At 41.0% G+C, this 143295-nt stretch overlaps 8 protein-coding genes, 1 long non-coding RNA gene and 1 other non-coding gene across 21 annotated transcripts; 4 read left to right on the top strand and 6 right to left on the bottom strand.

The window, feature by feature from the left end:
* Nucleotides 1-27165: 27165 nt before the first annotated feature.
* On the bottom strand, nucleotides 27166-42852 carry LOC129090354 (centrosome and spindle pole-associated protein 1-like). Of its 8 annotated transcripts, none has more exons than XM_054597983.1 (28): nucleotides 42724-42852; nucleotides 41578-41679; nucleotides 41214-41286; nucleotides 40898-41001; nucleotides 40588-40653; nucleotides 39320-39669; nucleotides 39138-39223; nucleotides 38927-39023; nucleotides 38533-38629; nucleotides 38018-38301; nucleotides 37007-37125; nucleotides 36737-36866; nucleotides 36243-36354; nucleotides 34507-34654; nucleotides 34242-34418; nucleotides 33810-33922; nucleotides 32698-32847; nucleotides 32437-32580; nucleotides 31508-31621; nucleotides 31306-31372; nucleotides 30913-31063; nucleotides 30427-30566; nucleotides 30214-30336; nucleotides 29105-29145; nucleotides 28915-28975; nucleotides 28129-28238; nucleotides 27855-28005; nucleotides 27166-27517 (listed from the first exon to the last, which is right to left on the bottom strand). In XM_054597983.1, exons 1-28 carry the CDS (start codon nucleotides 42742-42744, stop codon nucleotides 27345-27347), a joined length of 3504 nt encoding a protein of 1167 aa, XP_054453958.1. In that variant the 5' UTR covers nucleotides 42745-42852; the 3' UTR covers nucleotides 27166-27344. The 8 variants fall into 8 exon arrangements, with proteins under 8 accessions (XP_054453958.1, XP_054453959.1, XP_054453963.1 ...); XM_054597984.1 differs by having other exon boundaries at nucleotides 30937-31063; XM_054597988.1 differs by having other exon boundaries at nucleotides 34290-34418.
* Nucleotides 42853-43909: 1057 nt separating this feature from the next.
* Nucleotides 43910-60847, bottom strand: snx25 (sorting nexin 25). 2 transcript variants are annotated; one of them, XR_008531168.1, is made up of 22 exons: nucleotides 59846-60847; nucleotides 58969-59053; nucleotides 55380-55596; nucleotides 54491-54663; nucleotides 53084-53270; nucleotides 52513-52583; nucleotides 50219-50409; nucleotides 49794-49925; nucleotides 49463-49612; nucleotides 49206-49334; nucleotides 48924-49088; nucleotides 48440-48571; nucleotides 47610-47750; nucleotides 47324-47437; nucleotides 46722-46799; nucleotides 46201-46284; nucleotides 45998-46115; nucleotides 45726-45792; nucleotides 45105-45286; nucleotides 44904-45004; nucleotides 44547-44789; nucleotides 43910-44456 (listed from the first exon to the last, which is right to left on the bottom strand). XR_008531168.1 is itself a non-coding variant. In XM_054597190.1 (21 exons), exons 1-21 carry the CDS (start codon nucleotides 60197-60199, stop codon nucleotides 44724-44726), a joined length of 2937 nt encoding a protein of 978 aa, XP_054453165.1. In that variant the 5' UTR covers nucleotides 60200-60847; the 3' UTR covers nucleotides 43910-44723. The 2 variants fall into 2 exon arrangements, 1 of the variants encoding a protein (XP_054453165.1); XM_054597190.1 differs by having other exon boundaries at nucleotides 43910-44789.
* Nucleotides 60848-63304: 2457 nt separating this feature from the next.
* fgl1 (fibrinogen-like 1) lies at nucleotides 63305-66188 on the bottom strand. The gene is made up of 7 exons (XM_054597999.1): nucleotides 66123-66188; nucleotides 65376-65544; nucleotides 65090-65249; nucleotides 64917-65005; nucleotides 64432-64520; nucleotides 63825-64012; nucleotides 63305-63736 (listed from the first exon to the last, which is right to left on the bottom strand). The coding sequence occupies exons 1-7, from the start codon at nucleotides 66186-66188 to the stop codon at nucleotides 63538-63540; spliced, it is 960 nt and encodes a 319-aa protein (XP_054453974.1). The 3' UTR covers nucleotides 63305-63537.
* A 2235-nt stretch (nucleotides 66189-68423) lies between these two features.
* On the bottom strand, nucleotides 68424-70655 carry LOC129090519 (calnexin-like). Its single transcript, XM_054598165.1, has 5 exons — nucleotides 70579-70655; nucleotides 70178-70251; nucleotides 69005-69124; nucleotides 68795-68902; nucleotides 68424-68489 (listed from the first exon to the last, which is right to left on the bottom strand). The coding sequence occupies exons 2-5, from the start codon at nucleotides 70247-70249 to the stop codon at nucleotides 68424-68426; spliced, it is 366 nt and encodes a 121-aa protein (XP_054454140.1). The 5' UTR covers nucleotides 70250-70251; nucleotides 70579-70655.
* Nucleotides 70656-72076: 1421 nt separating this feature from the next.
* On the bottom strand, nucleotides 72077-77709 carry LOC129090337 (cyclic nucleotide-gated cation channel-like). Its single transcript, XM_054597964.1, has 10 exons — nucleotides 77621-77709; nucleotides 76579-76689; nucleotides 76271-76456; nucleotides 76069-76173; nucleotides 74967-75073; nucleotides 73811-74298; nucleotides 73397-73675; nucleotides 73071-73169; nucleotides 72357-72734; nucleotides 72077-72262 (listed from the first exon to the last, which is right to left on the bottom strand). Exons 1-10 carry the CDS (start codon nucleotides 77707-77709, stop codon nucleotides 72077-72079), a joined length of 2028 nt encoding a protein of 675 aa, XP_054453939.1.
* An 8320-nt stretch (nucleotides 77710-86029) lies between these two features.
* On the top strand, nucleotides 86030-91246 carry c4h4orf47 (chromosome 4 C4orf47 homolog). The gene is made up of 8 exons (XM_054598105.1): nucleotides 86030-86118; nucleotides 86689-86797; nucleotides 87029-87248; nucleotides 87378-87515; nucleotides 88234-88309; nucleotides 89942-90169; nucleotides 90291-90454; nucleotides 91168-91246. Exons 2-8 carry the CDS (start codon nucleotides 86698-86700, stop codon nucleotides 91220-91222), a joined length of 981 nt encoding a protein of 326 aa, XP_054454080.1. The 5' UTR covers nucleotides 86030-86118; nucleotides 86689-86697; the 3' UTR covers nucleotides 91223-91246.
* A 1492-nt stretch (nucleotides 91247-92738) lies between these two features.
* On the top strand, nucleotides 92739-94771 carry LOC129090394 (uncharacterized). The gene is made up of 5 exons (XR_008531191.1): nucleotides 92739-92780; nucleotides 93304-93382; nucleotides 94028-94088; nucleotides 94270-94320; nucleotides 94606-94771. It is a non-coding gene; the product is annotated as an uncharacterized LOC129090394 (long non-coding RNA).
* On the top strand, nucleotides 93484-93684 carry LOC129090613 (small nucleolar RNA SNORA74). The gene has a single exon (XR_008531203.1). It is a non-coding gene; the product is annotated as a small nucleolar RNA SNORA74 (small nucleolar RNA).
* Nucleotides 94772-98731: 3960 nt separating the features above from the next.
* On the top strand, nucleotides 98732-103296 carry hvcn1 (hydrogen voltage-gated channel 1). 3 transcript variants are annotated; one of them, XM_054597547.1, is made up of 6 exons: nucleotides 98732-98834; nucleotides 99647-99873; nucleotides 100615-100719; nucleotides 100822-101053; nucleotides 101931-102043; nucleotides 102859-103296. In XM_054597547.1, the coding sequence occupies exons 2-6, from the start codon at nucleotides 99700-99702 to the stop codon at nucleotides 102913-102915; spliced, it is 681 nt and encodes a 226-aa protein (XP_054453522.1). In that variant the 5' UTR covers nucleotides 98732-98834; nucleotides 99647-99699; the 3' UTR covers nucleotides 102916-103296. The 3 variants fall into 3 exon arrangements, with proteins under 3 accessions (XP_054453522.1, XP_054453523.1, XP_054453520.1); XM_054597548.1 differs by having other exon boundaries at nucleotides 98732-98872; XM_054597545.1 differs by lacking the exon at nucleotides 98732-98834 and adding an exon at nucleotides 99314-99547.
* An 84-nt stretch (nucleotides 103297-103380) lies between these two features.
* LOC129090246 (tectonic-1-like) lies at nucleotides 103381-115577 on the bottom strand. 2 transcript variants are annotated; one of them, XM_054597818.1, is made up of 14 exons: nucleotides 115300-115577; nucleotides 115108-115228; nucleotides 112653-112786; nucleotides 111735-111886; nucleotides 111532-111634; nucleotides 108507-108619; nucleotides 107250-107270; nucleotides 105865-105999; nucleotides 105614-105739; nucleotides 105121-105209; nucleotides 104790-104927; nucleotides 104556-104709; nucleotides 103877-104008; nucleotides 103381-103777 (listed from the first exon to the last, which is right to left on the bottom strand). In XM_054597818.1, exons 1-14 carry the CDS (start codon nucleotides 115547-115549, stop codon nucleotides 103631-103633), a joined length of 1815 nt encoding a protein of 604 aa, XP_054453793.1. In that variant the 5' UTR covers nucleotides 115550-115577; the 3' UTR covers nucleotides 103381-103630. The 2 variants fall into 2 exon arrangements, with proteins under 2 accessions (XP_054453793.1, XP_054453794.1); XM_054597819.1 differs by lacking the exon at nucleotides 115300-115577 and having other exon boundaries at nucleotides 103387-103777; nucleotides 115091-115146.
* Between the last annotated feature and the right edge of the window lie 27718 nt (nucleotides 115578-143295).

The following is a 143295-nucleotide window of genomic DNA, read 5'->3' as shown; positions in this document are numbered from 1 at the left end:
TTGGTAAAAAAAATTAAATAAAACTGTCTTATTGTGGCTGAAGCAAGCAGCAGGATCAGGGCTGACCGCTCTGGAAATGATAGCCAGCCCATGAATGGATTAGGACAATTGGTTACGGTGTTGGGAGCTGCCAGTAGCATCACATGACATCCAGTTCAGGCTGTGGCCAATGCAGCAAATTCACCACGCTAACAGCTTGGCACTCTTCCTTGGGGGCTCGAGTCAACCAGCCTCAGTGCCTCATCGGCCTACTCCACCAACATCTGCTGAAACTGCACCCACACAGGCAAGATGTCACCATAAAAGAAGATTTCTTATTATTTCATTTTTTCTTGAGAAATGTCTTATTGTTGTGGATAAACTTGTCTAATGGCCTGTAGATCATCAGTTCATACCAACAATATGGTTTGTATTATGCTTAAACTTTTAAAAACTTATCTTAACAATCAATCTTAAAACATCTTTAAAAAAAATATCATAAAAGATATCAAAGACACAATCAGGCAGAGTCTGACGGAATCCTTAGACGTTGATATTCTGACTTATAACCCTTTATTTGATGCTCCAAGTGGTAGACTTATTTTTAGGTAACATCCCATTTCTCACCATGTTTGGCATTTTACACTTTTATGTTAACATCATCTGTTTGGATCTTTGCCAGCTCCCTCTTTCATGGCACCATTCCAATCCACAGCTCATCTAATTATGATGGTGTCCTTTTTTGGGTAGTATTCCCCAAAAATAAATATAGCATGCCCAGGGTCACATCTGGGGCATGGACACTGCTCTTCATCTTCAGGCCCTCAATTGGCTTTGCTTCTACCCTGAAGGCCTTTTGCTTTCTCACCTCGCAGGTTTCCATGAATCGTTGTGGTACCTGGACCGTGGTCGTGCCAATATTTGAAGCTACGGTCACACCAGTTTACAGAAATTGTCAAGAAGATCTGCAAATTTGACATGCAAATACACTTAAAAAGTATATAGGATGATTTAGGGGATTGTAGAAGTTATGTTAAGGGGGAAACCTATTCTGGACAGTGAGACCAATGCTAAGGAGTGCCTACAAACTGCATTATCTCTAATGGCCATCAGAGGGCAACTCCTTTGGTTGCAAAAAGCAGTCCAATTGAATGGAAGTGTATGAGAAAATGACTCTACTTCTCACTTGATTAATTCCCTCAGTAAACATTGTAAACATGAGTTTATGGTCTCAATCTCTAGTTTTAAGTCTTCTTCAATACAGCATGATGTTCATTTAGTAAATTATGGTCCATTTAAAGTCAAATAGTCCATAAAGCAGGATATGCTTCAGGGCGGGGCTAACTTGTGATTGACAGGTCGCTATCAGATCCGTATACGGCATCTCTACAGCGGCGTCAATCCGTCCGCAGACCAAATATGGTCACTTCCGTTCACTGGTTGCAAAAAACCACAATGGGGACGGCCAAAATGCCGAACTCTTAAAAAGTGCAGTCCACAAACCAATGGGTGACATCACGACAGCTGCCTCCACTTCTTGGTTATGTGCTGTACGGTGCTCAAAACTGTCACATATGTTTTTTTTTACCAAATCACATTGATGATATGTATAAAAGGAAACCAAATGAATTAAAAAGAACTACCCGGCGTGAGAGATCGTAAGCCAGATAATCATAACACAGATATACGTATGTACTGGAAGAGCATTATCTCACCATCTCATTTTCCTTCCATCCTCTTCCCCTCTCTCTGTGTAGATGCATGTTTACTCTGTTTGTCCTGACCTGCTTCTCTCCTCAGCTTCAGCTGTTATGATCAGCAGAGTAACGTCAGCACGACGAGTCCAGCTGCATCTTTGGGCGAGTGTTCATGTCTGTGTGTCCTGACCTGTTTTGTTCCTCTGAATTAGGCATGTGATGACCAGCAAGATGACAACTTCAGCTACAGATCTGTGTGTGTGTGTGTGTGTGTGTGTGTGTGTGTGTGTGTGTGTGTGTGTGTGTGTGTGTGTGTGTGTGTGTGTGGGCTTGCACATGTGGCTTTTGTGTGTTTTTCCTGCTACTGCAAATGCAGCAACAATAGCCATGCAGGAAGCAACAGGAAACATTTCGACTGAATTTGGAATGATATATCTGTGTTTATCATCAAAAAACCAAGCTGACTCAGTGTGTGTGTGTGGGGTATTTAGTGTCAGTTAGAATCAGTGTGTCTGTAGCTCAGAGGTTAGGTAAACATTTCTGCATAGCAACGATTGTTCTCTTTAGAATTTGTACATTAACAAGCCAATAATTCAATGAAAATATCTAGATTCATTGCATTTTAGCGGATTTCCTGTGTTTCCATTTTAGAGGTTCATCTAACCAAGCTAACAGTGTGTACTCACAGACTAATTTTAACGCATTTTAACATATCCATTAGTCTAATTTCTGATGTTGTTTCCTAGCCTTGTTTCAGATGTTCAATTACTAACCACATCAGATTTTCTCAGCAATTATGAATTCTGTTTCCTGAATAGTTTTATGGAGAGAATTTAGTCTCAATTTCTGACAAATGCGTATTTTGTAAATGTTTTGTAAATGTGTCTGACAATTCTTAAGTAATTCGTAATGCTTGAATATGCATTGTCCTGTCCACAAACATATTCCTACTAAATGTAAGCTAATTACCGCAGCTTGAAAAACAGCTTCAATTTTTACAACATAGCTACAGATGCTGCCACCGGGCAGGCCTTTACAAAATCTTACATTTTTGTACAATCACAACAAAATTGGTTACTTTACCAATTTATTTCGGCTTTGTTCTATCTGAAAAGAATTGCGCTAAAATGCTGCTACTCTTGATACTGAGCATGGATGCATGGCAACAATCCGAATGTTGTATTATGTAGCGTTTGGCTGGCTAGCAAAGAGCTAAGCTAACATGATAACAGTGAAAATGTGTTTTTTCTGTACGATTTGTAACTTTTGTTTTACGGAGAGACAATGTGGCCTACTGCGACGTTGGTTAGCAGACACAGCCTGGCTATGCTAATTTACATTTGTGGTCTGTCGGTGAATGGAACTATTGGGGCTTGGGGGTAATGGGCCTTCCGAACAATGGCATGGCACCCTTTATATATGTGCAAAAGTATGTTCAATTTCAGACCCTGAGATGGCCTTATGATATTTTAAAATATTGCTGCTGTTATGAACAAGCATGCTACTTTTAGAAAATAATGTGATTAAAGCACTGAAAGATCGACTTTCAGATACCATTCATGAAAATATTGCCTTGGCAACTGCAAGAAAATCCAAAAGTCACTCGGATTGGATATGTTTTAGGTTTGGGCACATGATGAACAGATGTATCTCCAAATATGTAAAACTTAATCAGATGTTTATTTTAAGGAAATGTCTGACAGTTTAGATTACCCTTCAAAATTTTGGAAGATTGTTAAGTCAGTGTCTTCAGGCACTGGTAACATTTTACTACCACAGTAAATTAAGCTGAACAATTAAATCATTACAAACAAAACACGTATGCTAAATAAAGAAAAATATCAGCATTTGATATTTCTCTCAGCTCACAGCCCAGCCCCCGCTCTCTTACCACACTCTCCCTCACTCACCTAATCAGCCTCATGCAGTGCACCTGTCTGCCACACCCACCTCATCAGCACAATCACTCTCACCTGCTCACTCTGCTGCACCTACACCCTGCAGTATTTAAACCCCAGTCTCACACACACTCACTGCCAGATCGTTCTCCGCATTATGCCAGACCTTCCAGCGTTATTCCCTGGACTGATTTCCCGTTGCCGACACCGCTTGTTTGGACTTCTCCGCCTTGCCTCTGCCCCGGTAACTGACTCAGCCTTCCGTCCCAGACCAAGGTATTCCTACCTTGCCTCTGCCCCGGTTAACCGACTCAGCCTTCTGTCCCCGACCACGAGATTAGCCTTTGCTCCTCTTGGTTTTTGTCTGCCTGCTCCACTGACGGATCAGCGCTCTCTAGAGTGGAATATCCCCCGTGAGTTATCTCCTGCCTGTCTACCTGCTGTTTGTTCCGCTTTGAATAAAGCTCCTGAACATTACCCTGTCTCCTGGTCGTACTGCACTTGGGTCCACACACCACCCGTTACAGTACGATCTGGCCAGAACATGGATCCAGCACACGACACCTCGCCACAGGCTCGGTTCGCGTCTATGGAGGAGGCGATCCAGAGACACGGGACTCAGCTCGCCGCCACCACCGCCGAGGTTCACCAAACCTTAGTGAACCAGGGACAGGCTGTGACCGCCTTGACGCACCAGGTTCAACAACTTATGGCGGCCCTCACCCAGGTTCTCGCGGCCGCCCTCTGCTCCGACTCACCCGGAGCTGCTAAGCTCATGGAATATGGCCGCTCAATGCGATGCGTACATGCTTGGCTTGGCAGACTACATCAAGGATGAACTCATCTCCTTCGAGCTGCCCACCTCGAGGTGACCACTAGACTGGACCGTCGCATCCAGGCCAGGCGGCTAGTGAAGCGCCAGGGACGTTTCAGCCATGGCTCATTTTCCTACTCCACGCACGCTACCTCTCCGAACCAACCATCGACCATTCCACCTCATCGGGAGACCGAGCCCATGCAGGTGGGTCGCACCAGACTCTCAACTGAGGAACGTGACCGCCGCCGCAGGGACAACCTATGTATGTACTGTGGTCAGGCCGGCCCTCGACGGTCATCTCCTGGGGACCTCCGTCCGGGTACTTTTCCTCCCAAGGGTCGTCTATTCTCCCTGTCCGCGCCTGAAAGGGAGGCGATGGATAAATATATTAACGACTGCCTCGCTGCTGGACTCATATGCCCCTCGTCATCTCCTGCAGGAGCAGGGTTTTTCTTCGTGGGAAAGAAGGACAAGACCCTCCGACCCTGCATAGACCACCGGGGCTTGAATGAGATCACCGTCAAGAATCGCTACCCACTACCGCTATCACTACTGCCTTCGAGCTACTCCAGGGAGCCACCATCTTTTCTAAACTTGACCTCCGCAACACCTATCACCTGGTCCGAATCCGAGAGGGAGATGAGTGGAAGACAGCCTTCAACACACCGAAGGGGCATTACGAATATCTGGTGATGCCCTTCGGCTTGACTAATGCTCCCGCAGTCTTCCAGACCCTGGTTAATGACGTTCTCCGGGACATGTTGGACCGACGTGTGTTTGTTTATCTAGACGACATCCTCATCTTCTCTAAAACCAAGGAGGAGCATATTCACCACGTCCAGACAGTCCTGCAACGCCTCCTGGAGAACTCCCTATACGTTAAGGCTGAAAAGTGTGAGTTCCACGTGACCACCGTCCCTTTCCTAGGTTACATTGTGTCCGGCGGTAACATCGAGATGGATCCCGCAAAGGTGGCCGCTGTCACGTCCTGGTCTGCTCCTGAAACCCGCAAACAGCTTCAACGCTTCCTGGGGTTTGCAAATTTCTACAGGAGATTTGTCCGGAACTACAGCACGGTCGCCTCTCCTCTCACCACCCTCACATCCTCCAAGATCCCTTTTCTCTGGACTTCTGCGGCCGAAGAAGCTTTCCAGACCCTCAAGACCAGGTTCACCTCGGCACCCATCCTCCAAGTCCCTGACCCTGACCGACAGTTCGTGGTGGAGGTGGATGCCTCCAGCGTAGGAGTTGGGGGCGTTCTGTTCGGCCACTGACCAGAAGCTGCATCCCTGTGCTTTTTTTTTTTTTTTCCCGTCGGCTTTCCCCCGCCGCGAGAAACTACGACATTGGGAACCAAGAATTACTAGCGGTGAAGTTAGCCCTGGAGGAGTGGCGCCACTGGCTAGAGGGGACCAAACTTCCATTCTTGGTGTGGACGGACCATAAGAACCTGGAATACATCCGCACCGCCAAAAGACTGAACTCCCGACAGGCCCGGTGGTCCCTCTTTTTCACGAGGTTCCACTTCACCCTGTCATATCGCCCCGGTTCTCACAACATCAAGCCCGATGCCCTCTCCCGCCAGTTTCAGGAGGTGGAGGAGCCGATTCTGGGTCCTATCTCCATTCTTCCAGACTCCTGCCAAGTTGCGGTCCTCAACTGGGAGGTCGAGGAGTCAGTGAGGGCTGCGATGGAGGGTCAACCCGGTCCTAGCGCCTGCCCTTCCAACCACCTGTTCGTCCCTCAAGCTCTTCGGTCCGACGTTCTCCAGTGGGCTCACTCCTGCAAACTTACCTTCCATCCGGGCATCCAGCGAACCCAGGACGTCCTGCGACAGCGCTTCTGGTGGTCCTCACTTCCCGAGGACACCAGGGAGTTTGTCAACGCCTGCCCGACCTGCAACCAACACAAGCCCTCTCACCAGGCTCCCACGGGTCTCCTGCTTCCTCTTCCAATACCCCATCGTCCATGGTCACACATCTCCCTGGATTTATCACCGGGTTGCCCACGTCCGAAGGCAACACCGCCATCCTGACGGTGGTCGACCGGTTCAGCAAGATGGCCCACTTCATCCCTCTGCCTAAACTCCCGTCTGCCAAAGAGACAGCCGAACTCATCTCCATCCACGTCTTCCGCCTACATGGGATTCCGGTCGACGTCGTCTCTGACCGGGGTCCCCAGTTCACCTCCATCTTCTGGAGGGAGTTCTGTACACTGTTCGGGGCCACCGTAAGCCTGTCCTCCGGCCTGTCTCCTTTTCAGTGCGCCTATGGCTTCCAACCTCCTCTGTTCCCCGCACTGGAGAAGGAGGTTTCCTGCCCCTCAGTCCAGACCTTCATCCGCCGCTGCCGTCAGACCTGGACGAAAGCCTGAACAGCCCTGCTTCGGTCCGCCGACCGCTACTCGAAGGCTGCCAACCGACACCGCACTCCAGCCCCCGTCTACCAAGTGGGGGATAAGGTGTGGCTGTCGACCCGGGACCTACCCCTGCGGGTAGATTCCAAGAAGCTGGGGCCCAAGTTCATCGGTCCCTTCGAGGTCGAGAAGGTGATCAACCCAGCGGCAGTGAGGCTCAAGCTCCCGAGGTCCATGCGCATCCATCCCACGTTCCACGTCTCCAGGGTGAAACCAGTCCGAGAGAGTCCTCCTCCTCCGCCTCCTCGCCTCATCGAAGGAGGACCTGTCTACACCATCCATTGCCTGCTTCGCTCTCGCCGCTGGGGTCAGGGTATCCAATACCTGGTGGACTGGGAGGGATACGGTCCTGAGGAGAGGTCGTGGGTTCCAGCTCGTCACATCTGTGATCCTCGACTTATTGTTGCTTTTCATCGACAGCATCCGGACCAGCCCTCCAGGAGAAGGACCCCTGCCAGAAACACTCAAGAGGCTCCCGAGTCAGACAGTGAGGCCTCGTCGTCCGGCTCCGAGGAACCCTTCCTCCAGACCCCCTCCACCCATCCGACTGAAGATCCGGACTCTGCGGCCTCGGAGGAGTACTAACTATTGGCTTATTTGTACTTTTGTGAAAAAAGACTTATATTTTTGTTTGGATTTCAATCTTTAATGCTGCCATCTTGGATAGGACTCCCTTTTGAAAAGAGCTTTTAAATATCAATGGGACAAAAAAGGTAAGATATACAAATAAAAAACTAAACAAAAACATATATCAGCCAAATTACAATTCTTATCTTAACCCAGCTGCTGGGCAATCTCAAACCATATGTTAACTTTTATTTGGTTGTTGAGGTAGTGGTCCTGGTGTTTATCATACAATATTGGGTGTCAAGAAACCAAATTGATAAGACATGCTCCCATTTTGACAGCAAGCCATCCGTAGCTACACCTGGTCCGGCACCCTGCGACCCTTAACTGGATAAGCAGGTTACGGAAAATGAATGAATGAATGGAAATCCGCTGAAATCAAGGTCCATCCGAATATTTTTTTCCCCATATGAATGTGTGGTGTGCAAGGATTCATACTGTAGTAAACCACAAAATCTGTTTTTACTTGAGATCACAACAAATCTGTTACTTGTGAGCAAACAGTAGAATATGAGAAAAATGGCAAAAACACATTGGTGTTGCATGTTTGATGTATTTTCCATGTTTGAAACATACAGACTGCAGTTAATGGATGGGTCCATTCTATATTTCTACGAGCTTCACTATATAAACGAGCAATAAATAAAAGACTCAATCGCAAAATGTGTCATCAAAGGACAAGATGAAATTTTCATATTCCCGTAGGGAATGGTGTCATTATATAAAGGTCATCAAAAGGTCAACAGGGCAATGGCTTATTAATAACACATCACCATAGCAAAACGTTTCTCTCCCATCCTTCCCTACCCAAAGGAAGACGCAGGGGTGAGAGAGAAAAGAAAGTTTAATAGTGGTAGTGATTAAGATAAAACAAATTATTCTTATGGGAAAAGTGGGTCGTTATAACAGCAGGGAACACGTTGTAGTTAAGTGTTTGAAATCACTCCAGGAGATGCTCGTAATGCAATGATTTATGAAAGGAAGTAAATCTATTTTGATCACAAGTAGATGTATGTCTTCACGGACAGAAAAACTGTTTGAAATGTGAGATCGTTTAAGCTTTGGTGACTCCAAATGGCAACAACACCGTCTTTGACATTTGACCTGTAAAATGATGGCACTAAACTAGAGGTGTCATTAGTGTGGTGTAGAGGTGAGGTGGTGAGGGAGTTCAACCATCACTGTTGAGTCCAGGTTTACCTTCATGGAGCCATCATCCAGGGGACTTGGTGCTATTTTTCATCTTTTTAATGCTCCTCTTGTGTTTTGGAGTAAATCTTGGAGCCCTCTAGAGCTATTTTTATCTTTGAGAGAAATCATCACATCATAAACAAAAAGCATCAAGCTTCATGGAGAAACATGGGGCACTTGGGGGACATTGGCTTCCTAGCAAACAAACAGAAGTTATGTTCACAGTGTGAATACTCTGAGCTGGTTTCCCCTATTGGCAAACCGACATTCTCAAAGCCCCTTAAAAGTTCTCAAGTTTCTCCTACCCAATCACGTAGTTTGAAAATGTTGGATGTTCCCTGACACACTGATGTGGCAACTGAAGGGATGCAGCAAGCATTAAATCGAGCTTAACAGACACCTGAATGCAAAAAACGCCAATGTGATCAGCATTAAAGCTGCACCTTAAAATTAGCATCACAAATCACTTCATTTTTGCATATCCAGATTAATCACAAATAAATAGCTGAACCCCAGATTTTCACTGTAAACAGCGTGTTAAAATACATTATAAGCTATATTTTTAAATGCCACTTGCATTCCTCTAATTTTCTTTTTTGTAAATAAATTTAGATTTATTTACACAATCAGTGTTTCCAACGAAAGAGCAAGACTGAGAAAATGAGGTGACACTGTTCACTTTGACAGAAAGAAAGATGGTTGTAGAGGAAATGAGCAGTGAATATTTAAGGAGAGATGTGAAAAAAATGTTTTCTTATGCTGTTACACATTGTATTAAGGTCTCAATGCAAACCTCAAAGTTCCTATGGGAATTTCACCAATATTATATATCAACTATACAGAAATGAAAGTAGGAAATGACAGTGAGAACCACACAGCAGATCCCCATGGGATATAAGGCATTTTCAATAAATACTACAAATCCCTGTAGAGATATTATGGGGCCATGGTAGGACATCTGAGGTTAAATGTATATTTGCTGGGGAAAAAAACATTATGTTGAAACTAAATTGGCCACAGAGTTCTCATTTAAACTCTTTAAGAGTTTATTATTCTGATGACTTTGGTCACTGACCTTTCTTAAACCACACAAGCACAAGATCATCCATCCCCGGTACATCGCCTCGACAACAGGTGTAGGCCAATCAACAATCAGTGCAGCTGCAGGACAATGGGCAATCAGAAGAACAGACAGAAGAAAAATCTTATAAAGAGGTTCCTTTTGGTTTAAAAAGTGTGAGACACCGTCCTGCAGCAAAATCACAAGTGTGGTTTAGAACTGTAACGATGGCTCTGCTCAACATTTTGACTCAGACATGCTTAATGTTACAGGTTACACTTTGAGTTTGACAAGTCAAAAGGGCTCGTTATGCGGTTAACAATGGGTGCATTGCAAGTCTCTTAAAATGCATCCACTTTTCCCAACTTGAGTCTTGTCAAAACAAGCCAAGACCATTTCGATTAATATTCCCTGGATTGCTCACAAAAACTGCTTTTGCAAATGAACCCGTTTGGATATTTTATTTTATATATTTATAGGCTAATTAGGTGTTTACGACTAACTACCAGCTTTAACTCATACAGTTAATTAAAGAGGAAGGTAACAGGCCTATATGAGTGTCAGACAGACAAAATACTTCCCTACAAGAGGTCTCTAAACTCAGTGGTTTGTGCAAAAGCCATATATAACATGCTCAAGAGCAGGAGCATTCAACTTGCAGGAGAGCAAAAATGTTTGCTAGAGTAAAGCATCACTCATGTCTAATGCTTTATGACTGGTTTCACCGATTAGATGAATATGTCAGGTGACTTTGTAACTTTTGGCATTTCGCTCCCATCTTTCAAGTTAGAGCAACATTCCCTCAAAATGTCTGTGCACATCCCTGCGTAAGGCAATGCAAATAAATTTGGCTTCAACATCGATCAGGTAAACGAGGAAAAGACACCAATGTCCGACAGCTGCTTCAGGATCAGCAGGAGGGAGGAGATACGGAGAGCTAGAACTCAGTAACTCTAGTAATGAAAACAAAACATACATCCTGTGTGGTGCAGTTCAATTTCTCCACATGGCAATTTTTCTGTTGATGATCCAGGAGCATACTTTTTCAAACCATCCTGCTTTCAAAGCCCAGCCGCTCAAACAGGCCAAAGTTAACCTTGAAATGATCAGTTAAACATGAAATCACTCAACTCAGCTTAGTAAGATATTTTGGACTCATAATGCAGTATCACTGTACCTTGGTGCAAAACTCCTTGGTCTGTTCTTTCAGGTGCACCACATTTTTCAAAATAAATTCATAATTAAACTGGTCACTTAATCTGGTGTTTTGCCCTTTAGTCGGTAGTCCTCCGCCTTTTTGGTGAAATAATCAACCATGACACATACTACTGCTGGTTGCCACCATATCTTAGTGAGTTTACCCCCCCCCCCCCCCCCCAGGTCCATCGCAACAAGTTTGAGAGGCTCCATTACTTGTGGATGGCAGGGATAAGGGAACAACTTTGATGTTCTTTTTTTCATTATCCCCGTCGACGAGGTACCACTTCGCCAGGAGGGGAGCGTGCATTTGCAAAAATACACATATTACTCCCTTTGTGCTCAACTTATTGAATGTTTGATCCACCTCATTATTTTGAAGAACAAACACACCAGCGAATGTCATCCACCAGGCAGGCAGATAGTAGTGGTTTATCATTTATCATTGTAGTGTAGAGGTTTTCTCTACACTACAGTGTACAGTACAGTACACAGTACATGGCACATGAGCAAGTCCATACAGTATGCATCCTTAGCCTCTATCTGTCCCTTGATAAAGTTCCTATGTAGCAAACCTTCAAATGAAATGATGTCACAGGCTATAATTAATACAACTTTTAACGTTACCTTTTTATGGATGTATGCCTCCAGTCCAGGCCAGAATGAATGAATGGCTGGCCACCACACTGTGTGTTGTCTCAACATCACACGGCGAGTCCCAAAATTGCTGCAGTGAAAATGTGTCGCCCTGTTCTCCTTTAGAAAGGTGTTCTTGTTTGTTGTGAATTATTCTACAAATGTATCAAGGAACGCCATCTGGTCAGAAGAAAACACTTGATCATATAATTGGGATGACCAGAATAATTCACATGGTGATCTAAATCTTGACTAGTTTATAGTTAAATACTTAAAAGGAACTTTTCACTCAACAGGTGTTTTCAGTTGTTCCTGTTGATGAAACCTCTGCTGGGGATAAATGTAAGAGTTACACCTGCTGATAGGAATGATAAAGGTGTATGTTGTACTACTTTTGTAAGAGAGCCATATTTAAGAATGATACATGTATGCTCCAACAGCCTTTACAGTAACTAGGGCAGCCCCTTCTTAGTCGATTAATTGGCTGTTTTAGTCCTAGTCGACTAAGATCTCCTAAGACGATTAGTTGTTCTGGAAGCTTTTTTCTTGCTGTATGATTTATTTTCAAGAAACTAATGAGCACAAGATCTAAGGTGGTGCTTTTGCATGATTCAATGTGGAGAAACTCCGTTTTACAGACATGTTGATTTAAATTAACTTTTCGATTAATCCACAAAATTGCATGTGTTAGTGGACAAAATTTCTTTAGTCGTAAATACAGCTCTAAATGCAACATCTGCAGCTGTGAATACTTAAATGTCTAGTCCAAATAAAAAGCTCATCAAAAAACTGATTTGACTTTCGTAACTCTCAGACACCACGGGACTCCAAAAACTAGTATACACAATATTGAGATTCTACGTGAACGCACAGGGCGGCCCTTCATGACCGTCCAGTGTCAGAGGAGACAGGCAGAGCCATAATGAAGTTGAAATGCCAAGCAAATGTCATAAAGCCAAAATATCAAAGTTGAATTTGAGTTAATTACGAAAAAACAAACAGCCTTGTGATCAAAGACGGAGTGTGATCTGTTAGAGCGAGGGAGGTATTGGACCCTAGGGGATGGGGCGAGGGACCTGCACTTTATTAATATGGATGAGGCTCGTTCTCTCTCTCCCTTACTCTAATTCGGTCTCATTTGCACACTTAAACACACACAAACGGGCTCTCTCATGTCTTTGTCAGTGCGGTTCCTTTCAAAGATTATTTCCCTCCCGCTTCCCCTCCATGTGTTTTTCCCACGAGGGGCCTCCGAACAGCTGTACAACAGTTAATTATATCAACGATGAAGACATTAATTTGCTCAAAGAGACGGAATGAGAGGGAGAGAAAGAGGAGGGGCTACACATAGTGAGTTTTTTGTTAATGATTATCTCTTCATCACCTCATCCTCTCTTTAGACGGTTTCTGTTCTCCTTTTAGTTACTCCTTCTTTTTTTTTTTCCTCATAACAGAAATTTATTTTCATCTCAGTCTTCCTCTGGAGCTTGCTCGGTTGTCATGGCGATAGCTCAGTTGCCACCACATGGCCTACTATAAGTGCATGACTTATAACGACTATATACACATGATAATATAATAAATAAAGGTAGCTAATTAATGCACCAAAGATATTTAAAGTAGCATTAAGAGGCATTTTTTGCAGCAGGCATTTTGACCTTCCATAATAACACAGATGTTACAGATAACATTAATGGTGTACATTACACCATCACAGCCATAGGTTTCTGAAGCCAGCTTGAGGAACCGTAGTTTTTGTCACTTCCACTTGGCTTCATGTCTCAGCAGAGCATCTCAGAGGATACTCTTAGATCTGGCATGTAGGATACCAGGACCCTGAAACTGAAGCAGCTAAATGGAATTCAGCCAACCTTCATTTACTCAATGTATTTTTTCTGGCTGTGATATATAAACTGATTCATTTAAGTCATATATTTTTTATTCTCCCGTTCGATCTTCAGAGAGAGGTTAAAGTATGAAAATGCTGATAAGGTTTTTAACTCATTAAAGGGAGTTTGCCCAGTCGCACATTACGCACACACACACACACACACACACACACACACACACACACACACACACACACACACACACACACACACACACACACACACTCACACTCACTCACTCACACAGAGCAGAGTTGAAGGAGACAAATCACGTCTCTGGCCCTTCACAGCGGGAGACAGCTCCTTGACAGAAGAACGGAAATTGTCACACAACAGCGCTCTGACACACACACACACACACACACACACACACACACACACACACACACACACACACACACACACACACACACACACACACACACACAGATATACATACTGAGGCTCCTCACGAGACTCCCGGGTATGGAGACCAGCGACAAGCTGTCAGTGTGTGTGTGTGTGTGTGTGTGTGTGTGTGTGTGTGTGTGTCAGTGTTAGAGAAGCTCTTCTTAATTAGCGAGCTATCCTGATGACAACAGACTAGGGTCAAACTGTGCTGTGTGTGTGTGTGTGTGTTAAGGAGCGTCGTTTGACTTCTCTCCGTCGTGACATGTCTGAGAGCTGAAAACACTCCCTAATCACTTCTGAGACTCTCACACGCGCAGCGCAGTCACCGGGAAACACACGCACACACACGGTTCATGATGCGTGTTGATGGATTGCACCCTGGCCAGGCAGAGCTATAGCTGCTCGTCCCTTTTGTTCCTTGTTTGTTGAACAGATGCTTCATAATGACACACACACACACACACACACACACACACACACACACACACACACACACCGAAAAAACCTGGAGCTGCTCCACCTAAAGATTGTCAGGAAACGGCCTTTGCGGAATCACTGTATTTTTCCTTAAATCACTTGTTGAAACTATTAAATTGCATAAAAAATCTGCGTTTCTTGAGATTGAATTATGGAAAAGTGTTACACTACAAATAACCCTCTACCCTTGGAATATTTAGCTCTGTCCTGTCCGCTGTCTGGCTCTTCTTCTATCCCAATCAGCTAGGGACACTATATTTGACAATAAAAAGCTACAGATTGGCCCAACAAGGTAGATCTTTTAATTCATAACGATGAGGTTGTGGGTTGCACAGGAAGCCATTTTTCAGCTGGGTATCGTGTTTTAAGTGGTTAAATGCACACAGTTGAATTGTTTTCTGAAGAGGAGGTCTCTTCAGTGTGTGGATCGTCTTGATGAGGGATGGTAGCTGGGCTTTAAGCCAAATACTTGGATTAGATGGGTTTGATGAAACCGCTCATTACCATGAGATTTTCTTTCAAAAGGAACACCAGGCTGAAAAGTCATGTTTCAATTCTTGGGTGTGGTCAGAAGTGTGCTTTGTTGCGCCTGTAACAACACCCAACGGTGATGTCACTGTATCCTGGAGCACACCTGTACGTCACTGCAGCAAGATTAAGGTCAATCACAGGAGATCAGCAAAAACAAGATTTTCATGGGGGGGGGGGGGGGGTTAAGTTACTTTGATGTTCAAGTACTTCATTTGTCACATGCTTCATTTATTACAGTGAAGCAGTCTTTTTTCAGACTCCCAGCAGCAATGCTTCAAAAGGAAAAATGAGAATCTAAGACATACAATAGTGCAAAATAAAAAAATTGGGATAATAAATAACATATCTTAAATAAAATCTTCTATAATATATGGTTCTATAATATATGGAGCCCAGCGGTTCAGCTCCAGTCCCTCTAGGACATGAGCGGAGGCCGACGGGGTAGACTGGCCCTGACTCAATACTCAGTCGGAGGGTCACCCTTGGCCCACTGCCAGCCGTCGGGGGTGAAGCATCTACCCGTAGGCAGGTGGTTCGCTCCCTCCTTCAGGCTCTTTGAATGGGGAGATGTGGTTAAGAGGGGGGTTCATAAGCTCCATGGCCGAGGCCAAGAGGCCAGGCAGTCTGTTGGGTGATGATGTGTGGGGGAAAATAAGATCAAGTCCTTCCTCATTGTGTACCCGCCGGTTATCCAGAACCCAGGAAACTGCTGATGCCTCCTTCTCCCACACGGGGCTGGTGTGAAAGGATTTTAAATCAAATACAACTTTATGGAAACTCTTCCAACAAATTCACACTTCCTATATAACAGATTCTATACAAAGGCAACTGTTTGATGGAGACTCATTACCATTAGAGGTGTGTATTAAAAATGATTGTTTTTCCCCATCTTTTGACAACATAAAACAACTTGACCAAACTAATCCATTTTGGAAAGACTTCATTTCCTGTCAGACGTACTGTATTTCAGGCAGCTTATTTATCTATCTTATATCAAGCAAATGGATAAAAACTAATTCATACATTTCAACAGGTTGAGGTCGGACAGATTGACAGTGGGTGGAAAACTCAGCTCTAGTGGTGTTGGCTGTCTCTGCTGCCAAAAGCTGCTGGCCTGTGTCTTTGAGTGTGCAGCAGCCCCTGCTCGGACTGATGCCCTTTCTGCTATCATTATTTAGCTACTTAACGCCATAAAGAGAAACAGAATAAAAGAAGAGAGGCTGCAGTAATGGGCTTGTAATGGACTATAAAACAGCAGTAAAAATCAACACACTTACTCTCACAGGCCACATAACACCACACACACACACACACACACACACACACACACACACACACACACACACACACACACACACACACACACACACACACACCATATCTCCGTCTGCCACACACCAGCTCCAACTGGCATAGATCAAACGATAATGATGAATGAACTGTTGGACAAATGGAGTGAACCATTCAGGTTTGTTTTGTTAACATCTACCATTGTGTGTAAAAGTGTTTCCAATGTGATTTTCTGTCTGCGGGGATAAATGTCAATAACCATAATGCAGAAAATCAGAATGGGAGAATACAAACAGGAATAGATAGTGAAGCGGACAGCAATCGCACACAGACACCAACAGCTCTCCAGCCCTGATAAAAGAGTCTTTGAGGCTGAAGCCCGGGGATTAGGTTGGAGGATCGCCGCAAGCGATTTCTACCCCACCCCCGTCCCCTGTGTTTCCTTCTCTGCCACATTTATACCATGCAGTACACTGTGAGCATGCCCATGCTTCATGTATCATGTGGGGGTTTGGGCAACCAAACCACTTGGTTAAGGTTGGAAAAAAAGATCATGGTTTGTGTTTAAATAAAAACGTAACAGCGTAACAACCGTATAACTTGACTAGCATCAATAAATAACCACCCGTAGCATCCTTTCTTACGGAACGTTAAATAGCAAACGTTAAGTAAATGTTTACTTTTGGTTTCACATCAGACACAATCAGGGGTCTCCTGGGTGAAAGTCCTGTGTCTTGTCAGTTAGCTTGCTATGCTACATCACTTGCTCTGCGCCTCATTCTGTGGAGCCCTGACCGAACGTTGAAACATTGACATTCAATGTATCCGTGGTTTGCGGCAATGTACGATGCAAATATGTTTTTCCTGTCGTCTCGGCTGATTTAACTGGTCTTTTTGATCGACATTAGTTGTTTTCCTAATTGAATTCAGAACAAATGCAAAATCGGTATTCAAAAGCCATTACTAGTATTTCAGGGTTTTAAGATTATATGATTTCAAGGAAATTCATGCAAAAAAGATTACTGGTATTGAATAGATGAAATAGTTTGAAATGGATTTCAGACTTAATGTTGGAGAAAAATGCAGTTTGCATTAGTTTAAAGCAGACACAAGCATTTCTATCTTTTGTAATTAAAAAATAGAGTTGATTCTTTATCGTTCTTTTCCAAGGAAATTTGTTTCCACAGTCCATATAGAGACTCACATAAATACACAGGTACAGTAATACACTATACACCACAACATATAACTAAATGATAGACATCAGATATGTAAACATATTCACATGTGACAGTTATCGGTGTGTTCTGTTGAGATTGTGGATGTCAGTTGTGTGTAGTTCAAAGGTCACCTTATTATCCAGGGTGTGTCCAAGATATTTGAACATTTGGAGAGCAGTGGTACAAAGATCCTGTTCATTTATTTAAGATTTCCCCACATCTCCCACTATCAGTTTACAAAAAAACATTGGGGTTCTTGGTCAGTTCTCTTACCAGGGCCCTTCTCAGTTTGGCTGGACGTCTAGCTCTAGGAAAGAGTCCTGGTTGTTTTTAAACGAACTATCTTGTAGTAGGTCTTATGCAAATGTTTTACATTATGACACATAATGTTACGGAATTAAAGGCAAGAATTAAATCGAGCCGTTTCAGGCAGCTCAGGAGCAGTGATTCTGAGGAGGAGGGTTACTCCTTTTAGGCGTGGACTTTAGGTTTTACACTCTACGGACCTTTTACATGTACAAAAATATATATAACACACTAAAGAAGAGGGGAAAAGTGGAAAAGCATAATTATTTAGTAATCAGTTTGTTCACACAGGAAAAGTGACAAAATAAAGTCAGTATGCACACTAAATACTTTTTGAATGTGCTTTTGATGGACAGTATTGTCCCACAATGCATTACACAAAGGAAATGGATTGCTTATCATGCAGAAAACTAAAATTAAAGTTTTATTAATAAAAAATGTATGCAGATGAATAATTTTACATGTCAGAATAACACGCTCAGAATCACAATGTTAACATGCTGATGTTTAGCAAGCCAAGATGTGTTCATCATGTTCATTTCCTAATAGTATTTGCAAGCTAGCCTTGGCTAATTGCCGCTCAACACATACTGCTGACATTGAAAAGCATTAGGATACATCATCTGAGAACCATGAATGTCTGAACCAACTCTTTTTTTTGGCCAGTTCACCTAGTAGGTGTTTAAATATTTCATTGAAAATAAATTGACCCGCTGATGGGTGTTGGATGAATAATCCGGGGATGAACTCAAAATCAAGAAATCATCCTCTGGGCACCATGAATATAAGTACCAAATCAACCCTTTCGATAGTTTCACTCCGAAACAGAACACAGAGCCTCTGTTATCAGGACAGAATTTGATATCAAACCTAAATTACTTTCTTTTTATGTCAGAAAGGACCAGCTCTTGATTCCCCTCTCAAAGTTGGCATAAAGTTCACTTTGTGCAGAAGAGATCATTGGACGTTCCTCTCCGACCAGCTTTCTCTTTACCCACAGGACAAAGGACCAAATCACCCTGATGGTTGAATGTAAGGGAGCTGCGACCGCCAATCAGCAGAGATAATGGGGCGTGATGTAACAAACACTCAGGCCTCTAGTTCCATCTCACGACTCTTGAACAAGACCCATAAACACGCCATTCCACATCCAGAGACAATGTTTTGAAAACGTGACACACTCTGAATTCCCGTCACCTCATCCGTTGTCTCTGGGGCCACAGGCTCCTGCAGACTAAAACCTGCCGCATATCATCCTGTCTCATAACTGTCACATAAATCGTTTTTTTTTTCGTCCCCCACCTAAATAAATCTCAAAGCAACCCTCGCAGCGAAGTAGATAGAGGTGGCAATTCGAGCCGCGGGCCAAACATCAAGAACGAAACACTCAATTTAGGTTTCACAGTGATCTCTGTGTGTCTACCTGTAATCTGTACAGTGAGACGAGGGCTTGGAGCTTAATCTCTCCCTTGTTTTCTGGAGGGAAAAATTCAATTTGTATGCCTTTGAAACAAGCATGTTGTTTGAGTGTGTGTGTGTGTGTGTGTGTGTGTGTGTGTGTGTGTGTGTGTGTGTGTGTGTGTGTGTGTGTGTGTGTGTGTGTGTGTGTGTGTGTGTGTGTGTTTTGGAGCTAATAAAGCTGACGGCACTTAGAGTAACTTTCTTTAATCAAACCAGTCGCTTAGCCTCCATGTGCGTCTTCGCTCGCTCATTTCTCATTTCCTCTTTCCCTCCGTTTACGAAACGCTCGGGGGGAAAAAAAAAAGAACAGATCAGAGAGGAGAGAGAGAGGAGCGGGAGGAGAGGTGGAGAGAGGGAGGTGGGTGGTTATTAACCTTTTGCAGAGATGCCACTCTGTTGATTTTTCCTCTGTTTAATCTTACACTTCAACTAATTAAAGCCATCAAACACTAATACACACACACACACACACACACACACACACACACACACACACACACACACACACACACACACACACACACTCACAGAGCTACGGGCATTTCTCAGTTTGCTAATTAAAGCATCTGTTTCTACCTGATCTCGGCTGCTTTGACCTCGACTGCTCTCCTCTTTCACTCCATCGCCACAGCCTTCATTTAGACGGGAGCAGGTCCGGTACTTGACCATTTACGGGTCCGCCCCTCTTCTGCTGGTTACGCCATTTTTCTACGGCGATGCAGATTGATTCAGGTTTGTGGATGCATTTATTCACTTCTTCACCTCTCCCTCTCAATTTGTCTTCCATCCCCAGCCCCTCCTCATCTCCTTTCCCTGCCGTCACCTCACCCAACCTCTCATCCCATCTACTGTGTCTCTCCCTCCTCCCCCGTTAGTGAAGAGGCTCCGCCGTCATTAATGACCCTCAGCACTACCTCACCACGGTTCAGGAGGCACTTTTGGGAGTTCAGACTCCTCGCTTCCAGAGACTGGAACATTTTTGGAGTTGAATCTCAGGTCATCAGAGAAAGTAAAATGTCTCTTCTTTAAGAGCCGTCTCTTATGTCACAGTCATTTTTTGTAATGAGACACTAAGGTAAGAGGCAAGCATGTCAGGCAGAGCTGCTTAACGCGCTAAAAGGTAATTCCTTTTTAAATGATCAACTCTAAAAGAAGTGATTTCAAAGCATTAATTTAGAGCAACCTGGTTACTTGACAGCGAGCTACTCCCAAACATCCACCAAGGGGTTTAGTATTTTTTTTTGTTCTTATGACTAATCAAAGGAGAAACATGATGAAAGAGGTTGTCAAATTTTAATGCTGACGTCCATAAAAAAAACACCAGAAATGACTTTATTCCTCTGGGTTCCACATGGACAGAAACAAGAGTGTGATATCCATTTGAAAGGGATCACATTTTATTTTTTATTTATTTTTCTCTAAAGCTACAGCTTATGTATAAAGCTGCTCCTAATGTGAGTCGAGGAAGCAGGTTTTCAAGTCTGTAAACTGAAGCTGGGTTTATACTCATAGCAGTGTTGGAGTACTCAAGGTCACAAGACTACTTTTTGGAAGTTCTCGTCTCCGAATCGACTGCATTTCGACCGGTCTTGTCTCGGTCTCAGACAAAGAGGAAGAGGGAACAGCAGGGACATCACTAAATAAACTGTGCATTGTCTGATTATTTGTTAACGTCACTACTGTGATTGCTCATAGAAAACAAAGGAAATTTCCCAGACATAGAAGTCCCCTCTGAAGTGCCTTTTGATTATGTTATCAAGACATTTCTCAGGGGACACCTATACAAAGACACATAGAGAGTATATGACAATAAAAGAGGTAAGTGAAGAGGAATCTTTATTTGTTTTCACATTCATTTGAGAAATGCCTCTGGTCTTGGTCTGGACTCGGTCCCTCCTTGTCTTGGTCTCAACCCCTGAAAGTCTTATAACACTCATGGTCTCGGTCATAACCTGGTCTCGGTTGGGTGGTCTTGACTAAAACACTGGTTCCTGCACAGATGCACCTAAACGTCTCTGCAGACCTTGTAGGGGAAGGCATTATGTGAGTAACTGTAGATCACAGACACTTGCAGAGGAGCCGATGTGCACACCTCCAACATTTCAACATAGCGGTGTTTGGACCTGAATATCAAGCACGCCCTTTGGTGGATCCAACCTCTGTAAGGAGGTGGGTTTGAAACAGAGAAGAAAAACAAAGATGAACATTGTACTTTCATTGTTGTTGTTCCAGCCTTAAAACCTAGATCTTTGGTGCAGACTCCAAGACATCCAAAGTTTCAAAGACAAGGTAACTTCTTCACAAGGAGGCCGACCACCTGCAGATCTAGGCCTGAGGGTCAGGCCTGATGCGTATCCGTTCAGCAGGTGAAGGTTTCCGGCCGTTGGCGCGCTGACCCCAGTTTGCAAAACATTGTCTCTGGATGTGGAATGGCGTGTTTATGGGTCTTGTTCAAGAGTCGTGAGATGGAACTAGAGGCCTACCGTCGTATTGGTCGGCAAATACTCAGAAGTAGTGGATTGTGAATTGAGCCTGTAAAGGAAGCTCGCCTGTTGATTTACATAGCAACGTAAATGAGCTTCAATAAATGCATTTCCTTTGCTAGGTGGATGGTCTCATCTTTAAAGATAGGGATATAAGACATCCAGATGGAGGTTTGGAGAAGAAATGGCGGCAGCATTAGTGGAAAATGTTTGGATGGAGGGATGTTTAAAATATGTCATAGCTTTCTTCCACTGACGTTCTCACCTTTTGCAGATTTGACCTCTCTTATTCTTAGCTGATCCTGTACCCCACCGGGGAAAAAATCCATTCATGGCCAAATAACAAGATTCATTTATTTTTTTTACCAGCACAAGTGTTTGCTTTGTACTTGGATTGAAAGAAAATTTACTGTTTTTCATAGTCTGCTGAGCAACATGGTCGAAGCAAACTATCTTTTCTGTCAAAAATCCATAACTCTGCAGGATGTTCACTTCAACCAATCAGAACGCAACAATCTTGCCAATGCTCCCCTCCGTCTCTCCGTGTCCCTCAACGATTTTTATTTTTCTCCAGCAACACACACACACACACACACACACACACACACACACACACACACACACACACCACACACCCCGAGCAAGAGACTCAGGGTTGGCAGACGAGTAGCGCTGTCATTTGTCAGCTACATCCCAGAGGTAACATAAGGGATAGGCTGCACAAGTGTGCATCAGTGTGTGTGTGTGTGTGTGTGTGTGTGTGGGGGGGGGTGTATGTGTGTCAGCTAAATTGGGCGTAGCAGTGATGTTGTATGGAATGATCAAACAATTGATCCAAAGTGTAGTTTGATGCTTTCTGCCTTGGGGAGGAGCGGAGGCAAAGAAGAAGGGAGTTTTGGGGGAGTTTTGAAGGAGGACACACTGTGAGCTCGAGTTCACAGGCTCAATCTGAATACATTTAAATACGTTCCTTTTCTTATTTTTTTTTTAAGTCATGCTCACGGTGGCTACTGAAAGGAGCCCAGTAGCCCCGTGTGTGAATATCTTATCTCACAGTTTGAAGTTGATTGTTTGAAAAGACAGACACGTACAAATGATTGTCCTTTAGTTCGTCCCGTGTAATTCACCACTGCCATCCAGTGGTTGGACGATGGAATTACTCACTTCCTGTGGCCTCCTCTTTCACAGTAACTTCACATCTAACATCTAAATTAAACAGAACACATTTAAAAGAGTGAAATATTTTTTCTTTGTTTAGTTTCCACGCGCTGTGGACATTTTTTCATGTTTCATTAGCAGCGGCATTCCCTCAAAGGCAATACACTAATGCATTCACACACACACACACACACACACACACACTGGCACACACAAGCCGTAGTAGGCAGTGCAGCCTCCTAATATCATCCATTACACTGATCTCCACTAATAGGCTACTCCAGTGGCAGGCTAATTCAAGAGACTGATTAGCATAAGTGAGCTATGGCGTTCATTAGCCTTATCAAGGATTCATAAAGCTGACCGAAATAAATGGGATCCTCTACACGGCTGTCCAAGACGACCACCAGAGACATTTACACCGGCTGTGTTTTCTCTCCACACACACACACACACACACACACACACACACACACACACACACACACACACACACACACACACACACACATAAACACTCAAGATTCACTACAGCTGTGAGATGTGTCATCTCTTTAAGGCGATGGAAAGGACGTTTGAACACAATGCCTGTAATGTTGATGACATACTCTTCTATGAGGAGCTAAAGTATGAAACAAAGCAACATGGCTGCTGACGTCTGTCTCTCTCTGCTGACATGGTGGGTTTTTAGGAATGAAATGTAGAGTGAGGTATAACAGGCTAAAAGAGACTGAATAAGCACTGAAGTTAGAGTGTCTGTAAAAGCTGGGCTAATGCTCAAGATGTTGCAAAATATATCTTTTTGTTTACAAAATGTCCATCCTAAATGTTGGCCTGAAAACTTCATTTGATCCCTATTTTTAAAAGATATAAATATTCATATATTGACAATGCATCCAGTGACTGTGTAATGTGAAAGAACCCACAGAGATTTATGAATCCGTACTCTGCAGTTTCCCTTTCAACTGGAAAAACGAACCGTTTTGGTTTTACCCTAGATACAGACATTTCACTTTAGGAAAAGGTGGATACACAAAAACGGAGCTAAAAGGAGACTCTAAATTACTGCTAATGTTGCTGCTGAATGTTCAGTAAAGCAAGAGTTTTCTTATACATTTTAATACATTTCTAAGTTAATTACATGGTAAGGTAAAGGTTTTAACACTGCTCTGAAGTGGCCCAAAAAAATAGGATTCAATTAGGAAACCTTGTACTTTGTATTTTGGTATTGTTCTTCCAACAGGGGTTAAACGATCAAAACTGTTGCAGCATATGTAATGCCCCCCCCAAAGATTAGTTAAATGATCTTAGTAAAAATGGTGCAGTTTCCCTTTAAGAATTGCTCAAATCTGACATTTTTACCTTTTTCACATCATAAGAGCTGCAAGCAGGAAAAGCTGGCACTTGCCGTGGCTCGCTGAAAGCTGGACGACAGCAGGGAAGGTGCAGCAGAAGAGTTCCTGGTATCCTCTTGTGTTTTGGGAATCGGGCTGCTGGAAAGTTATAGACCATAACATTAGTTTGGAGCAATAAATTATTTGGACCAGCTGAGGAGGTTTTTTTTTCGCCTGGACAATCAATTCTTGGATGAAGATGCTAGCCATGCTATGCTGCTGTGGCCTTCCTAATGCTGTAATGCTGAGTGGGATGAAGTGTGTGTGTGTGTGTGTGTGTGTGTGTGTGTGTGTGTGTGTGTGTGTGTGTGTGTGTGTGTGTGTGTGTGTGTGTGTGTGTGTGTGTGTGTGTGTGTGTGTGGGTATATTGACACTGGGGTGTCTGGTTGAGTAATGGGGGCGTAGCAGAGTTTAGATGGCTTCTATCCTCCTTCCTACCCAATGCTTGAGAAGGTCATCACTCATACAGACAGAGGGGAAAAGAGAGAGAGAGAGAGAGACAGAGAGAGAGAGAGAGAGAGAGAGAGAGTGCTCACCCAGGCAGGAAAGAGTGTGTGTGTGTGTGTGTGTGAGTGTGTGAAATGAGTGTGTGTGAGTGTGTGTGCACAAGCCAGAGAGCATGAATGAGCCAGAGAACAGAGGCCTGGCACTGAGAGGGACAAAGACTAGATGGAGGATGAGAGACGGTATGAAGGTGGAGAACATTGTTGTACCCTAAAAGACAAAATACTCATCTTATACCTCGTGTTACGGTTTTATTTTTTTACTTTTATTTTATTCACATTTTAATATGCTGACTTGTGTCCCAGCAATATGAAACGTGTTTATCTGTCAGGACTAAAAGCCCCTCAGTCCTCATCAGCACAACAAACACCCTGGTCGAACTCGTTAGTTACTTCGTTACTCTGCTTACTACTGTGATTATATGAATCATTTATGTCATATGCATTGAATGTGTTGTATCTCTGTTATGCTGTTCATTCTGTACACATGACATCTATTGCATTCTGTCCATCCTGGGAGAAGGATCCCTCCTCTGTCGTTCTCCCAGAGGTTTCTTCCTTTTTTCTCCCTGTTAAAGGGGTTTTTAGGGGAGTTTTTCCTGTGCCGATGTGAGGGAAGGACAGAGGATGTCACATGTGCACAGATTGTAAAGCCCTCTGAGGCAAATTTGTAATTTGTGTCTCGGGCTATACAAAATAAACTGAATTGAATTGAATTAAATAAACCAATTCTTGGATTGGATTCTGTGGACTGATCATCAGAAGTCCTCTCTTTGGGGCGGTGCTCCACATCTTGGGAGTCGTGCCATTCCCATAGCTCTACTTGTTCTGCTGCATTTAAGGTCTAATGGGAGAATCCAACATTAGAAATGTGACGGTGAATGATGTAATGACTGCTTGGAGAGTGACTGTTAAAGATAGGATATGAGAACATTTGCTGTTTATCAGATTAAAGCCCCAAAACACTGTAAAACTTGTCAAATGAAATATCTCTAGCAAGACTGAGAGTCTGCTGCCACATTTGGCTCTTTTGAGTCGGTAATATAGACACAGCATGCTTTGAGCTAAATGCCAACATCTCCAAATGAATAAAATACTGAGGTTCAGTTGAATAAAACAAGTGCAATCTGCCTGTAAGCACATGTTCAGTATTTTCTTTTGGAAACAAAATCATCACAAATTGCATCCTTTTTCTGTTTTTTTACTTTGAGTACGTAATGCAGCTGACCTTACAAAGTACGTCATGTTGCATGCACTATGCTTTCAATTGGGACATAGTACTTTATCAGAAAAGTCAGTCAGAAAAGCACACTGGCTAAAATGCAACAGGATGCAATTGGACATACTGGTATTTCTGGCATAGTGCATTGGATATAGAATATAGTATGTATCCGGATGACTGCTCTTTATAGTATAGTGGCGTGGGTGTCATGACTGAAATTAGTGACATGGAGGCAGATGAGTGCAGTGGCCTCATCTTTAACCACATTTTTCAACCCAAAGTGAATAAGGGTCACGTTTTATATCTGGATTTAAAATAATTTGAAATAGTCTAGTGCAGGTGTTGGCAACCAGAGGAGGTTTAGCTAATGGCACACAAGCAATTACTTTGCAAGACAGTTGTTTTGAAGTGTTGAAGTTCCCTCTCCTCCACATGCCAAATTACCTCTTTCATATCCGCTGTCAATTTTGCAGCCTGTCATTTCGGGTTGTTTGTTTTCCCCTCTGTATTCCCCAAAGGTCCGCCCTACTCTGCCTCTGATTGGCTAGCACTTGCTGCATTCTGAGCAGAATTTGTTGAGTTTGTCGCTTATGAACAAGACTTGTGGAAGGTTGCTAGGTTAATGATTTCAACTCAACAGATGTGTATGTTTTCATAATGGTGGCAACCTTCTTGTATAGGGCTCCTAAATATTGTAATGTTCTGAATATTGAATATTTGTTTAGTTTTTTAAAATGTTGCTTTGCACGTTGCCGATATGGATAGAATAAAATAAAGATTTAACTTATGATGTTGTGTCATATGTAAAAAGAATGTTTAATCAATCGTAATTTGTTGATATGGCACACTGATAAAGAACATTTTAAAGTGGCACTTCATATTATAAAGCTTTCCCTGGTCTAGGGTAAAATACTGCAGCTTCCAGCCTTTATGCTAAACTAACCTTTTGGCTATATCTTCATATGGAATGGACAGACTAGATAGTGCTATTGATCTTCTCATCTTCCTCTTGGCAAGAAAGTGAATGTGTATTCCCGAATATGTCAAACTAGAATATATTCATATAAAATAACTGCCATGTTATCTGCACACGTTTGAAAGAGGAAACTTTATGGACACGTAGGGTTTGTAATCCCCTAAGCATTTATATTTAGTATAAGTAATGCAGACTTCTTTTTTTCAAGATTTTAAATATAATAAAAGTAATGTCTTTGATCTGATTATAGTTCTGTTAGTTTCAATCAAAACACACTTGATATAATCAAAATATAATTTATTTCAGACATAATTTAGTAATAAAATACACTTTGTCACTCATATTGAGGATCTAGCATAGGAAAAATAGTACATATTCATAAGTATCACTTTTCAGACATTCATATAGACGTGTGTCAGAGTTAAAACCAGCCATGATCTCTGTTCATAACACTCTGTTCATAACACTCTGTTCAGATGAGCAGTCGACAGCAGAGGGCACCTCCCAGTCTCGGAGGGGAAGCTGTGCTACGTTGCCAACCGCTCCCTCCTCGATGGTCGGTCCAAACATTTCAGTTTGTCCAACGTTCCCGGCCGCATCCAGATATCTGTAGAGGGCGTTTCCACAGAGCCTCGGCGGTTATGACTGTGAAGAGAAAAGCGGGGAGGGGAGGAGCCTGCGTCGGACAGATCCGCTGGTCCTGGAGGAGGGAGACAGATGGTTAATAACAAACATTGGTACCCACCTCTGCAGAGCTCATTGTGTTTAATATCTAAACAATTATTTGCAATGGCGATGCTTTTCTTCATCCAACTAGAATCAGCAGTTCCCTTTGATTATTGAATACTGGCTGAATATAATGACCCCTGGGCTTTTGGAAACCCATTAAAGCCCCTATGTACAGTTTGAATTCAGACAGCTATGAAAAATACTCCGCTGCATTCCTGGAAAAAGTAAACGGCTTTGCTGATATTTGCATACAAAACTGGAATAATTACATAAAAAAAAACACAAAAACCAGCAGAACTGAGTCGTACCCGCTGCGTTGCTACGGCGACTGATGGACATCAGACGACCTGACCTGTCCCGGCTCCCCCTCTCGCCACGGGGCTCCGCTTCCTGTCTGTCACCTGTGAGGGCGGAGTAGTCGTCCTGTTGGCCAAAGGGCCGACTGGAGGAGGCTCGATCCTGAAAACAAGCAGAGGACACGAACAGAAGACAATGAACCAAACTGTTACAGTTGTAGCTTCATCCTTAACTGGAGCGCTGGAGCTCGTGGTCCGCATGTTTAGTTTTTTTAAGCTGGACCACCTGAGGGTGCTGTGGCCGTTTGGACAGCCTCCTCCTCTCCCTGGCTGACAGCATGGGGGCTTTCTCCTGCTCTGGGGTGCGGCGCTCTGGAAAGGCCTCACCTAGAGGGTCTAAACACAACGCACAAAGCTAGGATTAGTCCCTGGAATCCTAAGTACTCAACCTTGAGAGGATTTATGCGAAAGTCCAATCAGCGTTGATGGTAAATATAATCAAATGAAGCAATAAGTACCTCACTGTGTTGGGAAGCTGAGCGCTACTGCTCGGGGAGACGTGCACTTCTTCTGCCGTGTACTCGGAATAAATACGGCTAAATATCAGTCAGCCAAAACACTGTCAAATGTGTCCCCGTGCACAATGTCCTCTGCACTCGTTTTGGGATGGCATTTTTAAGAGGCCGAGACTACAAAGCCAAGCTGAAACAGCCTGTAATTCTATCTACAACACGGTCACGTCAAATGTTGGCGCTGGGTGCTGGGGGAACAGATTTTTGCAGCTTTAAACATTATAGCATGCACTGAGGGATTTATTGCTCCAATCGACAATTACCATCAACAACAAAACAATGCCCTTGTTTTAGATCATACAGATGATGTCACTGTGTTAAAAGGATCAATGTATTAACTTTCTGTCTTTAGACAACAAGCAAAAAGAAATATTCAGTTTGACTCGGTCGCATCCATCTGTCAATCACTCACACCTGAAACAAGACTGTGACACAAAAAGTTGCATGTCTTGATTCAAATAATGGCAGTAAATGTTTTTATTACAAGCTCTGCATCTTACCAATGAAAGCGCTCTCTGACGCCAGCAGAGAACCTCTGGCAGACCTCCCCATCACACTCCTCTGTAACGCAGACAACCGTTTCACTATTCCACTCCAATGGTTACAAGTTAGTTACTGTTCATTTTTTTACAGAGAATTAGAGAATGTTTGTAGCTCAAGTACAGCTGCTATTCTTTCTTTTCAACTCACCAGATAATCATTTTGCTGTGGGGGGGACAGGTCACAATAATCTGCAACACAAGGATTTCAATTTAATCTATTTTTATTTCTTTTTTTAAACCACAGAAATATCAAATGGTATTAACATGTAATCTGCCTTTTGGATGTCCGATCTGAAAAAGGAGCACAATGTTTTGTGAAAAAAAAAAACACAACTCCCATAAAGTCAATGCATCATAGTTGCCATAGTGACTGAGCTTGAACCAATGCTGGGAAACCAAGCTGGTCCGGGTCAAACCAACTGTCACGCTAAGCCTGAGTTGTTGCTTAGCCTGAGTTCTAAATGATAAGACAGACCTACATTTGTGTTTAATTATAGTGCATGTGATATCACATTTAGGCTCATGCTACATAAATGAAGTCTTAATCTAAATTACACCAATCACAGTCATCCACATCATCTTAAGTGATCAGGCTGCTTAACAAGACCGCTCACACTCAATCGTGTTGACTCCTTTAATCTGTCTTGTTTGATCTGATTGTGTGAACTTGATCTGACCTTAATTGAAAGGCTTTAGTCCACTCTGGCTTGTTAGCGTCAGGTTTTGAACTTTAAAGCCCCAGATCTCAGTCACGTTTGAGTGCAAACCGTACAGCGTGACCTGACCCCACTCTCAAAAATAACCCTACTCCGCCTCTTCTTGCTGAAAGTAGTAGCAGTAGCTAGAAAATCTTTCCTTGCACGATGTGAATTAAAGATGAACGACGGCGTTGCTTCTCTTAACTTGTCGGCCGCCACCCCTAACTCCTTCTGCACTTTGCATATTGAGATCCGATCACAATGCAGGCCGAATTGAGAAGACAAGACTGCTTATTAATACCAGGTTTGAATAAAAAAAAATGAGATTAGATTGTATTATCCAGTAACAGATCACAGGTTAATATCAAGTGAAAATGGGGCCATATAGAAGCTTTTTTCATCCTCAACAATCTACATTAGAAACTTTTTGTTAATATTTGTCATCAAAATCCGACCAACTATCAACCTATAGCACAATAAAGTGAAAACATAAACAGGTCTGACACAGATGAATCTCTAATGAAACCACTGTAAAGGGAAAGTAGGACTTAGCTCTGACCGTCCTGGACTGTAGACCTCTGGCTGCTGAAAGGCAGATCGCTGTAGCCCCGCCTCCTCCTGCCGGCCACACCCACTTCCTCCTGCTTCGGAACCTCTCTGAAGCCAAGCCTGGACTCTGCGTCTGAGTCACAGACACACACATACAAACCAGTCAGCTAATGTTGCTGGTCTGCAGCAGAGCCCGCTGTAGACCGTAGGACTTCTTTATTACCGGTGCATTTGAGCTGAAGGGAGTCGTGGATTCTCTGCAGGTTCCGGGGCTCCGTGTTTCTGGAGTTCGGCCGTCGGACGGGAGCCTGGAGCCGCAGCCTGGCCATGTCGAACACGTCCACCTGGGGGCGCTCCCGATGTCTGCACAAAGAAAGACAGAAAACACTTAAATGCTTACTTACTAGATTTGAATCAGTCACTTAAAGTGTAAGTTAAAGTCGTAGTCAGAGTTACTCAAGCACCCCTTCATCGACAGACATCATCGTTTATTTCTACCATTTATAAATCACTTTTCTCTATTTCAGGCACCGTACCAGGTTTGTGTGTTTTCTGCAAAGTGTGCTACCTAATGATCACTGTACTACGCATTGTCATCATTGATAGCGCCTATAAATTGACATAAACATTTGAACTAGACCTAAGGTGTTACACATGTATTAATATAACCATCAAATACTGCACTTTGAGATAAATATAATAATCTTACAGTAAAAGGGACGCCGGGTCTGACCTGTCACTCAGAGGAGAGTCTAACTCCTCCCAGTCGACCTGCTGCAGACGACCCTCCAGACGCTTCTCTTCACTGCGAAGGTGCCGACGCAGCGCCGACAGCTCGCTGAACAAGTCACGCTGGTCACCTGGAAACACACACACACACACCACACACACACGCACGCACACCACACACACACAGTGCACATCTGAAACAGTGTCTTTCCTTTCAACTAGCAGATAATATCACAAATATGACAGGTTCAATAAATGATTGCTCTGCCCGTTGAACTCGCTGGACTCACTCCCAAATGTGCAGTGTCTTAGTGTTCGGTTCAGACTGCTCTGTGCTCAGATGACATTTATAACCGGATGGCTGATACAGTACCTGCAGCTCGGAGCTGGTTCCTCCGAGCAGGGACGGGAGGGGACTGGAGACCAGACAGAGAGCGCTCCTGAAAGAGACATGAAAGATTTGAAAACAGAGACACTCAAAAGTTGGAGAGAACACATCCGGAGTTGGAAGTTGCTGAGAACAGTTATTTTTATTTTTATAAAGACACAAAGTTTTGTACGTGTGTGAGACTCACAGACAGGGGGGCCGTTGAATGCTGGCTGTTAGCAGAGGGGGGTCTGGGGGTGTACTGGTGTAGTCCATGTCTCTTCTGCAGGGTGGGGATCGGAGGTGAGGGCTCCCTGTACACCTAAGAACACACAGCCAGACAATCGCTGCATTAAAGCTTCTGAAACGGGTTCAATCAAAGGAAATTGATGATTGTCGCCAACTGGTTTGGTGTGGAAAACCCCTGTTACAGCGTAGATGGTCAGAGGTTGGCGCTATAGGCTACATGGCTGTAATCTGACAGTAAAGAAGAAGTAGAGTTTGCGAATCGGAAACAAAAAAAGTTTGCTTGGATGTATAAACTTCTACGAAGGAAAAAGTCTTGTTTTGATACAGCATTCCTAATGAGATACTTCAAAATGTGCATAAGAATATGTGAATGGAACTCGGCTATAGTTTAATTATACAACACTTAGGTAACACTTATTTAAGTCAAGTGTTGCCAGTTACTGCAAAAAGGGATTTTACCTTAGTACATCCTCAATTATTTAAAAAAAGAATCCAATGTAAAATGAGGTGGTGTAGAATGTGAATAAGGACTAATGGGATAAGGACGCCAAATTATGCAAAGAAAAAAAAAAAATCAACTTAGGATACAGGACCGGCCTGCAGCATGTATGCAGCTCCAGATACTTGACACTGATCAGTGTTCAGACTTCCTCTCCCGTCCTCTCGTATCGTCTCTCTCATCATCTTGTAATATTATTGATAAATGTACAAATTTTGGTGAGTTTTTCCCCAATCAACCTCTCAAAAGTCGTCGGAACAATCGTGAGGCTGGACGACAGCACCAAGCGTTTCTACTAATATTTACTAAAGCTTCCCATTTTACACTTGTCACTTTGAATGCCTCTGTATTACAGCAGTGTGTGGTTGTGGAGCCGTCAGTGAACCAACCTCCTCCACCCGAGCCTGCCTCTCCATCTCATACCGCCTCCTCAGTGCTGCCCTCTCATTCTCCTCCGCCTCATTCTTCTTTCTCTCCATCTCCTTCTTCCTCTGTTCGGCCAGTTGAATCAGCTCTTCATTCTTGGCCTTTTGCTGAGCATCAAAGAAGAGAGGGGGAAGAATGAGGAAAAAGGGGAAAGAATTGGAATCATAACTATTAACCACAAGTGTAAAGCCTGCCTAGAACTTGTTTTGTGTTTAGCTCCTCACCTCCATTTCCTTCCGTTTCTTCCTCTCTTGCTCTTCATCAAACTCCCTCTGGATGCGGGCCCTCTGCTCCGCCAGCCTCTTCTCCTCTTTCTCCTCCTCCAGTCTTATCTGTTCCCTCTCCTCCGCTTTTTTCAGCATTTTCTCATCAATCTGTAAACAAACGCAGATTAGTGACAACATAAAATCCATTTACACATCCCCCCGCACCTGCATCAAAAGGTTTACTCATTTCAGTGAAAGGCCAACTCCCTGAGCAGCGAGTCCCTGGTTCAATTACAGGCTGGCTGGACTTTTTTCTGAATGTCATTCCCCTCCTGCTCTTTTTCAACACATTTCCTGTCTCTCTCCACTATCACTATGAAATAAAAAGGCATACAATAGCCCAAAAAAACTTTATACAAACTACTGTGGATGTCCTGATGCATGTAGGTAATCATGCTCATAATTACAAAGAGCTTTGCTCAACAAAATACAGCTAACGTTGGCTACATTCAACCTTAGCCAAATTGTTTGCTAGCTTTGATTTAGACACAGACATAAATTCGTGTAAAACCACGTCCCGCCATGTATTTCACAAATCAAATAAACATTGCATACCAGTCTAGGAGGATGAAGGCCAATCAGGATCGATTTTGAATTTTATCAAATCCCCTATGTATGTTGACCAAGGTTGACTCCCATTTTTGCCCGTGCTCTTTTTTAGTTTTGTCTGTCAATTCTTTCCTATTTCTCTTTGCTGTTGTTGCCCCTCTATCAGCCGTGACCACAACATATAACATCTGCCTTTCTTTAACGGAGGCTCTTACGGTCTGTGATCCATAAATGGTTTAATCAGATTTTACCTGGGAATCTGACTAAGTGACAAGCAATAAGAATAACTACTGTTTGTAGAAAGAGCCGGTCTTCTAGTTGATGGTCTCGTTTGCTAATGTAGGTCATTAAGAGGCATCAGAATGAATTGAGACCGTTTTATAACCACTTAACAGTCCTTATATTAACTTCAATTGGGAAAAAGGTCCAAACGGATGGTCTGCTGCCTGCGGCAGTGATGCTGGACAAGCCTCCCATGAGACACAGTCAGTAGCAGCACCACCAGTAGATTAAAGCAGTACCTGCTGTTTGAGGTAAGCTTTGTACTTGTCCTGCTCGTTGAGCTGTTGTTGGGTGGGCTGGTTGGGAAACACATTGCCTCTGGCAAACTGGGGGGTTTGGACATGGGTGAAACCTACAAAAGATGAAACATTTTTCTTTGAGTAGGACCAAAGAACCTTCCTTTCAACAGGGCAATAGCTGAGGACATCAGAATAATAATATAAGATGGATGTCAAATCTCCCCTGTCATGCTGTACTGCTATTTAAGCTTCTCAGTTGCAAATATGACATTTTTGTACAAAAACCTGAATGAGCTCCAGGCATTCCTAAAGTTTTTTTATCTTTGTATTTTACAGTGCTTTGTGACTGTGTGGAAAGTGCAGGCTGCGACTGCTCACAACACTCTAACGTACATGGATACAACACAAAGAGAAGAAAGATGGTTACGCTACCAGAGAGCCTCTCACTAGTGTCATGGCTACTGCACTCTGCTACAGTACCGGAGACCCTCTCGTTGGGGTCGGGGAGCTCTGCCCGGCGGGCCGTCACGGAGGCCGTGGCTCTCCTCTGCCACTGCTCCGGGTTGATGTAGGCCTCCTCATTCAGTTTGTGCATCTGGTTGAGGTCAGCTGGGCCGCAAGAATAAGAGTTGAGAACTTATCATTCGTGGACAAAAGCAGTGAGTTTAATCATCATTCAGGGGCCTCTGGGACGTACCGATCAGGTTTCCAGCGCTGTCTCTGAGCGGGGCTCCTCCTCCGCCTCGACCCCACGGCTGGTGGTTCTTCATGTCGGCCTCCAGCTGGGCCTCGTAGCGCTCCTTCTCCTCCCTATCCAAACGCCTCTGTTCCTGTTGCTGCTGGATCTGTAGTACGGCATTTTTTAGGTCACATCAAAATCTTCAAAAGACACCATCATTCTGTAAACACTAAGAAATATTATTTCAGCAGTTAATGTTTATCACAACAACATCTTCTCCTGCTTTGTACAATTATCTCCAACTGACGCAGTGATGCCAGTGTGATCAAAATAATACATCACTTTACTCTCAAACAAGTTCATCAAGACGAAATCTAAAAACTATATAAAATATCTTTCAAACAAAGAAATTATACATTTCTATGACAGTATATTCTTGATACCCAAACGGCAAGTTCATTTTAACATTTTAGTTCAACTTATAACATGCAAGTGCAACTCATGAGCTAACAGTACTGGAGCATATGCATGTATCCCACAATGCACAGAGCATACCACAGCACCACAGGAATTGGTACCTAAAACTCTATAATAGAGGGGCAAAACTTAGAAGCACATGGTTGGTATCAGCAGGATAATGCACTCTGGGATGTTCTAATATTGGAAAAAATGCAAGCTTTGGGAATTCGTAGAGCGGAGTGGGATGAAGGACTGGAATGGGATGGAGGTGGCTCTGGGATATGAAGTAACAGCTGGATAGGGGGATATCTCACAACACGTCTACTGCCTGCAAATTAATGAGGATCTAAAGGCTCAACTTTCACTATGTCTTTTACTCTAAACTAGGTCCATTTTACCTTGTTGTAAAGCTCGCTGTTCCCTCTGCTGGAGGGTTCCTGCCAACATTTCACAGACTAGGATGCAGTGAAAGTTAAACGTTACCTGCAGCCACAGTATTTAGTACTCCCCAACAATGTTGTTTCCAGCCAAAGAGGACCCCGAGCCATGGTGAAGCTGTTCATACACAGCCACTTATTGTGGGTTAACCCCTTTAAAAAGGTTCAATGGGGTCCAGTTACATGAGAGTAAGCATCATTAACCATCGTTAACGAATGACATTCAAAATTTAAGTCTAAATGAACTATTAACAATATCCTTCGAAAATGTTAAGACATAACAGAATGGTTTGTATGTGGAATTTTAAAAAGGCGCTCCTTTGCTTTAATGCAGTAATCAATTTAGATGAAATCCACATCCATTCAATTTGCTGTGCTTCTTCCCCCACAACGTTAATGCTCAACACGTTTGTTGCGTTATTCTTCAAACACCAGAGGGTGAATTAATAAATGTACAGTGAAGAAGCAAGAAGTCAACGAGCTTAACTGGAGAAACACCAGAGAGTCAAGAAGTAAATGAATAATAAAACAAAGGTTCAATGTCCTGTAAACAATTCAACCTGGCTGGCTAAACATGTCATCAAATGTAGACTTTTAAGACCTCCTGTTTCTAAAGCATTTAAAAACTATTTGCCATCTTTGTTAAATCTTCAGGCACATTAATGGTGCTTTTATCACTGAGCTATTAGTGAAGTTCATGTATTGAAGTACATGACGAGTTGCACCTTCATCCATATACTTGTTGGATAATGTAATTATAATGCAGTCATTAGATCTACACATCCGGACTGACTTCCTCGTGTTTCAGAGTAAAGTTGTATCTCCAGTGGATGATGGCAGTAGGAAGGTTTAACCTACCTGTTGTTTCAAAGCCTCCCTGTAGCTCACAATCCTCTCCCTGGATGATCTGGATCTGTCTGAGGGGAAAACCCTGATGTGGGAGTCCACAGTGGCAGCCTCACTGCTAGGCCTGTCAGGAGAGTTGCGCAATTTGTTATTTTGTCTTATTGCAGCTCAATAAAATGTTTTACTATGACACAAGCAATTCTATTGTGGTTACTACTCAATTATATAATGGGACAAAAAAAAGCTCATTTAGTTTATTATTTATTATCAAGTCCATTCTGTTCAGTTAGAAATTATATAAAGGCAGATTACAAGAGGCTGCACAATGGTCCTGTTTTTTTGGCTCATATGCTTGAAAACAATTGCTTTCATTGAAATGAGTTAACGGGACCGTTAAATAAGGATTAATTAGATGTGTGTGAGTTAGTGAAGCTGAAATGTTAACTGTTAGCTGCTTTCCCCTCGGTCCACGCCAAAGTGCTAAAAAGTAAAGGGGAGATATTTACATGATCGGAGGCTCAGGGAAGCTGCTGCCACTGTGCTGGCTGTGAGGGCTGTGGTTACCAAACTGGCTGGGCAGAGACCCCCCCGCTGGTACATTCCAGTAAGACACGGGAGGAACAGACAAGTGACCATCTGGACAAAGAAATGAAAACACACATTAAATTGATGATGATAATGCTGAATGTAGCGTACGTTTAACCTTCTACCAATATGTTCACTAAGAGTGATAGTTGTTTATCTCCTCATATTTAACAGAAGTGAGCAGTGCTTACAGTAGGCCATGTTGGGGTCCAGCAGGTTTCTGGTGCCGTAGTAGTGATGGGGTTCTCCATACGGACTCCTGTAGGCTTCACTGAGAGCTGAAGGAGGATGAGGAGGAAACAAGGGGATTCTGGAGAACACAGCAGGATATGAAATAAATGCTAATACTTCCTGCAGGTCCTACTTTTCTGGCTGTATCTGCTGTTATATATTGTGTTTTATGATATGAGCTACACAGTATGAGGTTAACTAACAAGGTCAAAGTAGTTTGGTTGATTTTTCAAAATCTAAAATAAATATAAATTAAATGTCAAATGGACTTGCCAGCAACTTGGCACAAAAATAATAATAAAATACAGGAGCAGCGTTTTAAGTTATCATCTTTAGATGTTTAGGAAAAAAGGTTTTTAGGATAAGCCATTCAAGTTCTGGATCAAATTGGCTTTACACGCGCAGGAGACCAACAGGAAATGACACATGCATGCAATCCAGGACTACCATGTTCAATTATATCGAATTGAGTTCGCCCTCATTGTTTATAATTCACTCTACGTCAGCCAAGTGCTAAATTCGAGGAAACACCAGGTGGCTTTTATTGTTAAAAAGTCACAGGAAACGCCATGGGTTGCGTCTGAGGTTACCGCTAAGTACACGAAAGAAAACAGTAGTTCTTTTGCATTTTTTGACAGTGATTCAATTGTACACGTGGCATCACATAATGAACAAGAAGGAGCTGCCACGGTGAGCCATTAGATGAAGAGCTGCAGGCCTCCTACTCCTCAGCACCCTAATCAACTCTCTGCTGCTGTGTGGAAAACTACTCGCACTGTGTGCTGCAAATAAATCAGTTCGCAGTTGCTTTATTATTCGATTTCTTCATCAAAACAATATGAATCTGTTGTATTTCTGACCGAGTAGATGCTAAATACAATTGATGTAGTGTTCAGTTGCCACAGTTACCATGTGCATCGCCCAAATCAACCAAATCTTGAGAATTAAAGCTTATGTGACGTTTAAGATACCTGGGAGTGTCCGTGGCTCTGGGGAAGGAGGGGGCAGCAGGCTGGCTGTGGGGCGACAGACCTCCTCCCCCCAGGCTCAGGGCGGAGCTGTACTCCAGCAGAGGGGACTGGAAGGCCACATGGGGCTGCTCGGGAGGAGGAAGAGGAGTCTCTCTGTCTCGAACACCCATCTTCACATTATGAGGGAGACCTCTGGATGAGGTCTCACTCTCTCCTGTTGCTGAAGGCTCCAAGAACTGATGAGTTTCTCTTCTGCACAGTCCAAACTGTCTGATTCGGTCCGGCTGATTTGTGGAATTGGAAAAAAAGAGATTTATTTTTATATATATATATATATATATATATATATATAGCATTATATTAAAATCCCCTTTTAAGTCTTAGTTTCTGTGTGAGCTTTTTTTTGGCCACAGATTTGATTCCTACAGATGTAGCTGGAGGGTCAAACAATCAAAAGGGACACTGATTTGTATCCACCCACTGTGACCTCAAAAGTAATCAACAATCCTCTTTACCCAAACTAAATGAGAGTTGGTTGTCGGATGCCTGCTGACCTGTTTCTCAGGATCATTTGCCCCAGTTGCAGCAACTTTCAGCTCCATGTCTTTCTCCCTGCAACAAGGACACGCATATGAGCAAGCAGAGGTTCAGAGGTCTCCTCAGTTACACTTTAAGAAGACACAAGGTCCCTGACAGACACATAAGTGATGCCAGAATGGTAGCTCCACATATCTTATAATGGACATTTATCTATCATTCATGATGGTCAAACACAAGATACTTGCTTGTAGTGCTAGAAAGTAAGTAAGAAAGTAGGATCTATCTACATTTGTGTCATCTACCTGCCTAAAAGGTTATTCTTCAGTCATTGCATTGTACATAAAAAGACCAGGATCACTGACAACACACCTCTTCTTGTTCCTGTGCTGTTCAGCTATCTGCTCCTGCAGCTCCTGTCTGTAGCGCTCCTTCCTCCTCTGTAAGGCATCTTCTGTATCGGCTGCTCCTGGGGATACGGAATACAAATTTTAAAAAATGTAATTAAATAGCAGTTTAGCACAGCCATTTATAAAAAAAGTAAAAACACTGTCCAGATGCAAAACACAGAAAGAGCATGAACCTATTTTAAGGCCAGTGGCAAACTCCACATCCTCATTGTTGGTCAGTGCTCTTGATCCCCTGCCTACAAGAATCTCCCTCTGCTCCCTGGGAAAAGACAAACAAAAACAGAAAATGGAAAATAAGGACAAACAAGTGTCGGCTATTTCATATCATTCTCTTCACACACATGAATAAACGGACCTGCCATCAGTCTTATAGAATCGTCTCTTCTCATAACTGGCCTCGACCCCTATATGTCTGCGCCTTCTTCCTTCCATCAGTTCCAGCTCCTTGAAGTATTCCTCCTCCTCCTCCTCCTCCCCCTCCTCCTCCTCCTCGGAGTCCTGGTCCAGAGGCTTCCCCTGCCTGTCACAGTGCCTGGGAAGTTCTGTCGACCGCTCCTGGTCCGTGTCAGGGCAGAGGGTCTTAACCTCAGCGAGGCGCAAAGCCCTGTGTGGTCCCCTGCTGTCCTCTGTCAGAGTGGCTGCATCCCTCCGGGAGGGCGGTCGCTGTTTGGGAAGAACACCTGCCTGGTTTTCAAGCAGGTGTTGCTAAAGGAAACGGGATTGGAAGAGGGCATGTTTGTTAAAATAATACAACATGTGACTATGTCAATTCAACAACCATTTAAAGCATAAATGCCAAGTTGAGTCATCAAGATGAAATGTATTTTGTCTGTTTAGCATTCCATTTTAAACAATTGATCCTTTACCTACAGCTATTATTTCAACCATTTATGCATTATTTTAAGCTATTTATTTAACCATTTATTTATCACTTTTAACTGATATTTAGACAATTTATGCAATACTTTTAGATATTATTTTGACAATTTATGCATTATGTTTGGTGATTATTTCAGCCATTTATGCATTATTATTATTATTATTATTATTATTAGGTAACTATTTCAACTTCTCTGCTTGTTGTGCAACTCGTTTTCACTTAAGTGTTTTGGTTGTTACAGCTGACGGATGTATTTTTGTAATCAAATTGTAATTTCTATTTTTTAAATGTGTTGAGCTGCTTCACTATCTTTGCATGTATTCATTGGAAACAAGCTGCTGAAGTACTCTCTGGGTTACAAGTACCCCTGGTTGAGAATCAACAATGTTTACAATTTATCTTAACTGAGTTTGTACATTTTTGAGAACAAACACAGGCCCTTTGGATCTTTTATCAAATCTTCATCCATAAAGAATGAAGGGGGAGTTTTCACAAGGTTTCTGTACCACCCATTCCTTTTAAATGGCTCTGCTCTCTGATAGATTTTGGCAGGCATCCAGTAATAATGAGGAATTAGTTTCATTCAATCAAAAAGGTGGCCAGTAAAAACAATAAAGGTTCTTAATTAAATTGTGATGTGCCAGCAACTCATTTAGAGTTTTGTAAAATCATGATCACCCTGTCCAATCAAAGATATGATCTGGAAATCAGCCGACATCATTAAGTCGTTAAGAGACATTTACCTTGATTGATCTCCTGTTATTGAGGCGAATTAATGGTCCAGGCTCTGCATGGCCAAAGTGTTTTTTCTGTAACATAAAATGTTACCATCATGATTCCAACATGGTGACTTCTACACTTCCCTGGATCACAGCTCATGTCTGTTAAAGCTCTCATATCACTCCTGTTTTCAGGTGACATCTACCTTATAGTATAATTTAGCTCAGTGTAAAACTAGAACTAAATATTGACAGATCTAGAACAAAACCTGACCTTCAAGTTCGCCTGCTACGACCAAACACATGAGTAAACCGTTAAGTCTGTGACAGTCACCTGAGCCATGTAGCGCCTGTAGTCCATACGGAGTTCATGCTGCAGCCTCTGTTTCTTCCTCTCGTACTCTACACCGAGTGGTAGACCCACGGTGCAGCTCTCCTCTAACAAGACACGTGCATCAATTTTTAATACACAAGAGTTGAAAGGGTTTTGTGACTAAACAACAACTGGCACTTTAAAGAAAGAACAAATCTACCCTTAAAAACCTTGCTCACATGAGAAGAAACATCATGGGGTACTGTTAATGATAGACCGCAGGCATTTGCTCATCTTTATTAAAATAATCCTCAAGAGTTTAAAGGTGGAACTGTACCTTTCTCCTGTGCAATAGACCTGGGAGGGATGTTCTCCTTAGCAGTGGACTCATAGGCTCTGTGGGGTTTTGCCTATCAGTTAAAAAAAGAACATCATACATTAAAAGAAATTCACTATAGGTTCACTGTAAAGGGGTTATCCACGTGCTCTGTTCATATATCAGTTACAATTTAAAACGTTTGTATAGAATCTGTTTTGGCTTGTGTCCCTTATAAAATGAAGTGATTGAAAACCATATTAATCTTTTGTTTGCTTTTATCATGTATTTTTCATCACTGGATCAACCTAAGTATGAATGGATGTATAATAATATGTATAATAAGTTAATAACCTAAAACCTAATGGCCCTCATTCCAACACACCTTTATTTCCATGTACGGAGGGTCTTGTTCCAAACTGGCTTTATCCTCGGCCATTCTCGCCTTGTGCTCCCTGATGAAGTTCTCCAGCTCGTCATCCATCTCCTTGAGGGCAAAGTCATAAAACCAAACTGAGAACATATTAAAAGAGCAAAACATTTTTTTTAAAAAGGGTGTAAAGTGTTAAAAGACAAATGTTCAACTTTGAATTGGCTAGTTAAGAACATCATATTTAAAAAGCCATTGGGGGGAAAAAGGGGTTTCGACTGTGTGCCAATGAGGGACATGTGTGTACAGGTTTAATCCCAACCAAGGACTACAGCAGCTGATTGGACTAATGTCAGTGCTGATCAATTCAATCACCTGAAAGCTGGAATGAAAAGGATTAATTTGGTACTGCGAAGGCACTTTGCAGTTCACTTTTGTGGGTGCATTACATGATGAATCTGAGAAAAGTCTGTCAGCATATACAAATACACTGTGCAATACTATAACTATAATTATTCTGTCTGTATTTATAAGATTTTTTTGATTTTTTTTTAGTTATTGTGGATTTTTTTTTCTTACTTACTTATTTAAAATACTTGTTTGTTTTTTTCTACTATATACCTTGTTTGCACTACATCTATGCTGCTGTAATCCTGTCCATTTCCCCACTGCAGGACTAATAAAGGATTATCTTATTTTATGTTATTTTCTATGTCTTAGGTGCAATTACATTTTATTTACTTTTTTAAAAAAAAAATTATGAAGTAGGTTAATGTGCAAAATAGTGGTCATATGAGCCATGAGGTCTGAGGTGGTCTGGGCTGTGTGACGTACTGTCTCTTTAAATGTCCGTTGTCAGGCAACCACACCGAACACGACGCGTCACTCCGCACAGAGATAGCTTAGCGGCTATCAAAACAAGTCTGGTTATTATTAAAGAAAGCGACACGTTTACCACGTTATATGTGAGAACACACGAGTCACCTCAGAAGAGCTCACCTGTAGCTCACCTCACTTAGCCTGTTAGCTTTGACTTAAGGCAGGGTAAAGCCAAACGACACACACATCAGAGAGCTAACCGTGCTAACGACCGGCTCCTCTCCTGCTACGAGCCTCCCAGTGTAATACCAGTACGACTCGTTTACTGGGAGCAGAACCTACCATTGAGCGATGTCCCGACATGACGCTGCCGCATAAGGCAACGCTTGCGGGCCCGTTAATGTTGGCGGTGCCTCGGCTCTCCACTCACAGCTCAGCATCACCGGATGCTTCTCCACATCCGGTTGTGTGTGTCAGAATAAAAGCCCCTGTGAGAGAAGCAGCTGAACACCATTGTTACATTATCTGTGAGTGTTGAAAAGGCCCGAGACGTTATGCATGGGTCATCGTTTTCATCTCTGTTCATCCATGTCTGGATTGCAGGGACATTGTTTCAGACACTTCAACATGCAAATCCCTTAATATTTATATTTTACAACTGATACACTTGGATCATTCAATTGCAATAACAAACCTGTTGGATAAAAACAAGAAAGAGGTGTGAGCGAGCAGCTCAGTTGCATTTATGAAATGACACTATTATTTGAAAGTTAGAAATAATCAGGCGCACATCTAATGATGTGTTGTTTTTTATAAATGTCTTGTCCATCTCAATCTTTCTCCTATCCACGACACAGTGCATGCTCTTACTTTGAAGGTGAAGCTGCTGTACCTGTTTGTTAACTCTAACTTGACGTTTCTCAGCTCATTACTGAGAGAAGAGGTCACGCCCATTCCCCGTTTAGACTCCATATAAAGTCTATGCTCCATCCACTCTTTGGGGAACACATGTTGCATTCATGTCCTTGAAAAAAACGGTGAAAGCCTAAAACATTTTGCAATCACACTAGTCTGTTGTTTTTTTAAATATATATAAAAAAAAAAGAGCTTTAACCACTTTCAGATGCAGTTTTAAAAAGTAGGATCTCATCTACAAGCAGTTAAAGACTTTTAACCACGACTACTTGTTATAAATCATTTAAACACTAAATGCATGCCATGTAATGTAACAGATGTATTTATACATCATTTCATTCATCACTTGTGAGAAAAAGTGAAATAATATAATACACATTATATTACATTTTTCTTAGTCAAGGAATGGTTCAATTAAAATATGAATAATGCTGGGGATAATTTTCATAAATCTGGATTAGATTTTACGCTATTCTGTGTTTTCTGCTTAGACACTGGCTCATTGGACAATGTTTGTCGATACAAGTATGTTTTATACTCATAATATTTATGTATAATATTCAATTCAGTATCAAAGACCATCAAAGAAAACCAAAAAGCCACATCCACTTTTTGTTTGCAATTTATTGCTTATATAAACGCTCTCTAAACAATTTTTGGTAAAAATAAAATCTATCAATAACAATCATAAATAAAATCATCACAATGACTTTTACATGACATTATATTGCACAATTATAAGCCTTAACAAGAATCACAGAACACAAGTGTTGCTCAGGTTGTGTGTAGGAGGAATGTTCAGAGGCCCGTGGGCAATGACGCACTGGTTGCCTTCAGAGTGCAACAAAAAAACGTCTTTGCTGCATTTAATCAAGATCAAACAGCTGATGACCAGACCATCATGGCGTTTACTATCACAAACTCTTCTTTGTAGTCTAGTGACCGCCTTGATTTACACAGGAACGACAGATTTGTTGTGGTACAGATCTGATGTTTCAGTGCTATTAAAATAAGAAAAGAAAAGGAAAAAAAATGCAGACACGGCTCACTTTAATGTCAAAAATACAATTTGTTCTGGTGTGAATGTGGACTTTCAGGTGCCAACAGGAAGAAGTCAGACTCCATGTGGTTTCTCCCCGTTCAGACAGAGAACTTCAGATCTGTGCCACAACAAAGTCAAAACATCAGCTCCTCTCAGTGACTGGTGTCAGCCCAGCCTTTTCATCATTTCACAGCAACGTTCTACTTACACAAATCAGCATGTGTCTCAGCTCTGACCAACACCGCTGCTTTCTGTCTGAGGTCCAACCAATAGGGCCATCTCCCTGTCTGGCTTGGCAGTTTATGATTGGTCAGCTACAGAAAGGCCTTAGATCCAAAGACTCTGTTTGTGTTACGTGTGTGTGTGTGTGTGTGTTTATGTGTGTTCAGATGTTGTCCACCTCCGCGCTGAGTTCAGGGCACACTTCCTTCAGTAACATTTCCATCAACACCTAATGGAGACAGCGAGACAAAATGAGTAGTTTTGCAGCTGTAGTTACATATAAGATAGATCAGTGGTAGCAAAACTGTTTTATGACATATTGTTTGACATGTATTATTCTTACATAGAGAAGATGTTTGTTGGCACTAGCCTCCTGCAGGGCATTGAAGATTTTGATGATTCCATAGCGGGCATTCTGCTGGCCGACTAGATTTGCTAGTGCCTCTGATAGAAGAGATCATATTGAAACAAAGTAAAGAGATCAGACGAGTTGATAAGTTTTACATCTGCAGGTCATGTTTAAAATTGTGTGTTCAGTATCTACCTGGGATGTTGTCTAGTAGTTTCTGTTGAGCCCGTTCTTTAGTTTCGCTGCGTTCGGTGTCAGTTCGGACCTTGACGTGAGGTGCCAACCTCCCGTTGGGCCAGAAGGTGTCCTTGAACACATTGATGTAACACACCGACATCTGTTCACAGAAGATCCAGTTCACCGTGTCCCGGATCTGTCTAGAATAAAGAGTAGAAGATGTTAGCCTCGAGGCTGATCCAAGAAAACACAGAAAACACACAGTTAAGTTCGAGTGATCACAGTTTAATCTCTAGCACCAATGAGCGGGTTAATAAAACACACCAACAGGCACACTTGATCCAGTCTCAAATCTGTCAATCAAACCAGGAGGGCTCTTATGTGATGTGACTAGTAGGCTGTTTGTTGCCTCTTTAACACTTCCCTGCAGTAAACTTATCACAATACTAAATGGGAAGTTGCCTGCTAGTTTGTTACTCAAATAAGGTAGCAGCGGCACTGTGAATAAATGGAACAAAGTCAATTTTGCAATGTATTTTTTTAATATATTTTTATATATATATATATATACACACATTTTTTTTTTTAAATGACAGCCTAGACATAGTTTGCCAAAAAAGCCAACTTGCTAGAACTTACTTGTTGATGGTTCGTCCAAATGTCACCTGGACTAGTGCAATTAGGGTCTTCCTCACCCACTTAAACACTGGGAGGGAGACAGACAGACAATGAGAGGAGAAAACAGATCGGATAAATCCACAGTCACAATTCATTAGTTGGTCCCAACAGGACAGGAACTAGCTAACTGCACCTCAAACAAAAACCATAAAGGTGTAACTATTTTTATCTGTATATTGCCATTTAAATGGACAAAACCTCAGTGATCAAAAGGACAACGTTGCACTACTCACTTCCTCTGAGTTCAAAGATCTCTCCTATGAGCATGAAGCAGGGTTCAGCCAGGGCGTCTCTCCTCCCGTCTGCCTCGTCGCCGTAGTCGGACAAGTCGCTGTCGTCGTCAGCCTCCTCCTAGAGATTTAAACGGGGGAACACAATCTCAATGAGGACAGTCCACGAGTTACTGATGATCCAACTGTCGCGAATGATCGAGTACCTCGGTGTGGGAGAAGAAGTCTCCAGGTAGCCTCTCCAGGAAGGAGGCCAGAGAGAAAGACGATTTCTTCTGGATTGACATCACCTTTGAGCATTGAACAGGGTATCATCACTATGCAATATACTGCATGGAATCAAAACTAACCCTCTAATAGGACAAAAATGGATGACAAATATACTGTAAAAGGATTCGTCCAGATGAGGACAAAGGAACCGGACACGTAATAATCAAGAGAGTTTGCAAGGGAAAAAAACATCACTTTTTATTGTGTCATCATGTAGTGAGTTAAAAGCAGCTCAAAAATAATGAATAGGACTGTGTCAATAATGGCTGCTGCTCTACATGCAGACATTTTTCATTTAATCTAAAACATACTGGAGGGAACTTTCAAGACTCAACTACTAAAACTAACCGACCTACCATTTTGGTTGTTTCTTTGCGATGAATGTAATATATCCTACATGTTTGTCTGACATATTACAGTAATGTATTAGAAGCCCCGACTTTGAAAAATTGGTTACCTTGAGGTGCTCTGGAGACGGGCTGAGGAACGCATAGAGGGCCTCTGACTGGCACAATCGCTCATCTGTCAACAGACGCTACACACACACACACACACACACACACACACACACACACACACCATCAACAACAATCTTTAGCTGGTGTCTAGAAACTAGAAAGAGGCACTGTGAGGCGGGTGTTGTTCTCTAGTCCAGTGGTTACAAACCTTTATGTCAAATAAATGTTTCTACTTCTAACTTAGTTTTCACACGCTCTTGAACACAACATGTGGTGTTCAGCTGCCCCGATATATGTATTATTGAAAGAAATTGTAATTTCTATTTCACAGTCTTTCCATGTACCCCTTTGCAACTGCAGAAGTACCCCCCAGGGTACAAGTAGCCTTGAATATCTGCTCTAGTGTACTAACATTTGTGGGCTTTATGTTAAAGTTAACAAGCTTTAATTAGTAAGTATAAAGAGAAGCACTTTTATTGTCCAACTATTACGGCAGACAGTGTGAAAGACTATAAGCACTCAAGTTATTCTCTCGTCAAGTCAGTCATAATATAACTCAAGAGTATCATAGCTTTACAGTGTGTGCTGTTTGCTTGTTTACCTGGAGAAAGGCATTGAGCTGAGTTTTGCTCTTGTCTAAGAACTTCTGGTCGATGGATTTGAAGGGAAGTTTACTGAGTGATGGTAACTGGAGTTTCTTCAATGATGGAAAACACTGCGGAGGAAGGAGACATCAAGCATTAAAGGGTCAATATGCCACCGTTTAAGTGGATTACTAATCAGTGTTGATGGTAAACCTAGTCGATTGAAGCGGTACTCCTCAGTGCGTGCTACATTGACCCAGAAAGCGGTCAACATAAAACTATATATAAATGGTGCTGTGTTACCTCAGTGAGTTTGCGGTGCAACATCTGGAATTCAGTGAGTTTCCTTTGGACGCTCCAGCGACTGTTGGCCGACTCCTCTCCTTCTACCAGGCTTACACACACACTGTAACAAGCTACCGTCTCACCACCCTCCTCTGTAGCCTGGACACAGAAATGTCTAAATGAAATGTCTAAATATGATCCATATACAAGTATATATTTCTGCTCATTCAAAAAGCATGTTGATGTAAAGCGGAAAGGAAAGTCATCAGAGCACTCCAGTGGAAATCAGGCTACGTTCAAACTGCAAGCCCTAATGCTCAACTTACATTTTCGTTTTTCCTTTTTTATTTGGATGTTCATATTATTCTTTTAATGTGGCCAATACCGGATCCCAGTGTTAACTGGTCAAGGTCCTGAACTGACCCACATGCCAAAAAGAAACATGGAGACCATTGAAGTCCACGTTTATAGTTTTATTTACGGATTGATACGTAATGGAAACCAGTGAGTTAGTTCCATGTGTGTTTTTACTGAGTGAATCCCACCAGCACAAATTTTGATCTAGATTGTGCAACAAAAATCTGACCAGCTACTGATTTAGGACTACATGTGAAAGTGGCTAAAATCATAATAGAAAAGTATTCCATTCAATTATTCAACTGTTATGAAAAAACCTGGTCTGAGTCACATATGCAACTAAAAAAAAAAAAATCTGATTTGGGCCACTTTAGCCTGTAGTGTGAACGTAGCAGCTAGCTTGTTTCTTCAGCAGTAGTAGAGTCAGCCATTTATTGTTTGAGATAAAAGACAAAACAGCACAAAAAAAAATTAAAAAGAAGAAGAAGTACCTCAGCAGTAGTGATCGTGGCCCTCCAGTGGCCCAGGTTTTCACACCACCAGTCAGTCCTGGTGATATGCTGCTGGAGTTCACCGTGTTCTCTCTCCATGGCTCCGATCTCCTCTTTTAGTTTGCTCACAATCTACAGACACATGGAAGATACAGATTTGAACTAGCATGCAAATCATAGTTAAATGAAGGTGACATTAAGGTGTTTTTAACCGCCGTCATAAATGTCAGCGTTAATCACACAAGAGCAGGAAAATGGGCTTTAAAGCAAATCAGATGTGTTATATTTGGCTCTTTATTAGAAGATTTTTTTCAGCTCAACCAATTTATATCTTCTTGTCACTAAAGACAAGTTCAGGATATCATGCTTGAGGGGTCTGGTTGTGCACATTCACCAACTTTAATCCTGTGTTTGATCTTGCTGGGAACATTATGGAGTAAATTCAGATTTTTTTGATTTTTTTTTTTAAATCAAATTTGGTTACCTTTTTGTCTGGCTTGGGTGCGTTCTGGATAGAGCCCAGGGCCTGCCGCTTGTACTCCAGTTTGTCGAAGAGTAGGCGCAGTTTGGTAGCAGCGTAGCTGGCCTGCTCATTGATTCTTTTACTGCCTTCATCACCCACCTCCTCACCTGTATCAAGACCCTGGCACTACAGAATAAATACACGTTTATTAGAATATGTAAAAGCAGAGGCATACACACCTACAGATGATACATTTGAGTATCTTAACAGATTGACCGTTTGACAACAGCATGTATGTCTAACCCCTTCGTCCTCCTTTTCCTCCGTGCTGCACTGGGATTGGCTATGCTGCTCGTCTTGTCTGATGAGCCCATCGTAGTGGTCGGAAACCAGGAAGGAGGGGTAGTAACGCTCTCTCATCGTCTCAGCCACCTGGAGAATGTAAGACACCAACAGACACGCTTCATTGTCATTGTAGAACATTTTGACGATGTGGACCTTTCAATAAGGAAAAATAAAGCAGTTAGTTACAGTTAGTTAGTAAAAAAAGCAGCAGTTACCTGTTCTTGAAGCCTGACAAAGACTTGTGTTCCTCTGTTCCCCACCAGACTCTGGTGAATCTCCTTAAGGAGAAACTTCTCCACAGGAATCTCCCGGCTCTCCACAAAGAACTTCTGGTAGATTTCCCCGACGATTTGGGGCACTTCGTTCTGTCGCACACATATGAACAAACACACAAGGAGTTACTCATCAAATGAATGTGCTTTACCATACCAGTGATGTCAACATGACAGCAACGCAGTAGAAATCATTGTCACTCATTACTACATCACTAGCCCCTTTAATAGCATGCAGTATTAGCAGCATTAGGCTAAACCCTACAGGAATCACCTTGTTGGCAGTTTTCAGTGTTTCCACCAGTTCCCAGAAGCTAATCAGAGCTCTCTTGTCAACTCTCTCCATGTAAACTCTGAAATGCTCCCTGTAACCTGGATTACACAAGATGTCGTCGAACTGGAGAATCTGGATGAGGGGAGGGGAGAGAAAATGACAAAAAGTCAGACAACAAAGTCATGTTGTTAAACGGACAGTTCACCCCAAAATCAAACGTCTTACAGTACCAGAAGTGCAACTTTTCACTCTAGGTTGTTTTGGTGTTAGTTCCCATGCTCCTTTGGAGAACTATATCTATATACTTTCTTAATATCTGATATTATGTCTTAAAACTACAATATTTACAATTTCAATTATTCAGCAACTTCTTTTCAACCACGACCACACCAGCTGTATCCCAGTCGGCTTTGTACGAGTCTTACCTTCTGACTTTGAGGCTCATCACTGTCGTCAGCCCCTCCTTCCTCGTTGTTCTCATAGTTTGGTCCACCGAGGAGGCGGATCCTCTTCTCACATTGTTTCTTAGCAACAGTCAGCTGATTGATGTATCGTTTCATATCTCTGGCCCTCAGCAGGTCTGCCTTCATTGCTGCTGACTCTTTACCTTTTCGGTCTGAGAGAGGGACAGCACAGCAGTGGTTTAAAGAAAAAAAAAAATGCAAGCCTCACAGTAACATACAGTTCAAATACAATGTGAAGCTGCTGAACCATCAAGATAAAGTCGCATTCTTTTGGGTTAAAAATGGGTTCTTTAAGGCAAGCATGGTGCCATACTTGTTGTTGTTCATCATATATTTAATAATACGAAAATGTACTGAATTTACTGGATTCTGATACAAACTGGGAATAATCAGCTTTATTTTATTCAAATTGTTATTCTATTCTAAATTAAATATTTGTATACATGTTCTATGTGGGTGAAACATGAAGGGGTTACAGACTATATGTGAAATACAATATTGTAAAAATACAATAAACATTAAGGGATATCTTTCTAGACAAATGTAATGAGTTCTATTGTAACTTGTTTAAGTGAGTTTGATTAGTAATGAGTCTATTTTTTGTCTATGGTATCAAATTCAGCTAACCACATGAAGGAAAAAACAAAACATGACAGAATAATGACATTACTAGGTCATTTTGTAACATTGATACGCATAGAAATGTATGTTAAACCGAATAAGTAATTCTGTAAGTGAAAAACATAATTTTTTGAACATGCAACTAGATCCTGGCTTCATTAAAATATATATGTAGGCCAACAGATTTTCAGTTTTGGTCCAGATTTAAATATCTCAAGAACTGTTGGATGGATTGCCATGAAATTCTGTACAGACATTCATGGTCCCAAGAAGACTTTCCTCTAGCGCCCACATGAGGTTTACATTTTTATGTTGGATAGATTTGATTGGATGGATTGCCATGAAATTTGGTACCGACATAAATTGTGGCAGAGGATGAATCATAATGACTTTAGTGATCCCTTGATTCCCCTTTACCAGCAGGTTGACATTTGAGAAAAATGGCATTCATGTCTTTCTCAGGATGAATTGTATATACTTTGGTGAACCCCTGACTTTTTATCTTGCGCAATTTAGATTTTTTTTTTTAAATCATCCAGTACCTTGGTTTATGACTAAATACCTTCGAAACTAATTACATTTCCCATCAACCTCAGGGGAACAGGTATAAGATTAAATAAATATATATAGTAAATAATATCAGCAATTAAAGCAATTGTAATTGCATCAGCATTACCATTCAGCTAAAGAGCACCGCTGTGCCTGAGTTCAGCCTCTCAGAGCTACTGGCTCGGCTATAGACACTGTTGTTACATGTCACATGTCACTTAAACCTCAACTCTGAGGTTCAGTTTTCATTGTCAGTTCTTGGTCTTTAAACTTCTTTGGCATGACGAGGAACTCTTTGCCTACAGGCCATTTCACTAGTGATTGACAGCTCAAATGTCACGTCTAACCGGACCATCCAGCTCTCTACATGGGACCTTCAGAGTTGTAGCAGCAACAAGATAAGTGGAGAATTGTACTGTGGTAGTCAGTAAAGTGAATACATCCTTACATTGTCTATTTTATTATTAATAAGATAAGATAAGATAATCCTTTATTAGTCCCGCAGCGGGGAAATTTGCAGCAATAATAACCTTTTAGCATATTGTAATTCAAGTGGTCTGAGAGAAAACTGGGCTTCTACACCTCCTCTTGGCTCGGTTTTCAGGCTTTAGAAAATCTAGCCTGTGACAGGAGACTTTGGCCAATCACAGGTCATTTAAGAGAGAGGGGCGTTTCTATTGGCAGTTCTACAAATGCAAATGCACGTCCCTTCAGATAGATTCAATTGAGAAGAAACCTCGCTATTCCAGCATTGCCATCTCAAAGTACTTTACAGGCCCACAAGTTTGCGAATTAAACAGGATGGTAACTCTCACAGAATTAACGCTATATAACTACATATAAATCACGATCACAGTCAGGATGAAGATTGAAATCATTGACTAGTACCCATGAAGGTTAAAATATGAAGCATGTGCGTATGTCCGTGCTCTTCTGACAGAGAGCTGCAGGATGACGGCTGTATTTGCAAATATGCAAAAAAAAATTGCCCTTACATGAAAACTGCATACCCCAGCTTTAAGTTACAACATTTTTCAGCCTTTTTTTTTTTTTCTGTCATATGTTGAAGTGTAGTGTTTCTGTACCTTTCTGCTTCTTTAGCTGAGGGAGGCTGCTGATGGTGGTGGCGTGAATAATCTCAACCACTATCTGATACCTACAAAGAGAGACAGAGATGCAAGATTTCAATCAGTTGCTGGAACCAATCCATTAAATCAAAATGGGACATCTGAACTGAAAACAACTGGAGTAAACAAGATTTATAAATAGAGTATGATGGGAAACGACGACAATTCTAAAACACTCACAACGGTACGAAATCAAGGAGGTAACTGAGTCTATGTTTACAGATTTGAAATATACATAAATATATCAGCAACAGTTCAATATTGAGCCATTACTTCTCAAACTAAAAGGACAGTAGAGCAGTATCACGACCAAACCACATTTAGATCTAGTATATCACCAAAGAGACACTGTCTGTTCCCATGGTAACTCCACGGCAGCAAATGGACTGCTGGTTAAAATGACTGTGTTTACTTGTGCGTGTATATACAGAGTATGGTTCCGTAAAGGAAGTCCATGTCCGTGTGGGACTCTTACAGTTTAATAAGGCAGTGCAGCTGCATAAGTCTGTGTGTGCTGTTCGTATCACACCTGAGTTGTTTGAGGAAATTGACATCGGCAGAAGTTGATATCAGTTTGATGAAGTCTTCATAGGAGGCAGCGTAGGTGTAAGCTTTCTTCTGCTGCTCAGCCTGCTGCTCCCTCTGCTCCAGCTGAGACAGAAGCATCCTGTTTATGGAGTCTGGATCGCTCAGCACATCTACCAAAGGCTTCAACACTGCAGCACACAAAGATATAAAAAGGTATATGAAAGGAACGATCGATGATGCTGTAAATTCTGCACTCGTTTTTTGATTCTGTCTGTTTGAAAACACTTTACAGCTCTGGTTGTATTCATTAAATCACACATACAGCAGTGGTCGAGATCTGCACTCCACTTAATGTACCAGTTGCATATGTAACACAACACTCGAGTCGTGCTTCATTCATACAACCCAATGCATCTTTTTATCTGCCCAAAGTCTCACTAATAAAGTGACTGCACATGTAATTAAAAAACCTGGGTTTAGTAACTCTTCAATCTCACAGAGGGCCAGATCTTTGGGAAACGCAGTTCTAGAATTGGAATAGCAGCTATAAAAATGATGCCTTACCACTTCTATATAATGTAATATATAAATACTTTCCCTTTATTTCATCTATTACTCTTCATAGCAGGCAAAGAGCAGCTGTAATTAATGACATTAATAGTGGTGACTGCATTCAATGTAGGCTTTCCAGTCCCAGAGCCCTGGTATTGTTCATGCCGGCTCCCTGTCATGGTTTATTGGGACATGTCAATGAAACAGAGCCATCACCAAATCAAGAAGGTCTCTTAGTGACACAGTGACATAATACCACTATGCAGGAGGAAAGCTCAGACACACAGTGGCAGCTCTAGAAGAAAAAGCCTAACCCTAACAGACGCACTGACAACATTAGTGTTTTTCTGACAAGTCTAATAGTAGTATGACATGCACTTTGACTAGCAAAACAGATAACTTGCCTTTATAAAAAAGAATAACATAAGCAATAGCCTCAGTAGTTACGATAGACATTAACCTTCATCATCAAAGACCTGATGAGACTGAGAGCATTACGACGTTGTCTTTGTCCACTTTATCATCCGTCACAGCAGACATTTTCACTTGCGACTAATAACATTGAACACAGGCTCTGTTCCATTTGAGTTTCTACGAAAGCGACGCCTGAAGGCAAAGCATTGCACAACAACAGGACCTTGTTATTGGAAACACCTAAATGGAACGCACCATTCATTCATGTTTATAAATTACTTTCCTTATGTCATGTGAAATGTCTGCCGCGACAAGAAGTTAACTTACTTGTAATTCGGGATAGTTTTTATTCCCCCACCATGGGCTTATATGCCCTTCAGTTATGTTGAGATAGTGGGGAAGACCCAAATGACCCAAATACAGGTACAGGCACTCACAGTACCTTTAGTAGTGATGACTTCTGTGAGGCAGCAGCGTAGTGTATGTGACTTGGCATCCTTTTGTGGCAGCAGACATAGCAGCAGTATTCTGGCTACACAGCGGAGGAAGGACAGCTCGGAGTCCGGACTGACCAAACAGGGATGGAGAGGAAACGGTCGAGTACACTCCTCTGGCCTGGAAACACACACACACACACACACACACACACACACGCATGACATTTAAATATAAACACAAAGAGAGCTTGATGACCGATGACACGCATGAGATTCTACTTGATCAACAGACTGAACGCTGCCATTGTTATCCATACTTGTTTCATCTCGGTGTCTTTGCTGCTAGAGCCGGACTGAACAAGACACATCGCTGCTACATTTTTCCTAAAGCAGTGAAGACGAAGGAGGCCAGACATCTCTGTAGGGCGTTAAAAACTTAAGTCTCGCCCGACTTGCCAGGATAATGAAACCAGATGATGAGTGAATCACCCCTCTGTCTGTAAGTGTACCTGGCGGATGCTGCATGAAGAGGGAGAAAGCTAGTGCAGATGATGTTAATGGTATTTACGCGGTACTGAATGGCCATAATTTCACCCGTCTGCGTACACTAAATTATAGTGCTGGGCATGAACACTGGCAGGGAGGGAAATCTTTCCATTAACGAGTCAAAGCTGACATATTTTCTGTTAAACAACAGTGAGTCAGCACTGAGAAGTGAAGAATGCATTACTTCCCTGTGATGAACACAGGGGAGACTGAGGCATACAATTTAGCTTGTGTGACGTAAACAGTTTACAATCTTGCGTGTGTGTGTGTGTGTGTGTGTGTGTGTGTGTGTGTGTGTGTGTGTGTGTGTGTGTGTGTGTGTGTGTGTGTGTGTGTGTGTGTGTGTACCTTGCAGATGCAGCCTTGAGGTCGGTGAAGTGTGTGTGTAGGATTCGGATGGTGTCATAACACACCACGTTGACCAGGTCAATGTCGGCGAGCCTGGATCGCAGCTGCCCAATCATCTGCCACCAGTCCTCCGACAGCATGGAGTACAACTGGCCCTCGTCATGACTCAAAGGGATGTACCAGGACAGGATGTAGTCCCTGTAGGCATAGTCAAACACTGGGGACAGACAGGGAGAGAAACAGAGAGAGAAATTTTTTTACCAAAGAGGCAGACAATCAAAAGATGCATTCAGTAATATTCTACTATTTCGTGCACTAACCAGATGGCTGCTGAGATTTCAATCTTTCTAAACAAGAGGAGTTGTCCCGGCTCTGTTTTTCATTGCCATTGCTCTAAGATCCTGGGACCCCTGAACTACCCATTGCATTACGTTTTATTTCCCCCACAAATCACAGGTGAATGCTGGTGCAGCATTTGAAGGGTGGAGGAAGTATCCTCCGTCCATCTACTTTGCATACATGCTGCTTATCGTGTGCAAGGTCATGGGGACTGGAGCCTATACCAGCACACTTTGTGTAGGAGGTGAAGAAACAGCATGAACAGATCACCAGTCTATCACAGGGCTGACACAAGACACAGACAACAGTTAGGGGACTACACATAATCACTGGGCTGCTAATAAGTTGGCAAGATTGTGTAGACCAAACCGACTAATATATAAAGAATCTGAGATACTGAAAATCAAAAGAAACTAAAATATTAACATAGAAATCCTTTGAAGCACACCACAAAAAAGCAAAACGAGGAAGAAAAAGACATTAATGCACACTTTTGATGTAAGGTATATCTTGTATTATTAAAGCCAAGTTGCATAAAGAGAAAAAAATACTTTTAAAAGAAAAAAACAACCTCTCACACATTTAAAGTTGGCAAGATTGTGTAGACAAACTAAACATTGTTTTAATAAACAGCTTCAGGTTTTATCTCTTGAGCAAAGTGGTTTCCTCTGCAACATGTAGATGTTACTGTTAAGCCATAACTGACAGCAGCTTTAACATACATGTTGCACAAAAAGCACAGGGAAAAAGAGGTTACTAGAGTACTTAAGTATTCCACACAGCACTATGCATTCTAGAGCAATTTCAACAGAGAAATCTCATTCAACATTAATCTGTAATTACTGCATACTGAAGTAATGAATTCTGCTTTGAAGAAGTGTGTTCCTTCCCCCTATAACACTCCATAACATATGTGAATCAATCAATCTCTCCTTTTTTTCATCTATTAAGTAAAGGAAACTTTATCTGTTAGGAGCCATAACATCTTCACATGGATAGCTGTAGAGCGGACATGGTGGACGTGTTATCGCACATTACATTACATTACGGTCATTTAGCAGACGCTTTTATCCAAAGCGACTTACAGTCAGTAGTATATTACATATCATTCACCCATTCACACACTGATGACAGGCTACCATGCAAGGTGCCACCATCAGATAACTAACATTCATCATCCAGTCCACACCGATGGCAAGCCTTCAGGAGCAACTTGGGGTTAAGTGTCTTGCCCAAGGACACATCGACTGCCGAAGCCGGGTATCGAACCACCGACCCTCTGATTGGAGAACTACCTTGCTCTCCACTACGCCACAACCGCACATAAGGCTAGATTTATAGCTAATCCAGGGAGTTTTAATGATGTGATAAATTAATCTGATCCCAGCCAAGATCGTCACCTGTTTATATACACAATGACACCATATACAGTCGGTAGCTTATATACTTTGTTTCAGACGCATCTTCTTTTCTCAGACAAAACGTTTGCTTTCACAGGAATATTGGGGCCCATTTAACATCTACAATACAAACAGGTTCTGCACTTCCTCGACTTTTGTCTGTGTAGATTTTTGTCACTCCTCCCAGAGTCCAGAGACATGCAGGTTAGGTGAACGGCTGAGTCTATTGCCTGTAGGTGAGAATGCATTTATCTGTCTGCATGAGTTAGACTTGTGCTCTGTCCTCCAGATACCCTGACCCTGAGAAGGATCAGTGGTTTGGAAATAAGATGGATGAGTGGACGGATAGAAAGGCTGGTGCTTTGATAGTAGTTAAAGTGAACATTAGATCTCCATTTTGATCCAAATAATATTACATTTGTCTGGAATACCATCTACCAAATTATAACACTATCAAGCACCATCTTTTGCTCTGGAAGCCATTGTTTAAGCAGGAGAATGGGTCATAAAAACAAAGATTTTAATAACTTTTAATGTGTGCTGTTCCTACAAATCATAAAATAAACTAATAATCATAGCTCCTCTGGAAGGCTTATGCCCTGAATTGGAGTGCTTGATTTAAATCCAAGAATTGTGCAACAAAAAAAACGATACAGAAATGACCATTTATCAAAATAATTGACACAGCAGGTCTCGACTGTGAACCAAATAATGTCATCATAAACTCGTCCCACACAAAGCCCCTAAAAGAGGTTTCCAAAATACACACCGGAGCATATGCAAATACACACCCTTGGTGTAAATCCTGGAGCCATCTGTTACTTGGCAGCCAGACGTACTTTGCCTCTGTGTGTGTGTGTGTGTGTGTGTGTGTGTGTGTGTGTGTGTGTGTGTGTGTGTGTGTGTGTGTGTGTGTGTGTGTGTGTGCGTGTGAACAGGATGTTATGACCAGGACGTTTTACTGTTGTAATCCAGTATGGGTTGGAGGGATCACTGAGGGAACGTGGTGCCTGACAGAAACAGAGCTCCATCAGTCAGCAGTTTTTTTAAAAGCAGAAGTGTTTACAAAAGTCTCAGAAACATTTAAGTGACACTCATTGAAATGGAGGCTGATTGATTTTTGAGTATTTTTGAGAACTTAAAGGCAAGCACTGTGGGTTTTTTAGCAAAAAGTAGTTGAATGTTGTAATGGATCGTACTCTGGTATCGTTTTTTAATGTGAAATAAATTGGACATAACATGCTACTGTATATTTTGGATTATTAGAAGATTATAGATAGCCGGAACAAGCATAGATGAAAGCAAACTAGGTAGCATATTTGATATTGCACGGCACTAAAAAATTATTGTTATATCATGACATTAATTTAAGGCAAAATTAATTGAGAAAATTCCTTAGTTTAAGGGAATTAAATAATATATACATTTCAGATTTGTATAAACCAGACACTCAAATAAAAAGGCAGAAAGGAACTACAGTGTCCTAGATGGCATATAAGAGGTGGGTTCAGAGAGACCTGTAGGGATACAGTCAAACCTAAGACCTTTCTTTTCTTTTTGTCCCAGACATTCTTCTGTTATAGTGTGAGCAACAAACGTAAAAGGTTTAAACATAATTATCATATTTGATGTCTGAGGGATCTCAAGCATATCAACAATCCTGACTTGTTGGTGTACTTTGTTCTTTGCGCTTTCAATCCCACAGCGAACTTTTACACGATGATCCTAAAACCTGTTGTGCTGACCAAAACGTCTCACAGGTAGACCGTTTTTTTCAAATGCATTAACGTGCACAGAAGATGGTCATAAAACACCTTTAGAAAATCTCTTAAGCAGCGGCGATCCATTACCTTCCTTCAGAGCTTTGTCCACGTTGTGGGACACCACCACCCTCCTGCTCTGGCTTGACTCCTGAACTGGCACCAAAAAACGGGCCTGAAAAACAAGAGCACCAGAACGTGGTGACATAAATATACAATCATGAAACAATGGGCGACAACAGGACAAGAGGGAGAAGACTGAGAGCTGTGCGTTCAATAAGCCTCAAATTCTAAGGCAGCGATAATTTGTCATAGCTTTAACAACATGTCGACCAGACAAATGCTTGTGACAATACTCCTCCGCTGTCAACATCAATAAGTCATCAGTCAACAGCAGTACACACACACACACACACACACAAACACACAAACACACAAACACACCGCTGAAAGGCAGCTGCTGGTTTGTGGCTGCCTATTAGAGGCAAACCCACCAGCCGGCTGCAGGAACACAATTTACTTTCCTTGCAGAATAAATCACCCTGTATCTGTGCACCTGTGTGTGTGTGTGTGTGTGTGTGTGTGTGTGTGTGTGTGTGTGTGTGTGTGTGTCTCTCTCTAAATCCAGCACTGTGACTCCACCTCATCTATTATAGAGCAACACAGCGAGGAATCCAGGAAGAAGATGAGAGAGGAGAAAGAGCTGGGAAAGGGGGAGGGAAATAATTGAGGAAGGGGGGTGAAGCAGTCTTGAGGAGCAAAAGGAGACTTTGGGGGGAAAATATCAAACTCACATGTGTCTCTTCAACATTTGTGTAAGTGTTAAAGATGTGAGAGAAGTGCCCTTAGATAACAGAGGAATGAGGCAGTTTCCCTCTCCATCACTGGATCCCAGCAGCTGGTTATGTTTGGTGTAATGCTGATTGGATACCAGATAGAGAGTGATCAATGAGCACTCTGATCTCACCATCAGCTTGTTGAAGAGCTCCTGCCGCACAGCAGACCGCCTCCTGTTTGTGCCAAAGCAGCTGACTTTGAGGGGACTCTTCCTGACCAGCAGAACGAAGCTCCCCGCCAGGAAGCACAGCAGGGCGAACGACACATAGATGAACAGCTTCAGGAAGAAGGAGGTCAGGGTCAGGCCTCCCCACGCCAGCTGGAACACTACTGCCGCCACCACGCCCAGGCAGAAAGCCGGGACGAACCGGAAAGAGGAGCCGATGGCCGAGGCGGAGGTGGCCGACATGGAGCCCTCTTCTCCGCCGGCACTGCTACTCCTCCTCCCAGCCTGAGGCGATGTGGTGGTCGAGGGGGTGGGCATGCTGCGACCCCACCATCCATATATGTGTCACTGCTAGTGGGGCTGCTGGTCTGTGCGCCTAGTCTGTGACTGGTGGGTATGAGGACCATCGACTACAGCAGTGTCTCCAGGACGAGGCATCCCCACGCCGCTACGTTAGCATCGGCCCGCCCGGCGGCCACAGGCGGCAGGGAGCCCCGGCAGCTCGGTCATCCACGCCGCGGTGCTCAGGACGGCAGGCCGGGGCCGGCAGTGGGCTCAGACTGCGGGGACCTGGTCGCGATGGCTCGGACGCAGCGCCGCGGCACCATCCGCCGTCACCTTGGAGACACACCGGCGGAGGGGTAGCTTAGCGACTGTTGCTAACCCACCGGGCTCGCAGGAAGCTCGATAAGAAGCTACTGGTACCTGCTGTGGAGGTACAGAAACGCATAAACTACTCAGTTGGAGTCGGTGAAATAGCCCCGGGCTGCTGTGGAGTTTGACCACTACGGTGACAGCTAGCTTAGCTGACTAGCCTGCCTGCTAAGCAACCACATCAACATCCGCTAGCGTTAGCTTAGCCGTCCTTATGAAGGCTGTGGAGCAAACGGCTCTACGGAGCTCTCCGAGCGTGGAAGGGTGTCAGCCAATCAGCGGTCGTGTTCACCGCGGGCGGGTGCGCCTGTTTTGAGTAGCGGGATGGCCCGTCTGGACGGGGCGGGGTTGTTTGAGCGGTGTTGTTGTTGGTGCGCTGGTGAAAAGACGGACCAGCTTTGGAAGCTAAGGCTTTGAATCAAGCGTACACCGAGATAAAAGGATCATGCCCTCTGACGATTGTTTTTCTCTCTCATTTATGGTTTATATTGCTGTCTGATCTTTTTGTTATTTGATAAAGTTACAAAGATGATTATAAATATAATATAATATAATATAATATAATATAATATAATATAATATAACATAATATAATATAATATAATAATATAATATAACATAATATAATATAACATAACATAATATAATATAATATAACATAATATAATATAATATAATATAACATAACAAATATATAATAACATAAATATAATATAATTAATATATATAATATAATATAAATAATATAATATAATATAATATAATAATATAATATAATATAATATAATATAATATAATATAATATATACTATAATATAATATAATAAATAAATATAATATAATATAATAACATAATAATATAATATAATATAATATAATATAACATAATATAATATAATATAATATAATATAATATAATATAATATATATAATATAATAATAAATATAAACTAATGTTTTTTTATTTGCATAATGTCAAATTACTTTTCAGCCACATTCAACCCAGATATGGTACAATTAAGTGGCTATCATTAAATCCTTTTCGAGTAAATTAAATTCATTTTTTAATTGATATTCAACTTTAAAAAAAGTTGGCTACAGTAAAAAGCCATTTTAATATATGGATTTAGAATCAAATAAATGATTGGCAGCAGATCCCTTTTCATCAGTGTATAAAACAATATGACTTATGTACATTTTAGGATACTGCTAGGCATGGGTTTGCTTTGGGCACAACAATTTAAAGTCCAGTTGTGATTAGAACTAAGGCGCTTGTGTAAGTATTTCCACTTGGCAGGTGGTGCTTATGTTAAATCCAACCTTTAATTCCAACCAAACATTGTCTTTGTGGCATAAATCACGCCTTCACAATATATGGGAAATGAGACTCTTATTTTTACAGACACTCCGTTCTATCAATAAACAAACTGTGTATGATACAGTGAGAATCCATAAGGATTCTCATTTGTTAATGTTAAAGTGACAGTTCACCCCAAAATCTAAATATTTTCCCTCTGCTGTTGAGGTTTTCAAATGTAAGCCGAGTGCCATATAGTCCCGTTATATTTGAAAGAAGGCAGACATATTTATATCTGCTATCTCCACAACTAGGCAACTCACACCAAAACAATAGATTGATAAATAGCACTATACAGGTAAGAGGAAATATATGTATTTTTGATTTTGGGTTGAGCTGCCCCTTTAAGGCATTCTTGACTTTGTAATATTGACAGTTAGTCAGGTCTTAAAGATGCTCAAGCAAGAATATTAAATTATTTCATGGACAAGAGGAAGTGATTCGTTGTTTTATTCTTTGAATTCTGGTTATGAAGTACTAATATGACAACCCCTCCAATCCACCAAGGGTCTGTGTTCCTTTTCCTGGCTGTCCTTTGTCTTGTTGATCGTCAGCTGATGAGCCTGGTGTGGCTATAAAAGCTCACCACCTTCACGGAGCTGCCGTTCTGGTTTTGTTTGTTTCATATATTTTCACCCACCCGCACAGATTACTGGATACATTGCAGCATACATTACTTGATTACTTTGTAAATGCATGTGCTTATTTATTCCTCTTAACTTGTCTGGTCTTGTCTGGACACTTGTAACATCTTACCTAAGAAATAACTCTATGCTGTGCACAGTTCTTTATTATTGCATTAATGTAACAGCATTCTTTTCTATCAACTGTTTGTGTTACAATTTATGTTAATCTTGATTAAATCTGGGTAAACTCCAAGTACTGCGCTCAGCTGCTCATGTACTATTGTATAAAAAGAACACTTTCCAGTTCTTGTTACAGCCATTTTCAATGATATGATAACGTCTCCCTCAGTCCAATCTTTCCGCCTGTGTCTGGTACACAAATGCTGACATCAGATTTCCCTTTTCTCCACCAAAACAAACAGCTGTGTGTGCAAGTTACTTCCCCTTGCAAAGTTCATGTATCTAATGCAGGCAAAAGGTTTCACAAGTCCTCTTGCAAGTACGTTGTTATATAAGCTGCTTAAGTCTTTAAAAATGTCACCATATTGTGAAAGTGTAGTTTCATTCAACATCAGGAATTTAGGCTATTGAATCTTCTGGCTTGTCTTGGCTATATTTACTCTACTTAGTTACTGCTGCTTTGCTCCATCCAGATTCAATTTGATAGCACAGGAAGCATTTCCAAGAAGCGACATGTATGTTTCAGTGTGTTTTAATTTGAAATATGATTTCACAACAATTATTAAAGCAGCAGCCAGCAACGACCAGGCCCTCGCAACTTTGCATACATGAGAAATTCACACAACACTCAAAATGGCTGTCTTCCGTTTGGGTTTATAGCATGGCTCCAAGATTACTTTTTTCTTCAGGTCTATAACTGATACATGTGCCTACAAAATTTGATACATCTAGGTCAAACGTACTGCGAGGGATGCTTTGTCGAAATTTGCCCAGTTTGCCATGCTGTTTCAGAGCAAAAAAGTAGAGCCAGGAAGACAAGATATCCTCTCATGTCTGATCTACGAAGCTGGCTGGCCATGAACAGCGTTGGGGTCATCAATGGGATCAATTTTGAAGTCGGTCGGTCGCAGCTTCATGACACTTGTCTTCAGGGAGTACCACCATCCTCTCCAAGTGAACCAAACTACACCATCATCTGTCAGCGCATTGTAGAACCCATTGGGGTAGTACATGCCATTAAGATGGGCTGAGTGACACCTGGGGAATAATGTAATTATTATTATTTTTTTACTGCAATGAATAAATGTGAGCATCTCGCTGCATTCAAACATCACGGAACTCGTACTTGTTGAACCACCAGCCTCCTTTGTCTTCCTGTGCGCAGTTTCCTTTGTAGTTGTCGTTGTCCTGGTCGTAGGTGCTGAATCGGACTCCCTGGTGACCGGCCCACTCTGACACACCAACCTGATATTTTCCAGACAGAGCGTCCCCAACTGTACCTACATAGGTTCCAAAGGTAAGTCGGTAGTGATCCTGTATAGAGGGAGATATGAGGAGAGCTGCTCAACTTGCTGAAAACAAAAGGAATAGATTGATATTTTGGGAAATATGTGAAATTCTCAACGTTGGGCAGAGTCAGGCTAACTGTTTCCCCAGACTGTCTCCAGTCTCCATGCGCTAAGCTAACCAGCTGCTAGGTTTTATAGCTTCATATTCAGAGTAGATCTATAAACATTAAAGTACATATTTGATCTCATTCTCAGCAAGATATCAACAATAATTTCCCAGAATGTTGACGATTCCTTTAATGTACATAAGGCAGAAAGAGGGAAAACTATACCTTATATAAACACATTAAGACAAGATGATTAGATGCACCAAGTATTAACTATATCTGAGATGTATTGTTCTTTTCCTGTCTCAACAATTTAGTGGTTAGTCAGTACCAGCACCTCTTCGTTGGCCACTTTGAAGTTCTTGTACTCAGCATAGCCCTGGTAACCACCAAAGTCTTCCAGGTTAATCCTCAGAGAATAATTCCCTGTAACAGACAAACATAATACTAATATTCCATCAAAATAAGATGAATTATACAGTTTTTAAGGAAGGTTTGGCCACTGGGGGGCAGCAGAACAACATTGAACATGTTAGCAAACGGTTTACTATTTGCACACCCAATAGATATAGAGCGACATTAGCCTTCATTTGGAATCATTTGTCTGTATGTGAAAAAAGTCAAATATTCACATTTTTCCAAGCTCTGTTTTTGCTCTCCACCAACTCCTTGGAGAAATATCATTTTTTTAGCTGCTAAATGTTCCACTATGTTCATCAGCTATGAGTGCCACATGTCCCATTACACAAAGTCATTTACAGTAATATTAGAGCAGCTTTAAATTAAACAATTTATAAAAAAGTTTCTCAGAGAGGTATTAACCTTGTGTTGTGATGTAATGCAGGTTGTCATTTCCGAGCCAAAACTCAGCACCCATGTCTCCAAAACCATCTTTATACTCCGCCCAGGACCTGATGGGTAGATAGACGGATAGATGAGATGCTTTTCATATGATTGCTTTATCTTACAATAGCTATTTCATTTCACAGACTCACCTGTTGAACCTCTCTCTCCCATCGACCCGTCTCTGAATGACCATCCAACCACCTCCATCACTCATATCACAGTAGACTCTGACTGGGTGAGGGCTGCCGTGGGGTTTGATTGTGTAGAAGCCGCTGGATTTAAAGCCAGAACTGAAGAGCTGGGAGCAGTCTGAAACACAAACACACTGTCTGTAGTGGGTACATCATCTGCTTCCTGTTTCTACAACATGAGACCTGAAACAAGACATTTTAGCTCTCAAACGTTGTTTTGCATTCCAGAGGCCGTGGCCCTGACCTGTGGACTCGTTGTGCTGGCTCTGGTCGGGTCCGGCTTTGTCCTCGTTGCCCGGTTGGCTCATCAGATACAGTCTGTGAAGGAGGCGCTCTTGTTTCTGAAGCCGGCCCTTCAGGAGCATCTCCTGTTGCCGCAGACGAGCCACCTCCTCACTGCAACTGCCTGACGCCTACACGCACATTAGGATTGCTGTATTTGTGAGGATCTTCACTGATAATCATTCCACAACTCTGAGATAAAATATGCACAGAGTAAATATCTATTGTTTAATCTGTACAACAATAACAGTATGTAAATATTGGAGGTTGTGGTTTTATGTCAATTATGCGCCAGACTCTTTCATTTGCAGTGGCTATCGCACAGTGAGGATACAAACAAACAAGATATGAGAGATCTTTCCTCTTTCGGACACACTGGTTATAGCTTCATGTTAAGTGAACAGATATGTGTGTCAAACACATTTGGTAAACTGTTAGGCTATTCATTTAAAGAGACAACAACCAGACAATTTAAATGATATAACCACCTGCTAATGAGACCTTCCTTTACACAACGCTTTACGTAGTCAAAAACAGTGACGGCAACACATTAAGATCATGAAAAATAATGCATATCCAGATATGAAAATATATGATATGAGCACATTTGCATAAGCACAAACAGAAAAAAAATGATGAAAAGGAGCAGATCTCTGGCTTAGAATTGAAATATTTCTGCAGCCTGACTGCTTCTTTGAAAAGCACTTACACAGAGCGATTGAGAGCAAACTGTGATGACCATCATTCCAGTGAGCAGCAGCCGAAAGCCTCCCATTCCTCTTCTGGTTTCGATGGTAAAACTATAAGACAAGATGTCAAGAAAGAAGGAGACTTCTGATTCTCAGAGTTCAGTATTTTTTAAATTGATCCCCACAGACCTGGAGCCAAACACAGCTGTGTGCGAGGAGAAGGAGAAACTGACCAAATGCCTGATTCTCTACAGTCATAAACTATAACAAATATGCAGGGAGTGTCTAGAGAACAGATGATCACTTGTCAAAACGCATTTTGGGGAAAATCTCTTATGTAATGGAATAAAACGAGCAGAGAATAGATGTGTGGCATTGCTGTTTTAATAGAAGGTATTGTGAATATATAACCATATTCCTCTACAAGCATATGCATTTGATCAGAGGAAACAAGGCCAAACATTTATCATCACCTGTTGCTCAACATCCCCCAAATCCCTCTCCATTTGTCTGTGATCCGCTATCTGTCCTCTCCTTCTCTCATTACTCTCCTCTGCTCGCCTCCTACCAGCTCTCTGGTTTTACTGCTCCTCTATGGCCACTTATCCAGCTCTGTGAGTGTCATTAAACGACTCGAGTAGTCGTTTTGTTGATGAGCAGCATAGTGACATTTCAAATAAAACGTCGCGACCGACTAAATGCCACTGAAGGTCAGCTGTGAACAAGGCGGGAACGAGGATCACAAAGGAATCCAGCAAATCCTGCTGAAGTAGTGCACAGCTACAGCTGTCATGTGCGTGAGGAGGTCACTATCAGGTGCTGACCGTATTAATGAAAAACTAAAACAGTTTGCGGCAAAGGGAGGTTTTTATTTTCCACAAATGGCTAAAGTTATTATTTACATCTGTACACAACCAAATGACACACCTTCAATTATCATTATTATTATTAACAACATATTGTATTAATAAATAATATATCATAACAATATTATCATTCATAATAAATCAATGTCTATGTCATATGTGAACAAAATTATTAATCGACTGTTGACATTGTGAAATGATCAGTGAGTGACTGTGAGTCAGTTTTCACACATTCACACTGTAGTTTTTGGGATGTAACGATCCCCCAATCTAGATCAATATATCGATTCAATGATCAACCATTCAATGTCATCAATGCAAAGTGAAATCATCGATACATATCATCTTTAAGATACTCCTTTATTTAGACATTTCCATGGCACATCTGTGTCACTGTTTTGTTCCGAGCGCACCTCCTTCGTACAGAACTCAATAATGAAAACATCTGATGTTGTTGAGTCGATCGCAGGCCCCTGAACTGAATCTAATCGAAATTGTATCGAGGAAAACTATGCAATATCAAAGCAAATCCAAAGAATAAATATAATGCATTGTTATGAAACCTGTGATTTACACCCTTGGTTTTATTGGTCATCAATACGGCCAAAGAAGTGATTGCCCAGCATCCTCTTGTGTGTTGGTGGAGCTATTTTCTTTGGTAGTTGCGCTGATGATCAATGATCCACAACAACACACACACACACACACACACACACACACACACACACACACACATATACACAATTATTTTTGTTTCAGTGTCAGCAACAAGAGTGGACTTTGTAAATTACAGGTTTAATATTCAAAATCCCTTAAAGAGTTCTAGAAATAAAATCATCACTGTCACAAAAGGTCTGCGTGGTTCCAGCACAAAATTCAACATGCTATTTTGGCAGGGCAACAGATTAAATGTGCATAAAGTGTTATGGCTTCTAACTTAATATATAGAAACTTAAAGGGGTAAGAGTTGAAGGACTGGTGTTACGAAGGCATTTCAGCTAAAAAAGGCAAAAAACTAACTTTAGCTCGACCTAAAACAGAGCATATAAATCAGTGTTATTAGCATTCCAGTATTTTGGAAGATGATGTGTGACCTCTTTACCAGACATTTGGGTTGGAGCTGTACTCTGTGTTCTTCAGTCTTTGGTTGATTTTTGTTTTGCTCCATAGCACAGAGCCAGAACATTCTCCAAAATGTGATCATGGGTTATTCATCAAATAACCTGCCCTTTTTTAAACCCCCTCACTTCAGTCATACATACTCTGTATTATTGAGCACCTTGTGATATGAAAACCGGCTATTATCCATGTATTATCCACAACATCATACAAACTAAATCTCTTAGCCTCTATATGTGATACATCAATACTTTCAAATGTGCTTTTGCATCTTTTAGAATCAACATTATCAGTCACTTTAACCTCCGTATTGTCTGTTGAATCTCACCTTCAGGTCTAAGTCACACTTCCTCTGGTTACCAGGAGTGTCTCTCCTCCTCGTTCCAGCTCCGCCAGCCTTTCCTATACATAGAAGAGAAGACATACGTAACTATAATTACTACTACCATCTGGAGTACTACCACTACAACATGCCTCCATGATTAAAAAAGTGCACAAGTGCCCTCTTGGATGCCCAAAATGTGATGCAGTTCCCTCTAGGGTTCCCTTTCAGTAGAGAAAACATGCAGTGCCCTTTAGGATGATCTTCCAGCTAAGAAAACGAGATGCCCCAATGCATGCAGCTGCCCGTCAGACAGCCTGAGTCCGCCACTTACAACTCTTAACACCTCTACTACTGGTACTTGTACTAATGTAAAAAATAAAACATTGCCTTTGGTATCCACGGCCTCTGTCCGCTGTGAGTACTGAGGATCATCTGGTTGAGCATCATCAGACTTCTTGTAGTAATACTGTTGATCAGGAGGCCCAAATCTCTACAGAGAAACCCACACACATGATTTGAGTTTGTCTAGTGACCAAACTCTGGACAATAACACATTCAGATCGACACACATGCATAAACAGGCATACTCTACCTTGTCAGGCCACATGAAGCTAATGAAGAGAATGGCAGGAAGTCCAACAGTGAAGACGTAGACACCCCAGAGCCAGGGACGCTGGTGGGTGGCCATTAGGAGGCTCTCTATGATACCTGGCTGGGATACACATATACTGTTACTGTATACGTCACCTGTTGTATGATAATGTCTACAATATATCCAACAAACGGTGTGTATACATACACAATTGTTACAAGCAACAAATCAAAAAACACAGTGCCTCGATAATAACACTATGACCATAAATGATAATGTGATAGGAAAACATTAGAAAGGATTAGAATGAGAGAATGTTCATGATTTAAACATAAGAAGGGGAGAAGGGGCTTCATTTAGGATGAAACCATAAAAGCTACAGTACAGGGAACATTCTGACTGTAGCTGCAATTTCATCTGTAATTGATTTATATGCATTAATATATCCGAGCACCGGGAGTGTATGAACCTGATTGAAACCTCATCATTTTTTTTAAAACAACTCATGATGCAGAGTTATTTGACCACATGCAACATTGAATAACTCTATCGTGAAGACAGTCATGGATTAAGGAGCAATTTTATTTGATGTGAAAGTTTTTGAACTTTAATCGTCACTACACCTGAGGTGGATCAGGATTTTATCATGCCAGTTACCTTTGTTGCATGAGCAATAACTAACTGGAATTGGCATTTGTTTCAAGATCATTTAAAAATACAGTACCAGTCAAAAGTTTGGACACACCTTCTCATTCAATGTTTTTTCTTTATTTTTATTTTTATCTACATTGTAGATTAACATTGAAGACATCCAAACTATGAAGGAACACATATGGAATTATGTGGTAAACAAACAAATGCTCAACAAACCAGAATATGTTTTATATTTTAGATTCTTCAAAGTAGTTGAATGAGAAGGTGTGTCCAAACTTTTGACTGGTACTGTATATTTTAGTGCCATTGATTAATTACAGAACCATGAAGCCAAAAAATTATAATAATAAACTTAAAAAAAAATTAATGTTTATTTCTGTTTTAGAATTGTATTTATTTATTAATAAATAATGATATATATAATATAGTTGCTCTGTCTATGTGTATGTGTGTTGACATCAATAAAGATATTTTAAAAGAAAACTCTTTCCTAACAGTGATTAGAAGAAAAAAACGTACCTGTGCTGCGGCTGAAACAGGTTTCACGCTGGCTACCAGCATCACGCACAGCAACACAAAGCTCATCTCCATGTCTGGAACACACATCCACATGCACACACATTCATACACAAAGATGTATCCACATACAGCACACGCAGTAACGGTTATTATTCTGCATGTGCACACACAATATGAAACCCACTCACACTCAGAGACTCTGAACGAGGAGCACAGAACTATCTAGATCCATGACTACAAAGACAGAAAGATAGGCGAGCAGTTCTTAATAAAAACAGATGATAGATAACACACTGCTAATAATGGAAAATAAATCCAGATACAAGGAAAGAAACATGCACAAGGGCAAGCAAAGTGGGACGAAAAACAAAGCTACACAGGACCAAACAGCATGTATCTACCTTTTTAACACAGCGTGTTAAAGTGACTTCCTGAAATCTTTCAGTCTTGTTACGTTGGACTTTGGTCCCAACTCACTTGCTGACAAGGCTGCAGAGCGAGCAGTGGCCACATTAGAGGACTATTAACAGAATGACGCTTCATGGGTATGAAGTAGGTATGCTCAGTGTGTCATTTATTATGCTCAAAATAAATGATTAGTGTAATGAGTAGTATATTAACAGTACTTGAATACTTTTTACATGAGTAAAAAACACTTAAAACATCTATGAGACAGAAGCAGATTCAAAGCAAGAAAGGGTTTTTCAGAAGAAAAAGAAAAAGTAAAAGAGTAATCTAATCAAAAAATTTGTCGGTGCTCTGGCCACCAGTAAAAAAACATATTTTTTAAATTAGGATTGTGAAAAGAAAGGGAACAGCTTCAAGGGACTTACAAAGAACCTTTATAGACAACACTAAACCTGTAACAGAAAATGTGCTTAAAGGGATAGTTTGACATGCATTATACATTCTACTTGAAGCGATTACGAGAAAAGTTTCTGAACACTTTATTTTATTCAGGTAGAGAAGAGACATCAAACAATCCACTGGACTTGTGTTTATAAAATCTTAGGATGAAGCATCTAAGTGCCATATTCAGCTCTCATAACCCGAAGGCATTCTCTAGCATTTAACGCGCCCTAGTGGTAAATAATGTAACCCAAGACAAACATGTTGAACACAAGTCACCCTTTTGACTCATTAATGTTCCATAGTAGCGTTCTGGTTATATCTGTGTTAGCAATTATGTTTTTTTACTATGAAGTCCTATGTAAAGCACTTTGAACTGCACTTAAGGTGACACTTAAGCCCCGATCAGACAGAGAAGAGCTGCTAGAAAAGCATCTGCAGCAAAACCATTGTTTTCCTATGGAACGAAGCGCCTGGCGTGTGCTCCTATCTTGTGCATTGTGTAACTTTTTATTTTTACAAGTGAATACAAATCAAAATACTCTCAACTTTTCAACACAATGCGCCGATATCCCACTAGGACCAGGCAGCCAATCAAATCAAGCAAAAAAAGGCGGGCTTTACTACTGTGCAACATTCCTTCCTGTTTTGAATTCGGTCGATGCGGTAGAGACAGTGGGACATGGCAAATGCAGACGAAAAGATTTATATGAGCGGTATTTAATTACGATCAACTACACAATTCAGAGTAACTGTAACAATATAATAGTCTGGTTGCTCACGAGGCCCTGTTCCACAGGCGCACCACCCTTTTTTGCCCTACGCGTGCCTAAGGTGCTACACATGAGTATTAGTAATATAATGACTTTAATGTACACAAATGTGTTCTCGTTCTACTTTAATAACTGTGTTAAATTGTAAGAGGCAGACAGTTTGAAGTGAAGAAACAAGACATTAAGACAGCTTCAAAATAAAGTACAAACACTTTTTACAACATTTTTTTCAGTTAATATCTGCCAAATTTAGCGGTTCATGGCGTATTCACATTATTTAGAGCCTGATGTTGATTTCACTGCACACACCGTCACCACCAGAAACACTGTCGATGCCGTCGGCGTCCGACAGGAAGCCGCTGCCTGTGGCCACCGTGGTGACGTTGTGTTCGAGGGTTGTGATTCGCTGTTTCAGTCGAAGCTGGGAAGAGTTGAACTCACTCTGCAGACGAGCCAAACACGTCTGAAAACAAGGTGATCAGTAGTTATTACCATTCTTGTTTAGAACCTAGCAACAGTACCAACAGCAGCTGCAGTGGTGGACTAATAGCACCGACCTGTAGCCGATCCAGACTGGTTTCCAGCCTCTCCACCTTCTCCTCGAGCTCCTCCCCTGCAGACACATTTACTTCCTCTAGAAGCCCCTCCTTCCGCAGGATGTCCCGCCCCCTCTGTTCCAGCTGGGCCCTGGCGTGGGGGAACTCCTGAAGCGCCTCCATCAGGTCTTGTTTAGAAAGACAGAACAGGTCTGAGTATCCCAGACTGCGAATGTTGGCCGTGCGTCGGTTCCCCATCTTGCTGCCGCTGATGTTCAGGATGCTGATTTCCCCGAAACAGCTTCCCGATGTCAGAACGGCAAATTGGGTGGCTCCATCCTCCCCCACCACTGCCAGCTGGCCATCTTTTATTATGTACATCTCCTTACCCACATCTCCCTTGTAAAATATACAGAGAATAAGCATCAGAGGCGAGAACTGAAAACTAGCCTAGTAGCCTAGTGTTACTAGTAGTAGCAATGCAGGCTAGAAACAGCAGAAAGTGTACTGCAATAAATTATACAAAATGCCTTGGAAGAATTAAATGTACCCTGTGACATTTTTTTACCACTAGCAGTGCTATGGAAGTGTGTTTTTACAAGTGGGTCAATGTTTTATTAGCATGCACACAAGGAAATACATATAAATTTAAAGTTTAATAACATACAATACAGTACTACAGCAGTAGCAATTGTTACAACGTACTCCAACACCACCAATAAAATTAATACTAACCTTTCTACAGATGTAGTCTCCAGGACTGAAAACCTGCGGCCGAAGTTTTAATACCAGTTCTACAAGGAGGCCAGCCTCGCAGTCCTGGAAGATACGCACCTATATGTCCACACACACACATATACACACACAGACAAAGATAAAATACAATTTTGTTTGCAAAAAAACGTTCTGTGTGGGTTTTAGCAGAATTCTTGGCTACCTGGAGCATCGGGCCTTAACAACATTTCGACCTTTTGATGATGACAAAGTGCTTTCCATTGACAGACACAAGAAGCTTAAGATGTAAATTGAATTCTGGTCACATGGTCTAGGTGTATCTCTACCTTCTTCAGTGTGTCCAGGTGAACATTAATAGCAATCTCTGCTCTCAGTTTATTGGGCAGGCTCCTCAGCACTTCCTGCTCATCTATTGTCTTCTGATTGGTCCAGAGGTAGTCAAACCAGCGGATGACGCGCTGCTCCAGCACCTTGCTCACGTGCCTGAATTGCATGTAGTGTTTCAGTGTGTCTACGCGACTCTGAAAGCCTGCTCTTGTGGCATTCATATTGGAGATCATGGAGCCAACATTGCCCACGATGGAGGCAAAAATCAGAACACCAACCTAGGACAGAAAGACCAGTATTAGTATTGTGATAAAATGGAACAACTGGGATCAACACACACACACCAAAAGGCTTTTGTGGATCAGTCAAGGTAAGATAATATCAGCTAAGGTGCACCTTTGCTATAGACTTACCAGAAAGTCAAATATCAGGAACAAATATTCTTCATCTCTAACAGGAGGAGGCGTCTCTCCAATGGTGGTCAGCGTCAGAGTGGACCAGTACAAACAGTATATGTAACTTCTGGTGAGGGAGCCAAACTCAGGATCTGATGCATTGGGATAAACCCAGGAATCAGAGCCCAGTCCGAGGACCTTGGAGAAGCTGTAGTATACACAGGCGTTCCAGTGGATGATCACCAGGATGTACAGAACCAGTTTACAGATGCGGAAAGCGTTGGGGTAGCCCGTCCGCGTCTCCGTGCGTTCGAACAACTCAAAGAGTCGTGGCAGACGGAGCAGACGGTTAAATCGAAGGAGAGGAGTGTAGCTGATTCCGACGGTCAGGTAGAGGAGGTCGGTTGGGAGGATGGAGCAGATGTCAGTTTTACACTGGGGAGTTCGAACGTAGGTTTCCCTCAGACGCCGCACGTCTTTCACCATCAAGCCCTGATCCAAGAAACCTTCACAAGCATGATCAACATAGATAAATTAATCAGTGAATGAACATGGGAGTCCCTCACAGTCAGTTAAAACCAGGCGGCAACCTTCCAGACTGAAAAGTTGAGCCAATTTAAATGCCTTAAACTTGCAATCTTCCTAATGGCCATCATAGAATTCCATGACAAAATGACCCTACTTCTCACTTGGTTTATTACCTCAGTAAACATTGTAAACATTTTATGGTGTCAATCGCTAGTTACAAGTCTTCTTCAACACAGCACGATGTTCATTTAGTCGATTATAGCCCCATTTAGAGTCAAATTGATCATAAAGAACGGTATGCTTTAGGGTGTGGCTACCTTGTGATTGATGGGTAGCTATCACAGAGGTTTTTTTTGGTCTGGGTGTTTTCTGTGTATTCGTTTTAGAGCTTAAACCCTTTAACATTTTGTTTTCAGTTCATGTTTCCTAAAAATGTGTTATTTATTGTTGAGTTGTACTTGTCCCACCCTCTCGTGTCACTTGCTTGCAAAAAATGATGGCGACGGCCAAAAACCAAGATGCCGTTGGCACTTGAGGCTTTAAAACCATAGTCCACAAACCAATGAGTCTATGGTTTAAACCAAAATCCAGGACGTTTTTATCAAACATTTACAAGTATCAATTATGCCACCAGTTTTTTCAGTACCTGTGTGTAGACGAACAGCTATATCCAGGATATATACTCCATCACAAATGTAGTCCAGAACCAGCCACACCAACACATTCCTCATCTGGAGCTCATCAAAACAGGCCCTACAGAAACACTAGCAAATGAAATAAATCACAGCAACAAGGACAATCTTCACTCTTCTTTTAGCTCTGATTTTGGTCTCTTCCAACCCCTGAGGGGAATGTATGACTCTTTAGCCCTTAAATGCTTGACTATTTCCAGCTAATTGCTAACTTTGTCTGCTTACTGTTTTGTGCTGGACAGGTAGTGTACAGTGGATTTTATCAGAGCTGTTTTTGATGAAACTGCTGATGCTGTAAAAAATGCTGATATGAGTGGTTAGACGGAAAGGAATTGAGCTGTAGAAGTAGTTGTTGTAGTAGCAGTTCTAAGTAACATGGTTCCTGATAAATTACAGTGGCAACCTTTCAGGCCCCGCTCATTATTTTCACTACAGTTGGGAAAATATTTTTTGTTTTGCGCTTAATTTTTCAAACATGTTATCGCAGTACGGTAATAAATAGGATAGGGGACAGTCCAGCACAGTCGGTAATGCAACACTTATGGATGCCTACTGCCATAAGACTCAACAGAAGACGACGAAGAATATTCGAGCAAGGTCAGATGTTTGTACACGTGGCGGAAGACGTCTTTTTTCATTTTCAAGACCATGACAGGCAAGTTACTGTTTTTGTCATTTCCAATGATGACAATGTTCTTGTTAAATATTTAATAAACCATAAATCATAAATATGAAATATTCAAATCACGCACAAAGGCATTAGCAAAAATCCTAAAACGCAGTCGTGGATTCAAATACGTCATCACTCGCTCCACATGAAACCGTCTTTTGTCAGATGGACTTGACCATTTAACGCACTTGTTACTAGTTACTAGGTCTTGAGGTGGAAAGTTGGTGGTACAGAATCCCCTGAATATCAATGTCTTTTCCCGTTAACACATCATTACAGTCATGACCCCGTGCAGGAAAAGTTCCGGCATGCCTAAGAAACACAATTCATAGTAGTTCGAGAAGAATAGTTGCCACCAGTATTATTGTACAGTAATAGTTCCCAACCTGACAACTAGCAGGGTCCAGTTATAAAATACAGCGGCACCGATCACAATCAGCCAGTAGTAGTATACATCATCAGATGGCGATAAGACCTCGACATTACACTTCCTGTTGGGAAAAACAGAGAGGGGGAGATGTATATGTAAGCATCAGTTGATGTTTTAATGGGTAAGCATTTAGTCTTTTTATTTCTTTGTTATCTCACGTGCGTCTGGAGCGTCTGGCTTCATGCTCTGTATCGGAGTGGCTGTGGCTGAACCTGCTCGGCGGAGCTTGCATGTCCGTGTTGGCGGGGCCTCTGAAACGTTCCAAGAAGGAATCGGGTCTCTCCGTCTCCTCAGCCAAACTCTTCTGTGCCCATTCTCTCAGAGTCATCACCATACTAACTATCCTGAAGACCGGTACACAGACAAATGTTAATAGTACCAATAGTTTAATTATTTTTCCAACAATTAACATTATTACACACTGGAATTAAATCAATGTAGATTAGTTATTTAGCAGCTGTCGTACCTGGACAGAGCACCTCGCCCATGCAAGGAATTCTGGGAATTAATATCCCTTCTGTCGATGGCCGCCATCCTCTGAAGCTCTGAGGAAGTGTCATCACACATCGACTGTGCTCTACACATGAACCCCAACACACACACATCACAAATACATAAATGGAAATATTCAGTGACTAGTATGTATCTCCTTCTCCCTCACACAGCACGGCAAGAATATTCTTTGATAGAGTATATAGCAACACTTGGATTGAACAGAGATGTCACAAAGACTGACAGTAGAAAAAATGGTCAAGGACACTGCAATTCTTAACTTAAAAACAGAAATATACATCTCTTCATTGTAATTTTATAATATTTTAAAGTTAATGTCCTGTTAAAGTCCAAACAGTTGCATAACCTTTTAACACATCCAGCCGACATGGATCAACATTAGCATTTATTTTGAGTCGTGTTTCAGGCCACCTGGCAAATTTAAGTCCAATATTCGCTCTTCTTCTTGCTCTGTTTTGGTCTCCACCAACTCCAGAGACAAAATATCTGGCTCTTTGCCTGTATGCTACATGCTACGCTTCATTAGCAGGAGGATAACTTTGTCTGCCATTTGGGGCCTGGGCGAGTAACATAACGTTCTGTAGAGGGCAACTGCAGAGTCGGGTCTCTCAAGTTACAGAGCCTTTTTATAATATAAAAATACTGATTGTTAGGCTTTAAATGCTAAATGTAAATATTAGTAAAAGATATAGCTGTTTACAAAATACACAAATCTGTAAACACGTGTGGAATGCAATACAAAAATAAAAAGATGAACCTGCTGCCAGCCTTAATTAAGATTTTAAACACAATTATTAATCTCAAATATGTATTATAAAGCTTTAATTCTCAAAATATGTTTTTAAATTCAACACAATTGCAAAATGACTCGTTTATTCTTATAGTGTCAAGTCAGCTATCGCTATGTACGTACAGACACCACAGTCACGCATACAATCATAAAAAATGTGTGTGTGTGTGTGTGTGTGTGGAGTGTGTGTGTGTTTGTAGCCTACCTGCTTAGTGTGCTGTCAGCTCGGTCACTCTCGTCCTCTGTCCACGTTTTCACGGACAGCCTGTGTGAATCCTGCACTGGACCTGTCATACTGAACACACACACCACAGCAAGACTCAGTTCAATTCCATCAGCTCCAACATACCCAACTGAAGATACATACACTAAGAGAAAAACATACACACACTATACAATTCAAGCTTCAGCACACACTCACATTTAAAGAAACTCATGCAGACTGACAAACACACACATAACTCACTAACCAGCACACACACATGCAATGATGTACCCACAGTCAGAAAAAAGGAAGGTCATCCAGTACGAGGTCACCTGTATCAGGCATCACCACGGATACATGATGGCATAGCAACAAGCTGTATAGTAGTTATGACAACACATCATAAGAGGGGGAGATGAAAAGATGTTTCGCTCAACTAACCTTATATTTTTTTCCGGATATCCAAACGTCAGCCCATCAATCCATCAGATCAATTCATATCTGTAGTTTTAGCGGCATCATACTTCTATCTGTTTGGTTGGATTCACACAGTAATCATGAATGGGAGACGCATGATATGGATGGATGGATGGATGGTGAACAAATCAGCGTCCGCCCGATCAAAGGAATGATCACATGGCGCTCTAAAAGAATATTTTTAATTGCAAATAGTGTGTGCTGTGTGTATGTGTGTGTTCCTTTTCACCAGCGAGCTCATCTGAATTCAAGAGCCTTGTTTGAAGTGGCCGCTGAGCTGAAAGTGTGTCTTTGTGTGCGCATATTCTCCTGATTACTGAAAGAGAAGTGTTTTTGTATGCACACACCTGCACACGGTAATGGAGATCTGAATGTTGAGAGTACTTATCTTATATTTAAGAAAAAATCTGTTAATTTAGGTGTAAGGATTCCAATATACAGCTCTACAATTAGAGAGAGTTTTTTAAATGTACTGAATTACAATTTTGTGGTGATGGTCTTTTAAAGGACTTGTTCAACATTTTGAAAAACCTGCTCCTTTGATTTCCTTCTAAGATGGAGATGAGAAGACCAATCTCATGTCAGGGGAACAATGACCATGTAGAATGAAAATAAAAATGATATTACATTACATGATAGAAAAAGCTTATGTAAGTGCATAATGTGAGGGCGCCCTTGGAAACCACAAAAAAGAGAATCTATTTTATGTTAACAATGAACACAACACACACAATACAGGGAAACGTTCTCACTTCTTTTTTTTTCTTCCAGTAATTAGACATACTAGACTTTTGTTAACCAAGTAGCACGGATGGAATTCTCCAGAATAGGCTACATAAGCAGGTTGCAGTATTTTTTCCCCACGTTATATAGCCTCCTAAATATTTATAGGATGTTTTTTTGTTACACTTTAAATACAAAGTGGAAGTCAAGATGTGGTTAGCTCTGGAGGCAGGAGAGAATAGCTAACGTTAACTTGGCTCTTCACTAAAGTGAACTATAATAACTGTGTCGTGGTTATAAACCTCCATAAATGTCACATTGCGGTTTACATCCAAGTCTTGTCAAAATGTCATCAGTTCATCATTTAGCCTATAAGACATTAAAGTTGTCATGCAGTAATTAGCATATCATTCTTGAGTAAGGGCTAAAAAGGTGTTACTTTTGACCAGTTTATTCTAACCAGTTCATCAATGCAAGTGGAAATTTGCTGTCCCTGTAATATTGCGTTTACGAGAATGGAACAGAAATAATGCCTCGGTTGACCTTTGACTACCACATTTCTAATCAGTTTATTAAGTCTAGGTGGACATGTGCCAAATTTGACGTAATTTCGTCCACATAAATAGACCATAAAAACGGATGGACAACCTGAAAAGATAATCGTCTCTTGTCGATTGATGGCATTAAAAGTTTCACATTCCAGCACCTCTTAAGCTCATAAACACGCTGTATTTAATTTCTTGTTAGCACACAATGTCGTTTAGAAGGTGAGTAAGTGGATTCCGAAAATGTAAAACTATTCTTTTAACCTTTAAATTGTTTTTTTTGTAGTTTAATAACAAAGACATCCAGCTGTGGGACTATGGTGTCTGGAGTGTGCTATCAAAATAATTCAGTGTTTAATTATAATGTACTAAGAAATTGTTTTTATGAAAGAGATTTCTCAGCTGTTCTGTGTTGGTCCTCATCAATTTTTTTTAACAATGCTTATTTATTAATTTGAAAGAGTGACATTACTCTAAAGTAATCATAATATGATAAACAGTGTAGCGTGTTTATTAAACTACTTTAAAATTAAAATATTGCTCTCGTGAAAACTAATGGCACCACCTCTTTACAGAGGAAAATAACAAAAATAAAATGAATAACTTGGCAACAAGTCCAGTCTCAATATCTCAGGCGTAAGTCCTGATTTCATTGACCTTATAGTTCCCACTTTAAAATAATATGTCGACTTGGCGATAAATGGGTAATTTATTTCTAATACGATTCAATTAATGGATAACAAGATTAATAATTAAACAAGAATACAAATGATGAATTGATTTCAAATAACACAGGCAATATTTTATCCGATAGTGAAGATAAGATTGTGATTTCCTCATACTCCTAACTCTACTCTACCCGGTGTGCGAGATTAACTGGTTTTGAATAAACTGGTTTATTTTCGCGTGCGTGAGCCAGATGTGTTGTAGGAGGGGCCTGTCAGGACCTGATATCCACTAACAAGGAAATAAACATTGTGATCGCTTCGCCGATGCCTTCAGCTCCATCACATTCAGATTTCAATTGTAACATTGTAACATTACGATCAGAACGGTTTGCTGGAACATTCATTGTCTGATATTTGTGTCACGTAATATACTACTAATGCACGATCAGAACGGTTTGCTGGAACATTCATTGCACGTACGTGAGGCTGCGGCTGTGATGCCGAGCTCAGCACGTTAACGTAACTTGAGGAAAAGAGAAGGAGAAGTAGGTGACTCCGTTGATGCCTGTTCAATATACTACTAATGTCAAGAAAGTCTTCACATAAAGTTCTTGTTGTCAGTCTGATATTTGTGTCACGTAGCATTAAGAACTTGCTTTGGAGTCGATTTGAAACCTGTTTACAATTCATACTGTGTTGAAGTCAAACATACAGACAGACAGAGTTGTTTTCACCCAGCTCGAAACGCAGATGTCAACTGTGGCAAACTGTGATCCGCTCAGATTAACTTGTGATTCAACATCTGTAGGCTCTCCACCATCGATCATGTTTTATATTAAACGCTACAGACGCTCATTTCTCTCATCACAACTGTCGAAAAGCAGGTCAGAGGCATAACGCAATGTCGCCGAGCCTTGCTGCACCTGTCACAGGTGTGTGCACATGCGGTTCAAAAACACAGTGAGTGTCGAGGTGAGACTTTAAATCAAGCTCTGCTTTTATGTGATGTTTAATAAATACGTTTAGCAAAAAGAGTTATAGATCCACGGTTACATTTTGGGGGTTTTAAAACTAAACTAACAGAGAAGAGAGGCATTCATTTGCTTTAAAGCTGTGTTAGAGGTCAGAGTTATGAAGATAACGTTTACTGAAATTCTCTCTTCTTTTCCTCAGTTAAGAAAAACATGATGATCTCATAGAATATGATGCTCTGCTGTAGACTAAACTAACCAACAGGAAACGATGGGCGATTTATGGAAGGAGAAGAAGTGAGTATTCATTAACTTGTGTCCCAATCCAGCAGCTGCAGCGGTCCCCACAGTCTGCTACCGGCACGGGTTGAGTGGAAAATTGGACACAGGTGAGCAGGACGATGAGGGTCTGAAGCCACCTGCTGAACAGGAGGAGGGAATACAATAAGGCTTCATGGAGATGAAGGATACAAATGTTCTCTATTATGTGAAAATATACATTTTCATTAATTGTTTCCATTGTGACATTTTTATTGTCCGCAAATACGAACAATTTATTATTTTGCGGTTCAAAAACACAGTCAGGAAGTTGAGGTGAGACTTTAAATCAAGCTCCGTTTTAATGTGATGTTTAATAAATAAGTTTTGCAAAAAAACATTTACAAACTAAACAACGGATAAGAGATTCAAATTTTCTGGATAATTCAAATTTGGATAATGTGAAAGAATACATAGTTTCACATGATTTCCATCAATAAACTGACTGAACAGCTGTATTTCAGGGCACTCTCATGTAAAACTGTAGTTAACACCACATTACTGCCAAAAGCTGCTATTTATCACTTTAAAGCTCCCAAAACACATTTCTACAGGATAGAGACTCAATTTGGATGATTCATTATGTTCAACGTTCATATGGTTCAGATCAAAATATTAGCTCTACAAAGAATTATTTAGAATTTCAAGTCACTTTCAATTAAAACTGTAGTTTACACCTTTATAACCAAAATCTGCTGATTCTCACTTCTTAGCTCCACATTTCTGCAGGATGGAGACTCAAATTTGGATAAAGTGAAATAATTCACAGTTCATATGATTCAGATCAAGATACTAGTTCTAAACAACAGTTTTTCCAATTTCAGGTCACATAAGTAAACTCTAGTTAACACCTCTATAGTGCCAAAAACTGATTCTCACTCCTAAGCATGGCTTAGAAGCACGGCTCAGCACCATTGAAGCTCAGTCGTTAGCTACTGTAGTTAGCCAGCCCACCCCCGTAGCCTGTGTGAGCCGACCAGACGTAGCTCCTGCTAGCCGTCCCCGGCAACCCCGAGCAGCCGGGAGGCTGGGTGACTGTCTGAAGGAAGCATAGTTCTCTATGTCGAAGCACACGGGTCACCACCAACCACTTCACGTTTCTAACCGGTTCTCACCACTCAGCGACACACCATCTGAGAAACCAACTCTGGTTATCGGCAGCTCCATTATGAGAAACGTGAAGTTAGCGAAGACAGGGGCCATAGTTAACTGCATCCCCGGGGCCAGAGCGGGCGACATTGAATCCCACTTAAAACTGCTGGCTAAGGGTAAACGTAAATACAGTAAGATTGTTATTCACGTCGGCGGTAATGACACCCGATTACGTCGCTCGGAGGTCACTAAAGTTAATGTGGAATCGGTGTGTTCATACGCAAAGACAATGTCGGACTCCGTAGTTTTCTCTGGCCCTCTCCCTAACCTGGTCAATGATGAGATGTATAGCCGCATGTCATCATTCCACCGCTGGCTGTCGAGGTGGTGTCCAGCAAACAATGTGGGCTACAATTGGCAGACTTTCTGGGGAAAACCTGGTCTGATTAGGAGAGACGGCATTCATCCCATTTTGGATGGAGTGGATCTCATATCTAGAAATCTGACCCAGTTTATTAGTAGACCTAATCCATGACAACCCAGAGTTCAGACCAGGAAGCAGAGTTGCAGTCTTTCACACTTCTCTGCGCTTCCATTAGAGCAGTTACCCACCCAAAACCCTATAGAGACTGTGTCTGCCCCACAGCCACTTCAATTATTTAAATCAAAAGTCAACAGAAGAGGAGTTATACAAAATAACCTAATAAATGTTAAGGTAACCAACGCAACAGCGCAACAAAACAGGACAATTAAATGTGGACTCTGTCATCTAAGGCTGTACTAGTAAATTATTTAATATCAGATAATCACATTGATTTATTTAGTTCAACTGAAACCTGGCTGTTAAACTTTGGCATCCAGCACTAAAGAACCTCGGAGTTATCTTTGATCAGGATCTGTCTTTTAACTCTTATATAAAACGAATTTCAAGGGCCGCCTTTTTTTCATTTACGTAACATTTCGAAAATCAGGCAAATCCTGTCTCAAAGTGATGCAGAAAAACTAGTTCATGCATTTGTTACCTCTAGACTAGATTACTGTAACTCCTTATTATCAGGCTGCTCTAATAAGTCTCTTAAATCTTTACAGTTGATCCAGAATGCTGCAGCACGTGTTCTAACAAAAACTAAGAAAAGAGATCATATTACTCCAGTATTAGCTTCTCTGCACTGGCTCCCTGTTAAATCAAGAATAGAATTTAAAATTCTTCTCCTCACCTACAAAGCTCTAACTGGTCAGGCACCGTCTTATCTTAAGGAACTTATAGTTCCATATTATTACATTACATTACATTACATTACCCAACTAGAGAGCTGCGCTCCCTCAATGCAGGGTTACTTGTGGTTCCTAGAGTATATAAAAGTAGGATGGGAGCCAGAGCCTTCAGTTATCAGGCTCCTCTTCTGTGGAACCAGGTTCCAGTTTCAGTCAAACTCACCACTTTTAAGAGTAGGCTTAATTCCTTCCTTTTTGATAGCGCTTATAGTTAGGGCTGGTTCAGGTTTGCCATGGTCCAGCCCCTAGATATGCTGCTATATGCCTAGACAGCCGGGGGACTACCTAGGATACACTGAGCTCCTCTCTCCTCTTCTCTCCCTCCATCTTTATGTATTAATCTCCTATTTATGCACATTACTGATTTTGCTTCTTCCCCGGAGTCCTTGTGCTTTCTCGCTTCGCAGGTTTCCATAAATCGAGGCTGTACCTGGACTGTGGTCGTTCCTCCTGCTGAGTCCCTGCTGACACCCACTGCTACTACCACTACTATTATTAGTCACATTACTATTATTATTCCCTGTACTATTACGCTTATTGGCTTTGGTGAAACCAGGAGTCGGCCTTGCACAGTGTATGCTGACAATGGAATGTAGTGGTTGAGCTCTTCAGGTTCAGCTACCATCAGTTGAGCAGGGTCTCTTTTGCAGACTTCGTAGCATATGAGGTGCTCCACATACCAAGCTGAGAAAGGTTCAACAACAAAGAATAGCTTTTTGCACACAAGCAACACATGGGACAATTTTACAAAAATCAGGAAGTCCTCTTGATCTTCCAATTGAAACAAACATTCCCTTGGTGTATTTTGTTCCATGTATGTATGTAGTTTTACATTTCTTCTCAATCTCTTGCTTGACAGAGGTGGTCAGAATGTCCAGGGAAACATTTGATACTTCCACTGTTGGTTTAAAAAGGCTGGGTGTGTCCAAGTAGTATGCCAACATAAGCTGGTGTCGGAGGGACAGAGTCAATAGAATGTTTTTGAAATTATTGACATCACGAACCACTTTCTTGAAAAAGCAATGTTTAGCTTCAAAAGGAATTGTCCAAATTGGATTTAAATTAAAACTAATATAAAGTTGCTTCAGTCTTCCCTGGTGCTTCTCAACTCTCAGCTGCTGAAGAGTGCATACATTTTTTTACAGATAAATTTAAGTAGCAACCGTGAGATTAAGATTTAATTGATTAATATCAAATTTGAAAGTTTTCCCTATTTATCCAAAATTATGTCAAATTTTGTAAGTTAAACTAATGGTGGTATGTCCAGGTACCATCATTCTTTTAGACTAATGTATGGGTTTATAAATCCCAATTGAGTTATAGTTACATTTCTTGATATTAATTAGTTATTTATTAAATCTGCTACCAGCAACAAATATTTCCCTACGAACCCTTACTCAACCATCCTACACCATATGGAATCTGGACAAATCACCCACTTCTCATCTCTGCCTCCCTTGCTCATCTTTTACCCCACGAAGACTGTCCTACGCTCGGATTTCCTTCAAGATTAAAGGGTTTGCCGAAGGACAAAAGAAGAAGAACCCATCCAACTCATTCCTCGGATCAAAGTTCATCTGTCATGTAAGACTTAGACTGACATGCGCTGGCCCGTGCCTTGCCTTAATTCTCTATTTAACTGCGAAGTCGGTGGACAACGCGACGAGATCTATAGAAATATGATTTTACCCTAACCCTTGTTTATGATAAATAATACGGACTTAAGGGCTCGTTTCAGGTAGACTATATGTTATGGGGCAACATAGTACATATTAATGCAAACAGATACATGTGGGAAAACATAATGTAACTATAGAGGCACTCTTGCTGAAATGTGATCCGTGTAGCTCAATTACAACTCTGCAGTATAGCTCACTGCACCAACACCACGGTTTGGAGTCCCTGTTGACTTTAAAGCTGCATGACGCACCTGAAACAGTTAGCTGAATCATTTCTGTTGGATTAGTGGGGACACACTTCTACATTTATCTGGTGCAGAAATTTGTCTAAAAGCATGCTGTTCATCTGAATCACATGCAAAAGTTGAAATGTATAATGTATATTGTGTTTTTGGTTATGCAGTTAGAATTGTTGCCTTGACAGAAATAAATGACAGACGCCAACACTTGCAGGAAACAGCAACCTTGAAGAATATATGTTAGCACTACCATTACAACAGGCCGGGGCATTATGCTGAGATTTTAAAAGATTGTAATGTAAAATTTTACATTAAAATAAGTAAGCAAATGTTCTGCTTTTATTTTGGAGGCAAGATGGCATTACTTCCAGGAAGGATCTCTATAGCTTGACACAGTTTATTTATTTACTCCTTCTCCATGGTAACCAACCTGTATACATAGACACTGAAGTTATAGTCCTCCAGCTGCATAGACAAATTAAGATCAAAAGATTCTACACGTCAACTACAGGTATGTTTAGACCTATGTCTCCATGTTCATGTGTTTTACATCATGTGTCCTCTTTATTACATTACATTACAGTCATTTAGCAGACGCTTTTATCCAAAGCGACTTACAGTCAGTAGTATATTACATATCATTCACCCATTCACACACTGATGACAGGCTACCATGCAAGGTGCCACCATCAGACTCTAACTAACATTCATGCAACATCCAGTCCACACCGATGGCAAGCCTTCAGGAGCAACTTGGGGTTAAGTGTCTTGCCCAAGGACACATCGACTGCCGAAGCCGGGTATCGAACCACCGATCCTCTGATTGGAGAACTACCTTGCTCTCCACTACGCGAAGTAGTGGAGTTTAAAGTTCTCTACACTGACCAGCCAGTTAATCAGTTTATTTTTTATTAACCTGAGGCCAAAGTTAGTGATGTTGCATTAGACTGCCTTATATTAAAAGATGTTACTCTGTCCTCTCGTGTGTGTGTGTGTGTGTGTGTGTGTGTGTGTGTGTGTGTGTGTGTGTGTGTGTGTGTGTGTGTGTGTGTGTGTGTGTGTGTGTGTGTGTGTGTTCCAGTGTATAAAGATGCCATCAGGTGATGTTAAGAGTGACATGGAGCGTCTGGGAATCTTTAAAGAGATGAGCTACATCTCTGTAGGGGACAAGTACACTCCACCCTCCAACCGTAAGCATAGCATCTATTTATTGATCAGCCTGATTACTGCAAAAGAAAATGAACCACTATTAATACGTAAATGCAATAAAGATGATTTTGGTGATATGGGTGACATGACCTTTAAAATTAAAAAGACTACTTAGAAATATATTACCTACATCCTGGAAAGTTATCTAGATCATTATTAAAAATATTGCAGGGTACATGTAAATATGGGATCGGTTTTCCTTCCAAATCCAGGTCCGTTCAACGAGTCAGCCTGCCGTAGCCGGCAGATGCAGGCGGGTAACGCTAAACAACGATGTGCTCTGCAGAGCGGCTTCTTGGACAAGTCCTTCAAACGGATATTTGAATGCGAAGCACTGAGTGACCCAGTGAGACTGGCCCGACAGAACCGCATCCAACAAGCCAGAAAGAACATCGGCAAGGCCTTCCTGCCCTGTAACGCGATCAAGAGGCCGTGAGAGAACACACACGCACATGCACATGCACAGACACACAACAGAAAGCACACCATGTACAGTTAACACAAATATACATACTAATGAAGACTTAGTCTAATTTGTATATCATTTCTCTTTGTCTCCAGCTGCGGTTCAGGTAGTTACTATGGGACTCTGTCAGGACCTTTGGAAGCCATGAGTCCAGTGTCAGTCGCCTTGAAAGCCCATCGCTCTCCCGGACGCAACATTGTCACCTCACCTCCCAAGAAAGGCAGCGGTTACAGGTTTACGGCAAGAACTCCTTATAAAGTAGCTCAGAACCATACAGCATAATGTAACCTTAATCTTTCCTCTATACTCTGGAACAACAACAATACTATAGGATAGGGAGAGTTTGCATATGATGAGTATATCTGACCCCTGTTTTAAGACACCTTCTTCTAACCATTGAACTCGTGAATTAAATCTCAAAGCTTCTCAGTGAAGATAAATCTGTTTGATATGTAATGTGAAATTATCAGTGTCACAGTCCCAGGGATAATATTTTGTGAAACAGGAGAAACCCTTACATTGCACTGAGAACACTGGAGAAGGACTTGACACTCAAGTGTTTGCTATCTTTTTTTTAAGTTCTATTATTAAAACATAGTCTGTAGCAATGATGCACATCCTGAAAAAAGGTTAAAAGCTGAAAATCCATTTGACAAACCACATTCTGCAGGAATTACAAGACTGATATATTAAAAACCTAAATTACAATCTCAAAGTAACACCTTGAACACACACACAACACCATAGATTAGAAGAGTATCCAAAAACATTTGAACAAAAACTTGATGCGGCAATCCGAGCAGCAATAGCCTCTGCACAATGAAGCATGTCTTATCAGCACATCCTTCCAAGGAATGTATGTAGACTATAAACAGTGAATGAACTTTTTTTGTATTGGTGATAACACAATATGTTTTGCAGGTGAAGTAAAGACATTGTTATCTCCTGCAGCTATCCCAATGTGACACTGTCCAATATTGAGCTGTATGCCTCCGACCCCTACAGCAGAGCCAAAGAAATACTGGAGGTAACATGTGTACGACAATTCTGATTTGCAGTATTACATGTTTGGGCCTTATTTTGGTATTGGGCAGCATTTCTGTTGGTTGTATTAACATTGTTCTCACTAAAGCACTGAAACTGAGAAGATGTGGAAACATGGCAACATCTCGAAAAATAAGTCAGATGAGGGTGATAAGCACAAGCATTCAGGCGATCATATGGTTGTAAATATACCTCATACCTTAACATCAGAATAGGTTTATGGCAATGATTGGCAAAATGACATATGTGACTGTTCTATTTAACACCGTGAAATGGTTGCATTTTTATCCATATGGTAAATTTTCAGAAACCGATGGCGAAAGCGAATGTTAAAAGAGAAAACATCATGGTTTGTGTTAAAATAAGTAGGTTTGTTAAACAGTACGTGACGTGGTTGGGTACTTAAGTAGCGGTGTCACCGAGGTAACTTAATATAACTCAACATATTGACTTTTAGTATCATACAATACCTTTCTCCTGGGTGGAAGTTCTGTGATTGTTTGACCCATTTACCCCAACCATGACCATATATGGACTTTCTTGCTTTTCATAATTAGCTCAGCTGACATCCTCCTTTGCTCCTGTCATGATTACTCAATGCACCAGAGGTTGCAGCCTAACAACAAACAGAGATACGGGTCACAATAAGGTGTTTGCAAAGACGACCTATACTGTACGGCTGTTTTTTCGTTGAGGATAGCTTTGGTTGTTAACAAGCCAAGAGGTGAGCTAGATAAACAGCACAATTACCATTTTTCTTCACAAAAATCTCAACACAAAATCCAATATTTTCTAGTGATTTCTTTTGGTCATCTAGCAGAGTTCTAAGTTGTTTATAACCTTTTTAGAAGTTTTGTGTCCCGAATCTTTGCAATTAACTTGTGGTGAGTACAATTACTGACAGAAATGATCACCAACACAAAATAGGTGGGCCCCCAAAGGTTGGCGACATCGTGACAACTCGCAGGGCTGTAACCATGACACAGAGAGGGGACTTTGTCCAAAACAGAAAGAAATCATAACTAATAAGTTACGAAAGCTTCCTTCCTTTTGCACTAGCCAGATTCCCGTCCCCTAACAGCTCAGCTTTTTCAAGACGGCTTGTTATTGGTTAACTGCGCAAATGCACACGTCAAAGTTGAATTTTTGCATATTAATTTCACCTCCTCAAGCGGATCGTCTGATTACAGCAATTCATTGGAATGCATTGATGTGTTATATATTTTGTCATTTTAAATCACGTTTTTTCCAGGCCTTTAAACTAGAAAAAACATGTACTATTAAAAAACGTCTACAGTTTGACTAATGTTAATTAACAGTAAAGGGCAACTTTGATGATTTTCAACCGACTTTGTGTGCAAATGAACAATGTTCCGTGTACCTGCTGTGCAAAATTCCCCGAGCGACACAAAATGATGCGACACAAAATGATGACAGATGGTTAAAGTTTCTCTTTAAGTTTAGAATTTTTAATGTGTGTATATCACCCACATTACAACGATACAAAGACAGATGGTTAAAGTTTTTTTCTTTCTTGGTAAGTTTAGATAATTTTTAAAATAGCATCAAAAAATTTTGCCGTGTGTATATGGGGCCCAAAATGTGTGTGATACAGAAAGAGGCAGCAATCCATTTCTCCAAGTTGAGAGATGGCCCCTTCAAATTCAACCTTCACCCCAGAGATTATTTCCAAGGCAATCCATACCGCAGTGACAAGCCACTCCCACCGTCACACAAGCCACTCCCACCGTCACACAAGCCACTCCCACCGTCACACAAGCCCCTCCCAGCCGCACCGAAGGTCTCTGCGGACCCATTCAAGCCTCCGTCCCCCAGCAAAAAGGTTATCTCTCTATATGCTCCACTCAATTTCTGACCATTCAGTGTAATTGACCTGTGATTTATATTTTACTGTACATTTTAACAATCTATCTGGGTGTATTTGTGACTGTATCTTGTGTTAGATTGGAGGACTCAAAGCGGGGACGTTTGACTCTTATCCCTTACATTCTGCTGATCCGTACGTCATTCGCCGCTCCAAACCAACCTATCCAGAGCCAATTTTCCGTCCTGCTCCTGGTCCAAAGAGCATCCCTGTCAAGAGTATCATCACTGTCAATGTCAACAGGTTGGATCCCTGTCTCTATTATTGTTCTCACCCTACAGATATAATTACTTCTCCTCATTTATAGGATATTTACCAATTTATTGGCCACTATTAGGTGGCATTTCTTGTTGTAGTAGTAGAACTCTCAAATTAGGTAGGACACAGATGAAGTTTCCATCTGAAGCCGCTTTGCTGGTTTCTTTATACCACCACCACGGCCATTCCCTAACTATAACAAGGATCTTATGGAAACCATGATGTTGAGGGTTCCCTAACTAGTAGTCATTTTGGTTCCTTTTTCATTGTAAATGGCAGTTACAAACCATTTGTTTTGTCCTTTGATTCTGAGGACTTAGGTTATTCTATAGGTGGCTCTAGATATGCTGAAGTTCCTGTGGTCTGACGCCAATGTTACTGTTTTTTGTTCTTGGAATAAATAAATGAATGAATACAAGTTAGATGTAATAAAGTGTCATTTGCGAGATTAAGTTAATCTAATCTTTGATACATTGATTTTAAAATAACTTGTTTTTTCAAGATATTATTAGTTGAACTTAGTTGAAATGTTATTAGTTGATATTATTAGTTGAATTAGTTGTACCAAGGCTGAGGAGAGCTGTAGATAAATAGTCAAACGTTTGCAAAACAAATCTGTACAAGTAATTAGATTATCACAAGATAATACAAATTGTTGAGCTAAATCTTTTTCTAACTTTTTTTCTCTTCCTTTCCAGGAGTGTGCACGCTGCAAACTACACCTCAATCATTCCAGCTGTGACAACCTTCTGACCGCATTAACCATACTGCACCGTCACTGCTATAATATTCCTTCAGAAATAATGCTTCAAAAAGTCTTTAACCAAACATGAAGGTGTTACAGCTTGAGCCATCTCAAGTGGCTATGAATGGTTCCGTCTTTGATTCCTTTTCTCTTCCAGTGGTATCTTTGTAATGCTTTGGGTCTAACACAGGAACAAACAAGGGTCAAATAAAGCTGAGAAGAGTTACTTTTGTCTTCCATTCTGTTAAAGGTTGCTTCTATTTGGGACTTTTATGGATAGGAGAATTACTTGTCAATGCAAGTTCTCTTACAAATGAGCCTTTTTAAAACTAAGTGTGATGGATGTTTGGTCCTATAGGATTGAATGTGTGTTGGTAATGTAGTGAACTGACACTGATGTGCAGGTCTACTTTTTAAATAAGAAATTTCTCATTGCATGCTGTCTCCTCTCCTCTCTGTAAAAGTTGGAAGACAAGGGGAGATACAGCTTTAATAAAGCCAGCAACTACAGGACATATTGACAAGCATATGAACCTTATAATAACATAAAACAAATGCACATTTCTATCTTTAAAGAACATAATTCACATTGCATTTTGTTTCTTCACATTTTGTCTCGTCGCTGTAAAAGACAAATGGCAAGCTATACCGGTAATCTCTCTCCACTAGGCCAAATGATATGGAATACATCATTCATACTACATGTTCTAAATGATGACCTTCCAGATCTTATGCTTGTCAGTGCTGAAAAACGTGTCAGATGTAATAACATCTCCTCTATCCACAGCAGGGCAAGTAATATAAGTGATGCACCTGACCTGCACAACCTGTACCAGGATCTTTTTAAACCATCTACAGATATAAACACTGAGTTTAGAAAAGGCTGATCCCATTAGTTCTGGACTATGCCCCTTGATGGAAGCTGCTTTTGACTCCTTCAATTCCTTCTGTGTGTTGATGTGATGACCTTTTTATATTTGCTCTTAACTTTATCCAAATGAACGTCCCATGTGAGCTTTTCATCTAACCAAATCCCAAGACATCTACTAGATTCTACCTGCTCAAGAGGATCACACAATTTGGATGAGAAGAGAAACGGATTCCTTGAGTGTTGCTACAGATACAGTAGCAGTCAAAAGTGTGGACACACCTTCTCATTCAACTACTTTGAAGAATCTAAAATATAAAACATATTCTGGTTTGTTGAGCATTTGTTTGTTTACCACATAATTCCACATGTGTTCCTTCATAGTTTGGATGTCTACAATATTAATCTACAATGTAGAAAAAAACAAATATAAAAATAAAGAAAAACCATTGAATGAGAAGGTGTGTCCAGACTTTTGACTGGTACTGTACATTAAATCCTCATTTATTAGCCGGGTTTCTTGTTCATGGGAAGATGAGGTAGTGGTGCATCTGCATTTACTCGTAGGACGATCTTTGGTGGAGCTTCCTTTCCCACAATGCACCGCGGCACGCTGCCCTTTATAAGGCTGCGCCTGACTTCCGTCCTGTCTCTCACACTGCTTCAGCCACGATGGACGGAGGAGCTCTGAACCCAGGGTACGTGTTTAACACATATGACGAGCTTTATTAGATATAATAACACATATGACGAGCTTTATTAAATATAATAACACATATGACGTGCTTTATTAAATAGCTCTGTTAGTTCTGTGCAGAAATGTCCTCCATCTTGATTCAGTCACGTGTCCTGCTACCACGTGGCTTTGTTCATTAACAACTCGTAGTCCTTAAAAAGAAGATTATTGTTGCTGCAGACAAACTATGAACTACAGTCACGTGATATGATGAGTTCCTACTTAAAGACTATATGACAGTAAAACTAAATGCCTCATTTTAACAATTGTAAAAGGCACTATGGGTCATTATTATTATTATTATTATGGGTTAAATTATTAACTTTGTGGTACATGTTTGTAAATATGTGCATGTGATTCCCCTTTAAGTGGGAAAAGGAGTCTCAACTGCTGCTCATCCCAGACTGCCTAGCTGCTACTGTAGCTTTGAGTGTGTTCCTTTATTGTGCACTAATGTTGTGTTTTTTGTTTTTTTTCCCATCCAGAGATGCTGGCTCTACTGGTGAACCAGTGCCGTGGCAGACAGAACTACCAACAACCACTGCCTCGCCTCTGAGGCTGAAGGTAAATATGGAAAACTGACTAAAAATGACATTTTACAGAACACCTTTTGACCTGCAAGGAGGTCACTGGTTTATCTTGACCTCATGGTGTTGCCCTCCCTCCCCAGCGCTCAGTCAGCTGACCAGTTGATCCGTTTCTGGCTCAGTGTTACGGCTCTGGTAGATAAAGTCTCTGTACTGGCTCTGAGCTGTGCGGGTTCTGTTTTAGAGTCTGCTGCTTTTGAGCCGTTGCAGAGAAGGGCCCAACGAGAGTGGCCTGTCCTGATCCAACTGCAGGGCAGGCCTAGTGTAGGGCCGCACACTCATACTGACCCCGCAGAGGATGTGTTTGGGAATGTTGTCATAGACACGGCTGATTTACCTCAACCCCAGATTAATCCTTAACGTTCATTCTATTGAATGATATATATATATATATATATATATATATATGGTTTGACTTGTAAGTTTAGGAAAATATCTAATGTTGTGATTTTAAGTCTATTATTCATAAAAAATAAACTGCAATGCTGAATTCATCGTCTACATAAACGATTGTACCAAGTGTAATCAAACTTTCGGTATATACAAATAATTGGTTATAATGAATTTGTTTGTCTTGCAGTGGTTCTAAACCAAACATTTCTTTTTTCCCCTTGTGTTGCAGGCTGAGTGTCTTGTAAGATGCATAGCTTGGGACCGAAAGTCATGCTGCAGGCCTACTGAGGGTGAGTGACAGACCCAGTTTTACTAAAGTTGGAACAGTCCTGTTAATGCAGGGATGACTCAAAATGTAACACATCATGCTGACAACACCGTGGTGATTCATAAACCTGAGCATAGCAGCTAACTGTTGACAGGGATCAATAGTGGGGTATTTGTTTTACGGACTGCTTTTCTTTATCGCAGGAGCATGTGCACGGGGCAGCAGACAACTTCCATTGACCTGGGACTGATCCGGTATGTATGGCATCCAAACAGCCTGGAAACAAAAGTGACTCTCACTGTCTTGTATATAGCATTTAGATGGCGTAAACCCAATTGTGTACTGCCATGGCAGAGGAATCATCTCTGCTGTGGAATCTTTACGTTGGGAGAGTAACCTCAGGACTTTGGCACAGGTTTAATTAAATCCCGTTAACCAGAACCTGACTTAAGACCTGAAACACTTCTGTAAATGCATGTATTACACTAAACTTGGTCTGTGAGCTGTCTGGTGATGTTTGTTCTCTTCTTTGTGTTCAGTGTGAACCTGCCAGGTTGGAGGATAAGTTCCTGTCTCAGTCCATCTGCTGGGACCTGACTGGTTGTAAGTAACCCCCCCCAACAATTGGGGGGCAGCATTTGTCTTTGAATGTATTGATAACATGTTTGTCATTATTTTTCTGCCTTATTAAATGACTATTTGAAAAAACAAATTCATGGTGTTTCCATTTATTGAAGTTTTTGGACAGCAATGGTGCTCTGGTTGGCAGCATCCAGAACTTTGAATCTGACCCTCTTGTGGCACGGGAACATGTATTGATACACATTACTGCTTTGTATTTTATTTTTTATAAATTGGATTTGTTTAAGCAATATTTACAGCCTCATACATAAATTAGTTGGCAGGCTTTTTTTTAATTTTGAAAAAATGTTAGGCATTACATTATGTATCCTTACAAAGTCTTAAAGTTGGTTAGTCTTGTGGATATTGAATGCTTGACCACTGAAAAGGGTGTGGAAAAACAAATGATTTATAATATAGTAATTGACATTTACAACTCGAAAATGTATAATTGTATAAAATTTATAATTAAAGTAGACTGACAAGCTATTGCAAATTTTTAGAAACTGAGGAACTCATTAACCATCTATAATTAACTTACCAGCATGTATACCTGCACACATGACCTATTAGAAAGTGAGAGTAAAAAGAATTCAATTATTTTTATAAACCCTTAAGTAAAGGTGTCAGCTGGCAAACTAGTAGAAAAGTCAGTTTGGCCGAGGAGCAGGTGTTTACGGCAAGATGTGGATGATTAAGCATCTCTAGTAAACACAACTGTCCTTACAGCCTTTTGAGAAGGTGAAGGTTGCTTACTCATTAAACATCAAACAAGAGAATTGGGAACACATTGATGCCATAGTCACAAAAAAATGGAATAATGCAATAAAAAAAGTACTAATAATAAATCTTATCTGTTTTAGTTGTTACTGATTCCTTATACTTTCATTTTCCTTATAATGCAAATTTAACGTACTATTAGTTTTGTTTGTTACAAATGGGCTACACCAGTATTTCATTGTGCATCCCTGTGTTGCATAATGATAAATGATCCTTGAATCCTTAATGCACCTGTCAGAATATAGAGCAAAAGGAATACTAGGAATATGCAACATGTACAGCAATCGTACAATTGAAAGTGATGTGAAAACCTGAAGACATGGTTCCGGTCAGGTAACGAAGCACAACCGTCCTTTAGGCCCGTTTCATGTGCTTTAGTCCTGCATATGTACATTTAAAAACAAAATGCTACATTGTTTATACACGTCGATTCATTAGTCATAAGAAAAATGCTTGCGTTAATTTATATCACAATAGTGTTTTTATAGTTATTTTTAATATATACAGCGGGTAAAATAAGTATTGAACACGTCACCATTTTTCTCAGTAAATATATTTCTAAAGGTGCTATTGACATGAAATTTTCACCAGATGTCAGTAACAACCCAAGTAATCCATACATACAAAGTAAACCAAACAAGTTCAGAAATTAAGGTATGTGTAATAAAATGGAATGACAGGGAAAAAGTATTGAACACATGAAGAAAGGGAGTTGCAAAAAGGCATGGAAAGCCAAGTCACCAGCTGAAATCTATCAGTAATTAGAAAGCAATCCTGCCCCTTAATGCAAATTAATATCAGCTGGTTCAGTCCCAACTGATGGCCTATAAAAAGGTCTCATTACCAAGGTGTCACACAAGAAACATCTCATGATGGGTAAAAGCAAAGAGCTCTCTCAAGACCTTCGCAACCTTATTGTTGCAGAACATACTGATGGCATTGGTTACAGAAGGATTTCTAAACTTCTGAATGTTCCAGTGAGCACTGTTGGGGCCATAATCCGGAAGTGGAAAGAACATCATTTCACCATAAACCGGCCACGACCAGGTGCTCCTCGCAAGATTTCTGACAGGAGTGAAAATTATCAGAAGAGCCAAGGACCACTTGTGGAGAGCTTCAGAAAGACCTGGAATTAGCAGGTACAATTGTTTCAAAGAAAACAATAAGTAATGCACTCAACCGCCGTGGCCTGTATGCACGCTCACCACGCAAGACTCCAATGCTGAAGAAAAAGCATGTTGAAGCTCGTTTAAAGTTTGCTGCACAACATTTAGACAAGCCTGTGAAATACTGGGAGAATATAGTCTGGTCAGATGAGACCAAATTGAACTCTTTGGATGCCATAATACACACCATGTTTGGAGGTCAAATGGCCAGCACATCACCCCAAAAACACCATACCAACAGTGAAGTTTGGAGGTGGGAACATCATGGTGTGGGGCTGTTTTTCAGCATACGGCACTGGCAAACTTCATATAATCGAAGGAAGGATGAATGGAAAAATGTACCGAGACATTTTTGATAAAAATCTGCTGCCATCTAGCAGGATGATGAAGATGAAACGATGGTGGACATTTCAGCAAGACAATGATCCCAAACACAGAAGAAAGAAAATAAAGCTGCTAGAATGGCCCAGCCAATCACCTGACTTGAATCCAATCGAAAATCTATGGAAAGAACTAAAGATCAGAGTTCATAGAAGAGGCCCACGGAACCTTCAAGATTTGAAGACTGTTTGTGTGGAAGAATGGGCCAAAATCACACCTGAGCAATGCATGCGACTAGTTTCTCCATACAGGAGGCGTCTTGAAGCTGTCATTACCAACAAAGGCTTTTTGTACCAAGTATTAAATAAATTTCAGTAAGCGTGTTCAATACTTTTTCCCCAAATAAGTTTAGAATTTAAGTTATGTGTAATCAAATGGAATGCCATTTGATTACACATAACTTAAATTCTAAACGTATTTGTTTGGTTTTCTTTGTATGTATGGATTACTTGGGTTGTTACCGACATCTGGTGAAAATTTCATGTCAATAGCACCTTCAGAAATATATTTACTGAGAAAAATGGTGACGTGTTCAATACTTATTTTACCCGCTGTATATCATTTATATCACAGATTTATATCACCTAGTTCCAAGTTGGAATACATTAGTATTTATTTATTATTATAAACATGAGAAAACAACTTTGAGTCATTGTTTATGTTTTAAATGTAATTCTATAAATGATGCACCTGGAGACAAAGCATAGCAACCATAGACTCTTTCAGGTCCAGTTTGTCCACATGTGTTTTCAGTTACATCTGGCCTCTGTTGATGACATGTGATCTTTTGGTCTTGGCATAATAACACATGACTCTTAATATTTGCAGAGTATTTCTAAAGCCAGATGGTGGCGGTATGATCACAGGCTGGGAGAACACAAGTTGTGTGGCTGCACAAAGCAGAAAGAGTTTATTCAAATATTGTACATGTGATGTCTTTGACAGTAAACACTTTATTATAATGTCTGTGTTTCGGATGCAACAGATTTAGGATGGCTTTAATCTGCGTCTCGTATAGTGTAGGTCTTCTGGCCTGCTCCAAACATGCCTGTTGGCTGCAGAGAAAAATAATCCCGTTCCATTATAATATTAGTAATGAAAGATAAGATAAGATAAGATCAAATAAGATAATCCTTTATTAGTCCCGCAGCGGGGAAATTTGCAGGCTTACAGCAGCGTAGAGTTAAAGTGCACACAAGAGACATAGTAAAGAAAGACAAGATAAAAATAAAAAATGAAAATAAAAATAAAAAAAACAAGTATTATAAATAAGCAATAAAAACAGTAGAAAAACAACTGAAATATAATATTTACAGACAGAAAAAAACTATTTTAACTATTATTGCAAACACTGAAATCATGTGACAACTGCAAGATGATGAAGAGAAAGAAAAAAAAAAGTTGTAACTCCCCTTTGGGAAATGCAAATCAGTTTCAACTTCCAGTTCATCCACAGACAGGTCAACATGGACTCTGTACTCACCATGCAGCACCTCAGCAGCACATGAGGAGCAGCACAGCACCTTTACAGGACCTCTATAGGAAGGAGCGAGGAGCGAGGAAGGTAAAGAGATCGAATCCCGCACAACTGTTAGACAACGCAGCTCTGACGCGTTAAATCTGTGCCTCGACGCGGCGGACGCGGCAGAGGCGGTGGGACGCGGCAGAGGCGGTGGGACGCGGCAGAGGCGGCGGACGACGGCGGCGCGGCAGAGGCGGCGGACGCGGCAGAGGCGGCGGGCCGGCCAATCAGACGGATGTTTCCATCACGAGTTCCAGCCCGCCGTCCAGCCTGAAGCTCTGGTCTCTGCTAACATCTGGTGGGAAACGCGGACAGATCCTCCTGAACGTCTTCATGGTTATATCACAGCTGCAGATTCGTTGGCTGCTGTTATTTTCCACATTTTTATTTTTAAAGTTACCTTTAAATTTGAGCATGCTCCGGATTTCCTCCATATCTTGATTTAATGCATGTGTTATGGGCACTACTACTTAAAACGAACCATAACCTCCCTGTCTGATTGCATGGGTTCTGATGGGATTGATATGATGTCTTCAACTTCAACTGTGAATCATTTCATGACTTCTTTTTCCTTCACCAAGTAGCCCTTGGATTGTGTGTGTGTGTGTGTGTGTGTGTGTGTGTGTGTGTGTGTGTGTGTGTGTGTGTGTGTGTGTGTGTGTGTGTGTGTGTGTGTGTGCTCATCTTGAGGAGCCTACAGCTTCCTTTTGCACTGAGAAGGTTTGCTTTCTCAATAAGATGTTGAAAACCTTCAAAAAAAAAAAAAAAAAAAAAAAAAAAAAAGGAGAAGTAAACTCAGATTGTCTCACAAATAGACTCACAGAGATGCTGACATGTGTTACAGAGCTCAGAGTGGAAGATGGTAAAAACAGTTTCACTCTGGCTGTCAGCGTGTTGATTTGCATTAGTCTGCAACTTATACAATATTTCAATATTTTGGCTATTATTATTGTTATTATTGAGTGGCACAGACGACAGGAGGGGTTTCCTGAAACAACAGAACAACACTTTGTAAGTCGCTATTTCGAAAGTTAGCACAGAGAGCCTGCTGTGTAATCTCGCTCTGAAATACATCTGAATTGAAAGGGCCTTTCCCGTCTGTGCTCCGAGGTGAGCTGCTGAGGTCGTGGCTTTGGTCCACTCCCGTCGTTGAGCCTGCCGCCATGGCTCGGTACCTGGGCTACTTCAGCACTGTGGGCGATGTGCAGCCGGTGCAGTGGGACGAAGAAGAGCTGCACGTGAACAGCGAGGAGCTGAGTCCGGCCACCGGCCTGGTACCAACAACGCTGACCTTTAGGGCTTCGCTGCAGAGGCTCTATGGCTCTGATCATTTCCAGGTATGCCGCTCTGGTCTTCTCTTCGCGTCTGTTGGTAGGGGCAACGATCCATCATTGGAGAAGCAAACTGTATGTTTTCTCCACTTCGATGGCACTGACGTGGGTTACAGATAGTGAACAATGTCATTCCAACGTGAAATCTTCAAATTGCTTGTTTTGTCCGACCATTGTCCACAACCAAAAGATATTCAATTCACTATTATGTAAGAGAGAGAAAAACAGACATTTTTCAATAGGAGAAGCTGGAACCTGCAGATGTTTTTATTTTTCTCTTGTTTTTGGATTGCAGTCCTATAAGGTTGTCAGACTCATTTTCAGACATCGATTTTTTTGAAATATCACCATCCTTGTCAAAACCTCGTGCATACCCACAATGCCTCTCGACTGCCGACAGTTAAGTCAGAGATTCTAATGTAGCCTGGAGCTTTTAGTATGCAGCAGAGATGAACAGCAGGCTACAGAGGTCTGGCAAGATCCGTTCTTTCTAACTCCACACTTCTAGATTTTTCAAACTTGTAGTCTTCGGCTCCTGCCAACGCTGACTCAAGTGACATCCCTTGAGGACATTTATCAGCCTTTTGTGTCTCCCTCTAGAGACTTGATACAATGTTTTGCCCACATATGCAGCAGTTGTCCCCAGCCTCTGGAAACCCACTTTGATGGGTAAGATTGGCGCAGTTCCCCTTTAAGTCGCTGTATAACGAGAGGCGACGGCCACTGATTTTCTGACTTTGCTTCCAGGTGTTGGTGGTGTGTTTAGTAATCCTGGATGCCATCTTTGTTCTGGCGGAGCTGCTCATCGATCTGGCTGTGATAGAGTTGGAAGAACACCACCTTGCTCCTGAGGTGAGATACAAATGTGTCCACTTGCTCCAAGCAAAACTCACATTTCCTATCAAGACCTTAGTATAATACCATTTACTGACACATGAGGGGGGGGGTTTGCAGGTGTTCCACTATCTGAGCCTGGCTCTTCTCACATTCTTCATGGTGGAGCTGGTTGGTAAGCTGTTCGCTTACCGCCTGGAGTTCTTTCAACACAAGTTTGAGATGTTTGATGGCTTGGTGGTCGTGCTTTCCTTCGTGTTGGACATTGTCTTCATCTTCCATGAGGACGCCTTTGATGGGATGGGTCTCCTGATCCTGCTGCGACTCTGGAGGGTTGCCAGAATTATCAATGGTCAGTAACACTTGGCCCAGAAGTATGTACAGGGTGTTGCCGTTTTGAATGACATTGCACCCAAAGGGTCTCTTTGTTTCTGCGGGTAGACATGGGGGTGGAGGTTGTTGCCCTTTGAGTATCACTTTGTGTGTTCTTGTGTTGTAGCAGAGCCAGCGCCTCTACAACAAGTGGGTGTTTTTCTCAGGGTGTTGGTACATACCAGTAGATGTTAACGTTAAAGGGATAGTTACGTTTTTTTTTGTGGTTCTTATCCTTAGTCAGTGTATCACCTACAGTAGATGGCGTTGGCACACCCCCAGTTTGGAGAAACATACAGGAGTATCGGGGTCAGGAGCAAAGTAATGTACTGCTGTGGAAAAAATCTAGATTGGACACCTTAAAAAAAAAAGAATCAATAGCGGTTTAAGTGTACTCTATATTTAGAGTATTTACACCACTTAACCTAATTCTTCCTCACAGAACACGGGAGTTGCAGGTCTACTATGATACATTGATGTCTTTGACATAATGACATAATGTTATTCTGTTGATAATATTATTTCATTTTTCGAGTGTTTTAAAATAAAATTCTGGCCAGATCTTACACATTGCACCTTTAAGACAGGACCCTGCTTGACCTCATGTTTGTAGGTCAAACTGTTCTCGGTTGCTGTAAGTTAATAAAGCTGCGGTTTATCTGCGCTTCAGTAACCTAACCCTGCCTGCTTAATGTGGCTCTAGACTTTGGTAGTCCTGGGGGGGCGAATCTGTTAAAAATGGTCACAACAAATTGCAAAGTCTCAAAAAGAAACATCATTCCTCTCGCCTTATTATGAAGACGTGCATTTACTTGATTTGGGAATCACGTATATAATTGTGTTTGAATGTGTTGCAGGTATCTTGGTGTCAGTGAAAACTCGTGCACACCAGAAGATTCATAAGCTGAAGGAGAGCTATGACCACCTTGTTCAAAGAGTCACGGAGCTACAGGAGCGCAGTGATAAACTGGTGATTCCTCATAACTGCTTCATACTAGATAAGAAAGATTATTATTATTATAAAGAAGAAAATAAGTTAATTGAATGAGCTTATTAACGCTCCACAAACAGAAGCAGAGATTTATATTATATTTAAGGGGACACATCATGCTCATTTGTATTTTGGGTTTCTATTAGAACATGTTTACAATTGCTTTAATGTTAAAAAAAACCCACATATTTCTCATACTGTTTGTCTTAATGTACCTGCATGTGACATAGGAATGGGAGCAAAATCCGAATGGCTTGTTGAATCACGTTTTCATATCCAGCCAGCCCAAAAAAACAATTGGGTTGTCTTTTTTTCCACAATTTGTGGGATGGTAGGCACTCCAGATACCCACGTTTGTGCACAAGCACTGGTTTCTCATGATATGTCAACTTAAGAACAATGTAATGTTCACACGGCCACAGCTGTGGTTGTGGATATTGCTACATTTTTGAGGTAACTTGGAAACCCTACAGTGAAACACTTAGAGATGGTGGTTACTTATCCGTTCAGCTTTATCCTTTTTGGCTCAAGATATTTATGTTTGATTAAAAATAAAGGCTTCAGAATTTAATTTTAGCCCATAACTGTTTCAAAAAAACATAAGCAGTCTAACAAACCTGCACAGAATCTGGGCAATATGGGCACAAGTATTCCGAAAATGATTTCCACTATAGCTAGGACAGAAATCCATAAAATTGGGGCTAGCACAATTGAACTGACAGTGGGTGTGTAGGCTTTGAATGATGTCCAACAACAGACTGACTCTTCTCTTTGTCGGTCTCTATCCATTCTAGGAAAAAGAGAACCAGGAACTGCAAGCCCTCCTGAAGAAGAACAGCATAGACTTCTAACTCATCGAGCTAACTCTTGTGGAGCACATACTTCTCTGCACTAATTATAAACTAAACTATGCACTCCATGAACTTTTATTTTCAGTCTGATTTTGAAGTTTTACCACATCTTTTTTGAATATCTGTATCAGTGGATCCATATCAAGGTTTCTCCTCATTATAGTCATATAAACCAGTTAGAGGTCTGCATACTGTATGTCTAATGAATGTCAGATATTCAGATGCCACTGGATGTCACTCCATAAGCTTCAAGGCCTATCTTAATTTAATAGTGAATATCTGAAACATGCCTCACACTGATTACTTGTACATTAAGCTAAAAGTGCTAATTGATGTTAAAAGTGTATGTAAGTTTAGTAAAAAAAAAAAATAAAAAAAAATGTCAATAAATGAAGTAATTTCATTGAATAAAAAACATTTGTTGAATGTTTATTTATTTTTTTACAAACATACTATTACATTTTTCACACAATATACAGGAACACATAGATCATACAAAGAGTGCGTGTTGTCGTAACAGGGTGTATGGTAAATAAATCACATAATAGTGAGAGGAATCCATATGGACTGTTGAGACAAAGTGGAAGAGAAGTCTGCATGTACTGTTTGGAAAAAAGAGGGAAGAGAAGTCCTCAATGACTCTTCGGACAAAAGTGAAGGACAAAAAAAGTAAGAAGAGTCCACATGAACTCTGTTTCCCTTTTTCCATGTGTGTTCAGACAAAAGGGAAGAAGAAGTCAAAGGGCAGCTTGGCGTCGATGGTGGGCGTGGCTCTGTAACCAGGAAGAGCAGCAGCAGAAACTGGTACAAAGGCCACCGAGCTCCTGATGGACAGGATGCCGCTTCCTCCAGACAACACATCCTGAGGGAGAACAAAGATAGTCAGACACAGTAGAAATTACTATTGCATTATTAAAACCTGCAAGTCCCCTGCCAGTATTTATGAAAAAGCGAGTCTTACCAAACTGGTGATGTTGGTTTGGATTACTTCTTTGATGCTCACTATCTGAGCTTGGGGGTTCTCCAACGCTCCATATTTACTCCATTCAATTTCTAAGTGAAGCGACAGTGGGATGCTGCAACTCTGTGCTTCCTGCAAAACACAAACATACTGCTGGATTGTGGCCCCACAAAACAGATTCCATCAATCAAACAAGCTCTCTGTCAACAATTAAATATGACTTGAAGAAGTCACAGTTGTATAAAACCACAAGTGATTGTTCATGTACTCAACCCACAAACAGTAGCGATTAGCAAAGTCATACAAATGTACAAATTAGGCTCAACGACTTCCAACAATCAATATGTCAAGTAGTGAAAGAAAGGAAATGAATCAAATCAAAGCAAATCAAATCAAATCAAATGACAAACAAATAAGATTTAAAAAAGTGGAAATAATTCAGTTACAAAAAACAAACAAATAGGAAAACAATGTAGAAATGGAAAAAAAACAAAAAACTAAAGGCTTGTTAAGACACAAACTGTCACAAATAAAACTGCACTGCAATGTTAAAGATATTATATTGTGGACATAAGATGGGTATTGGACTTATTTGTCTTGATCTGACATACACTTCTCCAAATTAGTCTCTGGATTAGTCTAGACCTGAGACTCTTTCCTGGTTTCAAACCATGCTCACCCCAGGATTAAAGTTGCTCTCAAACTGCAGCCAGTCCAGAGGATGGTCAAGCGGGGAGTTTCCAAAAGATGCCACAAACTTGGCATGGTTTGGTCCCCTCAGAACATCCAAAAGAACCTGAAGGACCAGGGTGCAGTTGGCAGCATCCTCCAGCCTGCTGGGACAAGACAAGTCACCATCATATATGTATTAAGTACATTATGTACACAAGGAAAAGTGGAAATATTTTCCTGCCTTAATGTGCAGCCGGACACAGAATCCAGTCCGAACAGGACAGGGGAGCGCTGATGCGGTCCCTGCAGACAGTCCTGTTCCTCAGCACCGTAGAGAAGAGATACTGTGTCTCTGGGGTCGACGCTCCGAGTGATCCCTGTGACCACAGCTGTTAAGGTGAACCCTGGGCCCAATGGCACATCAGAACGTCATCCCTTTCTAATCAAACACTGTCAAAGTATCCTTATTACTGCTGTCCAAAGGTATAACTAAAATGTTTCTATTCACACGGATTCATCCTGTCTGGAAGTCAAGGTGAGGGATATGCAGCGTCGGGGCAGGTAAAGGATATTTTGCTGTTCTTGTTCCAGACACAAGAGGTAGTCCAACCACATAACCTGGATTTCCACTGTAGTGGACGGCCGCCTCCTCCCCATCCTCCTGTTGGATAGACGCAAAGTAAAGTTCATTATTCACATTCTGTCTAAAAATAACACGTTTTTATTTATTACATTTATAGTTTGCACAGGACAGAATACATTTTTACAGAGTCAGAAAAACGTTTTTCAACACCCCATAACAATGAGTGAAAGGAAACATTCCCTTCAATGCTAGAATTCATTTTGCAGCTTCTTAAAAATAGAAGGTTAGGCATACAATAGAAAGCTCAAGCTGTCCTCAAAACGCAGCCCTGGCAGATTTACCAGCAAGGACCTGATCCGTCCCTTTGGCTCTGCCAACCTTTAATTCATAATGATCTGGTTTTATTAAACCTGTTTTGTAAGTAAATACTGTATCTACTTAACAATCCATGATACATAGACAATGCCTTTTTAAGACGCTACCTGGACAAATGTGATGTGGAACTCCTGTTCCAGGGACAGTGCTGCTACACGGACAAATCCAAGTACCAGAGACACCGTCACATTCACTATCTCACCAGCTGGGCTGTACTTAGTCACATAAGCAACCTATGGAGAGAAAAATGTCTAATTGGTCCAGCAGACAATTACTTCTTTCGTTTGCAACAGTGATCATTCTACGTATAAAACTTCAGCTATAAATTCTAAATACAGGTCGTGTAGAGTAGACACACCTTCAGCACCACGTTAGCACAGAAGGTGGGGTTCAGGAGAACAGGGCTCAGGTTTTCTCCACCACTGATCTTCAGCTCTGTCTGGGTCCCATCCACAGACTGAAGGACGACTGAAGCCAACTCCACAGGAACAAGCTCCAGCAACATCACAAACACCCACATTAGTCAACATTTATAAAAAATGATTTAACCCAAATATGTTTTTCAGATTTACCCTCTGCTGTCATTTAAATATGTCTGCAGTTTGTTTACTTTGGAAAGCCGAGCTGGTGGATCAGTTGCTCCGTCACTTTGGTCAAGACTGAAACATCATAACTATTCGATGGATGGCCATGACATTTTGTACAGCGTCAGTATGAATTGTAAAACCTTTAGTGATTCTCTGACTTTCCATCTAGCGCCACCATCATGTCAAAAATGTAATGTGTCCAATACTTTAATGACCAAATACCTGCAAAACTATTGACATTCCAGTTGTTGCAGGACAATTGTGTATTTCAGAAACAATGGGCCTTTGGAACAATGGCTGTTTGTTTTCTTGATAATGGGATGTCGGACAAATGCATGGCACCTTTGCATGCTGATGTTAGCACTTAGCTCAATCACTGCTGCTGGCTGTCGACTTTTAGTCTTGTTTCAGTGTGTTTTGTTTTTAATTTCCTTTTCTTTTTTCTTTTTTTACAGATATGTTGTTATCACAGGTTGATTACAGCACTGATTAATTCAAAAAGTTGGCGATGCATTACAGCAACGTAAAAAGCAGACAGGATGTTCACTGTGGTGGTTTCAAGTTGATTTTCATTCTAGGAAAAACATGTCTGAGAAATCCAAGACGCTACCAGTTTGTTTTGTTTAAATAGTTTCCAGTAATGTAAAGCAACTGTTTAAGTGTTGTGTCAATGCAAATGTGACAATAACTGAATACTTCCTTGTTCTCTGTAACTGAGAGAGAAATGTAAAAATATTTCTGGTCCTCACATTGCAGCATTCGACCTCAACCTTCTGTCTGTGCCAACTTACTGAACTATGTGACATGTTTTTGTGGTCCACCTATTCTTTGCACAAAATGATTGTCGGTGTGTTGCTAAATTTCCTGTTGAGGCAGAGATGTGATGGCATGTGAGTTTTTAATGTAATGTCAACAATGTAAAGAAGTGTGACTACACAGAACCGTTCAGATAATGGATGGACCGTGTGACTATACACACATATATGAAGGCAGGATTTTGCATAACATGCGTTTCAAGATGTTTCTTAAGGTTGTAGCATTGAACCTGATTCTGACTTCACTTCAAGGATTAATCACTTAACAAAATACGTCAATAACATTTCTGTCGATCACATTATTAACTTTCAGCGTTAAACAAAAAGGGAGGCATACTTACTATTGCATCTTGAGTCTTCCCCTGTTGAGTTGAAAAGATTTGGTTTACCATCTTTAAATGAACATTAACTGATTGTTTGTGCAATTAGCATTTCCAATAGAGTGGCTCATGTAAAAAAGGGAATTCACCAAAAAGTAAATTACAACACCTAAGATTGTTAGGTATAGCACTTTCAGAAAAATTAGGGAACCCATAAAATACTTTACTGTAAATCAGGTGGATTAACACTTTAATACCAGTGTGTCCTTTGGAGTGCATCAAACGTCCCTCACTGATGATGTCCTAGACCAGACCTGGGCATTGTACGGCCCGCGGGATGATTCTGACCGGCCCGCGAAAGATTACATGATAATTAGAAAATAAAACATATTTTCTAATTATCTTATGGGTGGACTAAAACCGCATTGCTTTTATTTTGAAGCCCATTTATTCTCACAGTGCACGCAATCGTGCACGTCAACTGTGCACGTGAAATGCGTGTGATTGACAACCTGTCTTCCTTCCTTGTCACCCCTGAAACATGCGAAAATGTCGGCTCATGCCAAAAAGAGGAAAGTGGTGCCGAAAGCAGAACTTTCAAACAAATATGGACTACTATTTTTTTCTTTACTGAAGTCAAGGGTAAACCTGTGTGTTTGGTTTGTGGGGAGCATGTCGCCGTGTTTAAAGAGTACAATTTTCTTTTCTTTTTTTTTTTTTTTTTTTTTGCACAGTTCTGAAAACATTAAATGTTTAATATAGGCATGTAAAGTCAAAAAGGCTACAAAACTGGGACACTTTTCTTTACACAGTTACACAGTTCAGTGACATGTCTTGTTTATTTTGGCTACAAAGATGATGTGATGTCTTTAGAAAGCTAAGAAAATCCTTGTTTCAATAGTATATGAAACTCAAAATGCCCTTTGTTATTAATGTGACTGAAAATGAGTCAAATGTTTCACATTTTGTTTATCATTTTGGAAATTCTATTTGAATAAATGATATTTTTGAAAGCTAACCTCACCTTTTAATTGCCAAATAATAACATACACTCTTACCAGCGGTCAAAACAATGCCATTTACTGCTTTTTATATAGAAATAAAATGTATATTATGCATAATTGAGTTCGGCATTTTGGCCCGGCCCTCCAAAATATTTTCAGTTGCTCATTTGGCCCCCTGGGAAAAATAATTGCCCACCCCTGTCCTAGACAGTGAGAGTGTTTGAGGGTAAATGTTTTTTCTTTCAGTGTATGGCAGAGTAAATGTGGGACTCACAGCAAAGAGCTGGATGTCGGTGTAGGTGTCCATGCTGAGGGCGGGCAGAAATCCGCAGTCCTGCTTCAGGACCACACGCCGAGAACACCGACTGCTCTGATCCTTTAGAAACGCTGGGGAGACAAACACTATTCCATCAACTCTTTTAAGCATGTTTTAAATATGAAATTAATTATTATTATTACATGTTTCCTAACATGACAGACTATTCCTTTTACAAAATAAAAGTAAGCAAATTGTGGATATCAAAGAAGTATTAAACTGATGCAGTATAAGAAAAAATAATCTTAATATGAGGGATTTTCACTTTATGTCTCTAAAGAAGCCTATCTGCTGTAAAACCCAGATGTTACAAGGTATAATTCACACTTATCAGCCTTTACTGTGTCGCTGTTTTTACTTGGGACGCACTCTGTACCATGCTGGTTATGGGTGTTATGACAGCAGTCATGTGAGTCATGTCCATAAGTGAGACTCTGCAGGTCCACTCATAAATATAACATGAGCTGTGTTGTTAGAAGTTATTATGACACTGTTAAAGTGGACCTGGCTACTCCCTCAACACTCGGCTTTCACACTAGTAAAGTTGCAATGAGAGATTAAAGAGGAGATCTCAAGAGTCGTATCATTGAGGTGCAACACATGTGCAGTGAAATCTTGTATTCACGATTATAGAACAATCGGATGATAGATTGGTTTCCCTCAGCCTTCTTTATGGGTGAGAATTACTGAAAGCATGTTTAATAAGAGACCATAAGAAATGCTTTCTATTTGAAAACGTTCTAATGTATATCGGCTGCCATCCATTGGAGAGCATGCTACTCAAAAAGTTCTGTCCCGCCAAAAGAAGAGCACCTTAGAGGGCACCGTCCCTTTATTTCCAGCGCGTCTACTGCAACCCTCCAACATGGCAGCTCTAGTTACACTGCACATACAGTATGCCATACCCATAGCCCAAGACCTGTCCCTGCCTTCTTCAACAGCCTTGAAAAGTTATTCTGACCCAAGCACAATTGTGTCATTATCCGATCAACATTTAAGTTGTCGCTACAGTATAGAAAAGCATGCCAATCGCAAGATACCTTGCCCATACATGTAGCCAGCCTTAACCATTGGCTTCTATTTAAAAAAGATTGTAGACTATGCCAAGAACGACCTTCCGTGGATGTTTAAAGAGAACTGAATACATCCTTGGAGAAGGTGCCCTGTTCATTCCTATGAAAAATTTAAATCTTGGGCTCATACAAATAAACGGAGGATAGAAAATAACACTGGATTTGGCCGACCTCTGGACCCGAGCAGTTTCATTGCAAAATAAAAATCCTGCAACTCTATGGAAACGGCACTCCCATGGCATTTTTTACAACCTCTACTTACAACCTCTTCAGCCAGCCACAGGGTACATCCCAAGTCTCTTAACTGCATCCCCGTTTCCTTCACTTGTGTCTTTTCCTTGTATCTTAGTCCCTCTCACTAGGAATGCATGGAGAAGCACGAGGACACCGTGCGAGGAGAGAGGAAACGAGGAAATAGGTTTTATGAGAAATGAAAGGTCCTTTCCTGTGAAGCAGCACATGAAGCAACGTCTGTTTCTGATGACGGCGGCCGCTGATCACAGCTGGAACAGCCGTCAGTCGGCTTTCACAGCTGGAGAGACTTTTGACAGAGTTTGTGTCTGCACACATGATCACTGTACTAATATTAATAAAGACACAGTTATAATTTATGTCAGAGCAGCTGTGTTTTCTCTCTGTAGCCTGTTACCTGTTTAACAAACTAATTATCTGCGTATGTAAAAAAACAAGTTAAGTGATTTAAATGAATAAGTGAAAAGAAAACAGTAGTCAGAGCAGCTGTGTTACCTGTTTAACAAACTAAATATTCACGTATGTATGTTTTGAAATTGTAATTTTGAAGTCATTAATAAATAACCTAGAATAGGATTATGGTTTCTCTTGAACACAAAAATGAATTTATTCGGCTCAATGTTTCGGGGTAAATTGAAATGATAGAACTCCTCAAACCCGACCAGTTATCACCCTTACGTGACTGAAGACAGACAGACACTCCTGCTCTCTCTGGCTATAATTGTATCCATATTAGAAGTTATATGGTGATGAAAGAGATCAGGAAAAAGCTATTCTATTTATAAAGTATGAAAGTTGTTTGTGGTCCTCTTGTTGTCCTCAGGCCTAAAATTAACATATATTAAAACCTGTTGGTGAATATAAAACTTGAGTTTAATCCGTGATCTGTCTTCAGTCTGGTATGAAACTCCAGTGATGACGAGAAATATCAGGTCAGTACGATCGGCTGCAGCGTCCAATCCAGTGAACAGTGAGGGGGCCTGGCAGCCGTTAAAAACTTCCTGGAAGGAAGCTGTCCTGCATCCTCGCCAATGGGCGGCGCAAAAACAACTTCCTGTTCAAGCAAGGATCGAGGAGCAAGGAAATGACAAAAGAGAGACTTGGGAAGTACCCACAGCCGAAGTTTCACAGAATTTTAGTGTGTGAGTGAGTGTTGGGCTCAGCAGAGTCAATCGTGGCTCCCTAGCTGTGCCGAGGAGAGCAGAATTTTAATGTTTTTGACAGGATCTGGTTAGAGTGTAAAATCTGCCTCAAAGCCGGCTGCTCCTCCTGGGGTCAACCCCCTCGCCCGCCTTGCTACTTCATTACCTAAGGCATTGTGGTTAAGAGGATTGGCATCTATGCAGATTTCAGAGGAGACGGGTAGCGTTGAGAAAGGCCTTCGCAACTCTACTTGCGTTAAATAGCAGCCCTCTTCCTTGTTTTGGAACAGTTGGTTTTTAAACCTGATGCAAACTGTACTCGAATACAACCAATCCGTATTCCAGAACACATTTGAAAGTGGATGGATCGTTTGAAAGTGTTCACACTAATCAGATAAACTGGACTTTGGGTCAAGTGTACTCACATCTGGTCCGGGTCTCTGATATGGAAGCCTCATTAGTCTGATAATCGGACAGAACTGGCACTGTTTTCTTATTACAGTGGGTATAATTTACCTGCAGGACTGGTGTCAACACAATCAGCAGTGACAAAAGGAGCTGGCAGCGAGAACATCCCTCTCTCTCCGCTCTCTCCCGCTGTCACCATCACATCCCCAAACTGAAACCATAAATCATCAGCAGAGAATGAAAATTGCTCTTTTGTGATAATTAGTTTAAGACAAACAGAGAAGGATTAAGAGTTGAAAACAGAGACTAGCCTGGTATCCAGACAAGGCCTGGAGCTCTGCAGGGGTCCCCAGACCACTGTTCTCTTCTGAGCCAAAAATAAAGTTGGTGAATTCCTTAAAGAGTAAGTCAAAGTTGCTGTCAGTTGGAAGAGCAGGAGAGGGGTGAGATAATCCATCAACACCTAGACAGAACAAACAGTCATCAAATGAGAAAAACTTGGGAGATGGAGAAAGAGGCATCGTAAAGTACTTTGTTACATGGCTGCATACTGTAACTACAAGTAGCCATACAATGTTATTCTGCATGATATACGCTGAAATTTAGAAAAATGTAACTATATCCATCTATGCTCTCTTCAAAGCTACCAGACTCCATTAACAAAAACAATATCTTAACTAGCAGAACATGGAAGTTTATCATCTTCCGCTACCTCAATCAGTTTGTTTGTGTTACTGTGTGACTTTGGTGAATCCAAGCTATCCCATTAAAATACCAGTCACGTAATAACAAAAACAAAATAACCGGCTGAGGCAGCGCAAGACCTCCTGTGTTTTGTCAATGGAGTCCTGTGGCTTTAAAAAGAGCATAAACGGCTTCAGTTAAGGTGAAATATTCTAAATATAACGTACAATGCAAATTATATGGATTTTCTTATGGTTTCTAAAATAGGTTTGGCTCCTGCACCTGTCCACAGCAAAACATTACTTTGCTCCTGTACTTGTACTCCTATCTGTTTCTCCAAACTGGGGGTGTGCAGGCAGCCATCTACTGTAGGTAAAACACTGACTATGGATCAGAACAACCCCTCTTAAAAAAATTCAAACAATCCCTTTTATTTTCAATTGAAATCCAGTTATTGTAAATTGTTGTAAAACGTAAGTAATAATTGATATTTTCTTCAAAATGCGTTCATTTCAAATCCAAATGAAAGAACGTAAATGACTTACGGTTCTGTGACTGAATGCAGAAGACATCATAATTAGTCTCCTTCCGGACAGATGACTGTAGCTCAGAGTAGCCATCAATCGTGCTCCCTAAAGAGTAGGTGACTACATCATTGCTGCACAGCTGCTTTTTGCCACTGCAACAAAGAAAGACCAATGATGAGCTAGAACATATGTTGTATGTAGACAGATGTAACATTGCTTGTCCATTGAGAATAACCACTGGCCTAAGATCGCCCACTGCCCTAGGTGCAATTACCATCTCCTCAGTTTTCTTCACATTCAACAGGAGATGGTTAGTGTCACACCATTCAATGCATACATTACATTTCAGAATGGTAAACTGATGAACTGCTGTCTCTGTGCATTAGGCCCATAATGGCTGAATCATCTGAGAACTTGATGATATAGTTTTCAGTGTGGACTCTTGTGCAGCCATTTGTGTACTGTGAAGAGGACTAGGTTGCTGACACAGCCCTGAGGGGCACCAGTGCTGATTAACCATGGGGGTCTCAGTGACAGAGCAGGGTCGTCCTTAAATCAGAGGATCGGCATTTCGATCCCCAGCTCAGCTAGTCCATGTCCATGTGTCTTCTGCAAGACACTGAACCCAAAATGGCCTCCGCAGGCTGTTCCAGTGGTGTATGAATATCAGTTGGGTAGGAATGTTAGTTAGGGTCCTGATGTGGAGGTGGCACCTTGCATGGTCCACAGTGTATGAATGGGTGAATGATGATATGTAGTGTTGAAGTGCTTGGAGTGGTCGTATGACTAGAAAAGCGCTATACAAGTACGAGTTTACCACTCACCATTAATCTGGGATATGAGGTTGCATCGTTAAACCTAACATGCTGGGTGCGATTGGGTAAAAAAGAAAAATATCATCTTAAAATTAAAATAAATAAAACCCATCTGTTTCAATTTCTGAATCAATATGTGAAGCTGTAGTCTATTAAAAGCTGAGCTTTAATCAACAAACAGTAGGAGAACGTAAGCTTCGGGGGTCTTCCAGATGTTGAGAGACCAGGTGTGTGCTGCTATTAATAGCATCAGCTGTGGCAGAAATCAAAACTCCAGCACTACTCTGCTGCTCTAACTTTCTCAGAAATATATTCCAGTCTCATTATATTATATTCAAAGCCTTCTAGGGGCTCATGGGGCTAAAACCCTCCCTTACCTTGTAGGCATTACATTTGGAACGTAGTTGAGTGTCATTGACGGTGACTTAAACACAACTCAAAAAAACTAAAAAACGCAAGTGTTAAGTGATTTAAATGAATAAGTGAAAAGAAAACAGTAGTCAGAGCAGCTGTGTTACCTGTTTAACAAACTAATTATCTGCGTATGTATGTTTTGAAATTATAATTTTGAAGTCATTACTAAATAACCTAGAATAGGATTATGGTTTCTCTTGAACACTAAAATGTATTTATTCGGCTCAATGTTTCGGTCAAACCCGACCAGTTATCACCCTTACGTGACTGAACGGAAATGACAATAAATGATGTTAAAAAGTGTTTTTGCTGACAGACAGACAGACAGACAGACACTCCTGCTCTCTCTCTCTGGTTTTAATTGTATCCATATTAGAAGTTATTGTGTAATAAAAGAGATCAGGAAAAAGCAATTCTATTTATTTAAGTATGAAAGTTGTTTGGGGACTATGGCGTAGTGGAGAGCAAGGTAGTTCTCCAATCAGAGGGTCGGTGGTTCAATACCCGGCTTCGGCAGTCGATGTGTCCTTGGGCAAGACACTTAACCCCAAGTTGCTCCTGAAGGCTTGCCATCGGTGTGGACTGGATGATGAATGTTAGTTAGAGTCTGATGGTGGCACCTTGCATGGTAGCCTGTCATCAGTGTGTGAATGGGTGAATGATATGTAATATACTACTGACTGTAGTATGTACTGACAGCAGGGCGGCTGTGGCTCAGTGGAGAGCAGGGTCGTCCCCCAATCAGAGGATCGGCGGTTCGATCCCTGGCTCCGGCAGTCCATGTTGATGTGTCCTTGGGCAAGACACTTAACCCCAAATTGCTCCCGCAGGCTGTTCCTGCGGTGTATGTATGTGTATGAATGTTAGTTAGGGTCCTGATGGTCAGGTGGCACCTTGCATGGTAGCTCCTGTCATCAGTGTATGAATGGGTGTGAATGGGTGAATGATTAGTAATGTAAAAGCGCTTTGAGTGGTCGGAAGACTAGAAAAGCGCTATACAAGTACAGTCCATTTACCATTACTGTAAGTCGCTTTGGATAAAAGCGTCTGCTAAATGACTGTAATGTAATGTTTGTGGTCCTCTCGTTGCTCAGACCTAAAATGAACATATATTAAAACCTGTTGGTGAATTAGAGTTGGACAAATGTACACCCCCACTGAACTGACTATGTGAGCTCTTAAGAGTGCAGGCAGCTCTCCTCCTCCCCATGTCCCTCATGTGTTCACCTGGACTTCATCCACACCTGCTGACGGAGTCCACAGAGCAGCCTGTGAACAGAGCCACCTCCTCTCCGCACGCTCCGTCACAGCAGCAGTTCACGTCACACACGTCCTCGTGCCCGTCACACGGACACGCGCTGCCGGCTGAAACAAAGGATACGTACAGTTATAACGTGTATGAGATGTTATACGTGTATGAGTGGATACTTTAGTACCTTTAGTGACGGGAGTGAGCAGGCGGCCGGAGACGGGCAGCGGCTGGCCGGACGGTGTCGGCTCCACGGGCCGCTCCGTGCTGCTGTAGCTCGGGGTGGTCGGGTCAAACTCTGTGGTGTAATTGTCCGTATCATATGTCGTATTTAAGTCGTAGTTTGTTGTATTTTCCTGTGTAGTTACGGTAGTGTACAAGAGAAACAAACCAAATGGTCTTGAAGTGGCCCAAAACGCAGCGGCAGAGACCGCCATCTTTGTTTATGAACGTTGCTATGGTTCTTCTTCTTCTTCGTGTGCTCCGTTGACGGGTTACTGCCCTTAAAGAGACACTACTGCCACCTGCTGTCCGAAAAGGGGATTGTTCCAGTTCAGCCAGGTGAAGGATTGTTGTTTATAATGTATTGTTATTATAAATCATGTCTTTTTCAACAGTATTTCATACCATATGTATTTTCTTTTTGTATTCGTTATAGTATTGTGATTTCTTTTTTTATATTATATAGGTGGAGGCTTCAAATAAGCCCAGTGGGCTTTCTGCCTCTCCTTGCACTGTAATGTCATCATCAATGTTATGTTTTTTTATATTTTTCAATTGTGCAAATAAACTAAACTAATACTAAACTAAACTAAAACCACTTTTTTTTTAGTTTTTGAGACAGGCTGTCAGCCTCAGAAACTGAATGACACTGGTCATGTTTGGTTCTCAAGTCACTTTACCTGAAGGCCTTCATTTAAAAAAACCTATATCCCAAACATTGTCACAACTAAAATGTAAATTCTTCACTCAAAGCACTGTGAGTATTGTACACACCTAATCCTTCTGGATTAATTACTTGACAGTCAATATAGAATGTAGCTGTAATTTCTCTTGATATTGCAGTGGTACATTCACTAGCTGTCATCATTTGTCAGATATTTAAAGCAGCTTTCATAATTGTTTTGGTCTCTTAGAGGCATAGGGTAAAAAACACAACAAATTATCAAAATATTAACAAATCATCACCTCATAATGATATGTTAGCAAATTCAATTCAATTCAATTCAGTTTATTTTGTATAGCCCAGAATAAAAATGACAAATTTGCCTCAGAGGGCTTTACAATCTGTACACATGCGACATCCTTTGTCCCGGAACCCTCACATCGGTTGACAAACAGTTGTCTATTTACACATTCAAGCAGATAAAGAGCCACATCTGCATTTGATGGAGCCCCTTTATGGATCTTAGCAAACACAAACAAAGAAAACAAAGGAAACAAACACTCCTCTTAGCTCTTGCTTTAGCTCAGATACATGTTTTTATCGTTTTCTTGTTCTTGTTCAAATTTGTGGTTGCAGTGTTTTGGTTATCCACAAGATGGTAGCACAAGGCAGTGATACACAGAAATACTTCATTTTACTGGAATCATACTTTCATCCAGCTTTATTCAAAGAGAGAAGAATTCACTGTATGCAGACCAAAAAGCATATATAATTATATGTATATATATGTGCGCTTCTTGTCTATCTATCTATCTATCTATCTATCTATCTATCTATCTATCTATCTATCTATCTATCTATCTATCTATCTATCTATCTATCTATTGATATAGATAGATAGATAGATCGGAAATACCATGAAGCTTGGATAAAAGCTGCGGACAAATAATAGGTGTGTGTGAAGAGTCCTGAGGTAAGGTCCCCCTTTGAACTTCCACTATAGTTCATAAGTCTCTCTGATTGGTTTGCTAATCCCATAAGTAAATTACATTTCATGTGTGCAAACTCTACAGAGACCTTAAGGTCTAAGCTAAAACCTTATAAAGTCGCCCTCAGCTGGGTGTTCCACAAAGGTCATCTGTACCAACCAAGACATATTCAAAAACCAGAGAGTCACATCTAATTCAATGATTATTCAATTATCACATTTTTGGGAAAAATACATTTCTGTAAATCTCCTTATCTTTCCTTCTAGGCACCGTTTCTCAAGGTTGCCAAATGTAAGTAGCTGCTAAGTGTGTGTCTGTGCGAGGTGGGGGGGTCCAAGGTTTGTGTGTGTGTTTGTGTTGGATGGTGATGTCCAAGGTGTTTGTGTGTGTTTGTGTGTGAGTGCTGGGGCTTGGTCATTGAACGATGAACACAGGTTATCATAAGGTCACCACCTCAATTGCATCGCTTGTGTTTGTGTGTGTGTGTGTGTGTGTGTGTGTGTGTGTGTGTGTGTGTGTGTGTGTGTGTGGCTGGGTGGCAGTCAGAGGAAGGAAGTCTAATTAGAGCATTAATTAAAAAGCAAACGGTTTATTGAATAAATCCAAGGGTCATTAACAGAACACACAGGAGCCGGCCTCCTCCCCTAAGTGTTTCCTCCCTCTGCTCTGATGTCATCATGACAACGCTGCTGTAACTTTGGACTGATAAACCACGTACACTTACTCCGAGAGCTCAGTGTTATGGAAAGACTTATGGACTTTCAGATGGCATAAAAAAAACCCAAAGTCCTGACATCACGTCCTGTCCAGCTGGTAGCTTCTGGGCACTCGATTCAGTCTCTCATTGGGAGGTTTCCTGAAAATGTGAAACATGTTTCTAGGCTCTACCCATCACAACTCGCTCTTTTTTGGTTTTCCATTGACAAAAGTTGCCTGCAAAACCCGCCATTTTTCAAATAGCCAATCTACGGTCATTGGCAATTCTTTAATTCACTCAAACAAGATTTTAAAGAATGGAGGTTTTAGGTTCCTACCTGTGGTCATCATTTAATCAGATACAATAAAATGTACTCCCGAGTCAGTATCTGTGTACATGGACTCACTCATGCTGTGTGCCCTTTACTGTGCTTTGTACCATGTTCCACTGCCGCACAGGAAACAGTGTCCTTAGCTATAAATCTGCTGTCTCATCCTGCCTTCAACTGGCTGTAAGTCACCATACAAAGCATGTATGTGTGTTTGAAGTGTATCATGTCCCAGTGCTACAGAGCACCACCTCTGCTCCTCTAATCCTCTCGGCCTATCCCTCTCTCTGTCTCTGTCTCCATCTATCTTTCCATTTATCTGTCCATCTCTCATCAGGTCATCGTCGCCACCGTTTCTGCCTTCAAAACGTTTCCCCTCCCTTGCTGCCCAAGACCAGTGTCCTTCACAAGCACACGTGCACAGATCACAAACAGTTTGCAGAAGCCTCGGGCTGTATCTCCAGGGTTCAACATTTACACTATGATACTTGGTACAGTCTCTCGATAAATAAATACATTTTAAATACAAGTAAATCCTCACTTGTGTAGTATTTTGCAGAATCTGTTAGATAGACTATAAAGAAATATATTTCTGCATAAAACAGTATCTGTATATAAAAAAAAAAAGAAAACATAGTGATTCAAATATGAGTATTATCTGGACGTGTTTTCTATGTCTTTCTGTGGTTCTTCATCCCTTATTTTGTCCTCTTCCTCTGTCCGTCAGTCTGTCATCTCTGATAACATCATGTTATCTGCCCTCCAAACTAAAAACATCAGCCTTATGCCCTTCGCTGACGCATACCCGCTCTGTGTTTTTGTGTGTGTGCGGGTAGGTCACAGTGTTTTGCCATTGTCTTGTTCCAAAGGTCAATGAGGAGAGGTTGTAAATCAGAGTCAAACCACCACGGGTTGGTTTATAAAACATGTAAACATTGTTTGCTATCTTTTTTAATTGGATGTATGCAAATTCAAAAGACATGAATAGGTGTGCATCTGAGGTTTAGAAAAGTGGTGTCACAGCCATTGTTACAGTCTTTGTATCAAATTTTCTTGCCGAACACAGAGGGGAATTCTGCACAAGAAAGGCTCTAACTTTGGAAAATTGTCGACTGCATGGATGAAAGAGCTGCGATTTAACAGCTGTGTGCCAGTTTTTCGAGAGCACAGATCAGAGCTGCTGTGGAAGGTTCCGCTGGCGAAGGTTCTCGGATCCTCCGCATTTAGACTTCATCTTGTCTTAGTCCCAGACAAAAAGCACTCTGGATTTTCTTTCAAGAGCAGGGTTGAAAACTTTCGTTCCCGGGATTTGCAGTCCATGTCGACGTGTCCTTGAGCAAGACACTTAACCCCCAGTTGCTCCCACAGGGACTGTTCCTCCAGGCTGTTCCTGTTGTGTGTGTATGTGTATGAATGTTAGTTAGAGTCCTGATGGTGTTACGCCCCCGGAAAAGGGGGAGAAATAATCACGAGAGTGATGTGATGCTTTTCCTCAGAGAGAAGTTTTCTGCAGTATCTTGAACAAAGAAATACAACAAGTTACATGGAAGAGATACATAGGAGAGTAGAGAGTGCATACTTTATTTACGTAAAAACAATATTTAAAGTATTACCTGGCATATTTCTCACTTTCTCTCATTAGGTTATCAACCACAAAATAGCTTAACTTCACATAAAGGACATAAGGACAACATTCTCTTGAAACGTATGACATGTTAGCAAATCCATACCGACATGTTAACTTCTTTCAAGAATTCACTACATACCTGGAAAAGGGGAAGAAATAATCACGAGAGTAATGTGATGCTTTTCCTCATAGAGAAGTTTACTGCAATGAGGAAAAGTTTGCGGTTTCTCCAAGGTATGTGTGTGGAGCCCAAAGCAATCGATCTCAGACTCAAACGATCAAGACCACTGTGACAGTTTAACACTGCTATATCTTCCATTACACAATAACGAACAAAGAAAAAACATTAAAAAAACAACATGTTACTATTTTAAACACTTATCTAGATGTGATGAGTTCAAACTGAATAAATCGTCATGTTATTTACGAATGATCTTTTTAACCACATCACAGTTTTTAACATAACTGACCATGAATTTACCATTTCTTTTAAACTTGTATGAGTGCATATTTCCAACTTGTCACACTGGCCAGGTGGGACCCTGCATGGTAGCCCCTGCCATCAGTGTATGAATGGATGTGAATGGGTGACTGATGATATGTTGTGTAAAAAATGCTTTTAGTGGTCGGAAGACTAGAAAAGCGCTATACAAGTACAGTCCTGGTCTCATCCCATCAAGGTCTTGGTCTTGTCTTGATCTCGGTTTGGGTAGTCTTGACTACAACATTCCTATGTGCTTTATAAGAAGTGGGAAAGTTAATCTGACATACACTTGCCAAGCAAATCACTTTCTCCTCACACGAATCAGCCCTGGGTAAATGTCTTGACAGCTAACGGTCACAGGTTACTTTAATTCCCACTATGTATAACGGCATATATAAGAACGTTTCAAAGGATCAGTCTGTATCATTAAGGGGTATCCATTGACAGAATGGAATATAAAATGTTTTCATTAGTGTCGAATCTTCTGAAATCAGAATCGTTGTTTTCTTTACCTTAGAACGAGACATTTAATCTACATACGGAGCGGGTCCTCTTCACGGAGCCGCTTTCTACAGTAGGCAAGAATAGACCAACCATTCGTAATTTAACGTTTTCCCGTTGGCCACCATTGTTCTCCCACATGTTTGTCCCACGGCAGGAGTTTCAGTTGGTTGCAATCTGCAACCTCACCTCTAGATGCCGCCAATCCTACCCACTGCACCTTTAAGTGTTTTATTAATTTACATGAATTGTGAACAATTAGAACCTCTCCTATGAAGACATATTTTATAATATTTCTGTATTTAACCATATTGTCATTCATTATTTGTTTATTGTTACCTGCAGGGGGCGTTACGTTGTGAACAAAAACAATAATAAACACTTATACCGGCTTACACTATTACCTCCATTCTGCTCTTTTAATTCCATTTCATTGTTGTTGTGTCTTTATGTTCATATACGTACTTTTGTATATATATATATCTTTATATTTAAACTTGTATATATAAGTTAAATGTTTATGCCACCCTTATCCTACTTTGCTGTTTTCTGTTTTTTATTTGTTTATTTCTATGTATGTACGCTGAGAGTGACGGAAAAAACAAAGTCATATTCTTTGTATGCGTACGCATACTTGGTAAATAAAGCTGATTCTGATTCTGATTACAGTAACATTCCAGCGGGTTATAAACCATTCAATATATGTTCATATGAATGCTAAGGAACTTGGAGTAAAGTGTTAGCGGTCTAACTTTAAAAAACATACAGTAGATGAACAGACATTCATATAATATTCCCTCTATAGAATGAGAATTATCCATCATAACAAAGACCTTTGCTCTGCCAGATTTCCATCCGTTATTACTGGTTATTACTGCCAATGAAAATAGAAAAACTCAACGACTGATTTATCCCAAGCAGCTGCGTGTGCAGAGCTCAGCTCATTTCAATCACAAATGGCAGTATCTTGATTTACACCATCCACTGTTTTAATAGAGCTAGCCATGGCCAAATTTAAACTAGCCCGATTAATCAACTTAACATTCAATATCTCCCATTCAGCAGGCGAGCGGCGAGCACACATGACTTCTCAATATGAATTTTCCGGGAGATTTCTCTATTGATCGACAGACAGATGATTTGTGAGATACACTGTGTTGAGATCAATGGGCGGCCAGTCAATAGCCCATGGTGAGAAATGAACGGTGGTGACGCAAAGGCCACAAAGTTAAGTCTGCATGTAGTCTTGCATGTGAAAATGAAGACGTGTGGTGTTTCCAGCCAGGGCAAAATATTCGAACCGGCAACCTCTTGGTCATAATGCTCTAAAACTGCTCGGCTAAATGCAGCCAATGAGGTTTAATAAAGTAGAGAGGCACAGAGTCTGAGGATACAGCAGGGTGGTCAGTGACTTTTACAGCAATCATGCTCATGTTCTCTTCTACACACACACACACACACACACACACACACACACACACACACACACACACACACACACACACACACACACACACACACACACACACACACACACACACACACACACAGCTTCATACACTGTGTTGAAGTGTATGAAGGAGAGCAAGGAAGAGGAGAGGAGAGGTTAGGAAGGGAGAGGAAGGGAAGAGATGAGAGGTAAGGAAGGGAAGGGAAGGGAGTTTAATATCTTCTAAGCCAAAAATGAAGGACACATGCAGCCTAGTTCGAGATTAAGCTTAAATCAAACCTTCAATGTCTTCATGTGGCTTTTAAATGCTGCAGTGCTCATTATGTTGCCAAAATATTAGCTGGACGGAATATTCAACTTGTTTTAAAGCCTTAACAGTAGTGAGGCTAAGAGTGCAACGATGTCCTCTGGATGGTACCACAGAAAATGAAAGGTTGCACCAGCTATTTGTAAAATATCTCAAAAACGTTTTTGTTTGAAAAAGACCTTCTTACATTCTAAGTACGTACTTGCTCTTATGGTGAGTTACTCAATGCTTATTCTACTTAACTTGCGTAAGCTACATCATTTACGTAAAAACTGTAGATATATGAACCCAAACTGCAATGTTTTCCTAACCCTAACTGAGTAGTTGTGTTGCCTAAACAGTGACAAGTAGTTTTGTTTAAATTCACGGCGTGACACTGAGGGGCAGTCTGTGTGTGATGAATTGGAAAAGAGAACGGGGTTGAATAGCGTGCAGTCGTGTTGTAGATAACGGCTGGTCCTGATCACCTTTCCCGCACATAAACGCATAATGACTTGGTATTTGTAACTGAGAAGAAGAGGGGACAAGGAAAGAGAACAGATAGACAGAAGATAGAACAATGACAAGTCACAGGGGAGAGAGAGAGAGAGAGAGAGAGAGAGAGAGAGGGAGAGGGAGGGTTTAAGGACATACTCCCTGTGGTCACTTTGGGTGATGGGGCATGAATGACCCCAAACAACCACACACACACACACACACACACACACACACACACACACACACACACACACACACACACACACACACACACACACACACACCTGTCAGAGGATTGGCAGGGTGCCGCTGAAACAGGCAGGATAGTAATCTCCAACAATCAGCTGCCTGCTAGTCTGTGTAATAAAGAGAGAGAGAGAGAGAGAGAGAGAGAGAGAGAGGGAAGAGGGAGAGAGGGAGAGAGGGAGAGGGTGTGTGTGGGGGATTTGCTCTAGTTGTTTTAAATTACAGCCTGCACTCTCTAGGTGAGTAACCCCTCACCTACACACTTTATATGCTGTCACACACACAAACAGCCACCAATGGCCAATGAACACTGTATTAGCCAACTTAAAATAGGACACACAAGCAAGAGACCAGCAGCCTTGGCTTGGCTGAGCTGCTGCGTGGAGACAGAAACACAGAGGACAGCAGGGTCCTGCTGGCTGACCAACCTTGTTATTAAGTCAGGGTGGCCAAACGCAACCTTACGGTAACATGATTTAAAGTGGCCCCTCAGCAGCCTGTCCCTGGGCTGGCTGTTTCACTCCAGGCCACACCAGTTGACACCTTGATGTATTTTAAGCCCTGAAGCAGGTGAACAACAAACAGTTGTTTCCAGACAAGCACTCACGGGATGCAGGGTTACATGCGTGCATGAGACCTGGGACCTGCCCGGTGCAACTTTCATTACCGCTGAGTTAATGCATCTGGCTCAGTGGCCCCTCACAGGCAGCTGTTGACTTGGAGGGTAGGTGTTAGCAACTAGTCAGGAAATAAGAACCAGTAACTTTGTTTCTCTTTTATAACCATTGGTGCTTCTTCAGACTGTGAGCAATTGGGATGATATTATGTTTTGTAAGGTCTGTTTGGAGATTATACGACCATCAAAAATAAGCAGAAAGCAGGCAAAATTTCTCAAAGTCCTCAACAAACCAGTCTCTCGGGAAAGACAGTAAATCCTACAGTAATGGACTAAAAAAATCAATGTAATGAACTGTTACGAATTTACCTTCATATGTTCATTAAAATAGTTTATTAGCTCACCACAAACCAACATGTTCTCACTCCCAATTCATCACATACGAATAATTGGTCAGGATCCCTTTCGCATCATTCCTCAGCACTAGAATAAGTCAGCTGTTAGGAGTGAAAACTTACCTTGCACGGCAGCTGGATTTTCACAAGTCATGCGTCTGGTAAGCTGGAGAACGGACCAATAGGCATCCTGTGAGGAGTGGCTTAGGTTTGTGTGAAACAAGATGATAAGGCAACTGTTCTTTCTGAACAACAATGGCGGCTCCCGAAAAGCTTAGCGTATGCTGCAATAGCATCAGATCAAAATGGAGAATATTTCTTCAATGAAACCAGAGCAAAGAATGGCAGAAGGTGCTTATAATTTCGCTTTGGTAAGAGTTTAATTGACAGACAGTTCATCCAATCACCTGCCACGTATTTTTTGAAAGTGCCTGCAATTTTCGAAACAGTTTCCAATGACGGTTTATGAGATCCATTTGGCGGGTCAGGTTAAGTGAGAATGCCCTTTTCAAACATTCCTTCCTGTTAACAGTTCAACCATAGTTCTAAATGATTTGGTCAATAATACCTGTTTTTTCTTTTGCAGGGATGCTGTGTGCAGGAGACTATCCCAGCATGGACTGAGCAGGAGGTTGGTTACATCCTTGACAGGTCGTCCTGTCTATCACAAGAATACCATGCACAGTTTGAATAAGTGTCCGGGGTCAAATTGATATGCAGGTTAACCAACCAACCATAGCTAAGTGGCTATAGTATGGAGATGATATTGTTTTTACCTCATCCATTGTTTAAATATATTAGCCTATCGCTCAGATTGTTATTGTAAGTGTCTGACAACCTTACCAAAAGGACCTCTCTTAGTCCATTAGTTTATTCTGGAAGAAATAAACTAATGGAAGGAATAAAACGATTTACTTTCATTTTCACTTGATCTGGTCTGTAAGTCTCTTTCATGAGAAGATTAAACCCAATGTACGCCGCCTTCTCAGCAGCAAACAGCAGACAGACATGGTTAGAGACTAGCTGGTGAACAAAGTGAAGCACTTACTAGCTGAAGACGTCGAACGTTTACCGTAAGAGTTGATTGGAGAAGGTTGAGACCAAAACAGAGCAAAAAGGAGTCACCAGAAACATAGATTCAACTGAATGCTAATTTGCTATCAAAATAGCCACGGCAATGTGATATGTCACTGTTGTATATACCGTTTATTAAATCATAAATAGGGCTCTGTCTTTTACTTTTGTTACCACAGGTTATCATTGTTGCCTGACCTGAAGTGTAGACCTCCAATAGGGCTGCCACATGGTATGTCACAGAATAGTCATTGACATTGGTGTCATATGGTGGTTTTTGGATGCGAGGTGTGTGTTAGTGTGGGTCTAAGGGTGCTGTGTGGGCTAGAGTAATGTTGTGGGTTCAAGCACAGCCCTCAGCCCTCCGCTGGATGTCATCCCCACTCTGCCTGCTAGGCTTCAGCACAGCTAACCTCTGTCTGTGGCAGGTCCACAGGTCAATATGCTGTTTTACCAACAGGAAAGTGATTCTCCGCAGCTGTCAACATCTATCAGACTCAATCAAAAACACACACGCAAACACACACGAGTCAGCCACTCAGCCACACGCACACACCCACGAAAACGCAGACACACTGGGGTCAGCCACTCATAAAGCCGTAAACAACAGAAAATGGTATGTGGCTGAAAAAGTGTCAGCTCAATTGGATTCTGCAAACACTGCTCTGTTTTTCCTCAGCTCCTTTATTTTCTCTGTCCATGTTGATATGTCTTCTATCTTCTCGGCATGCCTGGAGGTTTTTACTCCATCTAAAGGCTATCTGATTTGCTGATGCTCATGGCTCTGTATTTTCCCCCTTTTACTCATCAGTTTGCTTCTTCAGGCTAGCTGTTTTCTGTCTTATCTATGCTAAGAATGTGAGTCCTTGGGTTGGAACAAAATTAGCCAAGCATTATCGATTACTACTAAATTGTCTAGATAATTATAGCCATTGGTTTTAGATGTGTTCCTGTTAATAAAACAATTAGGAATATGCATGCTTAAAAATACATATATTAGTAATCCATAGCTCATTTATTCATGTTATTTTTCTCCTATGACAAGTCTTAACAGTCAAAAGCCCTGTTATGTGTTTTCAGATAATTAAAGTTAATTGTAACATTCAAGATGACTAAAAATGTTTTATTCAGCATTTGGTTGTACATAGAACCCTTTCGTGTCACTTCGGGTTCCAAAAAAAAACCCCAGGTTGAGACAGACCAAGATGACGTCAACCAAAATGTCATGATCTTGGTTTTGGTTTAGTTTGTTTCCTGTTTTAGTTCCCTGCCTCTTGTGTCCCGTGTTTGTATGATTTCCTGTCTTTATGGTCAGGAAAAGACATGACAAGACATGACAAACACAACTGCCAAAAAAAAAGTTTCCCTCTTTTTTTTGTGCAGCAGTTGTGTTTTTCATGTCTTGTCCTGTTCGCTGGTTAAGTTTCTTTATTTTTGTCATTTCAGTATTTCCTGTTTTATGTTGTATTACTTACCTTTCCTCTCATTTCAGGTCACTTCACTTTTTGCCTTTTTGCGTTTTTCTGCCACTGTGATTGTCTGCCCCGCCCCTGATTGGATCCACCTGTGTCTAATCACCTACACCTCCCCAGTGTATTTAAAAATTGTGTTCCCCTATATCTGAGGTTTGGTTGCTATGTTCCTGTTTGTATCCCTCATGCACATGTCTGATTTACCTGATCCCGTTTCATGTTGTTTGACCGTTCTCTTTTTTCTCGGATTTTCAGTTACTACTTTTGTACACACCTGGAATGTTAGTTTTGTTTTGGACATTACTTTGTTAAAATCACAGTTTATTATACTTCTGCTCCTCGTGTCTATCTGCATTTGGGTCCATCCTCGGTTGTCTATTGCCCCACTGTGACAAAAACAAAAGTCTACAAACCAATGGGTGTCGTCAAAGTGAATTCACTACTTCTATGTCGTCTACACCACCTTACACAAGTCTAGTCTAGATTAGTAGGGTTGAAGAGCAAAATGTCCACAGAACTTGATGTAGACCCTGCGGTTGAAACACAATGAGTTCCTCAAAAGGTTTATGTCAATGTGATCATGTTGCCAGCTAGCTTTAGAATTTGGCTGTAAACTCTTCTAGTCTTGGTTATAGTTTTTGGACAGCAAATGAGTATGTATCGGCCTTTGATGAACACAAAAGTCCATGTTGGTTTGGGCCTTTTCATGGGATCTGCAATTAGATAATTATAGAAAATTGCCAGCCTTATTCTTTATGTAACGGTCATGTCATTGTAATGCATTGTAACTATATGGTATTATATATTGCATATGTGACGTCTCATGCTGAAATTCAGTATATTTGAACTTTGAGTACAGTAAAAGTATTACTGTAACAGCGAAATATGTGTCACAGGTCTCTCACTGCTCACTATATCGTTATACTTATCAGGAACGTTCATTTGACATATGGATCTTATTGGCACTGTATAAACTGTATGTGCATGTCTCTATGTGTGTGTCTCGGTATTCACAGGATTGGTTTGAGGGTTACATCTGTGTTGTCTAATGGGATGAATTGTACTGTGTGTGTGTGTGTGTGTGTGTGTTGTGATTTAGATGTGCGGCCCTATATTCTCTCTGCCATCTTCATTGTTTTATCTCCCACATACACATACACATACCTGACAGGCCTATCCAGGCTAATAGATAGTATTTTAAATCATATTACCTCCATTACAAACTGTTTTATTGTCCTACCACATCTGTCAACCAACTGAGTGTGTGTGTGTGTGTGTGTGTGTGTGTGTGTGTGTGTGTGTGTGTGTGTGTGTGTGTGTGTGTGTGTGTGTGTGTGTGTGTGTGTGTGTGTGTGTGTGTGTGTGTGTGTGTGTGTGTGTGTGTGTGTGTGAAATGCAAAGAAACCAAGCTTCTCTCCTCTCCTCTCCTCTCCTCTGATAGTATCTGTTTAGTGGGAAATGAAGCCATGCTGGATGACAGCGTTGGTGTTGGTGCTAGATCAGAAAGAGGAAAGAAAGGGACAAAGACATAAACACAGAGAGAAAGACGTACGGAAAAGACAAAGAATAACATATAAACTGGTGGTGTAATCAATGGTCCTGACCCCACTTTGTCAGCATTGTGTGTGTGAAAGAGAGATAATGAGAGAGAATGATAGCATGTTTGGCACATCTGAATCCAACATCTGTAAAGGTTAGAGGTGGAATACTGCAGACGAGCAGAAATTGTCATTAAACTTGTCAGTTGACCCAGGAAACAAATGTATTCAGCAGTATACGGGCTGGATGCAGACATGCCAAAGACAGATACATCCAAACCAATTCCAAGTAAACCTTTGTGTATGCCTAGAAACAATAGAAAATAAATATTCCTTCCTAATTTGGGTAAACAGATCCTTTTATGCGCTTTGGCGTTTCTGACAGCAAGCTAAAGCGGTGAAAATATTCTTACCAAAGTTCAACTGATTTTGCTTTTTTCTTAGGTGTTCAAATACATTTTTTAGCTGCTGCCGTCATCCACAGCAGAACTTTGCTTTGCTCCTGTGCTGGTACTGTCTGTTTATCCAAACTGGGGGCGTGCTGACCGCCATCTACTGTACTTAATAAACTGACTATGGAAACGACCTTCACACAACCCCTCTTCAAATAAATAATTTAAGGTAGTCAGTAGAAATAGTGTTGATCCATCATACTCCATCAAATACAACTAATGCCTAATAGATAAGTTATGAGCATATTAGCAACGTTTGAGTTGCGGGGTTGTGACAATTCCCTTTGATCAATGTTCATCAGCTTCTGAAACTTTAAATTATCACTGATCTGTTAAGCATTATTACATTATTGATTTAACATTAGCACAACTAATAATTACAAGTAACTTGTTACCCTTTAGCATTTCCTTGCCACTAAATGCATTAACAAGAATGTTTTCTGCGAGTTGGTGGCTTTCTTGGATTTCATTAATAGCTTACATGATGTCAAGTGTCAATACATATCAATGGTCTTGCATGAATGATTCTTGATGTTGAAGCCAGATGATCCAGCAAAGAAGCAAAAACAAAGAGCCGGATCACTCAAAAGCCAGAGTGTTTTTTGAAAATCAAACAGAATTGAAGCTACTTAGCATAATTTCAGGAGCAGGACCACTCCTCAACCATGCCACTTCCTGCATATCCATAAATACCCGCCTAACCCGCTCCTCCTGTTCTGCTTTGTATTCAATTCCCATACCTCCCCTTTTTTCTCCTCCTCTCTCTTCCTCTACGTAGGGTCCTACGTCCTGCTGGCGGATTCTCAATCAAAGCTCCCCTTAACGCATTTGGCTAAGTGGAAGAGCTACACAAAGTTCAAGCCTAGCATCTCAGCCATGTTTACCTTTAATAAATACTTTTATTTGATGGTGTGATGTTTGCTAGTTACTCATTAATTAACATTATGAGTATCTCCACCTTCATTACACTGTCCACATGAGAGTGTGTTGTTCTGGTAACAGGCAGCAAGGTCACAGCACACAACAGCGTGTGTGTGTGTGTGTGTGTGTGTGTGTGTGTGTGTGTGTGTGTGTGTGTGTGTGTGTGTGTGTGTGTGTTTCAGCGACAGAGGTTACTGGGTAGAGCATTGATTTAACCAGTGCATCCTGTACCACTTGGAATGGCCCCTCAACATGGAGGTGGAGAATGCATCAGTGTGTTGATGCATAAAGCTACCATGCAGAACACAGTCTGATGACGCACACACACACACACACACACACACACACACACACACACACGCTCTGATATACACATTCACGTTTAGCTCACTTCATCCAGAACATTCTCTGATGGCTTTATCATTCTCCCTGCTCCCATGCACCCTGCTGATCATTGTGTGTGTGTGTGTGTGTGTGTGTGGTGTGTGTGTGAGTAATATAGAATGATATTCATTGGGAATATTCAGATTTATAGTAAGGTTATTAATTGCGGCGGCGCTTTACGTTATTCCTACTTTATGGGGTGGAAAGATAATAACCTAATAAGTTTCCCCTTGTGTGTGTATGTGTATGTCATTGTGTGTTAGTGTGTGTGTGTAACTGTGTGTTTGCGTGCCAGGCTCGCGTGTGAGGTAAGTGAGGTCAGTGTGTGTTTGTATTGTTTCCAGTACTCATATTCATATTCGGTATGAAGTCCAGATAGACTGAACATATAGCTCATCATTACCAGCAGTATTTGTTTGATTTATTCTGTCACTGATAGCAACTATTAGCTCAGTCCAGAGAGCTCTAAAGGGACAAACCACTTATTTTAAGAATGAGTAATTGTCACTCTGATAGTGCAGAGTGCTCCTATCAGTAACTGTGAATGTGAACAACTCTCCTCTATGGGATGTCACCCACAGGGAAGGAATTGAGACACATTATGAGAGTAGGAGGGATTGTTTTAGAGGTGTGTTTAAAAAAAACCTCTTTATTATTCTTATACACACTATAACACATAAATGAAAAACAAACATACAAAACAAAATAATGTACAGTTCATTAGTCTGAGATGATAGGGTTTTGAGAGAGGGTATTTTGGGATTTTTTAAATCAAACCGGTGTGTCTTTTTGAACTTTTGAAAGAAAAAACAATAAATAAGCCTAAACCACCTGGATAGACAAATGAACTAACTGCTTATGTAATTCAGTCCCATTCAATGAGCCATGCACGTGTGTAATAACACATTGTATCTTCCTAATTGGTTAAACAGTCTCCTCAAGCACCAAAAATACATTTTCCAATTGCGTTCTCTGCCAGTAACGTTAGCATTACTGGTTACTGGATTGCAGCGGTGAACACAGGGAGCTGTGGTAATGCTAGGTAAGCAAGAGTGCCTTTCCAGCAGAAAATAATCATGCAGTAGCCTCAAGGGTGCCATTCAAAAAGGAGAAAACACAATGCAGGGCTTTCTAGGGTCCCCTTCCAGTGGAGAAAGCATGATGCAAGGCCTTCTAGGCTGCCCTTCCAGTGGAGAAAATGTGATGCAGGGTCTCCTAGGATACCCCTCCAGTAGAGAAAACATGACTCATGGCTCTTTAGGGTGCCCTTACAGTGAAGAAAACATGCAGGGCCCAATAGAGTGCCTTTCCAGTGGAGAACATCGAATGCAGGGCCCTCCAAGTGCCCTTCCAGTAGAGAACATGTGATTCAGGGCCCCATAGGGTGTCCATCCCATGTAGACAACAAGCAGGGCCCTCAAGGGTGCACTTCCAGTGAAGAACCTGTGATGCAGGGTCCTATAGGGTGTGCTTTCAGTGAAGACAACATGCAGGGTCCTCTAGGGTGCATTTCTAGTGGAGATAACATGATGCAGGGTTCTCGAGGGTGTCCTTCCAGTGTAGAAAACACAATGCTGGGCCCTCCAGGGTGCCATGCTAGTGGAGAAACATTATGCAGTGCCCTCTATGGGTGCCCTTTAAAAAGAGAAAACATGATGCAGGGTACTATTGATCAGTGCTCTGCTGCGTTTGGCCGCCTTTAGTGGACAGTGATCGTGTGCAGTTCTCATGCAGACAGGGCCAATTAGCAGCCAAAAGGAGACTTATCGGCCCAACACCATCAATTCACACGGGCAGGAAGACCAACTCTATTTCTCCAACTCTACTGATAGTTTGACTATTATAACAACTTCTGCTTCAAAGGAGCTCATCATTCTGCACACACACACCACTCTGACTCTCCACTGTTTTTGCTGCTCTGGTATCTGTATCACTAATGACTAAAAGGATCTTGCTCATTGATAAACTGATGCACCTTTTGAGCCTGGTGTGTCTGTATTTTCATAGTATTGAATATGTAGATGTATCACTCCTGTGTGTGTGTGTGTGTGTGTGTGTGTGTGTGTGTGTGTGTGTGTGTGTGTGTGTGTGTGTGTGTGTGTGTGTGTGTGTGTGTGTGTGTGTGTGTGTGTGTTTGTGTGTGTTGCAGGTCAAGCGTCCTTCTGGTCTTTTTATTATGTTTGCAATGTGATGAGTTCATTAAATCCCTCCAACACTCCCATCTCACACAAACAGACCTCCATGAGGGACGCTTTAAAAAACTGCTAATTTGATCAATACTTAATTTTTCCTCTTCGATGCCTTTTCTCTGTTAAGCTGTGATAAGACGAAGGAAGGGGGAGGTGCTGTGGGCTTTAGTGTGTGTGTTTTTGTAAGACATCTACGACCTGGTGTATATTATCAATGTCTCTGTGTGTGTGTGTGTGTGTGTGTGTGTGTGTGTGTGTGTGTGTGTGTCTGTGTGTGTCTGTGTGTGTGCTTGTGTCTCCCCCTATCACAGCAGAGTGTGTATCAGTGCTGCGAGCTGCCACAGTCTCAGTTGTATTTTCCAAGTGGCCTATTATTACCTGTATGTGTGTGTCTGTCTGTGTGTGTGTGTGTGTGCGTGTGTGTGCAGACACTATCGGGCCATCTGGTAAATGGATAGGTTGGTGAGGTGTCGTCATGGCAGCCAGTTAGCCGGGGGATCCAAATGATGTCATCCCTCACCGCAGCAACACTTAAAGAGATAAGTTCCCTAAAGAGGCAGCCATTCATCAGCAGCCAATACACTGATAAACCGCAACACACACACACACACACACACACACACACACACACACACACACACACACACACACACACACACACACACACACACACACACACACACACACACACACACACACACACACGTATTGAAACCAAACAACACAAACACACACTCTATTGTTGAACCATTTGACCGCTCAAGCCCCCATTCTCCATTTGTAATCACCCTGTCATGGAAGACACTGAAGTAGCGGGTACTGGTCACATCTCTGTGTGAGATTGTGTGTGTGAAGCCTTTATTTCTTGAAAGAATTCAACTAACAATATTATGATATAACAACTTTTTATTAGTTTAATATTAGTTTAGTCAAATATTTAGTCAATATTTTCACTTTTTTACATGTGAGCGTTTTCAGAAGTATCCTTTTATAACTGGATTTCAAATGGATTTCTCAGGGAAATTCAAAACAATTCAGCAGTTCATTATACCCAGGCAGCGACGTCAGGTTCTGAAAAGTCTAGCCAACGAGGAAGTGCTTTTAACTTGCTATCTTTCTGAAGGCCATCAGGGGGCGACTACTAAATAAAGAGGTCAGTCAATAAGAAAATGGCCCTACATCTCACCTGATTGACTACCTCAGTAAACATTGTAAGCATGAGGTTAGTTCAACCCAGAATCAATCACTAGTTTTAGGTCTTCCCCAATACAGCATCATGTTTCTTTGATAAATCATGGTCCCAATTGAATTAAAATAGATGATAAAGCAGGATTTGCTTTTGGCGGGGCTACCTTGTGATTGACTGGTCGCATGCATGGCTTTGTCCGGTCTGGGAGTTTTCTGTGTTTTTGTCTTACAGTCTGCTACTTTACTGTTTTAGTTCAGTCTCACAGATAAACCTGCTGTACTACTACCTGCTCAGAAACTAGCTGGTGAGCAAAGTCGACCATGTAGCGGCTACAGAGGCTGAAGTTTCACTCTGGATGTATAGGGATGCTTGCTAACATGTTGGCAAAATCAAGCTTATATGGTGATATGTCAGTGTGGAATTTGCAGAATGGTCAGTATTATATTATTGGATTATTAATAATCATTCATTGACATGTGAGCACGTTTATTGTGTCAGCTGGTTAAGGTGGAGTTAAATCCACTGTATACATCCCTTTAATTTAAGATACAAACATTAGTAGTCAAGTCACCCATCAAATAAATGGAATAGATTTGTTTGGTGGTTCTCAAGTAAGTATACTTGAAAAGTGAAATGTATTTTTAACTATAAGTTGATATCGTGTGATGTTATAGTGCTTATACTGTGTTTAACCTTGCAAGAAATTTAAAAGAACCTTTACTTAATTATGCACAGACATACTCTCGGGTTAGTGTAAATGATGATTGCTGTCTACATGTACTTGTGTGTGTACATAATGGGCCTATTGTAATTATAAAGCTCTAATAGCAGCAATAGATGTTGATTTATTGAATGCAAATAGATTAGCACAGAATAAGGGAGGGGTTAAAGATACAAATAGCCCCAGTATTTAAGTTTGTCAGAGATCAGGTGAGGCGAAGCATGAACAAAATGTTCGGCGTTTCTCTGCTCTGTGGACATCCACACAATGTTTTATTTTCCCATCAGCCATTGGGGTCCACTGATACCTCTATGTGTGTCAGTGTGTATGTGTGTGCATCAGTGGCACGATGGCCTCTCTCTATTAGCTGTAATGGAGTCAGACTGAGATGTCAAATAGAACAGACCCTTATCAGAAAGAGTGAAAGAGAGAGAGAGAGAGACGTGGTTAAGGAGAAAAAAGTGTTTGGATAAAGGAAATGGGGAGGAGAAAGAGATGAGAGGAAGAAGATGAGGAGGAGAGGCCATTCACTCTGGAGCATGTTCATCTTGTGTCACATCGACACTAGCAGCCCTACCCCTGCTGCATATCTCTCTCTCAATCCCTCTGTTTCTCTGTGTGCCTCCATTAAATGGTCGGTTAAAGACAGTAGCAAGGTTCAGTTGCACTTTTATGGAAATATCAATGCCTGCAGCTTTGTCTTGAGTTTTCTTTGGAAATAATACAAAACAATTAATGAATCAAAATAATTAATAATAATAATAATTAATAATTAAAACCAGCAGAGGGTGCTGGAAGTGCAGTCAGAGTAAAATGACTTCTGGTTAACAAGAGATTTACTCCACCTCACTGTTTCCTAAAACACAATTATTGTTATTCATTCTGCGCTCTTAAGAATGTTTATAGAAATGTTAAATACGCGTTACTTTAATAAAATGGCCGTAGCATAATTTAAATGCATGACTGTATCACAATTAAATGTAATGTTGAATATAGCACAGGATTCCTTAAGCATCAGTAACAGAGTAAACAACCATCCGACTTGCATCTGTCCTACCGGCTACAACTTATTGTCTTTAAAGTTCAATTCAATTTATTTTGTATAATAAATAAATTATTATGATAAATTAAATTGTAATAAATTACAATTTTGCCTTAGAGGGCTTTACAATCTGTACACATACGACATCCTCTGTCCCGGGAACCTCGCATATGCACAGAACCCCCCCCCCTTTCACGGGGAGAAAATAAAGGAAGAAACCTCAGGGAGAACAACAGAGGAGGGATTCCTCTCCCATGATGGACAGAAATGCAATAGATGTTCTGTGTACAATATGAACAACATACCAGAGTTACAACACATTCAATGCATATGACAGAAATTATTCATATAATGAAATATTATGAGTACAATTAATAACAGCAGCAGTGAATACAGTGAAACAACAATGATAACAAAAGTAGCAATGGTATCATCAATAATAACAGCAATGTGACCAATAATAAGAATAATGGTAGTAGCAGTGGGTGTCAGCAGGGTCACGGCAGGAGGCACGACCACGGTCCAGATATAACCAGGATCCATGGAAACCTGTGAGGCGAGAAAGCACAAGGACTCCGGGGAAGAGTAACATGCATTAATGGGACATGAATTCACACAGAAGAAGAGAGAGGAGAGAGGAGCTCAGTGTATCCTAGGTAGTGCCCCGGCAGTCTGGGCATATAGCAGCATATCTAGGGGCTGGACCAAGGCGAACCTGAACCAGCCCTAACTATAAGCGTTATCAAAAAGGAAGGTCTTAAGCTAATACAGGAGTGAAATTATCTTTTTTCTTAATTTTTGTTAGTACACGTGCTGCGGCATTCAGCGTTGTTGATTGTTGAAGAACGTTTATGGAGTGTTTTCTGATAATATTGCCTAAAGGAAGCATATATAAGGTGGATAGAATTGGTCCAAAAACAGAACCTTGTTGAACTCTTTGACTAACTCTGGTATGTATGGAGGATTCATCGTTGTCATATACAAACTGGGATTGATCTGATAAATACCACTTAAACCAGCTAAATGCGGTTCCTTTAATGCCTATTAGATGCTCCAGTCTCTGTAATAAGATGTGGTGGTCAATGGTGTAGCACTAAATTCTAATAAGACAAGTACAGAGACAAGTCCTTTATCTGATGCAATTAAGAGGTCATTCATTGTTTTCAGCAGTGCCGTCTCTGTGCTATGATTCACTCGAAATCCTGACATAAACTATTGTTATGCAGAAAGTCACAGAGCTGATTTGCTACTGCTTTCTCGAGGATCTTAGAGAGGAAAGGAAGGTTAGATATAGGTCTATAGTTAGCCAACACCTCTGGATCAAGAGTGGACTGTTTAAGAAGAGGTTAAATTACAGCTTCTTTGAAGGACTGTGGCACATAGGCTGTTAGTAAAGATAGTTTGATACTATCAATTCAATTCAATTCAATTCAGTTTATTTTGTATAGCCCAAAATCACAAATTACAAATTTGCCTCAGAGGGCTTTACAATCTGTGCACATGTTACATCCTCTGTCCTTCCCTCACATCAGCACAGGAAAAACTCCCCTAAAAAACCCCTTTAACAGGGAGAAAAAAGGAAGAAACCTCTGGGAGAACGACAGAGGAGGGATCCTTCTCCCAGGATGGACAGAATGCAATAGATGTCATGTGTACAGAATGAACAGCATAACAGAGATACAACACATTCAATGTATATGACATAAATTGTTCATATAATCACAGTAGTAAGCAGAGTAACGAAGGGAAAAAATGAAGACTACTTATAATAAAAGCAGCAATGACTATAGTAGAATTAAAATAATGATATAAGGAATAGTAATAATAATGTGACTAATAATAATAATAATAATAATAGAAGTAGCAGTGGGTGTCAGTCGGGTCACAGCAGGAGGCACGACCACAGTCCAGGTAACACAACGATGCATGGAAATCTACGAGGCAAGAAAGCGAAAAGGGTTTCAGGGTAGAAGCAAAGCCAATAAGCGTAATGGTACAGGGAATAATGATAGTAATGTGACTAATAATAATAGTGGTAGTAGCAGTTGGTGTCAGCAGGGCCACAGCAGAAGCACAACCACAGTCCAGGTACAGCCACGAGTGTATCCTAGGTAGTCCCCCGGCTGTCTAGGCATATAGCAGCATATCTAGGGGCTGGACTATGGCGAACCTGAACCAGCCCTAACTATAAGCGCTATCAAAAAGGAAGGTCTTAAGCCTACTCTTAAAAGTGGTGAGTGTGTCTGCCCCCCGGACTGAAACTGGAACCTGGTTCCACAGAGGAGGAGCCTGATAACTTTGATCCTGCTTTTATATACTCTAGGAACCACAAGTAACCCTGCATTGATTGAGCGCAGCTCTCTAGTTGGGTAATATGGAACTATAAGTTCCTTTAGATAAGACGGTGCCTGGCCAGTTAGGGCTTTGTAGGTAAGTAAAAGAATTTTAAATTCTATTCTTGATCTAACAGGGAGCCAGTGCAGAGAAGCTAATACTGGAGTAATATGATCTCTTTTCTTAGTTTTTGTTAGAACACGTGCTGCAGCATTCTGGATCAACTGTAAAGATCTAAGAGACCTATTAGAGCAGCCTGATAATAAGGAGTTACAGTAATCTAGTCTAGAGGTAACAAATGCATGAACTAGTTTTTCTGCATCGCTTTGAGACAGGATTTGCCTGATTTTCGAAATGTTACGTAAATGAAAAAAGGCTGTCCTTGAGATCTGTTTTATATAAGAGTTAAAAGACAGATCCTGATCAAAGATAACTCCGAGGTTCTTAACGGTAGTGCTGGATGCCAGAGCAATGCCATCTAGAGAAACTATATCGTTAGATAATTGATTTCGAAGGTGATCTGGGCCTAGTAGAATAACTTCAGTTTTGTCGGAGTTTAACATCAAGAAGTTGCAGGTCATCCAGGTTTTTATGTCGGGGGGTTTAGAGTCTGGTGTCATTCGCAGTGAGCCTGTAGCACTATCGACAAGATGATCAGTCTGGGACAAACTAAAGTTAGCGTAGGAGTCCTCTGTTCTATTGAGACATGGTATTGAATTAAATGCAGATGGAATCGCTTCTTTTAATTTAGTTAGAGCATTATGAGATAGACATCTAGGGTAGAAACATTTGCCTTATGGCGTATACTGCAGTAGTAAGAATTCAAAGGTTATTAGATAATGGTCCAATAAAAGAGAGTTCTGTGGGATGACTATAACATGTTCTACTTCAATACTATATGCCAGAACAAAGTCGAGGTTGTAGTTAAAACAGTCGTGGGTTTCCAATCGAATCTAGTAATAAGATAAACCCAGTACTAAGGCTATCATTATCGACATCCACATGGATATTAAAATCACCTACAATAATTACTTTATCTGTTTCAAGGACTAAACTTGATAAAAAAGGAAATCTGAAAATTCCTCAAGGAATTTAGAATACGGACCTGGAGTGCGGTACACTTTAACAAATGGCTGTAGTGTTTTCCAGGTCGGGAGTGAAAGATTAAGAATTTCAAATGAGTTAGAATAAATTTTGCGGTGCATTTATTGATTGATTAGTGTATTTTTGAGGGTGTAGCTGCCTGGGTTTTGAAGAGTTCCACAGTGGAGGTACTGATAGCATATGAAACGACTTAGTAAATCCATTGGTACCATGACGCGTGTCGGAAATTGGGCTGTATTACGCCCGAAGTTAGGCTAAATATTGGAGAGGGAAAACTGGCAATTTTCAGAGGGGTACCTTGACCTCTCACATCAAGATATCTGAATGAAAATGGGATTTATGGGTACTCAAATATCTCCTTTACAGGAGATACTGGAAAGCTGAGATTCTTGTGGACCCAATGAGACCAATAGTATTCATGTGTGATGATGTTAGTCCTCTTAGGAGCCATTTAACATAGAGAGACCTTGACCTTTTTTTTTTATAACTTGACGTCAATGTTTCAAAGGACCTGATGTGACCTCTAGCATAATCACAGGCTAATGAAACGTTACAATCCCAAACTAGAGACCCAGTGCATTCAGAGGATATATGGCTTTCCCTAGGTATATTGACAATAAGGGGGGTTTCTGAGCAGTTTCCAGAAGAAAAGCACTCGCCAACGCCGGAAAAGGTAATTTCTGCAAAAGCCTAAATATGTGTATAAACCCAAAAATTGCTGCAACAACTTATGAGACATAATAGAGTATGGGAAATGCCACAATATACTCCAATGATAATGTTCTTAGCCCTTTACACTTTCACAATTTATTTCTTTATAATAAATAAATAAATAAACTATAAATTATTATTATTATTATTATAAAAATAAAAAAAATGTCTGACTAGAAAAACTATTTACAATTTTAGCAGACACAGAGAAACATTAGCATTGATCTGGAGTTCTGTTTACATGATAAGGCCACCATTCACTCTCTTTTAACTTCTGAGAAAAATATCTGTCTCTTTAGCTGCTTCATGCATCACTATGTTAGTCGCTAACTTTGCCTGTTGGCTTTGTACCAGTGACATGCGCTGATGCACCCTGATGCATGTTATAAGCCGCTTGAATTTTACACATACTCCGTAGTAGTGTTTGATCACCAATACGGATCACCAATCCGAATACAAGAAAACAACACCCGAATTACGGCGGCAGTAGGAAGGCAGGTGATGTAGTATAAACAGCTACAAAGTACACAAGTAGGCAGTATCTCGGGGTATATGCACCGCTGTTCTTGTCCCGTAGTGAAACCAAGTTTGACTTATTTTACCTTAATTTTTTCATAACTTACAATCTAACTAACGCTTACTTACACAAGTTAAATAACAAGCATACTTATTTTAACCCAGACCACGATCTATTACTAAACCTTACCAAGTAGTCTTGTTTTTTAAACCTAAACATTTTTTTACCCCACAAGTTTTACCCTTGCAGTTGCAGTTAAACCTGTCTGAAGCAATAGAATAGCAGCGATAACAACTGATAACATTCAAAATGGGTGGCTTATTAGGCAACCCTGTGGTGCATTATTCTACGTTTTATCAATTATTAGGTTAATAATTACATGTTAGTCTACTGTCAATCCTGTCTGTCCTCCAAATCAGAAGCTGTCAGAACTTGTGTTCATCTTCTTGCCACCAGAGGTTTCACAGTGGGTTAGGTCCGAACTTTATGCAAAAGAGGAAAAGACATTTCTTTTAACCAAAATAAGAAAACACTTGATTTACAGGATAAAAGTCAGACAGCAAAGAAACAAAGGCAAATTTCTCATAATTGCACATGTGAATGTACAGAAAACATGCAGCTCCACTTTCATGACACTTTCACAACTGGACGCTGTGGCCATTTTTTCCATGGACCTGAGATTTGAATTGGTTTTGGACTGTTTAAAATTAAGATATATGCTATTTGTTTGTTTGTTTGCTGTTGTTATCTACTGTATATCTGATTCTGATCTTTTGTCTCGTGTGACCCACAAAGTTTTTGGCAGCAGCCTCTCAAACAGGAATATAATTTAATTTTATACACTGCTGCATACAATGCTATTCACATCTGCTTCCCGATGTTAAACACTTCAAATCAAATCACATCACTACGCGCTTCAGGTTTAACCAACTAGGAGTGGTTATGTTTGCACGAGGACCAAATGTTGACAGCCACCAGGGCCCCCACTCTTCCCAGCTGTGTCGTATCATAATTCCTGGTGATATCTTGGATGTCAGAGCAATTCCCCATTCAAAGTTAATCTGTCTGGTGTGTTATGCACCACAGGAGCTGCAGCATTCCTTTCATGTGTTTCAACTAAATGGCTGACTGAGCGCTGAAAGCATAAAACAGATAGAGGAGTAAATGATGTGTCTCCATTATAATTTAGTCGGGAGTAACGAATCAGAAGGCAGCATAACCTCTGAGATTTCTTTTGCTCAGTAGTTACTGAACCAGCAAACTGAAGAAATCTGCCACCCGCCTGTATTTTCTTTTTATAATCTCATTAAATGTATCCTTTCTTCTTACTCAAAACCTATTCCTTTGACTAACTCAGGTAATAGACTAAAATTCTTGTGAGGTTTGTCATCCGTCATCAATATTTGTTTTCATTAATGTATATTGTAGAATACCAACAGCATAATAGGGCCATTGTAGGAAAAAAAATATTAGAAAAAGAAATAAGGGGCTGGGGAAGGGGAGTTATTTTTCAGAAATAATCTCTAAATTTCCAAGATTAAAGTCATACATTTATGAAAAAAAAATTGTGGCCATTCTATGAGATTAAAGGAGTACATTTATGAGAACTTGGATATTCTGTGAGACTAAATTAGTCAATTTAGAAGTAGAAAATCATGAATGAACGAGAGACAACTCTTACAAATTAAAGTCACAAATTTACAAGAAAGAAACTTGGATTATTTTTTTTGTCAAGGAAGCACATTGCAACCTCATCACATCAGATACGAAATACACTTACTGTTTACTATATCAACAGCGGATGAATAAATCATCCGATCACATACTCTGCGATCAGATGCAATGAGGAAATGCTCGTTATTTTATGATTCCCATAATATCATAAGCATCCCGACAGATTGGCATTCCCTGTTTAGCTGTCACGTCTGCTTTGTGAGGAGGTTGACCATGTTCAGAAATAAACACACATTTTTTTTCTCTCAAATGTAAGAAATGCTTTTTCTTTTACTTACAATAGTATTTTTTACAAGATTTGGTTTCAAAGGAAGAAACAAAAACACAAGTATATTAAACAAGTACAAATGCAAATACTTAATTTACATACATAATAAAACAAATAAAACATAGTTACATTGGTTCTCCTGCTTTTCATATTGTATGTATGTATGTATGTATGTATGTATGTATGTATGTATGTATGTATGTATGTATGTATGTATGTATGTATGTATGTATGTATGTATGTATGTATGTATGTATGTATGTATGTGTATGTATATATATATAATAATAGGTTACCCAAAAAAGCCGAATAAATGCCTTTATATAACACACCTATAATTTAGATATTTTGATCATGTCATATCAAATAATCTTTTATTTAAGTGTTTGAGAAGCCTTTATATTGTTGTTTTTACTGGTATGCCAGTCTTTTCAAATACCCTTTATTAAAATAACATCATGACACTGGATTTTTGTTTGCAAGGGAAAATATAACATTATTTCAGATCATTGTTCATCATTATTAAGGTTCACTTAAAGGTTACTTTAACTTTACCTTACCTCTTGCAATCAAGGGGTTGTTCTACTTTTGAAACAAGTAAACCCTACCAGTCTTACTGTAAAGCCGCATTCCACCATTTTTATCCATGAAGTTCACTATTTGACATAAGCATTACCTCAAGTTTTGCCAAGTCTGAGAAAATGACTCTGGTTATGTCACAGCAAATGTCAGTTTTGCCTTGGCAACTTCAGCTTCATAAAAGAGATCCTGTGCAACTGGAGATGCCAGGCAGGAAAGATGGAATGAAATCACGCTTCAATTGCCTTAAGGAAAGCGTAGGATCCAGTGTTTTTGGATGTTGACCCATAGACTAATAAAAGTCAGGATATCTCTGCTTTTTTATTCGTTCTAGTTTTAAATAATCCATCTCTTGTCCACTCTAAGTGCGTACACATTCATAAAATAACCCTCATATGAGTTTATTAAAGGTCATGTGGTAGCACGAGCATTTCGCCACTTTATGAAGTCTCCCCCCTTTTCTCTGTAAATTTTGGGATCTATGATTGTGTTGTTTTCTGCCACTGAGAACAGAAGTAGGTGGATGTTCATGTGTCGTAATCATTTGAGTTTATGTCTGTTTGAAGGAGAAGCCAGCGTCATTAAATATCTTGTACTGTGTGCAGCACGGTGGCAGTGTGTTTGAAGCTGCCACGCCACCTGGAGCTCATCTCTCTCTCACACACACACACACACACACACACACACACACACACACACACACACACACACACACACACACACACCCACACACACACACACACACCCTCCATATATCGTTCCCTGGGCTCAGAGCCATGCTCCTCATCATGTTTGTCTTGGCTAATCGGCTAGTCGCTGCCTCCTCCCTGCATTAACTTTGTTAGAATAGAGACACCTCCTTAATGACGGTGCTAATTGAATGAAATAGCCATACTAACGAGCATAAAACCTCCCACTCACATTTCGCTAATTAACAACACACTGGCTTAA

The sequence above is a fragment of the Anoplopoma fimbria genome, chromosome 4 (genome assembly GCF_027596085.1).
Source record: "Anoplopoma fimbria isolate UVic2021 breed Golden Eagle Sablefish chromosome 4, Afim_UVic_2022, whole genome shotgun sequence".
Taxonomy (NCBI): Eukaryota; Metazoa; Chordata; class Actinopteri; order Perciformes; family Anoplopomatidae; genus Anoplopoma; species Anoplopoma fimbria.
The sequence above is the reverse complement of the archived record's forward strand: the minus strand, read 5'-3'. Positions and strand labels throughout refer to the sequence as shown.

Bases quoted from the DNA above. Each gene is read 5' to 3' on its own strand.
- LOC129090337 (XM_054597964.1), bottom strand. From the start codon at position 77,709: ATGACAGGTCCAGTGCAGGATTCACACAGGCTGTCCGTGAAAACGTGG. The intron at 76,174-76,270 runs GTGAGATAACAA...TTTTCCCAACAG, and splicing joins GCCAGACGCTCCAGACGCAC to GAAGTGTAATGTCGAGGTCT. The intron at 72,263-72,356 runs GTCGGTGCTATT...CCTTGTTTTCAG, and splicing joins CCAGTCTGGATCGGCTACAG to ACGTGTTTGGCTCGTCTGCA.
- snx25 (XM_054597190.1), bottom strand. From the start codon at position 60,199: ATGCCCACCCCCTCGACCACCACATCGCCTCAGGCTGGGAGGAGGAGT. The intron at 49,089-49,205 runs GTTAGACATACA...TTTATTCTGTAG, and splicing joins AGGAAAAGGAGGACGAAGGG to TGCCAGGGTCTTGATACAGG. The intron at 47,438-47,609 runs GTAACACAGCAC...CTTCCTCCGCAG, and splicing joins TGCACCGCAAACTCACTGAG to TGTTTTCCATCATTGAAGAA.
- hvcn1 (XM_054597547.1), top strand. From the start codon at position 99,700: ATGGCTCGGTACCTGGGCTACTTCAGCACTGTGGGCGATGTGCAGCCG. The intron at 100,720-100,821 runs GTGAGATACAAA...GGGGGTTTGCAG, and splicing joins AACACCACCTTGCTCCTGAG to GTGTTCCACTATCTGAGCCT. The intron at 101,054-101,930 runs GTCAGTAACACT...AATGTGTTGCAG, and splicing joins GGTTGCCAGAATTATCAATG to GTATCTTGGTGTCAGTGAAA.
- LOC129090246 (XM_054597818.1), bottom strand. From the start codon at position 115,549: ATGGCGGTCTCTGCCGCTGCGTTTTGGGCCACTTCAAGACCATTTGGT. The intron at 115,229-115,299 runs GTACTAAAGTAT...CCTTTGTTTCAG, and splicing joins GCTCACTCCCGTCACTAAAG to CCGGCAGCGCGTGTCCGTGT. The intron at 107,271-108,506 runs GTGAGTCCCACA...TCAACTCAACAG, and splicing joins CCGACATCCAGCTCTTTGCT to GGGAAGACTCAAGATGCAAT.
- LOC129090519 (XM_054598165.1), bottom strand. From the start codon at position 70,249: ATGGAGATGAGCTTTGTGTTGCTGTGCGTGATGCTGGTAGCCAGCGTG. The intron at 69,125-70,177 runs GTACGTTTTTTT...TGTGTATCCCAG, and splicing joins CTGTTTCAGCCGCAGCACAG to CCAGGTATCATAGAGAGCCT. The intron at 68,903-69,004 runs GTAGAGTATGCC...GTTTCTCTGTAG, and splicing joins GCTTCATGTGGCCTGACAAG to AGATTTGGGCCTCCTGATCA.
- c4h4orf47 (XM_054598105.1), top strand. From the start codon at position 86,698: ATGCCATCAGGTGATGTTAAGAGTGACATGGAGCGTCTGGGAATCTTT. The intron at 86,798-87,028 runs GTAAGCATAGCA...TTCCAAATCCAG, and splicing joins GTACACTCCACCCTCCAACC to GTCCGTTCAACGAGTCAGCC. The intron at 90,170-90,290 runs GTTATCTCTCTA...ATCTTGTGTTAG, and splicing joins CTCCGTCCCCCAGCAAAAAG to ATTGGAGGACTCAAAGCGGG.
- fgl1 (XM_054597999.1), bottom strand. From the start codon at position 66,188: ATGGGAGGCTTTCGGCTGCTGCTCACTGGAATGATGGTCATCACAGTT. The intron at 65,250-65,375 runs GTCAGGGCCACG...TTTGTGTTTCAG, and splicing joins CCAGCACAACGAGTCCACAG to ACTGCTCCCAGCTCTTCAGT. The intron at 64,013-64,431 runs GTGCTGGTACTG...CCCTCTATACAG, and splicing joins TCAAAGTGGCCAACGAAGAG to GATCACTACCGACTTACCTT.
- LOC129090354 (XM_054597983.1), bottom strand. From the start codon at position 42,744: ATGTCGGGACATCGCTCAATG. The intron at 39,224-39,319 runs GTCCGTTTATTC...GTCTTTTCCCAG, and splicing joins TTCTATAAGACTGATGGCAG to GGAGCAGAGGGAGATTCTTG. The intron at 30,337-30,426 runs GTAATAAAGAAG...TCTGTGACTCAG, and splicing joins CCTTCAGCTCAAATGCACCG to ACGCAGAGTCCAGGCTTGGC.